The sequence below is a fragment of the Dasypus novemcinctus genome, chromosome 26, assembly GCF_030445035.2.
Source record: "Dasypus novemcinctus isolate mDasNov1 chromosome 26, mDasNov1.1.hap2, whole genome shotgun sequence".
Lineage (NCBI taxonomy): Eukaryota > Metazoa > Chordata > Mammalia > Cingulata > Dasypodidae > Dasypus > Dasypus novemcinctus.
The window spans coordinates 10,270,204-10,380,578 of NC_080698.1; the positions used below are offsets into that span (position 1 = coordinate 10,270,204).

The 110,375-nt window shown below is 44.9% G+C and overlaps 5 protein-coding genes, 1 long non-coding RNA gene and 1 pseudogene across 8 annotated transcripts; 2 read left to right on the forward strand and 5 right to left on the reverse strand.

Moving 5' to 3' along the window:
- Positions 1 to 8,019: 8,019 nt before the first annotated feature.
- Positions 8,020 to 9,167, reverse strand: GPX1 (glutathione peroxidase 1). Its single transcript, XM_004484924.4, has 2 exons — positions 8,834 to 9,167; positions 8,020 to 8,572 (listed from the first exon to the last, which is right to left on the reverse strand). Exons 1-2 carry the CDS (start codon positions 9,086 to 9,088, stop codon positions 8,213 to 8,215), a joined length of 615 nt encoding a protein of 204 aa, XP_004484981.2. The 5' UTR covers positions 9,089 to 9,167; the 3' UTR covers positions 8,020 to 8,212.
- Positions 9,168 to 10,217: 1,050 nt separating this feature from the next.
- On the reverse strand, positions 10,218 to 66,657 carry RHOA (ras homolog family member A). Of its 2 annotated transcripts, XM_058288919.2 has the most exons (7): positions 66,384 to 66,571; positions 61,775 to 61,854; positions 55,771 to 55,829; positions 20,993 to 21,150; positions 15,038 to 15,158; positions 12,352 to 12,482; positions 11,151 to 11,465 (listed from the first exon to the last, which is right to left on the reverse strand). In XM_058288919.2, exons 4-7 carry the CDS (start codon positions 21,146 to 21,148, stop codon positions 11,292 to 11,294), a joined length of 582 nt encoding a protein of 193 aa, XP_058144902.1. In that variant the 5' UTR covers positions 21,149 to 21,150; positions 55,771 to 55,829; positions 61,775 to 61,854; positions 66,384 to 66,571; the 3' UTR covers positions 11,151 to 11,291. The 2 variants fall into 2 exon arrangements, with proteins under 2 accessions (XP_004451946.1, XP_058144902.1); XM_004451889.5 differs by lacking the exon at positions 55,771 to 55,829 and having other exon boundaries at positions 10,218 to 11,465; positions 66,384 to 66,657.
- Positions 36,651 to 37,626, forward strand: LOC111762627 (G protein pathway suppressor 2 pseudogene; annotated as a pseudogene).
- Positions 66,658 to 66,777: 120 nt separating the features above from the next.
- TCTA (T cell leukemia translocation altered) lies at positions 66,778 to 70,506 on the forward strand. 2 transcript variants are annotated; one of them, XM_004451892.5, is made up of 3 exons: positions 66,778 to 67,210; positions 67,568 to 67,622; positions 69,120 to 70,506. In XM_004451892.5, exons 1-3 carry the CDS (start codon positions 66,988 to 66,990, stop codon positions 69,160 to 69,162), a joined length of 321 nt encoding a protein of 106 aa, XP_004451949.1. In that variant the 5' UTR covers positions 66,778 to 66,987; the 3' UTR covers positions 69,163 to 70,506. The 2 variants fall into 2 exon arrangements, with proteins under 2 accessions (XP_004451949.1, XP_004451948.1); XM_004451891.5 differs by having other exon boundaries at positions 66,853 to 67,210; positions 67,520 to 67,622; positions 69,120 to 69,314.
- A 273-nt stretch (positions 70,507 to 70,779) lies between these two features.
- Positions 70,780 to 75,581, reverse strand: AMT (aminomethyltransferase). Its single transcript, XM_004451883.5, has 9 exons — positions 75,342 to 75,581; positions 75,069 to 75,236; positions 74,448 to 74,528; positions 73,499 to 73,630; positions 72,978 to 73,056; positions 72,535 to 72,680; positions 72,280 to 72,460; positions 71,755 to 71,910; positions 70,780 to 71,667 (listed from the first exon to the last, which is right to left on the reverse strand). The coding sequence occupies exons 1-9, from the start codon at positions 75,468 to 75,470 to the stop codon at positions 71,489 to 71,491; spliced, it is 1,251 nt and encodes a 416-aa protein (XP_004451940.2). The 5' UTR covers positions 75,471 to 75,581; the 3' UTR covers positions 70,780 to 71,488.
- A 381-nt stretch (positions 75,582 to 75,962) lies between these two features.
- On the reverse strand, positions 75,963 to 80,163 carry NICN1 (nicolin 1, tubulin polyglutamylase complex subunit). The gene is made up of 6 exons (XM_004451886.4): positions 79,923 to 80,163; positions 78,588 to 78,764; positions 78,220 to 78,333; positions 77,725 to 77,796; positions 77,298 to 77,402; positions 75,963 to 77,223 (listed from the first exon to the last, which is right to left on the reverse strand). Exons 1-6 carry the CDS (start codon positions 80,052 to 80,054, stop codon positions 77,182 to 77,184), a joined length of 642 nt encoding a protein of 213 aa, XP_004451943.1. The 5' UTR covers positions 80,055 to 80,163; the 3' UTR covers positions 75,963 to 77,181.
- A 3,947-nt stretch (positions 80,164 to 84,110) lies between these two features.
- On the reverse strand, positions 84,111 to 90,064 carry LOC131276108 (uncharacterized). The gene is made up of 2 exons (XR_009183599.2): positions 89,334 to 90,064; positions 84,111 to 87,268 (listed from the first exon to the last, which is right to left on the reverse strand). It is a non-coding gene; the product is annotated as an uncharacterized lncRNA (long non-coding RNA).
- Between the last annotated feature and the right edge of the window lie 20,311 nt (positions 90,065 to 110,375).

The window sequence follows — 110,375 nt, forward strand, 5'->3', positions numbered from 1 at the left end:
TTTGTCTAAAATAAAACTTAGTTCCTGACATTAAAGAACAAGCAGTCTAATAAGAAGGAGTATCCACAAATAGCCCAAAATCGAGAAGTGTGTAGTAAGTACCATAGAAAAATGTGAAGCAATCCTGTCGGAGTGCCAGGTGTGACCCCCAGCTGTGAAATGAGTGTGGTCTTGAAGAAACTTGGAATCATAAAGAACAGTGTTACAGGAGGGGAAACTAGAGGGATCAGAAGAGAATTTCTGGAACAGGCAGGGCAGTATCAAGAGTGAGGGAATTAGCCAGTTGAGCTGGGACATAGGCTACTGAAAGTGCCTAGATCTAAAGCTAGAAAGGAGACTGGAAGGACCACAAGTCCTGCCTTAAATGGCAAACGGGCATTGTAGAAGGTTTTGGAACAGAGATGAAATGGATGAGTGGGGCTAACACCCACGATAGTCCAACCAGGAGACCCATTAGGATCCTCTCACTGGGAATTGTCTGAGGAAGGAGAGGAGAAACGAATGAGCCATACTAAAGTGTTGGGGTGGAAGAAGAAGGGCTGGCTATGAGATATGGTAGGTCATTTGAATAAATTTGCTATTTTTATATTGGTTTTGGCTAATTGAAATTGTAAGGACACCCAAAAGACACCATCTGGCAGCTAGATAGGTAACGGGTAAATAAATTTGGAGTTAAAATTGCCTTGATGGGAAACGGACTTGGCCCAGTGGTTAGGGTGTCCGTCTACCATATGGGAGGTCCGCGGTTCAAACCCCGGCCTCCTTGACCCGTGTGGAGCTGGCCATGCGCAGTGCTGATGCGCGCAAGGAGTGCCTTGCCATGCAGCGGTGTCCCCGCGTAGGGGAGCCCCACGCGCAAGGAGTGCGCCCGTAAGGAGAGCTGCCCAGCGCGAAAGAAAGTACAGCCTGCCCAGGAATGGCGCCGCCCACACTTCCCGTGCTGCTGACGACAACAGAAGCGGACAAAGAAGACAACAAGACGCAGCAAAATAGACACAGAGAACAGACAAGGGGGGGGGGATTAAATAAATAAATAAAATCTTTATAAAAAAAAATTGCCTTGAATAACCACATAGCACTTAATCCTGTGCACCACATAAAGTTTCTACATCTGGGGAACTAACCCTGACTTCCCTTAGTCCCCTCCTGTGAAAGTTCTTTGAAACTGTAAATATGTTTTATCAAACATGAACACTACCTTTATTCCTGTTATTTATGAGGAAAAAATGTTGGGTTACTGATATTACCTCAGAACCTACATTGGAGGGAGACTGCTTCCCTTTTTTTTTTTTTTAGCAGTTTCTCTTTATTCCATTTATGGTATGGGTCAGAGACTGAAGGAAATAGGACGAGTCTTTAGCACAAGCCCTGTTCCTAGAAATGAGGACAAAATCTACTTATAAAAAGGAAAATTTCAGAAAATGTTTTTAAATGAGGAACTCTTCAGTGTTATTAAATGTCTATAAAAATAGTGCACTAATTATGGGTAATTCCTTTAAAAAAAAATGAAGATAAGATTACAAAGAACCAATTAAAGTACATGGAATAAACTGAAACTTCAGTAAAAAGATCATCATGTCCAAAGTTTTTAAACTTACAAGTTCGATTTTAAATACTTTTTTTTTAAATTGAGAACGCAATAAGCATATGCCTGTGTATTCCTACTGTTATGAGAGTGACCTGCAAAGATGACAAGAGTGAGTAACCTAGCCCAGGAGATGCCATGCTAAACCACTTCACCCAAGAGAGAAGTATAGACCTAATAGGGTGTCCAGGCCCCATAACCAAACCCCAAGTCTGTACAACCCACCCATTGCCAAGGACCAGGACCATAGAGAGAAAGCAGGAAGAGAACTAGAGAGAACAGGCCTGACTGATTGGATGCTTACTGCTGGATCTTTAGACTGTGACAATCTAATCAAGGGTTTGTAAGGTATGGGTTACGAACTTTTAAGCTTTATTTGGTTCTAAATCATAAAGTTGTTTATTTGCCTGACACTACAGCTTGCCTACGCCTAACTGGACTTTGCCCTCCCAAGTCACTCTTGGCCCAGACTTGGCCAGCAACACCAGACCGTTGATGGCAGACCCCGTCTTTCAGTATTCACAAATATTGGGCAACTTTTAATCAGAGGTGATAGCCGTTGAGATTTATTTTTGGTTCCTTTTTGCTAGTGCATCCTTCACTTGCCCAGGGGAATATAAAAAGATAAAATGTTCTAGAAATACACTTCAGAAGAAGTAAATGTCTTAGTGATTTCTAACCTGTTATATAAGGATTAGGTTGCTGGGGAAGATAGCAGAGGCAGAAAATGGAATGAGTCTCACAGAGATGAAGTGGGATCAAGGTAATTGTAATTGGGAACTCGTGCTGTTGGATAGATTCAGTTCTGATGGTGCCACTGTTGGAGGCCAGCTGTTTGGGCAGTGTGGTATCCACGGCACAGGCGTGGCCAGTGTTTTCCTCTTCTAACTCCATTACCACTGGTGTCATAACCATCCACAAATAGTTGGATGTTAATTTGTGTATGTTGTTTGCTCCTTGCACAGAGTAAATTCTTAGTAGGCATTTATCGGATGAATGAATGAAAGAATTATCCACTTACTAGTCATTCTTTCATTTGACTAATAGTACTGTTAAATGCTCATAGTCCTCACCTTCCAGAGATTCACAACCATATGGTTAGGGAAGATGACTAGACATGTAATTACAGTGTTGTGTGTTGTGTGATAAAACTGCTACAGCTACACTGAGGGTCCTGCTGCAGACTCTTCCCTGGGAAGGAAACTTAAGTTAAACTCTCCTTGGCCTTTGAGAATGCATGATGAGGTCTGCAAGGGATGCTCAGGGGACTAAGCCTTTTAATTAGCACACACACAGAGACATGCACCCACCACGTGCTAGGGACAGAGGAGTCTGGGATAATATGTGCTTCCTCTGCAGCACACTCTGCAAGAAGACTCAGATCTCCTCTACCTGCCTCCCTGGGGAGTCATGTGGCCTGCGGAAGTGGAGGATACCACCCAGGGCAGGTACAGCCTGCCCTTGGACACTGCTAGGGCTCTAGGTGTCTGGGTGAAGTGGATCTGCTTTGTGCTCGCCTCCTACCCTGGCCTTTTGGGCCACAACTGCGCCAGGGCCTCTGCAGGATGAATGATGGAAAGGCTGCCGGGTGCCTGCCCTGCACACCACTGTCAGGACATGTCAGTCTCATTGATGCTCCTAGATGTAAGCAACAGAATACCCAGCAGCAAGTGGCCTACCCACTTGGTGGCCTTTGTTTTTTACATATGACAAGTCTGGAGCTGAGGTCTTGGGGAGCTCAGAGCTGAAGGACATCAGGTCTCAGTTTGCTTCTCTGCAGCCCTCTTGGCCTTCTTTCCTTTCAAAGCTCCAGGGTGGCTACCTTGGTCTCAAGCATTCTGAATACCTTCAACAACTACCAGGGAGAAGGCAGGAAGGAACCTTCCCTTTTCTCACCCCTTTGGATCATGGGGGCTTTCCCAGGAGCCCCTGTACCTCACTGCAGCCAAGATCAGCTTACTTGTTCCTGCAGGGAGGAAGGCCTTGGAAATGGTCTTCCAGAAGAGACCAGCAGTTTCTCTGGCCTGTGCACAGCCTCTGGAAGGCAGTGAGAATTAAGCCATCTCCCAGAGTAAGGGCTCCTTGGGCAAGTATTTCTCTCATTTGTGCCCCCAGCTGCCTATCCAACAGTAGCTGATGTAATGCGGATGTATGGTAATTTGTGTGGCTAGCTCGAGTTGGGCTTTATTTTAGTGCCAGTGCCAGCCCAGGAATGTGTGAAGCATGCTCTTCCAACTCATTTGGTGAGTGTAATAAAAACCTGCCAAATTCATAATAATCTGACAGGGATCACAACCTGTTTCTTATAAATCTCTGCTGTGGTGTTTTGTTTTGTAGACTACTTTTTAGAACACTTTTAGGCTTACAGAAATACTATGCAGAAAGTAAAAGGTTCTCATATACCACTTCCCCACACACAGAATTTCCCCTTTTCTTAACATTTTGCGATAGTGTGGTACATGTATTACAAATGATGAACCAACATTTTTAGGATTATATTAGTAACTAAAGTCAATAGTTTATATTAGGGTCTACTCTGTGTTGTATGGTTCTATGGGAATTTAAAATTTTTTTATTGTGGGAACATATATACAACCTACAACTTCAAATATACTGTTCATTGGCATAAATTACAATTACATTATTGTGCTACCATCATCAACATTCATTACCTGAAGTTTTCCATCACCCCAAACACTAACTCTGCACCTGTTAAGCAGTAACTTCCATCCACCCCTTTCCCCACACCCCTGGTGACCTGTAATCTACTCTACAATTCTTTGAATTTTCTAACTCTAGTTATTTCATGTAAGTGAGATAAAAAAATATTTGTGCTTTTATTCCTGGCTTATTTCATTCAACATGATGTCTTCAGGGTCTATCCATGTTGTAGCATGTAGCAAAACTTCCTTTTTATGGCATAACAATATTCCATTTAATGTATATACCACATTTTGTTTATCCATCTATGATGAATATTTGGGTTGGTTCTACCTTTTGGCAATTGTGAATAGCTGCTGTGAACTTTGGTGTACAAATATCTGTTCAAGTCCTTGCTTTTAGTACTTTTGGATTGCACTGGTAGTTATATTTTAACTTTTTGAGGCACTATCAAACTGTTTTCCACAGTTCCAGCACCATTTTATATTCCCACCTACAGTGCACAAAGATACCTATTTCTCCTCATCCTCACTGACACTTATTTTCCATTTTTTCAATAATCATGCTGTGTCCTCTCTCAGTTTTTCTTATGGGGGCAGAATAATGTTTTATTTTTATATTAAACTGCTTTTCCTCAGTGGTGGGCAGTAAGGGATAGAGGAAAAGGATATTCCAAGAAAGTATTTTACCCCACAAGCTTTATGGGGAACAGGAGAACACGTTTCCCACAGCGTGCTCAGTCCAGCAGCCTCTCACCCCTCAGCGGAGGCTTCAAGCTTGGCCGCTTAGCACGTTCTCCAGGGCTCTGGTTTCCTGATCAGCACTCAAGTTGCTCAAAGAGACGTTCTTCCCTTGGCTAAATGCATCCTGGGCCCAGAGCTCAGGCTGCACACCCAGGCCCTTGCAGGTGAGGAGCGGCAGGTCATGCTGGCCCACTTTGACCTCTGACTGCGTGAACCTCTGACTGCCACCCTCTTCTCTGGTACTGAAATCTCTCTTTACAAAGTGATACTGTAGAAATTTTAGCCGGTACTTTTAAACTCATTATTATCCAGAAGTTAAAATTTAGGAGATTAGGCTGATCAGGCTAGGAGTGCTTTTCTGAAAATAAATTTTCAGAGGAACTACATAGAATAAGAAAGTCATCTGATCAAGAGATAACTTACAAGAAGTGCCTGACCTAACTTTATCAGAAGAAAGGGCGTTTCCGGAGGAACTGCTAAAATGGAAGCTTCTGGACCTGGTTGAGTAACAGCAGGGCCCTTCCCTTTTCAGAAGGTCTGTGGCCTAACGGCTGCTGGCTGCTGCCAGGGCAAACAACATCCTCCGACGCCTTCTACCTGGCATGAGCCAGAAGCTCGCGCAAGTTCACTGTGATTCCTACTCATTAATTTGAGCTGCTGATTCACAATGGGGTGGGTTGGTCTCCAAACCAGTAGTGGTCACGCAGTTGAATGTATGAATGTTTTTGGGTGTGTGTGTCCAGTTTCGTGGAGAGGAAGATATTGGAGTCTTAACTAATTTTATTCTGATTCTTTCTGAAGAAGAAAAGATTGGAAACGACTTTTGAGTTAAGGGAGATAGGCACCCTTTAGTCTGAGGGGCAATGTTCTCTGCCAGGGTCAGCTGGGCTGACAGCCCAAAGCCTAAGCAGAAAGAAAAAGGAAGTGGGGGAGGAGGGATGAGTCACCAGGCAGCCTGGGGGAAGAGGGTGGAGTCAGCTCGGAAAGCCCCTGGTTGGGATCTTGCAGCCTAACTAGGGTGGAGTCTGGGTGGCTTTCGGGGAAAGGGAAGAGCTGGAGCTGCAACTATATGCAGCAGTCACCCAGGATCCCAGACTTTCCAAATCGGCATCTCTGGAGGTGGGACACAGGGCATACGTTTCCACCAGCACCCAGGTGATTTTTGGGCACCATATATTTAGCTCCTACAACAGAACCTGGTACACCTGGCACTTGGCTGTCTGGCTTCAGCCCCGGCTACCCCCTGAAACCGCACTTGCTGAGGAGGCACTTGTGCCAGCTGACCGTTCTTCATGAAATGTCCCTTCCCTCTGCTCCTTGACTTCCACCTTCTTCCTCTCCAGCTGCCCCTCTCTGCCAGTTAAGCTGGAAAGGTTGTGACTTAGCCAGCCTTAGGCCTATGCCCTCCAATCTTTTACTCACCACTTTCCCCAGGGGACTTCCTGTTCTCAAAGCCCCCTGCACTATATTTTAGAACTACACACTTTTAGTAATTGTTTGTTTAGGATCCTTCTGCCTTCTTGAAGGTTCTGTCCCGGCACCCAGCAGAACACATGGCATAAAAGGACTGAATGAGTATTGGGTGGTAAGGGATTAAAAGGGCTGTTGAGGAAGAGAGGGATGTGGGGCTTAAGGGGTTATGAATGGACTGGGTAAAGCCAGGTGTACAGGTTGAAATCCTCCATTCCAGAAGTCAGATTTGGAGTCTACAATAAAATAAAAAGAATAGCATGATCCTCAAAAAGTCCTGCCCCCCAGTTTGAGTGGAACATTTTCTTCTTTATATTAACTGACAAACATCTGCAGATGTACATCATGTGCTAGGGCCTCTGGGCCCTGAGGACATGGCAGTCCACCTCTTAGATTCTCACCCTCTGGGGAGGCAGACCAGTCACATGCAATGCTGGGAGTTCTGAGAGGAGGGACATAGGTAGGGTAGGGCCCAAAGATGGAGGAGACAATTCTCCCCTGTAGCACCTCAAAAGCTGAGGGGGAGAGACCTGTGGCCAGAGGGAGGTGAGCTGTATAGGAGCTCTGGTGAGGGAGAGGGAGCAGAAAAAGGAGAAGAGGGCCCTTTGTCTCCCCCTGTAAGAGGCAGAGAGAGGAGGGTGGCCACAAGATAGCTCCTCCTTAGGGCCCCTGAGGGAATGTTCTGGAGAGTGGGTTCAGATTGGGCCCAGAATCCCTGGTCCACATTTTGGACTTGCTGAGTGACACTGCCCATGGCCCTGTGGATCCCTGTCTGCCTCATCAGAAGCTGCTTCCAGGCCCTATAGGGCACCCTGCACAGTGACAGAAGAGGCCCCAGGTCTGTCTTGAAAGATTATGGGCAGGGCCACAGGCAGAGCCACGCCCGAGGAATAGCAGCTGGCCTCCCAAGATATGCCCCTATCCTGAGCCTGAGCAATTGCATCTGTTAAGTACTGGGCAGGTAGAGTCGAAGGGCCAGCTAAATTGTCCACTCTTGCTCTAAATACACAAGCAGCAGCAACTGGTGTCAGAGTAGACGTAGGAGCTGGGTAGCAACACAGATCTAACAGAATAATGGGAAAAGGATTCATAATACTGCACAAAGTTTCAAACTGTAAAATGGGCTTGTGTGAGCCCTGCACTTGGAAGGGCTACAGGCTCTGAACATGGGTGGGCATCAGTGGTGAAAGGCTTTTATTTTTGTCATTTCCATGTCCAGGCAAATACTCAGAAAAGGCCTGCTGCCAGTCCCTGCCTTGTGTCTCCTCTTTTTGGAATAGGACTTTATGTTATTACAGTGTCTTTGGATAGCCCTATTGCAGGCCCTAGCACAGGGAGAACATGTGGACAGAAGCCTGGCTTCCCACAGCGAGAAGAGTGCATTCCTCGCACTGCAGACAAAGGATGGCCAGGGAAGAGCACTTGGCCAGGACCCTGGCAAGTGTTTAAACAGGGCAGGGGAAGCCGAGTAAACTGCAAAGGGAGCTTACCCTCGCGACCCTAGGACAATCAGGATAGGAGAGAAAGTAGCCCAGATAACACTGAAGGACACACGCACAGTTCTGCTGACACTGGACATTTTATTAGAGGGGAGATTTGCCTTGGTCTGGGAAAGGGGAGGCTGGGATGGACAGATCCAGCACCCATCTCGGGGGATTTTGCCGGACTTCAGGTGTTCCTCCCTGCAGGTTTAGAGGAAACACCGTCATGGATGAAAACCCCGTGTGGAGGACAAGGATCTGCCGGTGGCGCCCTAGGCACAGCTGGGCCCCTGGGACAGCAAGGCCTCTATGTCGGACTCGATGTCGATGGTTGGGAAACGGCGGCTGTACCTGCGCACCGGTACACCGTCGGGGCCCACCAGGAACTTCTCGAAGTTCCAGGCGACATCGTTGCGGCACACCGGAGACCAGATGATGAATTTGGGGTCGGTCATGAGTGCAGTGGCATCGTCGCTGGGCGCAGGCAGGGCCTCTCGCAAGAAGGCAAAGAGGGGGTGCGCCTGGGCGCCGTTCACATCGCACTTCTCAAAGAGCATGAAGTTGGGCTCAAATCCACCTCCTGGTCGCACGTACTTGAGACAATTCAGGATCTCTTCGTTCTTGGCGTTCTCCTGTGGGAGAGACGGGCGCCTGGAACTCGGGGCCTCAAGGGGGAAGGGAAGCCTTCCGACCGCAAACGGAGTTTTTCCGATGAATCACCGAGGCTTTGCGCTCCTAGCACAACCCCAGTGCGGACCTGAAACCGGCTGGGGCAATGCCAGGAGGGAAGCAAGCCGGTGGCCCGCCTCTCCCTGCCCAGGTCCTGTGGCTGCCGGGTCCAAAGGACACCCGGCAGGCGACCCCAACCCGCGTCCCCGCCCTGCCCGACTCACCTGATGTCCGAACTGGTTGCACGGGAAGCCGAGCACGACCAGGCCCCGGGGCCCAAGGCGTCGCTGCAGCTCGTTCATCTGGGTGTAATCCCGGACCGTGGTGCCTCAGAGCGACGCCACGTTCTCGATGAGCAGCACCTTGCCCCGCAGCGAGCCCAGGCTCACCGGCTCCCCGCCGGCCAGCGGGCGCGCTGAGAAGGCGTGGACAGAGCGCTGGGCAGCCAGCGCGGCCGCCGAGAGCGCCGCGGCGCACATGCTGGAGGGTCTGCGCGGCGCGAGGACAGCTCGGGCACCGGGCGGCGAGGAGCCCCCGGCAGCACCTCCTTTTAACTGGCCGCCGGAGCGGTCACGTGCGCTCGGCGCCTTTCCGGCTGCCCCGCCCCCAAGGGGTGCTAGGGTCCCGCCTCATCCGGCCTTCACCCTCCCCTCGGACTCCAGCCCCACCCAGGCTGGGAAGCCCCGAGGCCCCGAGGCCGAGGCCGGATGCGGCCCGCTGGGCGGTGCCGCCCAGCCGCCCGCACGCACGTCTGGTTAAGCGCACGTACCGCTGCGCATTTCCCCGCCCAAGAGGGGCCCTGGACACCCTCTTTCCGGGACCTCGAGGCCTCGGGATCCTCCCTCAAAGGTTCCATAGTTAGAGCGGAGGGCGCCAGCTTCCTGGTTCCCAACATGGCTTGCCTCTCCTGGGCTACAACCACATTACTCTCGCAGTACGTGCCAGATCGCTGCCAGGTGCAGAGCGAGCCGTGACTTGCGGTGTTGGTGTTTGGCAGCACCTGCCAAGGGAAGCTCTTCCCCCCACTGAGATTCCGCTGACCTAGTAAGTGCACGTTGGGGGAGAATAGGGCATTGGCACAAGCTTGTCTTTCCTAACTCACTTTCCTGTGCTCTGGGGCTGCCAGTCGAGGTTTATGTTGCACCGTTTCCACCACCAGTGCAGCTGAGGCTTATATGCAGGCTTTCTAACAACATCCTGCCCAGGAGAGCCCTAGGCACCAGGTGCCACTCAGCCCTGCCCCAGCTTCTTGGGAAGGCTGAGGAGACCTAGGTAATTTCAGGCCATCTTCCAACCCCCATCAACTTTATCTGGAGCTCAGGCATGGAAGATAAAACTGGAAATGGCCAGAGAAGGTAAGAAATCACTCCTGAGCTTTCTTCTTGAGTGCCCAGTGCACTTCTTGGCTTAGGTGAACTGTGCTCCCAAACCCCACTCTGAACTTGACACCACATAATCATTTCCACTTTTTAGGTGAAAAGGGGGTTAGGAGTGGGGACAACTGCCACTTGAACCCTGATAGAATCTCTTCCAGGGTGTGTTAGACCAAGAGGGCTGTCCTTCCATCCTCCCATACCAGCCCTAAAGATAGCAATACAAACACCAGGATACAGGAAGTTTAGAAAACTGCCTTTATTCTATTAGTAGTTGGAAAAATTAACTGGTACAGAAAAAAAGTTTAGCTGGAGGGAAGAGCACTGATGGCTCCTCAGGGAGGAAACCTGGATACAGTGAGAAAAGAGGAGCACTGTGATTTAAAGCCAGACCCTGCAGTCCAGATGAGACAGGGTAAGCAATGTTCTAAAGTCTCTAATTGCCTCAGGCATGAAACCAAATTCCTATTTACTTAGCCCAGCCCTGGGGAGAGGATAATGGGGTATGTGGAGCTGAAAGGGGGGGTCATATGGCCATTATTTATCAGAGAAACTGACAAAAAGGGAATTTTTAAAATGAATTTTCCATCTGACTTTATTTTCAAATACACTTTCTTTAAAAAAAAAAAAACCAATACACTTTCTGCAGAGTTGACAAATATCAGTATTAGGAAATCCAATTATACAAAAAATACTACATCTAGTCTGGGGTAGATATATTTATTTTTGGTAACATACATTAAGTGGCACTAATTACACAGTAACTATAAGGTAACTAACATGAAATCACAGAACTGTAATTGCCACAGCTGCATGGACTTGGGTCTTTCTGGCTGAGCACACTTTAAAAAACTAGATGCCCACCCCAGAGCTAGGCCAGTGAAGTATGTTTAGGAGGACAGCTCTGAAGTGGTGACTCACGAAGTGAGTACCTTACAGCTGAAAGATGATAAGCAAGACATGTTAGTTATAAAGTAGTTACAGCCTAATTCACAAAAGTTACCAACTTTTTCTCTTTCTAGAAAAAAGCAAGAAGTTAAGAAATTCCTTGAATTAGCGCCTGGTATGTCAAGTGGGAGTGCAGAGAAGGGCTGTTAAGAGCAGTGCCAGAGGGACCCTGGTTGGGCCAGACAGGTTGGATGTCATTAATAATCATGGTTGGCTTCTAAAATACTGGTAGCAAGATGACTTCTGATTTGTAATCTTAGGTAAATTATAGATAAATGAAAAAGGCCAGTAATCATACACTAAGATTAATAAACAGCACTTCAAGAATTAACCGCATGAGGGCTGTGCTTGCAGCAAGGTTTCACAAAACAAGGCACCCAGATTTTTTCTTCCCACGTCTGGCTTGCAGAGCTGCTCTTGTGGCCATTTCAAAAACCTCCCTCACTCCATCTTTGGTCTTTGCTGAACACTCCATATACCCAAAAGCACCAATCCTGTTTGCCATATCTCTGCCTTCTTCAGGTTTTACAGGTTCCTAGAAAAAAAAGAGCGCCGTGGTTAACTGTGTCACAAACGTGTAGTAAGTAGATGCAACATAGTCAAAATCAGCTAAAATGTTTTTAAAAAGTTGCCAAACTCCCAAATTTGAGACCCATCTTATAAAATTCTGAAAATGGTATGCAGTTACTCCCTTGAAAAAAAATAAAATCCCTCAAATGAGCTCCTCTCTGGGAAGTAAGGAGAAAGAAGGGAGAGGTCAGAGGAGTCTTGGTATGAAGGAAGGAATCAGGGGCAAAATTATTCAAGTTGTCAGTCTGAGGAAAGCCCTTGCACCTTCCTGTAGTCAGTCAGTTTCAGGGAGGACTGAATACCCACGATGGAAACAGAGCCTGACCTTGACATTCAGAGAGAGAAACCTCAGTGGAAGAAGACTTTAACACACTTTTCCTGCAGAGGGTAAGTCCTTCTATAGGACCACCTAACTTCTGAGAGGCCAAGATGCCACCTTCATCATCCCTTTAATAAAGGCAGTTGGGCTGTCTGACCATGGTTGGGTTCCCTGCCCTCAGGATTTCCTGATCCTTAAGTTGCCACTCATTTATCTTGGCCTCAGGTCTACCAAAATAACTTGGGAGGGAAAGAGATACTAAAAGTTTCTACATCTAGAGCATGGACTACTGCTGTAACGGTTCCTTCTTAGGCCGGCAATCCTTAGAGGAGACAGCACTACCTCTCGCAGGAGGCGTTCCGTCTCACAGGATTAAGGAGTCTTGGGGAACTTCTGTGCAGGCCCTAGTTGACGAGGTCCAGATGGATGGAGGCTTCTGGGACCTCTGGACCACCTCCACTCCGCTCTCCCACCCCCCCAGGAGGCCCAGGTTCAACAATGCTATATGAAACAGCCCTGCCCCAGACCATGCCTGCTTCATCTTGGCTAACTCCCGCCTTGTGTGCTCATCGTTCCGAAGATCTTTCTTGTTCCCAACCAGGATGATGGGCACATTGGGACAGAAATGCTTGACTTCCGGGGTCCATTTTTCTGGTATGTTTTCTGAAAGAAGCAAAATGCATAGAATTTAGGGATACATAAATTGTAAAGAAATTTTCTCCACTGGTCCAGTGGACATCCAGTGGACTGCCGCTATTGTAAAACCACAGGGAAAAAAAAATCTGATCACCTTCTCTTATGCCTAGACCCAAGAGTTTCTGAGTCCCACCAAAGGAGTACTGCTGAGCTCCTCTCAAAGTAGGTCCCAGGTGAAGGCTCTAGAGGAGCAAACGATTCAGAATACAAGGTGGCTCCACAATGGTGCTGCCTGCCCCACGGAAGGAGCCTCCACTCAGGCTATCCTTGTCACTGCTGCCAGATGATTCTGATCCCAGATTACAGAAGGGGTCGTCCCATTCTGGGGCCACAGCTGGCCCAATGTCCACATGTTATCTTCCACCTTGCTCGTGGGCCCTCAGAATTACCATTCTATGGGTTATTGTGTTTCAAATGGCTCAAGGTTGAGTTTTGGAAATGAGTGACAACTAGGTGCAGCTTCTTGGCAATATTGTATTAACTGGAAAGGTTGTATGCACAATGTGGAGAAGAGGCCCGGGTTCAACCCCAACACTACCTTGTGCAATTCAGCCTTAGGGATGACTATAAAATGGGAATAACAACAGTTTTACCATTATATGGCTAATTTGAGGATTCAATGAGTTAATGCTTAGTGTAACAATCATTCAAATACTACTGATTTATCTGAGAATGTAGTTTAGAAATAAACCATTCAATTTCTGATTTTAAGGCAAATTACTGAAAAAGTAAGGGTTTATATGGCTGAAAGACCATACCAAGTAGAAAAGCTACATAAATTACATCAGAAAAATCCCTCATAACTCTTTGGCACCCAAGATGGACACCTGACCGATTCCTTTGCTACAGCAGCTACAGGGTCAATTATGTCACTACTGCTATAACTTGAAACCCAATCCTCCTTCTGGAAAAGTGGTTCTCAAAGAAGTACAGTATTCCAGTTCTTAGAACAATAAAGAGAAAAAGGCCAGCACAACTAATGATAAAGCCAAACAGCCTCAGTGCTGTATCTTGCTCTCAACCTTGTACCCTGTCGTCAGTTTTCAGGTCAGGTGCCAGAGTGAGACCTCTTGTCCTATACCCAGTCTTAGGGCCATGGTCTAATATCCAACCAGGTAAGCAAAGTCAAGCATTAGCTCGACACCGAGGGTAGAGCATTTTCCAGCACCTAGACCCTGCTCTGAGGTCTGGGTCACTTATACTCTCTGTTTGCCCCTTTACTTTCTACCTCTGCTCTCCTCCCCAGGGCCTGCCTTCTGGGGGAGTAGCCAACAAGAAACAAGCCATGGCTATTAAACAGGCAGAGGTCAAATGCCAAAGACCTCTTTTGAGAGTAGGAGACATGCTCTTAAAAGAGAGACTGAGGAGCAAGAAGGATTTTTTGTCCTTAAAATATATTTGTCCCTGTAGGATTAAACCCTGGATAACAAGGGCACACGGCCCTCCTCATTCCCAGAAGACTTAGGTAAACTCCTCAATGTGTGTGTTTGAGGGGAGGGTGTCAAATGGCTCCATTTTCTTCCTGTGGCCTACAAGAAAAGGGTCACAGCTCTGCTCCTGCCACTAGGACTTTCTAGTAGCACCCCATATAATCAGATTTTGAAAATGTAAAACAAATCACAACTGCTAAACACATACAAACACACCCTACCACCACCACCAAGAAACCCACAAACTGAACCAATAGATAGGCATGCCTCTTTCGTTTCAGTCCTGGGAGACTGACTCTCAGCTCTGCTCCTTGGGGTGCACAACCCTGAGCAAGTGACTCATTGTCTCATAGTGCCCTAGTATCACAGGAACATGGGATAACCACAACAGAAACAACAGTCTCTCTAATCCTAACTGCCAGGCACAGGTCCAGGCCTTTAAAGAGTGTTCATATTAATGATGGCAGTATCCTTAGTTCCCTCTCTGCCCTGTCACAAAAGATTTGTATCACCAAGTGAGCCATCTCGTCACAACACAACCTGAAGGTTGGTTCTGCCTCAGGATTATCACCTTGTTTCACAGAGTGTGAAGTCAGGATTATTCAGTCTTTTTCTAAAGGGACAGTGGTTTCTAAAGCACATGGTCATCAGAGCTGGTAAAATAGTCAGGTGTAAGGCTCCCTTTATCAGCTAAGACACTTTAGAAAAGGGATAAAATATTGCTATCAAACAGCAAATCACCAGTCTAGATGCTGGGAGGTAGCAGTCGAAATAGGAAGTACTAAAAAAAGGCATGGTCAACCAAAAAAACCTCCCCCAAATCTCAATCTAAGACATGGCTTTGTATTTGGAAACCACGTACTTATAAGGTAGATTCCCTGTAAATATTTAGCTGTAGAAAACCTAGAATGAAAAAGGATTCAGGGCTCACTATCTAAAGTCCCAAGGCTCTAGGTTTATGGCCAGTGATGACTACTTCCCTGAAGCTCACTTCTGTTTTTCAGCTACCTGGTGCCCACAAAGGACCTAAGGAACAAGGTATGTAGTCATGTACAAAGGCAGTGACAAACATCAGGCTGCAGGGCCACTCACCTAAACTATCAGGGCTGTCGATGGAGAAACACATCAGTATAACATCAGTGTCTGGGTAGGAGAGGGGTCTCAGACGATCATAATCTTCCTGCCCAGCAGTGTCCCACAAAGCCAACTCTACCTGTGATGGGAAAAATAACACCAAGAGTGCAAGGTTAATCCCATTACCACTTTCATGAGAAGTACTGCTTATAACAGTATGTTCAAATAGATGACTGTTCAAAAGAGCAAAACACAGGCATGCAAAAACACAGGCATGTTGGGGACGTGTATATTGTTTTAGGTTGAAATTTCTCAAAACAGCCTACTTATAGAGAGTACAAATGAACAAAGTGGCACAATTCAAAACAAGTAAAAAACAACTGTAGTTTATAAGAAGTGTTTCATTATAAAGAAACACAGAAACTTTCTGCAAAGGAAAGAAAGTGGACAAGAGGGAAAATCAAACTGTAAATTACATTCCATCCTGTGGGTGGGTAACAAAGCAACACAGGGAAATACCGGACTGAGTAACTTTTTCTAACAGCCTCACCTAACCGTTTCCTTATTTTGTCTCATCATTCTACTCCAATGTGGAAACATGGAGACAAGCCTGTACCTGATTTGGTGGGAAGGAAAAGATGCCATGCTGGCCATTAAGCAAGTCTAAAGCAGACAGGAAAGCCCTTTGGTTCTGCCTTTACTGCTCAAGAAATGTCTGAATGGCTAAATGAATGCATCACATAAGCGAGGAGGATACTATTTTCATACCTGGGATCCTGCTCACTCACCTGTGGTTGGAGGCTAAAATGATGCCTGGGGCTTTGGATACAGGTCCCTTTCCATGCTGTCCAACACTGCAGCCAACTGTCCCCCCCTTGTTACAACCAGACAGGAAATTTAATACCATCTGCTCAAAGGCCCTTGCAAGGGACTATTCCTTTCAATGCATTCTCCTAGAATCTTCATGGCCCCAAATTGCAGTTTCTAAACGTCACTTTTTCCTTAAAACTAAATTATCTCTTCCATTCTCAGCCTCTGCTCCAGGATATGTCACTCTCAACTTCCAGGAGCCCACTGCTCTTCTCTTATGTATATCAATCAGCTTTGTATGTTTATTTATGATATACTGATGTTCAATGCTTAAATTAGTCTGACTTCAACATGGTAGAGCTCATTTACTCCCTGCCAAACCCCATTCCCCTGGTTCCTTTATCCACCATGGGTGTTCTGTCAGACACACCAAACCCTGACTGGTTCCTGATAAATGCTTCCAGGTTACTGAGCCTGTCTCATGTCAAAATGACATTTTTTATAGGCCTATTCCTGGAATCTTACATGGCTCCTTATGTCTCTGTTAGTACATACTGTTATACGAGCATTCCTAGGCAGTGCCCCTTCCCACCCTAGGGGTTCATTTTTTTTAAGAAGATTTATTTTTTATTTATTTCTCTCCCCTGCCCCCCCCCCCAGTTGTCTGCTCTGTGTCCATTCGCTGTGTGTTCTTCTGTGACCGCTTCTATCCTTATCAGGGCTGCCAGGAATCTAATATTTCTTTTTGTTGCATCATCTTGTTGTGTCAGCTCTCCGCGTGTGTGGCACCATTCTTGAGCAGGCTGAACTTTCTTTCGCACTAGGCGGCTCTCCTTACGGGGCGCATTCCTTGTGCGTGGGGCTCTCCTATGCGGGGCACACCCCTGCATGGCACAGCACTCCTTGCACGCATCAGCACTGCGCATGGGCCAGCTCCACATAGGTCAAGGAGGCCCGGGGTTTGAACCTTGGACCTCCCATGTGGTAGACGGACGCCCTAACCACTGGGCCAAGTCCACTTCCCCCTAGGGGTTCCTGAATTGCCCTGGGACAGGCAGGAAGCCAACCTGTGATACCCTCCCTCCACATCAAGCACCTCTACTTCAGGGATGCTCACCCTAGGGAATGCACTCTCTTTTCCTGCCAGGGTTAGGAATATTTGAGGCTGGAAACATTAGAAAGATGTTCACAGATGATTTAGTCAAGGTTCCTAAGATTCTTTGCTTAAAAAAAGATTTATTTATTTATTTCTCTCCCCTCCTCCCCGCCCACCCTGGTTGTCTGTTTTCTGTGCCTATTTGCTGTGTCTTCTTTGTCCGCTTCTGTTGTTGTCAGCAGCACAGGAATCTATGTTTCTTTTTGTTGCGTCATCTTGTTGTATTGGCTCTCCGTGTGTGTGGCACCATTCCTGGGCAGGCTGCACTTTCTTTTGCGCCGGGCGGCTCTCCTTACGGGGCGCACTCCTTGCGCGTGGGGCTCCCCTACGGGGGGACACCCCCGTGTGGCAGGGCACTCCTTGCACGCATCAGCACTGCGCATGGGCCAGCTCCACATGGGTCAAGGAGGCCTGGGGTTTGAACCGCAGACCTCCCATGTGGTAGATGGATGCCCTAACCACTGGACCAAGTCCACCACCAATTCCTAACTTTTTTTTTTAAGGAGACACCAGGGATTGAACCCTAGACCTCATATGTGGGAAATAGGCACTCAACCACTGAGCTCTACCTGCTGCCCTAGCCACTGTATCTTTTTCTGCAATCTAAGTTAGACAAGAGGGCCATTATGTGATGGCAGGCCCAAAGATCTCAATACATTTCTACCCAGTTCATCACAACTGGGTCCTGTTGCCATACAAAGCCAATCTTCCTATTTACTTATTCATTCATTCATTTGCACACACCCCCGCGGCTTGCTTGCTGTCTGCTTTCTGTGTCTATTCGCTGTGCATTCTTCTATGTCTGCCTGTCTCCCTTTGTTGTGTCATCTTGCTGTACCGGCTCTCTGTAGGTGTGGGCCAATTTGCCTTTACAAGGAGGCCCCGGGGTGCAAACCCAGGGCCTCCCATATGGTAGACAGAAGCCCAAACAACTGAGCCGCAGCTGCTTCCCCTAGTGCCTTTTTTTCATCAATACTTGGCCCAGAAAAGTTCCTTGGAGTTCCTAATAGCAAGGGAGCAATCACTGTGGCCACTTTGTATTTGGATATGTCAAATTACAAACTGTAAAAAGGGGGATTTTAAGAATGCTGTTTTTCAGCCCAATTTGTAAAGTGTTTTGGTGCTTACAAACACTTTTTTTTTTTTTTTAAAGATTTATTTATTTATTTAATTTCCCCCCCTCCCCTGGTTGTCTGTTCTTGGTGTCTATTTGCTGCATCTAGTTTCTTTGTCCGCTTCTGTTGTAGTCAGTGGCACCGGAAGTGTGGGCGGCGCCATTCCTGGGCAGGCTGCTCTTTCTTTTCACGCTGGGCGGCTTTTCCTCACGGGCGCACTCCTTGCGCGTGGGGCTCCCCCACGCGGGGGACACCCTTGCGTGGCTCGGCACTCCTTGCGCGCATCAGCACTGCGCATGGCCAGCTCCACACGGGTCAAGGAGGCCCGGCGTTTGAACCACGGACCTCCCATATGGTAGACGGACGCCCTAACCACTGGGCCAAAGTCCGTTTCCCTACAAACACTTTTATAGTTACTTTACAGAACTCTGACATAGCCCATAGAATGGTTTCAGTGATTTGACAAATGAACACTTCAAGGTCAGGCAGCTTACCCATGGTCACAGTACTACATCAGGAAGTCCTATAATGAGGAATCCTAGAAATCTGAGGAACTGGCTTAATGCGCTTTCCATAGAAGGTCACTGGGGCTAGGTGATTCCAGGTCAGAAAGGGATGGTAGGGAAAGGAAAGTAGGAACTTTACAAGGGAGAAAGAAAGGAAATTGACTCATAGGTGCCAATGTACCAGCTGCTAGCACCACATAAGACATGTGACTCAATGCCAACAGGACTGGGCATGTTTTATTTTCTTTCCAGCTGACCCATTTCCATTCAATTCCTCTTTACCAGATGTACAGGAAGCCAGGTTAGACTTTTATAATAACAAAATGGAGTAGGAGATGATACTCTGCCCCAGTCTTTCCAGTGGGCTTTAAGGATAAATATAGGGAAACAATGCCCTGTCAACGACAGGAAACCAAAGCCACTGTGGCAGCCATTTTATGTTAAAATTAAAAAAACTTTAAAAAAAGTTAAATGTCAGTGAGGACACTGTTTAAATACCATACTGATGGTGGTGTCATATCAGTATAACCCTTTCAGAAACATTTACAGTATGAACCTCTCAGTAAATATGATGAATAAACGCATAAGGTAAACTCTAGAGTATAGGTTACTAGAATGGGTTGAGAATGGAAGCTGATGCTTAATGTCTGTAGCATTATTAAGATTAATTATAAAAGTGCAAATGAACAGAGTTGATGGTAACATACTATAGTGTGTATAACTAATACTGCTGATTTATAAAAGTGATTGTGGCAGAAAGGGGTAGTCTGTGGATGTAACTGTCAATAAAAGGAAACTAGAGAATAAAAAATCTAGTGATTGTGTAACAGTGATTTTGGTGGTAGATGAAGACTGTGGTAAATACAAGAATGCTCTTTTACAAAGTGCTGAGAATGTGGTGATACATGGGAAAATTACAAATAATGTAACTTAATGTAAATATTTTAATATTTTTGCAGCAATGGCAAGAAGACGTTATTTCAGTCCTAAGCGACAACAATAGGGGGATATAAAAGGGTATGGGATTTTTCCTTTTGGAATAATGAAAATGTTCTAAAATTGACTAAGGTGATGATAGCACAACTCTGTGATGGAAATGAGAGCCTTTGAGTGTACACTTTAAATGGACTGTACAAAGTATGAGACTTTATAAAACAAGAAATGTAGTGGTGGATGAAGGACTATGGTTAAAAGGACAAATGAGAGAATGTTCTCTCATGAATGATAACAAATACATAATTTGTTGATACAGGATGTTAATAATTGGGTGGGTTGGGGGAAAATACACCAAATATAAGATATGGGCTATATAGTATTATCTTTTTTGTGTGTGCAGGGGTTGGGGGGAGGTACTGGGGATTGAACCCAGGACCTCTTACATGGGAAGCAGGTGCTCAGAAACTTGAGCTACATACATTCCCATATAGTAGCAATATTTTTAAAAAAGATCTATCATCTGTCTATCTAAGTTATCTAATCCATCCATCCATCCCCTCCCCACCCCACTCTGCTGTTTTTGCTGTCTGTGTCCATTCGTTGTGTCATCTTCTGTATCTATTTTTCTTTTTGTCTTCTCTTCTTATTTTTCTCTCTTGGATTCACCGGGATTTGACTGTGGGGAGCTCTGATGTGGAGAACGGTTTCCTGTTAATTGCACCACCTCAGTTCCTGGTTTCTGCTGCGCTTCACCTTGACTCTCCCCTTCATCTCTCTTTTGTTATGTCATCATCTTGCTGCATGACTCGCTTGTGTGGGCACTGGCTCACCACACGAGCACTCACGCAGGCACTCGGCTCACCACATGGGCACTTGGCTCACTGCACAGGCAAGCTTTCTCTTCTTCTTTTTCACCAGGAGGCCCCAGGGATTGAAACCGGGTCCTCCCATATAGTAGGCATAAGCCCTATCACTTGAGCCACATCCGCTTCCCAGTAGTAATACTCTGATGATGCTCTTTCATAGTTTGTAACAAACGTTTCACAATAATGCAAGGTGTTGGCAGTGGGGAGATGTATGGCAGCCCTGTATGATGATATGCATGTTTGTTTTGTAAATTCACAAATTTTACTACACACTTATTTATGTATATTATGTATGTTCACGTATGAATGATAAATACTCAAAAAAAGTTAAAAGAAGCTGAAAAGAGCACACGTTACTACTGACAATTTGAAATGCAAATGAATGTGGACAAAACTTGGGTGGTAGCAGCTAGAAATGAACAAAATTGGGCTAAGATGCAGGGTGAGAATTGATATCTCTATTTTCAATATTTCTGTTACCATTATAGTGTATATTAAAGAGGCAAGAAAGCCTTACATCTCTACAGGCTTTACTAGTCTAACAAGGAAAATGGCACCCATTGTTATATAGGAGGTTCACTCACCTGCTTTCCATCCACTTCAATATCAGCCACATAGTTTTCAAACACCGTGGGCACATATACCTCTGGGAACTGGTCCTTGCTGAAGACTATGAGCAAGCAGGTCTTGCCACAGGCTCCATCACCAACAATCACCAGCTTCTTCCGAATGGCAGCCATTACTGAAAAAACATGACAAGGGTATTATCTGGAACGCACAAGCCATTTCAGCCCCAGGCTCAAACACTGTTTTGACCATGGAGCACAAGCCTCTATTAGCACACCCAGATAAAAAATTCTGGTACACCTTACCGCTTGTAATCAAAAAGCCAGTTTCGGGAAGCGGATTTGGCCCAACGATTAGGGCATCCACCTACCACATGGGAGGTCCAAGGTTCAAACCCAGGGCCTCCTGACCCATGTGATGAGCTGGCCCACACGCAGTGCTGATGCGCACAAGGAGTGCCCTGCCAGGCAGGGGTATCCTCCATGTAGGGGAGCCCCGCGCACAAGGAGTGCACCCCATAAGGAGAGCCTCCCAGGGCGAAAAAAGTGCAGCCTGCCCAGGAATGGTGCTGCATAGAGAGAACTGACAAAGCAAGATGACATAACAAAAAGAGACACAGATTCTGGGTGCTGCTGACAAGAATGCAAGCGGACAGAGAACACACAGCAAATGGACAGAGAGAGCAGACAACTGTAGGGGGGGTAGGAAGGGGGAGAAAAATGAAAAAAAAAAAATCTTAAAAAAAAAAAAAAAAAAAAAAAGCCAGTTTCTGGTGTTTCTTTACTTCTAGAAATAAAGATGAATCTTCCCCCCAGTACTGCTTATCCTAGTAGAGCTGAGATGGGTGTTGCTAGCCTTGTCTACATTTGCAAGCTTCCACTATTACACTAACATTTTCCCCTGGAATAATAGTGCCATTTCCACTGAAATTTATACTTGAAAGTGGTTAAAATGAAAAAGGTTATGTTGTATATATGTTACCACAATGATATTTTTAAAAAATGAATCTTCTCTTTTAACCATTATCTGACAACTCATAAAATAAAGAGATTTAACAACTACCGATAAAAACCAAGACTATCAGAGAGACAAACTCAATTAGAAGTTATCACAAACAAGTAGAAAATTAGCATTTTCAACAAAGATTTAAAACTTTCAAAACAGGCGGCGGACTTGGCCCAGTGGTTAAGGCGTCCATCTACCACATGGGAGGTCTACGGTTCAAACCCTGGGCCTCCTTGACCCGTGTGGAGCTAGCCCATGCACAGTGCTGATGCATGCAAGGAGTGCCCTGCCACTCAGGGGTGTCCCCAAGTAGGGGAGCCCCACGCGCAAGGAGTGCACCCTCCTTAAGGAAAGCAGCACAGCATGAAAAGAAAGTGCAGCCTGCCCAGGAATGGCGCTGCACAGACAGAGAGCTGACTCAACAAGATGACGCAACAAAAAGAAACACAGATTCCTGTGCCGCTGACAATAGCAGCGGACAAAGACGATGCAGCAAATAGACACAGAGAACAGACAACCAGTGTGGGGGAAGAAGGGAGAGAAATAAATAAATAAATCTTAAAACAAAAAACAAAAACTTTCAAAACAAGACTGTATGCTTTATTAATATGTAGCAATAAAATTGATTTTAAAAATATAATTAAGTGAGGATCACACCAGATATGTATTGTCAGAGGATATAGTCTGAATTTCATATACTCGTCAAGGTGCTTTCATAAGGCAGGTCTTGGAAGGCATGTCATAGGTGACTGCCTCATTTCTTTATTTTATTTTTTAAGTTATATTTTTATTTCTTTTATTCTTTTTATTTTAATTTGATAATAAAGAGACATAAGAGACCACTCCACATGAAGTGGATAATCTTCAAAACCTATCTCTCTTCCCTCAGTTTCCCCTTTGATCTATAAACCTTTAAAAATTACTGTTTCAACAACTTAAGATAGGTCCTGGGATCAGTTCCTAGTTCCTCCTAAAGAAACAAAAGACACAAGCAAGTACAAACAACAAGTGGGTGGGGAGAAAGAAATAAAAATCAATCTTTAACACCCTATTCAATGGAAGATGTGGTTCAAGTCATAAGGCCCCTGCCAACCATATGGGAGGACCCAGGTTCGATCCCTGGGGCCTCCTGGTGAAAAGGAAGAGAAAGTGTGCCTGCGCGGCAAGCTGGTGCCTGTGTGGTGAGCTGAGGGCCCATGCGACAAGACAAGTACTTGCGTGGTAAGTTGAGTGCCCACAAGGGCATGCGTGGTGAGCCAGTGCCCACACAAGTTGAGTCACATAGCAAGATAACGCAACAAAAGAGAGACAAAGGGAGATTCAAGGTGAAGCGCAGCAGAAACCAGGAACTGAGGTGGTGCAATTTACAGGGAACCTTTCTCCACATCAGAGGTCCCCAAGATCAAATTCCAGTGAATCCTAGAGGAGAAAGACGAGAAGACAAAAAAGGAGAAACAGATACAGTAGATCACATAGGGAATGGACAAAGCAAAAACAGCAGTGTGAGGGGAAGGGGAAGGAAAGAAAGGGAAAAAAAAACCCCTATTCAAGTTAAAAAAATAAAGTAACTGGCAAAAGAAACAAAAATGTTTTCTAGAGTTATATGTAAAGACAAAAACAGATTTTCCCGAGCACCTTAAGGTATATTCTATTTCAAAAACATGTAGCTTTGGGGCGCAGAAGTCATTCAAGCGGTTAAACATCTGCTTGCCATGTACGAGGTCCTATGTTCATTCCCTGGTACCTCCTAAAAACAAAACAAAACAAAACAAAAAACAAAACAAAACACAGCTTTCCAATCTGGACTAGGCAGAATAGCTCCGGCAAAGAAGGGTGGTGAGAAGGGTTGTTCTGCCATTAAAAAAGTGGTGACCAGGGAGTATATCTCAACATTCACAAGTGCATCCATGGAGTGGGTTTCAAGACATGTGTCCAACAGGCACTCAAAGAGACCCGGAAATTTGCCATGAAGGAGATGGGAAAGCCAGATGTGCACATTGACTCAAGACTCAACAAGGCTGTTTGGGCCAAAGGTGTAAGGAATGTCCCATACCATATCTGTGTATGGTTGTCCAGAAAATGTAATGAGGATCGAAGATTCCCCCAAGAAGTGCCACACATTAATTACCGATATACTTGTCATCACTTTCAAAAACCTACAGTCAATGTGGATGAAAACAGCTGATTATCAAATAACATGATAAAATAACTGCAAACAAAACACTAAAAGCATGAAGACTAAACCAAAAGAGAAAAATCAATGAAACCGAAAGTTGGTTCTAGAAAACAACAAAATTGATAGACTTTTAGTAAGAATGACCAAGAAAAAAAAGGGAGACGACTCAAATGAATATTATTAATAATGATATGACAAATTAGACAACATGTGAAATGGACAAATTCCCAGAAAAACACGAAATTACTGAAACTGACTAAAAAAACTAGAAACTGGAATACCTGTAACAAATAAAATAAATTTAATTAAAAACACACGCACAAAGAAAAGACCAGGTGCAAATGGTTTCACTAATGAATTCTACCAAATATTTAAAGAATTAATAATCTTTTTCCCTTCTGTGGTCATTGCTGGAAGAGGGAGCAGTCAAAATGAAGTTGAATCCCTTTGGGATTTCAGATTGGAACAAGAATTGTAAAAGACATTTATTTACTTATTTATTATTTATTTATTTCTCTCCCCTTCCCCTGCCCCCAAGCTGTCTGCTCTCTGTCCATTCGCTGTGTGTTCTTCTGTGACTGCTTCTATCCTTATCAGCGGCACCAGGAATCTGTGTTTCTTTTTGTTGCGTTGTCTTGTTGTGTCAGCTCTCCCTGTGCGCGGCGCTATTCTTGGGCAGGCTGCACTTTCTTTCGCGCTGGGCGGCTCTTCCTACGGGGCACATTCCCTGCGCGTGGGGCTCCCCTACTTGGGGGACACCCCTGGTGGCACGGCACTCCTTGCGCGCATCAGCACCGTGCATGGTTCCACACGGGTCAAGTAGGCCCGGGGTTTGAACCATGGACCTCCCATGTGGTAGGCGGATGCCCCATCCACTGGGCCAAGTCCACTTCCCAGTAAAAGGCACTGAAATGCACCTTCCCACATCCTCAAGAAGATGTCTTCCACTCTTTCTAAGGGGCTGAGACAGAATTACAATGTTTGATCTATGCCTATCCAAAAAGATGATGAAGTGCAGGCTGTTTGAGGACACTACAAAGGTCACCAAATTGGCAAAGTAGTCCAGGTTTACAGGAAGAAATAGTCATCTACACTGAACCAGTGCAGTGGGAGAAGACCAATGGCACAGCTGTCCATATGGGCATTCATGAGGTTATAACTGTACAAAAATCACAGAAAGATCCTCAAACATAAAGCCAAACCTCACTAAGTAGGAAAGGAAAAGGGTAAATATAAGGAAAAAACAATTGACAAGATACATGAATAAAATAATCTTATGTATAACTTTCATTAAAAATTGCTAAAGAAAAAACAAATACTTCAAACTCTCCCAAAAAACGAAGAGGATACACTTCCCAACTCATTCTATGGGGCCAGTATTACACCAATACAAAAACCAGTCAACATCAAAAGTATAGACCATAAACATAAATGCAAAAATTCCCAACAAAATAGTAGCATGATGAACCCAGCTATAACAAAATGAATTAAACATCAGGGAGGCGAACTTGGCCCAATGGATAGGGCGTCCACCTACCACATGGGAGGTCCGCGGTTCAAATCCCCGGCCTCCTTGACCTGTGTAGAGCTGGCTCATGTGCAATGCTGATGCGTGCAAGGAGTGTCCTGCCACGCAAGGGGAGCCCCACGTGCAAGGAATGCACCCCATAAGGAGAGCCGCCCAACGCAAAAGAAAGTGCAGCCTGCCCAGGAATGGCACTGCACAAACGGAGAGCTGACACAGCAAGATGACGCAACAAAAAGAAACACAGATTCCCAGTGCGGCTGATAAAGAATACAAGTGGTCACAGAAGAACACATAGTGAATGGACACAGAGAGCAGACAACCGGGGGAGTCTCCTGCATAGGGGAGTCCTACGTGCAAGGAGTGTGCCCTGCAAGGAGAGCCACCCTGTGTGCAAAAAGCACAGCCTGCCCAGGTGCGGCGCCACACAAACAAAGAGCTGACACAGCAAAAAGAGACACAGATTCCTAGTGCTACTGACAAGAATGCAACTGGACACAGAAAAACACAGTGAATGGACAAAGAGAGCAGACAATGGGGCAGGACGGGTGGGGGGAGAGAAATTAATAAAAAAAAAAACTGAAAAAAAAAAGTGATCTGTCTCTTTAAAAAATAGAAAAAAAAAAGAGGGAAAAAAAAATAGGAACTTCTTCAACCCAATAAAGGGCATCTATGAAAAACTGAGAGTTAATGTCACACTTAACAGTGAAATAATGAACACATTCCCCCTATGATCAGAAAAAAAGCAAGTGTCTGCTCTACCCATTTCTATTTAACATGGTATTGCAGTTTTCAGTCAGAGGAGTTAGGCAAGAAAATGAAATAAAGAGTATCCAGATAAGAAAAGAAGTAAAACTTAGGGAAAGAAGTAAAACTTATCTGTTTACAGATGATATGATCTTATATTTGGAAAACGTCACACCATACACAAAAAATTACCACAAAATGGATTAAAGATCTAAATATAACAGCCAGAACTGTAAGTCTAAAAAGAAAACATCAGGGAAAATCTCCATGACCTTAGATCTGGCAATGATTTCTTAAATATGACACCAAATATATATTGGGCAACAAATGAAAAAAAAAGGTAAATGGACTTAATCAAAATTAAATTTTTGTTCAAAGGACACAATCAAGAGAGTGAAAAGAAACCACAGAATGGGGAAAAATATCTGTCAATCTTGTAGCTGATAAGGGACTTTTATCTATATATATAAAGAACTATTATAACTCAATAAGAAAAAGACAACCCAATTTAAAAATGGGCAAAGGACTTAAACAGACATTTCTCCAAAGATACCATATGACCCAGCAATTTGACTTCTAGTCATAATATATCCAAATATCCAGAATAGGCAAAACCATAGAGACAAAAAATGGAATAATAGGGCTTCTTTTAGGGACAGGAGAATGTCCTAAAATTCATTGTGGATTCTGAATTTTAAGGGACGTGAATTTTATCACAATAAACCTGCTACAAAAACAAACAAACATACATGCAGAGTCCCTCCATTTGGCAGAGTGCTAACGTCACTAAAAGACAACAATTCCTAGCTTCTCTTCTAGCTAGGGTATGTCCATGTTAACTGAGTTCTAGTCCAAGAAATGTAATCAGCATTATCTTATGGGACCGCTAGGAAGTCTTCGTCTTAAAGGGAACTCACATGCCCTTTTTCATCCCCTTCCCCTATCCTGTTGTTTGCACCTGGAGTGAGAGATGGAATCTAAGAAGCTATCCTGGAATGTAAGGATGAGTGTCATGACCGGGGAATGAAGGAACAAAAAACAGGAGCATGGGTCCCAGCTGATAGTTGGTGCCACCATTTCTCAGCCTGGCTACTTCCACACTTCTTTTCTATGAGTGAGAAATAAACATCTCTCTTGTTTAAGACAATATTTTTAAGGCATCTTTTATGTATAGTCAAAACCAACCCTAATTATACACAGCCACTGACAAAATCTTATGTCTAAAAGGTAGTGTTCTCCAAATTGAGTGGGTGAGACAATTCACTAAGGTATGTGAAGGAAACAGAAACTTTTTATTTTTTAAAATTAACCTATAAAGCCTAAGAAATTAAGCTTTAGAATATAGGTGTATAATATAGACTTATAGCAGAAGATCCCATAATGCATGTACTCGTGTGTTCACAACAACATAACATACTACAGTGAGTAAGTGCCTGGACTAAGTGCACATACAAATAATTAAGAAATTTTAACCAACCCACAAAATGATCTAGTAATTTAAAAAAAAATTTTTTGTCCTTATTTTTAATGTTACATTAAAAAATATGAGGTCCCCATATACCCCCCACTCCCCATAGTAATTTTTAAAGACCTTTTTTGGCAAGAAAGCAGTGGTGGATTGAAGATAATACTAACAATCCCAGCACAAGTTAGTTATACAAAAAGGGAAAATATGCTCAATTTTTTTTTTTTTTTGAGGTATTGGGGGCTAGGGATTGAACCCGGGACCTTGGATGTGGTAGCTGGTACTCAACCACTAAACCACATCAGCTCCCCTGAGTTGGTTTTTAAATTTGTTTGCTTGTTTGTTTTTTTTGTTTTGGTTTTAGAAGGCACTGGGAACCGAACCCAGGATCTCCCACGTGGGAAGCAGGCGCTCAACCACTTGAGCATGCAATCAAAACATTATTGTACTGAAATAAATTAAACATTTGGCACAGTTTTTTTTTTTTAAGATTTATTTATTTTATTTCTCTCCCCTTCCCCTCCCACCCGCCCCAGTTGTCTGCTCTCTGTGTCTATTTGCTGCGTGTTCTTCTTTGTCCACTTCTGTTGTTGTCAGTGGCACAGGAATCTGTGTTTCTTTTTGTTGTGTCAGTGCAGTGCCATTCCTGGGCAGGCTGAACTTTCTTTTGCGCTGGGCAGCTCTCCTTAAGGGGCGCACTCCTTGCGCGTGGGGTTCCCCTATGTGGGGGACACCCCTGTGTGGCACGGCACTCCTTGTACGCATCAGCGCTGTGCATGGGCCAGCTGCACACGGGTCAAGGAGGCCCGGGGTTTGAACCGCGGACCTACCATATGGTAGGTGGATGCCCTATCCATTGGGCCAAGTCTGCTTCCCTCTTAGCCTTTTGGTTCCATGGACCCCTTTGCCAGTCAGATGAAAACCACAGACCCCTTACTAAGTCCACAATACTGTGTATTATTTAATAAATATATCATACCTGCATCAACACGTCCCCACAAGAATAATGTTCTTTTGAATTTCAATTTAAGCTTATGGACCCCTTGTAAAGAACCCCTGCTGTAGAAAAATACATGAGAAACTTTGGCTCAGAAAAGTGCAAAACCATTCCAGATACTATCAATGACTAAGAGAAATTTCAACTGACTGAGACAAAAGGAAAGCCTATAATTACAAGTTGATTTCTAGAGAGCATAGAAGTGGGAGTCTGGCAATACAATCAGTTACTGGCAAGAAGTGAAACATACAGGCATTTGAAATGTAACTTGATCTTTTTCCTGAAATAATCTAGGAAAAATTTTTTTCTACATATCTTTCCTTTCCACTTGGCTATAGTTCAGTATCTTTTTGAGTGCATGGCCTGTCAACCTGTGAAAAGAAATCAAGCTGAGCGTTCTGCAGAGTCTTGGTCAGGTATGTTATTTTCTAGGCTCAGGTGAGCCTCAGAAATAAATCTTAAGAGATTTAAATAGAGGTTTACTTCCCCAGCAATCCAGTTATAACAAAATTACTTAGGTCATCCTTAACAATACATAAATGATTACGTATTTCTTTTAAAAGTTCTTAGTTATTTTTATTAAGTTCAAACCTATAAGAGTAAGTCACTGTGCCACCTTCACTTGAGTCAAAAGGAGCTCTCTCGTGGGGCTAAAGGGCACAGGTGATACGTATTCCAAGTTATGTTCTTGGCTATTACAAGAGCTGTTTTTCCCTAAAACTCAAAACAATGTGTTCTGGCTATAGACCAAACAATATTAAGTGTTAAAAGAAAACAGTGATAACCAATATTGTAATATATTACCCACCTATAGAGCAAACAGAAATGGGTACCCAATAGCAACTGATAAGAGTTTAATATCTAGAGTACATAATGAAATCCTGTAACTTACCAAAAAGACAACTCAATTAAAAAGTAGGAAAAGATATTTCTCCAAAAAAGATATACAAATAGCCAAAAAGCATATAAAAAGATGCTCAACATCATTAGCCATTAGAGAAACGCAAATCAAATAGACAAGAGATACCATTTCACAGCCATGGAATGGCTACTATTAAAAAAAAAAAAAGAAAAATCACAAGTGTTGGAAAGGATGTGGAAAAATAGGAACACCAATCTACTGTTTTTGGGACTGTACAATGATGTAGCCACTGTGGAAGACAGTTTGGCAGTTCCTAATTAAATAAAGAATTACCATATGACTAGGCAATACCACTTCCAGTTACATACCAAAAGAACAGAAAGCAACCCAAGTATACATCCACAGATAAAAGGACAAATAATATGCGGTATATAAACACTATCGAATACTATTTGGCAGTAAAAAGAAATAAAATTCTGATACATGCAACAATAGGGATGAACATTGAAAATGCCATGTCAAATGAAGTAAGTCAGACACAAAAGGACAAATATTGTATGATCTCACCAACACAAAATAATTAGAACAAGCAAATTCAGAGTCAGAAACTAAAATATCAGGGGCTGGGGAAGGGGTAGGGAATGGGAGTTAGTACTTAAATTGTACAGTTTCTATTTGTGGTGATAAAACAACATTGTGAATGCATTTAACAGCATGGAATTATATATATTTGAATGTGGTTAAAAGGGGAAATTTTAGGTTGTATATATGTTACTAGGATAAAAATTTTCTGTAAAAAAGACACCACAGGACTGTACAACAGTGACCTTAATGTTAAACCCTGGCCTTTTGTTAATAGTACAATTATAAAAATGGTGTTTAATCAATTGTAACAAATGTACCCTACTAATACAAGGTGTTCGAAAGAAATTGGTTAATGAGAACTCTAGTTTATGCATGATTTTTCTGTAAACCTACAGCTTTTCTAATTTAAAAAAGAAAAGAAAAGAAATATTATGAATGCATTAAAAAGGTTATCCTCCTGGAAATCACCACCAGAGTCCATAGGAAGAAATGAGGGGCTGTCTGTCTATAGTTCCCTGCCCTGAAAGGCATGAGGACAGAGGTAACCATGTCTTTTCTGTATAATGTGGATACCTTTCAGGGTGGCCTCTTTGCCAGCACTGATGATGAAGCACATTTACTGGCCCCATCAGAGGCCTGGGCTTTGGGAGGGCAACCACGGCAAGCACACCATACATTTTACTGCCGAGGTCTAATAGTGATGCCTCCCACTCATCAAATGCTGTTAATGGCTCCTGACTCCACTTCTAGCTCATCCTATTACCCAACATATACAACTTCCTCAGAAAAATACCCAGTGCTGACCATCCTTTTGGTCACTCTTTAATAATGATATAAGTACAAAAGGAAAGCTAGCACAAGGATTTCACTATCACTGTCCTGTGTTGTGTTCTGAAAAAGATGGTGTCAAAAGACTAAAAATCTGCTACACAGATCCTAAACACATTGTCTATGTGGCCCTTCATAAGCCACCACAATTCCTTAGTCTGGTGGGTCACAGTGCACTTCTTATGAACATTGTCATCGTTAATTTCTTCTGGGAGATAATTAATATTCCACTTTACAAATGGGGAAAGAAGCAGAGTTATATTTTACTGTGTGTTAGGCCAGTATGCTATTAATATACATTAATTTTCTAACTGAAAAACTGTTCTGGTTGAAGATACACAGTTCCCAGTCTGTTTTTAGAGGTTGCTGAAATGTAACTATTGAAACTGGGATTACCAAAGAGGAATACAATACCTCATATTCAAACTTCATTAGCTTAAATTTGTGCCAGGAAACAAACTAGGCCAACTCTACTCAGCAAACCTGTCATGGAAACCCTGAGCTGACTGACACCCAATTAAACGCATATGGGACATCTGACTAAGTGACCACATGGAGAAGGGAGGGGTCACATTTGGAAAATAAGATGCTACTCTATTAAAGAATACATAAGCTACTGCAAAGCAATTAAATTAGGGCTCTATGGATCTTAAATGACAGTCTCCCAAATCTAAGGGAAGTAGACTTGATTGGATATAAAACTTGAAACTTTAGTTGACTCGAAGCTCTGCTTACTTTGGTAATTAGGCCATATTTCTTTCAAATTAAATTATTCAACTGAAAACATTCTGTTAATTATTGTATCACCAACCTCAAACCACCAGGGACACCCAGTATAAGTAACCACCTTCATCTCCAAGTGCCTCACAGCATTACTTTCAAAGAGCTCCAAACAAGTGAGCCGTAAGTTTAATGACCTCCAATTGGCCCAGGTTAGGGTCTCTGGAAAAACAGGATCGTGATGAGAGAATCTGCAACTTATATCAAGTCCATCTACACAGCTAGTGAAGCATACTAGGAAACTAAATTCAGCAACAACTGTTCAATATTATTAGTAGCCTTTAGGTGCCAAAGAGTTTCCTAAAAGCCTTAAAAAAAAAAAATTACTTTAAAGCAAACACATTCATTTTTCCCCTCATTTGTTGTGTATGCCAAAAAAGAAGTTTGAGACACTATTTTTTATTGGCTAAACATTTCAGAACACAATCTACAACATGAGTTCTCCCAAAATAAAGCAAAGTAAGGCCTTACTGCAAAGGACCTTAGCCCAGGAACTAGGATTCAAATATTTTTTTCTGGAAAATTCAAGCAGCCATCAAAGTACCAGGCAAGCTATCAACTTACTTGAGACACAAGCTAGGTTTTTTCAAGCTGCCAGTTGGAGCCCAGATATGGTGGTAGCTGCTCTTAGGCCCAGAGTTAGAGATGCCCCAGTACTATCTCTGGCAGACATATTCTGTTAAAGCTCTAGTAATAAGCCAAAGAAAACGTAACATTTTGTGTGATCTATCTATCTTTCAAAAATAAATAAAAAAATATATATATACACATATATAAATAAGCCAAAGAACTCTGATCTTAACACAGGCAAACTGGTTCTGAGATAGGGCGCTTTTAGCTTATGGCTCAAGTTGTTTTTAGCCTCAAAGGTATGGCCTCCCAATCCTGTTTATCCCAGTGATATCCATGTATGGAGGAGGTCTGGCCCCAAAACAACCGCTTCCAGTCATTACAATTTAGGCTATTTCAGAACTGTTTTGCTTTATCAAGTTATCCATGTGACAACACTTCTTTAAAATGTTATGAATGGGGTAATAATGCTGAAGACTGAATATAAACTCCTACCTTTATTCCTAGTCCTGAAAAACTTATTTTATAACAAGTGACAACCCACATGCAGAAGGAAAAGTTAACTTTCTTAGGTGGAATGAAAGAAAGCAAACAACCAGTTAGTGCCTATTTCTTGCCAAAAAGGGTCCTCACATCAACCCTTAACATAAAAAATTCCTTTCCTTTTTCTTTTCTTTTTTTTTCCAGGTATGGGGGACTGGGGATTGAATCCAGGACCTTGTATGTGGGAAGCTGGCATTCAACCACTGAGCCACATAGGCATCCGAGTTGGTTTTATGTTTGTTTTGCTTGTTGTTTGTTTCCATTTTCTTTAGGAGGTACTGAGAACTGCACCCAGGTGCTTGAGCCACAGCCATTCCGAAAAATTCCAATTGTTTGAGTGATCTTCTCAGCTAGACGTGAGGATTATAATACAAAAAGTATAAATGGCAGGCCCAATTCTCTCAGCTGCATGTGAATTTAATAAGAGCTGATACAACCCAAGCACATAGCACCCAGTAGATTATTCCTGAGAGATTCACCCTTCCTTGACTAATCATTTATTCCCCAAGAATTACATAGTCAGTACAGGGCAAAAAGGGGATACTTATTAAAAAGAAAAAGAAAAGAAAACTAAAATCTCAAAATGTCTTAAGCTCTAGTAGGGATGTAAAATAAACAAAACCATGATATAGAGCACAAACAAGGAAGTATTAAGTAAAATTAAAAGCTTGGGAAACAGATGTGGTTCAACCAATTAGGCTCCCACCTACCATACAGGAGGTCCAGGGTTCAATGCCCGGGGCCTCCTGGTGAGGGCAAGCTGGCCCACATTGAGTGCTGGCCCATGCCAGAACGCAGCTCTGTGCAGGAGAGCGGCCCTGTGCAGCCAATACAGAGGGCTGGTGCAGCAAGATGACACAAGAGACACAGAGTAGAGAAAATAAGAAGACGTAGCAGAACAGGGGAGGTGAGGTAGCATAAGAGTAAAGTCACCTCTCTCCCACACCCGAAGATCTCAGAATTGGTTCCTAGAGCCGCCTAATGAGAATGCAAGCAGACACAGAAGAACACACAGCGAATGGACACAGAGATCAGACAACAGGGGAACGGGGGAGGGGGGAAATAAATAAAAATAAATCTTAAACAAACAAACAAAATAAACCACCAATGCTCCAGAAGTTAATTTGGGGGCTAAAAGAAAAAGAAAATTTTGAGGTACTGGGGCTGGGGCCAGGGCCAGGGCCAGGGCAGGGTACTTGAACCTAGGATCTTATATTTGGGAAGCTCGCACTCAACCACTGAGCCACACTGGTTCCCATGAGTTGGTTTTTGTTTTTGTTTTTTTTTCATTTGTTTGCTTGTTGCTTTTTTGTTATGTTTTTTAGGAGGCACCGGAAACGAAACCTAGGACCACCCATGTGGAAAGCAGGCGCTCAACCACTTGAGCCACATCTGCTCCCTAAACTTTTTATTGAGGTAAAACTTACACACTTTAGAGCACACAGCTTAGTGCATTTTCATAAAGCGAGCACATCCATGTAATCACCACCAAGATTAAGAAATAAAGCACAACCAGCATCCCAGAAGCTACCCCTGGGTTGTCTTCCTAAATCACTCCTCCCCTGAAAGATGGTAATTATTCTAAAAAATTTCTTCCACCATGACAATTAGTTCTGCTTAGTTTAAATTTCTTTGCTGCATTCTGAACTTACTTTGGGCCAGGCTTATTTCGCATAACAGTGTTTCAGAAATTCATCCAGGTTGCTTTACATAGCAGTTAACCGCATTTAGTTCTTTTTCACAGTTGTGTAATGCTCTGCGATTGTTTATAAAGTACACATGCAGGTATCCACCCTAGTGCCCACTAAAATTTGAGTATTTCTGCCTATTAGGAAAACTGCTATGACAAATCTTACACATCTTTTAGTAATTTACACATTTCTGTGGGCACACATCTAGGAGAATGTACAGCTTTAGTAGATAATACTAATTGGTTTCCCAAAGTAGTTGTACACTTCCAGCAGCAGTGTATGAGAGTTACAGTAGCTTCCCAACCAACAAAGAGACATCTCACTGTGGTTTTAATTTGCATGTCTCTGATGACTAATGATGTTGAACGCCTTTTCATTTATTTACTGGCCATTTTAGAAAGCCTCTTTTGTGAGAAAGGACTGCTTTGAACTGAGGCATTCAAGCCTGCTGGGAAAATAAGATACACATAAAATACATTAGAAAATGTAGATTGTGATTTTATAGTAGACAGAAGCCAAGTGAAGAGCAGAGAAGATCAGGTTATCACCAGAAAGCAGATAAAGATTTCGGGAAAATATAAGACTCACTAAAAATTATCCTCAGGTATCTGGTGAGTGGAGGTTTCATTTTATCCCTATCATAAACCTACACATACAGTAAACCAGCGGTTCTCAAGGCTGAACATGCATTGGAATCTCCTGGAAGGCTTGTTTAAACTCAGATTAATGGACCCCACCCATAAAAGTCCTGATTCAGTAGGTCTGTGCTGGAAGAATTTGCCTTTCATTTTAAGTTCCAGGCTGCTGCTGCTGCAGGTTTGAGGAACAGTTTGAGAATCACCGACTGGAGAATAGAGATTCTTAAGGAAACAGCAAGGTGAAATATCATGGTTAGATATTTGGCTTAAAAACGATTTTTTGCTAATTGAGAATTAATGATTAAAGGATTAAGATACTCATTAGATTAATCACCAGTGCCTTGCAACACTTACTTTTGGTCAAGAGAGAAGTAATTTTTAAACTCCAATCCAAGTTAATCTAAGAAGACTCTAGAAGGCTGCTGCATACTATATGCTAAATGAACAGCTCAGTGAACAGCTCAGGCCTTCCGGAAGCTATTTAGACTAATGTGACCCAACAACGCGGTCACACAAACATGAGGAAATCACCAAAGACTGCTATGAAACAAAAGAGAACTGCACAGTCATGCATGATTGCTGGAAGTGGGGCTAGCAGTCAATTTAACAAATGAGAAATGTGTGATAGCCATGCCACTCCCACAGTGCATAACCCTATCTATATCAGACTTCTTGAGGCAGGCAGGAGGGAGTGTGGAAGGAGTGCAAATGGGCTGCATGCAGTCATCACAATGAATTAGATGTGTAAAAAGTGTGAAAAAGACTGGACAGCACTATCAGTCTTTCTCTAGCATCACTTCCTGAAAGGAACAGCCTTTATTTGACATCATTTGTCCTCCATTAAGAGTAAACAGACCTCTGATATTCTAGAACCAAGAGTAGACTGACTTAATAGCTACACAAAAATCTTCCGACATTTGGTATCTCTCTTGTTCTGGTAACGTAAATAACATTCTATAAAGAATGTGTGAGAAAACATCATAAAAGCATAGAAAACAAACTGGGAAAAATATAAAAGAAATATATAGTCATTTAAAAGCACATATATAGAGGGCCACAGGGGAAAGCTGGTAGAAGGCAGGTAGGGAGGGGCCAGCACCCCAGGCTGGAGAGGAAGAGGGTGGCAAACGCTGAGGCTGGTGGAGTAGCAGTGGCTGCAGGCTGGGTGGTGCTGAGCAAGCAGCTGGCACCCAGAGACAGGTGAAAGGAGCAGGGAGCCCCCTTTTCAGGCATGATCCTCCCAGAATGCCTGCTCCCTGCAGGCCCGGTAGGAGGTCTAGCAATGAATTACAGAGCCAGGCTTAGAGCCCAAGCGACCTTGGTGGCACCATGCCTGCACTCCTGGAGCGCTCTGAGCTTTCCAATTCCACGGCCAGGGAGCTGTATAGTACATCATGATGGAGCAGGGGCACAGGTGGCAAAAGGAAAAGAGGTGGACAAGATGATAGAACAGAAGATGAAGGAAAAGCAGGCAAGGACTAGAAAAAGGAGATAAAAGAATGTCACTAGGAGACCAAGGAACAAGTTCTAAAGTTGCAAGAGAAGATTTTGGCCCTCAAGAAGAGAAGCACCAGCTTTCCCTGAAGCTCAAACACATCTTAAGAAAAATGGAGGTAAAAGCAATACAGCAACCCAACACTGACCTGAGCTGTGTACCACTGACAGCTGACAGTTCATACAGGAACTCAACTCCTCAGCATACTGTGGAGTCCTAACAGCCCAGGCACCTTCACGGCACGCAACAAATGTTCGACCCCAAGTGCTACTGAGGCTTGGCACATGGGCTCAGCACCACTAGCAATCCTAAGGCAGCCCAGGGGTGCCTATGGGATTCCTGAGCCTCTACCTCAATGTGGGCTCACACAGCCAATCTATAATCTCAACTGCAGCTCAGAGAACTTTCAGTGTTTCCTGCAGTGCAGTACCTATCTCAGTCATAGCCCTAGGCCACGCACGGCCACTTTCAGCCCATTAGACCAAGTTCCGCTAGCCTGGTGGTGCCCTGTCCTTGCAAAAGTAGATGGAATATACTAAATAGCAGACTGGATTCTCTGACTCATCCTCCCTGCACCCCATGCACCCTCAGGCTCTGTACCTATCCCCTGGACTCCTTGCCTCCCCCCAGCTCCCTGTGCCATATGCAACCAACTGAAAAGTTGGTATTTGCAGCTATACCAGCCAGCCTGGGCCTTGGCTCCCCTTCATCCAGAACAGCCAGAACCCATGATTCTACAAGTGACCATCAGATTGTATCCTGACCCCTACACCCCAGCATCATGGCTTAGGGCTCTGCTTCCATGTGTCCCAGGCCAATAAAATCTACCAGCCACTGCCAAAAAAAAAAAAAAAAAGTTGTTGAATGTAACTAACACCACTGAACTGTACACTTGAAAATGGTGACTATGGGAAATATTATACAGTACATAAGTTACCACAATAAAAACTAAAAATCAAAAATAAAATCCATACAGTCACACTGAATATAGACAAAAATGAGATTAAAAATTTCTTAACACAAGACATTTGGTTAAATACACCAAAAAGTAAATTAATCAAGTTAAGGAAAAAAATTTAAAATACACAATCACCCTAAGTTATATATTAATTAACTCTTTCACAATGTCACTAAGGTTTGTCCAGGAAGGCAAAGGAGAAGAGGACACTGGAAGCTACTCTCTGGATTTCAGGAAAAAGGAGAGGAACAAAGTTCAAGTAGAGCATTCAAGAATATGGACCCTAGAACAAAGACTGCTTAGTCCAGTTCCCAGTTTCAACCTCTTACTGCCTAGCTGCATGATTCTGGACAAACCAGTCTCTTTGAGCTTCAGTTTCCTAATTTATAAAATGAAAATATTAGGACCTATTTCATAGGGTTGTGATGAAGATTAAGTGTATTAATATATGAAATAAAAAGTCTACAACTTAGTTGTGTTTGCCATTCCTGGACTTTTTCTTATCTTCTGGCACAGTCGTGAGAGACTATGGTTTCCCTACCTTTAATTAAATGTCTATAGGTCCTACAGATAAATAAGGAGAACAAGAAAAGGGGGAAAAGGGAAAGGCACAAAAATGAAAGAAGACCTAAATAAATGCAAAACTCTTAGGTGACTTTTCTGGACTTTTCATGGATCGGGGATACAAATGGCAGTACTCCTCAAAGTGATCTACAGATTTAACACAATCCCTATCAAAATTCCCACCACCTTCTTTACAGAAACTGACAAGATGATCTTTTCATTCATATGAAAATTCAAAGGACCCAGAATAGCCAAATCAATCTTGAAAAAGAACAAAGACAGAAGGCTCACACTTTCCAATTTCAAAATTTACTACACAAAGCTACAAATATCAACAGTGAGATATCGACATAAAAATAGACATACAGGGAAGCGGACTTGGCCTACCACATGGGAGGTCCATGGTTCAAACCCCGGGCCTCCTTGACCCATGTGGAGCTGGCCCATGCTCAGTGCTGATGCGTGCAAGGAGTGCCCTGCCACGCAGGGGTGTCCCCGGCATAGGGGAGCCCCACACGCAAGGAGTGTGCCCTGTAAGGAGAGCCGCCCAGCGCAAAAGAAAGCACAGCCTGCCCAAGAATGGCACCGCACACACGGAGAGCTGACACAACAAGATGACGCAACAAAAAAAACACAGATTCCCGGTGCCCCGCTGATAAGTACAGAAGTGGTCACAGAAGAAAACACAGCGAATGGACACACAGAGCAGACAACTGGGTGGGGGGGGGGAGGATAAATAAAAATCTTAAAAAAAAAAAAAAAAGTCTGGACTTTGAGGTCCTTTTTCTTGTTACTCTGAATCCTTGTTCCACAGCAAGGCTCAATGGAATAAAAGAAGCTGACTTCAGCAATTCTTTCTAGCTGTCCAGGCAGAACTGAGGAATATTCTGCAGGCTGTTAGAGGTCCAGCACAGCTTGTTGAGAAGAGCCTTGTATTTTTACTCTGCACTTTTCCTGAGAAAAGTCACCCAAGAGTTTTCCTCAAACTTAGGCACCCAAAGGATTATATTCACTATATAATTTATCAAGCACCTTCTAAACTTATATATACTAACCAATAATAACTGTCCAAATGCCTACAAAGTTGGCTTTACTAAGCAATTAAACTAATGTAACAAACCACAACTTCACTTAGAATTAGGCAAGAAAGATGGTAAGAAAGAAAAATCCACTCCAGGATCCACATTCAGAAATTTCAAACTGGATCTCAAAGCCACCCACAAGCAGACACTGTCTAGCTTTCAAGAACTGCACTGCAGAAGCAATGTTTTCCAACTCCTCCTCTGAAATCAAAGGTCAACTCCACCAAAACTAAAAATATTTTAACAAGAAAGCAGATCTTCCAGGCCTTGGGTAAAGAGTCCAATTCACTGCAAGACCTATACCATTATCATCAGCACCACAAGACAGTTTTGTAAAAAGTCAAAACTTGTCTGGTCCTACAAACATCTTCCTTTTACCTAAGAAGCCTCCCCAACCCTTGTCTATTTAGCAAATATTTATCTTTCAAGATAATGACAATGAGAAAGTCACTTCTTCCGTGAAATCTTTCCTAATCTCTTCCTCCTCTTCCACTTCCTCTTCTCTCCCCACATAACCTCCTTCGTGAAAATCTTCACATCTTTAACACTTTATTGTACTTATTCAAACATGACTCCCTCTACTAGACTGAAAGCTAATTTAGGGCAGTAATAGTTTTAATCATCTTTTTATCACCAATGCCAAGCAAGTGCTGGATACTAGTAGGCTCTCCACATTAGTATGCTGAATGAATGACCAAAAAGTCTCTGAAATTTCCCAGTGTTTGCTACATACAGAAATAAAATTTTAAATTCAAATCCATCTTCCAAAGGAAAGAGCTAAAGCTCTCCTCAACATCCTAAGTAAGATTTTTCCTTCATACTTAAATAGGCAGTATGCAAGCTAGTCTTCAATATAGCTGCAAACTAAAATAAAAAAGTAGTGAAAAAATGGGGAGCTGGTGTAGCTCAGTGGTGGAGCGCTTGCTTCCCATGTTATGAGGTCCCAGGTTCAATCCCTGGTACGTCCTTAAAAGAAAAAAAAAAGTAGTGAAAAAATATATTTAAGGGAGCAGAGTCACTGCTTGAAACATAAACACAAGAGACAGACTGTCTAGGCTGCATTCAATCTCAAAGCTTTCACAGCCTTTAGCCACTGTACAACATGGTAGCCAATAGCCATATGAGGCTATTTAAATTTTAATTACTTTAAATTTCAAAATTCGTGGAGATGGGGAAGCAGGTGCGGCTCAATCAGTTGGGCTCTTGCCTATCATATGGGAGGCCTTGGGTTCAGGTCCCAGGGCCTCTTTGGGAAGGCAGGCTCACCCGCATGCTGCAGAGAGCCACCCGACCCACCCAAGTGCCATGGAGTGCCAACTCGGCAAGGTGACACGACAAAAAAGGGAGGGAAGCAGCTGTGGCTTAATCGATTGGGCTCCCGTCTCCATTTGGGAGGCCCTGGGTTTGTGTCCCAGGGCTTCCTTGTGAAGGCAACCTGGCCCAGCTGAGCCCGTGGAGAGCTGATAGCCCGCATGACACAGACAGCTGGTGCAGCAAAATGACGCAACAAATGACGCAACAAAGACAAGCAGACAGAGAAGAACAAGCAGCAAATGGACACACAGAGCGGAGAGCAAGCAAGCCACAAGGGGGGGGGAAATAAATAAATCTAAAAAACAAAAACAAAAACAAACAAAAAACAGAAAAAAGGGAGACAAGCGAAAATGCAGAAAGTGCAGTGAATGGATACAGAAAGCAGACAGTAAGCCAAAAAGCTGCAAAGGTGGCGGGGGAATTCATGGAGCTGGGGATGAGATGGTTGAGCACCTGCTTCCCATGTACAAGATCCTAGGTTCAATCCCTGGTACCTCCTCAAAAAAAAACTGTGGAAAAGGTATAGCTCAGTGGTTGAGCATACACTTCCAATGTATGAGGTCTTGGGTTCAATCCTGGTACCTCCTAAAAATAATTTTTTAAAATTCAATATCTCAATCACTAGACACATTTTACAAGACAAATTTCAAGAACTGAACAGCTACCCATGGCTAGCAGCTATCGTATTGGGCAGTGCAGATTTCATGTATATCCAACACTGCAGAAGGTCTACTGGACAACTCTATTCTAAATAATTCTCCCATGGCTATTTGGCAGATACAGGATTTTTATTCTGTGTTCTGGTTCTTTCCACCCTACCAGGATCTGCCTGAAACAACATATCCATAAGTTCATGTTATAAATTTTTCTGGAAAATGCTTACAGAAAGCATGAGATTTTAAAAATTGTGGCAGACATGCCTTAGCCACACCATCCCTCACACTTTCTTTGGACGGTTGTCTTCCACTCACTACTGCACTACAACAGCACTCTCCTCATCACCAGGCCCTGCAGCTTTGTCTCAATTCTCACCGCCCTTATATTTAACCTGTCTCACACAAATCGAGGGTGTTCTGTGGACTATTCCCTATTCCTGGTGCTAGAGATATAGCCTCATCTGGAAAATACTCTTGGGGAAAACAACACAATGTAGTAAATGTTCTAACACAAGCTTATCCTTTCTTTTATGGAGAGAAAATGCAAATAATTCTGCCAGAGGGCTTTCAGAGAAGATGACATCTGATTTAGACCTTGAAGAGTAAGGATATGTCCCCTGGGAGGAGTTGGGAGGAATGGTGGTGGTGGCTCAGGAAGACTTCCTAAATTAAAAGAACAGGCTGAGCAAATGATCTCAATGACCTTAAATAAAAGAATTTGGAGAGGAGACTGTTGGAAAATGGCTAGAAGATGGGTAGTGGTTTACACTGGAGGATATGAATGTCATGCTTAACAATTCTGTAAGCAACAGGAAACTACTATAATCATATGATGGAATCTGTGATTTACAAAGAGAGCCCTAGCAGCAGCATGAGAGATGGTGGGGAGGTGGACTGGGTAGGGATGAGAAAATCCTAGTGGGGTTATGAGTGTGCCCAGGAGGAGGCAGAAGAGTAATGAAGTGTGAGCTTTTTCCAAACCCCACACATTCTCTCCAACCAGTCAAAAAAAAAAAAAAAAAATTAGCGCTCAAGTAATCTGTTATTACAGGTAAAAACAGCATAGCCCTCAAGTGTTTTGAGAACCCTATAGTGTGGAACAGGAAGGAACAGTAATCTAAAGAGCAACATGAATGAAGCGGGTATGAAGGAGCCAAAGATACTTGGAGAAAACAGTCAGAAAGGTATGACAAGAGTCAACATCAAGATCAAGAGAAAGGAAGTGTGCATTTCAAGGAAAGGGTTCCTATCACATGCCTCACTAAGAAAGGCCATAGGCACGGCAATCAGAAGGATCCCAGCAAAACCAGAGAAAACCCTTTCAGTTTGCCATGGGGAGGAAGTAGACTGAAGTGGATTGAAGAGATGAGGGCAAGGAGGAAGGAGGTGTAAAATGTTTCTTTGAAGAAGTCAGGAAGTGAGTGAAATAAGCCAGACACAAAAGGAAAAATATTGAATGATTTCACAAAGAAAGGAGGGAGGCAGGGAAGAAAAAAAGCCAGGAAATACATATAATTGGATGAACCTTGAAAATACTGTGCTAAACTAAAAGAAGCCAGACACAAAAGACCACACATTATAAGACTCCACGTATCACATGAAATGTCTAAAACAGGCAAATACACAGAGACAGAAAATAGATAAGTACTTGCCTAAAGCTAGGCAAGGTGAGGGGGCTTGGAGGATGATAGCAAAAGAATATGGCGTTTCTATCTGAAGAGATAAAAATGTTCTAAAATTGACTTTAATGATGGATGCACAACTCAGTGAAAATACTGAAAGGCACTGAAATGCATATTTTAAATAGGTGAATTTATCCCAATAAAGCTGTTACAAAAAAGTTTTTTTAATTAAAAGAGAGAAAGAGAGGTATGGCAAAGACTACTTGTTGTCTGTTTCATTATCTACCTTTCCCCTTCATTCTTAGCTGGTCACATGGCTGCCAATAATAAAGATTCCATTTCCCAGTCTCCACTGCCACTAGGTAGGATCACTTAAGGTTTGGACAATGGACTATATATATGTAGACGATGATGATGGAGGAGAGAGGAGACCTGCTAGATCAACATTTTGAGGGGAAAAGAAGGAAAAAGAATCTAGATCTAGCACACAAATAGAAGGACTGATCTTGGAAAGGATTATGGACTCCCAAGAGACCTTTCCACTGTAACAGGAGTGGAAGGAGACTGTAAGGGCCAGAAAAATGTGAGAGAGTAGATGTACTGGTGAACTCTTCTGCTTCCATTTTCTCAGTGAAGAAGCCAAGATCATCAGCTGATGATAAAGATGGAGGAGTACAGAAGGTTTGAGGCTAAATGAAATGGAATATAGTGTCCTAAAGAGGAGAATGGACTAGAACTTTTAGTGGGACTGTGAGGCAGTGCTATGGGCCATCATTGAGGTTAGAGATCATAAATTCAGAGTGAGACTAGTTGGCAAATTTTTTCCTTCTCCAGTCACATTCAGTTACAGGGTGCAGAATAGGTGAAGACTTGAATTTAACCAGAGCTGAGATTTTGCCAGATAAATAAGATGAAATGAGAAAGGGGCAACATAATTAAGAATATATACAAGAGGGTATATGGAAACTCAGTTGTTGCTTTTTTAATTAGACTTTAATGTGCATCATCAGTGGATAGATCCACTTGTGGTTCAAGTCAAACGTTCAGAATCTTAACAGGCTGGAAAGATTTGATCCTGCGCATAAGCCCATAAGAGAGGGGAATAAAACAGACAAATTTCATATGGTCATTTCTGTTTTTTATTTTTTAATACAGGTTTGTGGGGTGTATATGTGAGGGGGAAAAGGCAGAAATCAAGCAATAGTTTCCCCTGGAGGGACATGAGGGAGAACACAGGAAGCAGTATTGGAAGAATTCACTCTTCCCACCATTGGTTTTCCTGCATTTTAATTATCAGTCCACTAAAGTTACAGTCACATTTTAGCTTTGGTGCACCTTTTTCCTGGGACTATCTTGGCTAAAAGACCTCTGTGAACTGGAAGGAATGACCAGAGACCCTACCTATCTCCCAGGGTCCTGTTCTCTTCTAGAGATGGATGGTTCTGGTAAGGAACAAGGACTCCCAGCAAGCCATGGGTCCCTCAGTACCACCTAATAGTCCCAATCTCAAGAAGTTCCTTCCTCTTTCTGGGGGTATGTAAGAAAATGGCCCTTATTTTTAGGACAGGAGGAACAAAGAGACAGGCAGCAAGATTCCAAAGGCTGCATGCCTTGTTTTGGAAGGTAAACAGGTTGCCTCTTGCTCCAAGCCCTCCCTTGTGAGGGGAGCTGGGGCCTCCACCTACCCACTTTACTACCCTCCCAACCACCAGTCCTCTGACAGGGTATGTCCCTGACCTTGGTCCCATGGTCCACCTTGTGCTTTGATATCAAAAGGAAATGGACTGGACGAATACCTCCCCCAAGAATGCTTCCCCAAAGACTGCTTCCTACCTGCTTTCATCATCCCCCAAATTGCCCAAAATGAGACATTTGGGAACTCTGTATTACATATATTTTATGTGCATTTCTGTATCTAACAACACAACTTATCTAACAACAACAACAACAACAACAAATCTGTATACAGTTAATTTTTAAAATATATGCAAGGAGGTGATGAACTATGAACTTTTAGTTGCACAAGGGGGAGAAGTGGAAACTAAAGGTGGTAAGAGGTAGTTGAAGGGGCGGCGGACTTGGCCCAGTGGTTGGGGCGTCCGTCTACCACATGGAAGGTCCGCGGTTCAAACCCCGGGCTTCCTTGGCTGGTGTGGAGCTGGCCCATGCGCAGTGCTGATGCAGGCAAGGAGTGCCGTGCCACACAGGGGTGTCCCCCACGTAGGGGAGCCCCACGCGCAAAGAGTGTGCCCTGTGGGGAGAGCCGCCCAGTGTGAAAGAAAGTGCAGCCTGCCCAGGAATGGTGCCACACACATGGAGATCTGACACAGCAAGATGAAGCAACAAAAAGAAACACAGATTCCTATGCCGCTGGCAACAGAAGCAGACAAAGAAGACGCAGCAAATGGACACAGAGAACAGACCGGGGGGGGGGGGGTGTAAATAAATAAATAAATCTTTAAAAAAAAAAAAGGTAGTTAAGAACAGTGGATTGTAAGGCCCAGCAGGGCTGAAGACTTCCAGTGTCTGAAACTAGAGGTATTGTGCCAGAAAATGAACACACACTTTTTAGTGTAGGAAACAACTTTTTTGAAGGCCAGGGCAACATCTGTAAGAACTTAAAATGCATCAATTCTACTTACAAAAATTTATTCTACAGATATATTCACACACGGATACAAACACTGTACAAGAATGCTTACCTCAGCAATATTTTTAATAGCAAAAGGCAGGAAACAATCTAGATGCTCCTTTCTAGGGACAGGTTAAATATCTTACGACATATCCACAAAATGGCATATTATTAAACTATTAAAAAAAGATTTGTTACAAATGATCTCTGAGATTAAGTGAAAAAAATTAAGGTGTGGAGTATGGACACTGCTATATTGTTGTACAATGGTGGGATGTATGAATATATACAATAGTGCCTGGCAGAGGTGCACAATTACTATTCAATGAAGAACAATGAATAGATACTACTATTCTGTGGTATATGCACAGCCTATCTCTAGAATACACAAGAAACCATTAACAGTGGTTGCCTCTAGGGACCATGGATGCACTGTTTGAATTTAGAAACATACATGTTTTCAAAAAAAGATTAGTAAAATAAATCTTTATAACACAGAGAGATTAAGAGGTGAAGAATTTCCTTGTCTGTTTTTTTGTTATTATTATTATTGAAATAATGAAAATGCTCTAATGATTGAAATGATGAATGCACAACTATGTGATTATACCAAACACCATTGATTGTACACTTTGGATGAATTCTATACTTTATTAATATGTATCAATAAAATTGATTAAAAAAAATGTACTGACTTGGAAAGTTCTAGAGTATATTCAGTGAAAAAAGGGAAGACACAGAGCAGTACTTATGCAAAGTTCCATCTTGGCATCTGACCTCCTGGAGCCTATTGAAGCATACTGCCTCTCCTCACCACAACTTCTCTAGACTAACAGACACTGGCTATCCTTCTTGCCTCCAAGACGATAAAACAATGTTATGATTCACCCCTCATGACCCTCCCCTCCATCTCCTTTAAGGCCAAGAGTACACATTCCCCAGAGATGCCTCGTTGGCTACTTCAGTACAAATCCTTCATCCTCTAACTCCTAAAGCACTCGATCTACTCTATGCTACTTCCCAAATGACTGTGTAGGCCTGCATCACTTGATACTCTGTTTGAATGGGGAGAAAAAAGACTCTGGAGCCAGGTTTTGGGTTCAAAGCAGCTAGGATACTTTGGACAAGTTACTTAACTCTTCTGTGCCTCTAATTCCTCATCTGTACCAATGGGGAAAATCATGGTACCTCCCCTCACAGGAAGCTGTAATTATTAAATGAGTTAATATAGGAAAGTACTGAGAATAAATAATACCTAGCACATAACAGCCAATACTTAACTACTAGGCACCATTATCTGTAAATTCCAGTACACAGGACCATATCTTCATTTCTATATTCCCTACTGGATTAAAGTTAAGAATTCTAATGTTCCTTGGTTAATGGATAAAAATATGTTGGTTTATGAAAGAGTTAAGTTTCTAACTTTTTGAAAGGAAACTTTCAAAAACTCAAAATACTAAGATTAGACATTAGCCTTCAGACTGACTTCCTCTAAATTACTTCCCTTCTTTTCTGAATTGGCCTTAAATCTTAATTTTCAAGTAGGAATTCTCTTCTTTCCAAACAAGACTTGCAAGCAACGCTTTTTGTATATAAAACTCTCTGGTCCTTACATTTATGTCGGGAACAAAAACATCGAAGGAGGGTACCAAATGTCTATCTTATTATTTTAGATATGGCAAAAAACCTCAAGAAGAACAGTTAACCTTGGATTATCTTAAAGGGCCACAGTTGTCAACTGTGAAGAAGAGATCCACCGCAGGAGCTCAAAATAAGGGGGAGAGTTTTTTTGTGGTTTGTCTTTTTGTTTATTATTACTGGAATAATGAAAATGCTCTAATAATGATTAAAGTGATGAATGTACAACTACGTGATTATAATAAATATCACTAATTGTATATTTTGGATGACTGTATGCTTTACAAATGTTATCAATAAAACTAATTTTTAAAAAATAAGCTGTTGGGAAATGGATTTGGCCCAATGGACAGGGTGTCCGCCTACCACATGGGAGGTCCAAAGTTCAAACCCAGGGCCTCCTGACCCATGTGATGAACTGGCCCACGCGCAGTGCTGATGCACGCAAGGAGTGCCATGCCATGTGTAGGGGAGCCCCATGTGCAAGGAGCGCGCCTCATAAGGACAGCTGCCCAGTGTGAAAAAAGTACAGCCCAGGAATGGCCACACACATGGAGAGCTGATGCAGCAAGATGATGCAACAAAATGAGAGACAGATTCTGGGTGTTGCTGACGACAAAACAAGTAGACACAGAAGAACACACAGCGAATGGACATAGAGAGCAGACAACTGGGGGGGGGGGAAGGGAAGAGAAATAAAAAATAAATCTTACCAAAAAAAAAAAGCTGTTATGAACAGCTGAAGTACTGAATATCGCAAACTATTTTTCCAAAAGTTAGAGCAGATTCAAGGTTTCCTGATTCTAGTGGTGTTTTTCCTAAAATGAAACTTTACCAGTCTAGCAAATAATTTTTTCTATAGTATTCCTTTCTTGCATTCTAGTAAGTGTTCCTAAGTAGACGAAAAAGGGCTTGGAAATTGTGCATTACCTTCACTGTATCTTACCTTGTGAATGAATCACAAAGGACTGCAGCTGGAGGAAAATCACATGATGCACTCCAACTCCTACACAGATTCTGGAAGGGGCCGGCTGACTGGTGTTCTCAGAGAACTCCAGGTGTTTCTGATCTACCTCCTCTTCCCACCCAAAACACTAAAGCTAACCTTACTTGACCACACACTACACTTGTGTTTCCTCAAATCCTAAGTCCCACCTTGGAAATGTGTCTCATGAGCATACAGCATGAGACTACTTAATAAAATCAGAAATATTCACTACATAGACATGACCCATGTAAGCCAAAAACAATAAAAGGTCCCACCAGAAATTTAGTTATAGATGGCAATAGAGTACAAAGGCAGTTTAAATAGTGGTTAAAAGCACAGATTCTGGAGCCACACAGCCTGCAGAGTTAATTCTGGCTCTATCACTTACCAGCTTTGTGCCTTTTTATTACCAGTTTCCATATCTGTCAAGAGGGGATACTGCAACCTTCTCAACAGGGTTGGTATGAAGATTAGTTAAGATATTACATGAAGGAAAAGAGATGTGGCTCAAGCGACTGGGCTCCCATCTACCATACAGGAGGTTCAGGGTTCGATTCCTGAGGCTTCCTGTAGAAAAGCAAGCTGGCCTGCACAATGAGCTGGCACATGCGGAGAGCTGACACAGCAAGATGATGCAACAAAAACAGACACAGAGGGGAGACAATAAGAGACACAGCAGACCAGGTAGCTGAGGTGGCGAAAGAGACTGAGCATCTCTCTCCCACTTCGGAAAGTCCTGGGGTCGTTGGTTCCCAGTGCTGCCTAAAGAGAAGAAAAACTGACACAGAAGAGTACACAGTGAATGGACAGAGAGCTGACAGCGAGTGCAAACAACAGGGTAGGGGGGAATAATATATATATCCTGAAAAAAAAAAAAAGATATTACATGAAAAAAGCTAGAGTGGTAAGCAATATATGTTTGTCATTGTAAGTTGGGTCTTATTTTGGACAAATAGCAATCCCTTACTTTCAACTATTCACAACTTGAAGACCAGTTTATAATATGGCCTGACGTGAAAAGAGCGGTGTTTTTCCCAAAAAGAAACTTTTACCAGTTTAGTAAATAGATATTATTTCAAAGTGCACACCCCATCCACACCTCATCCCATCCTCTTTCTTCCTGTAAAAAACACTTAAGCCTACCTCCCACTGCTGAGAATGATAGGCCCAAAACTTCTATTCAAAAGCCTTGGTGTCAGATGTTTCTAAATTCATAGTTTCATATTTTAGAAAGGTAATATGGGGAAGTGAATTTGGCTCAACTCATAGAGCATCCGCCTACCACATGGGAGGTCCAGGGTTCAAACCCAGGGTCTCCTAACCTGTGTGGTGAGCTGGCCCACGTGCAGTGCTGATGCATGCAAGGAGTACTGTGCCATGCAGGGGTGTCTCCTGTGCAGGGGAGCCCCATGTGCAAGGAGTACACCCCTCAAGGAGAGCCATCCTGCGTGAAAAAAGCGCAGCCTGCCCAGGAATGGCGCTACATACACGGAGAGCTGACGCAGCAAGATGACGCAACAAAAAGAGACACAGAATCCCAGTGCTGCTGACAAGAATGCAAGAGCACACAGAAGAACACACAGCGAATGGACACAGAGAACAGACAACGGGGGGAGAGAGAAATAAATAAAAATTAAAAAAAAAAAGGTAAAAATGCCAAATATTTTGTAATATATGCAGCAGATTAATAGCTCTTCAGTAAGATAAATGGTCACACTAAGTAATATAAAGACTAAACTAAACTTCAATTCAGGCCAGGTTTTTTCTTGAAAGGACATTTTTAAAAATAAAAAAAATTTTTTTTTGAAGAACAGGTGTAGTTTAGGTGTTTAAGTGCCTGCTTCCCATGCATGAGGTCCCGGTTTCAATCCCTGCCATCTCCTTAAAAAAAAAATTGTTTCCAAAACTCTGAATTGCAGTTATGAAAATCCTTATTCTGATGTAAATTTGTTTTACATACACACACACACCTCAATACTTTTAAAACACCTTTTCCAGAGCTCTCAGTCTGAGTTTTCCATGACTGATAACCATGTTGTTATCTCAGAAGCAGACTGAACCCCCTCCTGATTATTTCTCCTGATTATTTTCTCACAGGAAATCAAAGCAAAACAGGCCTTAGAGAGATGTATTTGGAGTGGAGTGGGTGTGTTGTTATGTTTAAGCTAACTTACACAATCTGAAGTCTACAATCTAAAATAGCTAAATAATTTTAACTTGTAGGGACTCCACATTGCACAATACTTATTTTCTTAGACTCAATAAATATACCTTTGTGCACTGTTTAATTTATTTTTAGTAGACAAGGAGTCACTAAAAACAACTGAGGTGATGAGGAAAGCTATACTATTCTCTGACATCCTTGTTACTAGGATTCTAATGAACACACTATACATTTATTAGCCAAACATTCATTAAAAACAGGGACAAAACAGTTCTCCAGAAATATTTCAATGAAATAACTATGCTGCTTCTGCCAGATCAGGATCTTTACAATATTTTGGAAAGATAATGAATAAATTTCAAAGCAGATAGAATAATTACAGCTTTAAAAATAACTAATTCAATATCCTTGAGATACTTATAATTTTACCTCATAATTCTTCAAAGGGACTAATTATGCAAAAGAAATACTGAAGATTAGAGCAAGCAGTCTACCATTTCTCAACTACCCGACAAATAATAGCATTTAATACAGCATAGTTTTGGACATGACTTAATTTTCGCTTTCTCTCAGAGCTGTATTCACCAAATGCAATGAATGTCTCACGATGATGGAAGAGGTTGTTGTTATGGGGGGAGGAGTGGGGTGAGGGGAGTGCGGAGTATATGGGGACCTCGTATTTTTTTAATGTAACATTAAAAAAATAAAGACAAAAAATTTTTTCGCTTTCTTACTGCATTCATTTCTTTAAGGATATAAAATAACAGATATTTGGGAACCAAATAGAAAATGTAAAGGACAATCACATTTCCCAAGGGCTCAACAATAAATCAGAACAAAACAACAGAAAGCTAAAACAAAACAAAACAGAGTGGACACAGATTAGAAATTAACTTGATAATACTTAACCATCTTGTTATCAGTATGCCTCAGTTATATAGTTATGTTGATATAAAGTGGTTTTTAATTGCTTTTCTACAAGCTGTTATAAATCAGTATTGCACAGAGGACCGTTACAAAAGCAAAAGTTGTCTAGTCTTTTGGGAAATAAACTTGAAAATTCTGAAGAAAATTTTAAGATGCATGAAAATACTCTGAATTCCATTAAGAGAAACGATGAATTAAAAAAGAAAAGAACGGGAAGCGGACTTGGCCCAGCGGTTCCAGCGTCCCTCTACGACATGGGAGGTCCGCTGTTCAAACACCCAGCCTCCTAGACCCATGTGGAGCTGGTCCATGCGCAGTGTTGATGCGTGCAAGGAGCACCCTGCTCTGCAGGGGTGTCCCCGCGTAGGGGAGCCCCATGCACCCCAGAAGGAGAGCCGCCCAGCGCAAAAGAAAGTGCAGCCTACCTAAGAATGGCGTCGCTCACACGGAGGAATAACACAAGACGACACAGCAAAAAGAAACACACATTCCCGTGCCGCTAACAACAGAAGCGGACAAAGAATATGCAGCAAATAGACACAGAGAACAGACAACCGGGGTGGGGGGAAGGGGAGAGAAATAAATAAATAAATCTTTAAAAAAAAAAGAAAAGAAGAAAAATGATGATCCTATTGTACGGTAACATTACTTCCCTAGCCTGAGTTTTGCCAATATTAGATTCTGTGGGAGAGAGTAGTGTCAATTCAAGGGGCACAAAAAATATTTTGGATGAAATGTTATACTGTATATAAGGAAATACTATACATCCCAAGAAATTAACTTATGAAATTATAAAACTCAGCATATAACCACCCTGGGCCAAAACAATAAAGTATCCTAAAACTCAGGCTATTAAATCATTGTTTCTTTCTTCTTTTTTCCTTTGCCCTGAATGTACCCCACCTACCCCTTCCTCCACTTAGATAAACCTCATACCTAAGGCTAAGTCACTGCTTCTCTGAAAGACTTCCCAGAGCTCCTAACTTAATCAGGTCCCTCAGATCCTCCCCAACCAACTCACATTTCTCTGCCTCACTCATCACACTATCTAAGTTTCTTCTGTCTAATTCCATTAGTACAGGAATCACACCTATCTTATTCACTATTGTTGTACAAGCCAAGCACATAATAGTTAAGAGCTCAAATAATCTGCTGAAAAAACAAACTTCCAGGATCAAAGAAATTTTATATAACCCATTTGCTGCACACAGCCTTTAAAAAGAAAATGGTCAGGGAAGCAGACTTGGCCGAATGGATAGAGTATCCGTCTACCACATGGGAGGTCCATGGTTCAAACCCCAGGCCTCCTTGACCCATGTAGAGCTGGCCCACGCGCAGCACTGATGCGCGCAAGGAGTACCCTGCCACGCAGGGGTGTCCCCCACGTAGGGGATACCCATGTGCAAGGAGTGCGCCCCATAAGGAGAGCTGCCCAGGGCGAAAGAAAGCGCAGCCTGTCCAGGAATGGCGCCCCACACACAAGGAGCTGACACAACAAGATGACACAACAAAAAGAAATACAGATTCCCATTCCGCTGACAACAACGGAAATGGACAAAGAAGAACACGCAGCAAATAGACACAGAGAACAGACAACTGGGGCGGGGGGGGGGCAGAAATAAATAAACCTTTAAAAAAACAAAAAAAACCTCATATGCTTGGGAAAAAAGAAAGAAGTGCAGCTTATGGCAAGACTCAAGAGACAGAAAATAGATTATAGGTTACCAGAGGCTGGGGGTGGAGGGTGGTGAATGGGGAGTTATTGCTTAATGGGTACAGAGTTTCTGTTTGAGTGAGTTCTGGTAATAAAAGATGGTGGTGACAATGGCACAATATTGTGAACATAATTAATATCACTGTATTGTACACATGAAAGTAGTGTAAAACAGGAAATTTTGTTTTGCATATATGTTGCAATAAAAGTTTTTAAAAAGAGTATATTCAGGGAAGCGGATGTGGCTCAAGGGATAGAGCTTCTGCCTACCATATGGGAGGACCTGGGTTTGATCCCTGGGGCTTCCTGGTTAAAAAGAAGAAAAGAAAGCATCCCGCACAGCAAGCCAACGTCCACAGGAGTGTCCGCGTGGTGAGCCAGTAACCGCGCGACTACCCCCGCGATGAACCAGTGCCCCATACAAGTCAGTCACACAGAAAGATGATGCATCAAAAGAGAGACAAGGGGAGAGTCAAAGTGAAGTGCAGCAGAAACCAGGAAATGAGGTGGCACAACTGACAGGGAACCTCTCTCCCTATCAGAGGCCTCCAGGATCGAATCCCCATGAATCCTAGAGGAGAGAAAATGAGAAAAGAAGACAACACAGCCAGCAAAAACAGTAGGAAGGAGGGGAAGGGGAGGGGACTAAACAAATGAATAAATCTTAAAAAAAAAAAAAACAACCTATATTCAGGGAAGTGGATGTGGCTCAAGCAACTGGGCTCCCTTCTACCACATGGGAGGTCCATGGTTTGGTTCCCGGTGCCTCCTAAAGAAGACAACGAGCTGGTGCAACAGGCAGGTAGGGCAAGCTGACACAACAAGAGACACAAGAAGAAAAAACATAATGAAAGACAAAACAAAGCAGGAAGCAGAGATTCTCAGTACCTTCTAAAAGAGGACAAACAGGACAGCGAGCTGGTGCAAAAAGATGATGCAACAAAAGACACGAGAGGAAAACCGTAACAAGAAACACAACAAACCAGGGAACAGAGGTGGTTTAAGCGATTAGGCACTTCCCTCCCACATTGGAGGTCCCAGGTTTGGTTTCCGGTGCCTCTAAAGAAACAAAGATGATTAACAGACACAGCAAGTGCAAACAACGAGGGGGTAAGGAGAGATAAATAAAATAAGTCTTCATTAAAAAAAAAAAGTATATTCATATCAGCTCCTCAGGAAGTTGCTCAAAAGAATGATAGAGAATTAATGTTACCAATGATAATATATGATATGCCCTCTGTGTAAACTTTAAAAAAATACATTTAACCAAATATTAATATATAAAATCTAATATAAATTGGAGGAAAAATTCAGGCTCAAAAATGTAAAATGGGAGGGGAGGTGGCATTCAGGCCAGGAAGAGAGTCCTAAAGCAGGGCATTAGACCCCCAGGGCAGAACTCAAAAACCCCTTAGGAAAAAAAACCCTCAATCATTACATGGGAAGGGCCAATGTCAGTTTAAAGGCCCTCTTTTCTGCAGCAATAAGGACCCTTGGAAATCAGCATTTCTAAGGCACAGGAAGGCAAGCAAAGGAGAAAGAAGGCAGACTCCAATTCACTGCCAAGTGAGAATCACTCCAAACAGGTTCTTCCTTTGCAGTGGAAGGGCAAAAAACACCTGAGGATACATACTGTCAAGTGACCTAAATAAGAGCACCAAACCACCCACCTCTAATTGTAAATATTACAGGGTCAACCTTAAATGGAGGCACTGTATCAGGATTTGACTCTGTGCAGCCAAATTCCCACTTAAGACAATATTTTTACTTACTGCAGATAATGCTTATCTTCAGGAATGACAGAGATGAATGAACCAACAGGAAGGCCCTTAGAGCTGCCAACTGGCCTGGTACATGTTTCAGTAATGAAAATGGGCAGCCAGGCTTTCTTGCATTATGGCACAAACATCTCAGGCAGGCTCTAGCTGCTCTTCCTTTCAAAGCTCCACAGCTAGCTTGTTTAAACAAAAAACTGAAGATACCACCTGAACCCCAATCACAGAAAGAAAACTCTTCAGGGTGGGGTCTTAAAAAAAAAAGTTTTATTCACATACCATACAATTCATCAAAGTGTACAATCAATGACCCTTGGTATAATCACAGTGAGCACCTATACTTTTAAATATCTTGCCAAAGAAAATTCCTGAGATCCAGAGTTAAGGGGAAAGAGCAAGATGCAGAACAAGGTGTGATATGCTATAATCTGTACATAAAAAAGAAAAAAAAAACACAACATGTTTGTAGGCACAGTGTCTCTGGAAGGATACACACAAACAGAAGACAGTGGTTTTCTGTGAAATAAGGAGCTGGGTGGCTGCAAGACTGAAATGAAAGAAAGTCTTACTTTTCATTCTCTTATCCTTTTTGCTTATGTTCCATATACATGCTTTACCCACAACTCCTCTTGCAATATTTTTAAAACCCCAAAGATAATACTACTATGAAAGGAGGACTACAGCTCTAGGATAAGAAGAATCTATCTATCTATCTATCTATCTATCTATCTATCTATCTATCTATCTATCTATCTTATTGTGAACCTTTCTGTATGACATGATTTTTACCAAGTACTTTTTTTTTTTAATAAAAACTAGTTTAAAAAGAAATCTTTAGCAAACAGCTGTACCTCAGTGGTTGGGCACCTGCTTCCCATGGACGAGGTCCTGGTTCAATACCTGGTACCTCCTAAAAACAAAACAAATGAAAACAAACCAATTCTCATTGGGGAGTAGATATAGCTCAGTGGGTGAGCTCCTGTTTCCTATGTACAAGGTCCTGGGTTCAATCCCCAGCACCTCCTTTATTAAAAAAAAAAGTTTTAAAAGCCTCCCAAGGAAATGTTCTGTGTCTTGATTGTGGGATGATTGATTACACAAGCACGTACATCAAACTTATCAGGAACAGATGTGGCTCAAGCAGTTAAGCGCCTGCTTCCCACATGGGAGGTCTGGGTTTGGTTCCCCGTGCCTCCTGAAAAATAAGAAAAATAAACAACAAGCAAACTAACAAAAAACCAACTCAAGGGAGCTGATGTGGCTCAGCAGTTGAGCGTTGGCTTCCCACATAGGAGGTCCTGGGTTCAATCTCTGGCCCCAGTACCTCGAAATAATAAATAAATAAATAAAATAAAAAAACAAAAGCAAAACCAAAAAGCTTACCAACTGTAGAAACTGAGTGCATTCTATTGTATGGAAATATACCTCAATAAAGTTATTTTGTTTTGTTTTTTAAATCCTCCCAAGATGATTTCAATATGCAGTCAAGTTAGCAATCAATGTTCTAAAACACCAGGAACCCTGTTCTGTACCCCGAGAATTGGTTCTTAGGGCACTGACCAAAAAATCTCTTCCAAATTATAAAGAAGTGTGATCATTAGATACTACAAGCTGTAACTGGATAAAGTTGAAGGGCTGCATGTTAGACACTGGGGCTAAATGCTTCTCTTTCACTAAACCCTTACAGTACTCCTTTTCTATACAAAAGGAAACAGATAGAAAGGGGTCACAGTACTGTTGAGGGTCAAGTTATCCTATGTCAAGCTAGGATTTAACTGTCAACCTCTCCCCTGAGCCCAGGTTCTTAACTAAGATGCTCCATTGCCTTCTTTTTCAGAACCTAAGACTTACAAAAGACAAACAGAGCTTCTTTCTGAATAAATGGAAAAGTTAGCCAAGTGATTTCAAGCAAAAAATAGCTTTTCCACAAAAAATGTGAAAATAGTATTTCCAACAGAGCTGCCAAACTTCATAGTAAAATTATCTCATGGCAAAGGCTGTTTATTTGCTTGTTGTTTGTTCTGTTGTTTTTGTTTTTTTAGGAGGCACCGGGAACTGAACCTGGAACCTCCCATGTGGAAGGTCGGTACTCAACTACGTGAGACACATCTGCTCCCCAAAAACTGTATATTAAAGTATTATAACATTAAATGTCTATCATTTTAAAGTTACTACTTTAGCCTGTCAAAGCCTAAATCACAAACAATAGGATTACATAGAAGTATTCCAGAAAAGTGGCAAAGCATGTGCTCTACTGACCCACAGAAAAGACAACAGAAAAACACAACTTACCTGTACCCAAAAGACTTAAACGCAACTTAAACACAAATGGTAAAAATAATGTACATACCATGAAAGTAGAATTTTCAACCATATGTTTAAAGTCAAAACACAGAAGCAATTTTTAAAAATACTGTAATTGGATCTGTGTCTTAAGAGCAGTTAGGAGCTTCAAAAGATAAAGTCTAAATATTTTGTCCCTCTCTATCACAAAAATTCATCAATTTTGATGTGGGGACTGTTTTCGGGAGCTCACTATTAGGATGACAAAGTGGCTCAGAACATTTTCCCATAGTTTTTAGGGAATTATTGTCAAGATGCAGACTTAGGAAAGTCAGAAAAGTTAATTGATAGAAAAGTTAATTTCTAAAGAATTATAAGCTTGAAGAGAAAAATCAAGTGTGCATTACCAGAAATAAATTATTCTGACTTGATGAATGAAAACTTCTCAGTCACAGGCACAGCAGAGCCAGCATGAATTACAGTCATTAAAAAACCATTTAGTGGAGCAGATGTGGCTCAGGCTGTTGGGCACTCCCCTCTCACATGGGAGGGTCCTGGGTTCGGTTCCCAGTGCCTCCTGGAGAAGGTGAGCTAAGCAATGAGCAGACAAGTAAGAGAACCATTTGGGGGAGGGGGCGGGATAAATAAATAAAATAAATACTTTAAAAAAATGTATAGTTATCAAAGGTGGGGGAAACCTTCAGTTGGCCATCTACTCTTCTAGCTTTCACACCCTCTTGGGAGAGTACGTCTCTGCTGCTACTACTTACGGTTCCTTAGAGTAGAACTAAATTATAAGAGTCAAATAAAGGCAGAAAAAGAATGTAGAAAATTTCTGATTTACATGGTATTGTGGTCAAGCTAGCATTTGGTGAAATAAAATTTATAAAAGTTCTACAATGTAACAGAAGCCCCTCCAACATACTAACTCCTATGGTTAAACAAAGAATGCTAAACATTGTTTCTCTCCTGTTCAGTCAGGTGGAAGAAAAAAATGTATGCTAACTTTAAGCCTGCTCCTAAGAAAACCACCGTTTAGGCAATCACTATATATACACAATGCACAGATACCCTGAAAGAAAAATAATCCTGAAAAATCTTCTATATCAGATTCAGAACAGGAATTTCTACCAAGGAAAAAAGTTAAGATGTACTGAACATTGTGCTCTTCATATATTATTTCACCTAAACCCCCTAACAAAGTAGGTTTGTCTCCATTTTACAAATGTAGGCCCTGAGGCTCAGAGAAATAAAGATCTGCTTAATGAGATATTCCCTCATCTATGACTGAAGTGCCTTTGTAGTTAATAGGGCCAGAAGCATTTCTGGTAAAGAATCTGGCTTAAAAAAATCTGCAGAGCAAAAGGGCAATAATACAGAAATAAACAAGGGAGAAAACCACTTTAAAAAAGTCTGCCTTGGAAAACGGACTTTGGCCCAGTGGTTAGGGCGTCCGTCTACCATATGGGAGGTCCGCGGTTCAAACCCCGGGCCTCCTTGACCCGTGTGGAGCTGGCCATGCGCAGTGCTGATGCGCCCAAGGAGTGCCGTGCCACGCAAGGGTGTCCCCCGCGTAGGGGAGCCCCACGCGCAAGGAGTGCGCCCGTGAGGAAAGCCGCCCAGCGTGAAAAGAAAGTGCAGCCTGCCCAGGAATGGCGCCGCCCACACTTCCCGTGCCGCTGACGACAACAGAAGCGGACAAAGAAACAAGACGCAGCAAATAGACACCAAGAACAGACAACCAGGGGAGGGGGGGAAATTAAATAAAATAAATAAAAAATCTTAAAAAAAAAAAAAAAAGTCTGCCTTATTACAGAGAAGGCCATCAATCAAACCATCCTGAATCATTTCCAGCCTGCTCCAACAGCAACATGGGATCATGTCCAGTGGTGGTGGTCTACTGGGCCAGTTCAATTGTTCCCCTATCGCCGTACCTGTATGAAGCTAATCTCTGGCCATGAACCAGATCTTTAAGAAACGACGACTTCCAATTTATCAGCAAAGGCCATTAGCACTTCTTTCAATAAATCCTGAATCCTTCTTCTCACAATCTCCTGTCCAAGCCATGAGCATCTGTCACTGGCCTTCATTTCCTAGGTTTTATTTTTGCCTCCCTAAAGTCTATTCTCCATCGAGCAGTCAAAAATATAAATCAGATCACATCATGCCCATTACAAAAACCTTTCAATGGCTTTCCAAGTCACTGTGAATAAACTCTCAACTCTCAGCTACTACATGATCTGGCCCCCGACTGCCTCTGTAATTTTATTTTTTCCATTCCATCCCCTTGCTCTTTAGGTTCCAGCCATTTAAGCCTTTCTGTTGTTCCCCAAAAAACACAAGCCTATTTCCACCTCAGCACTTGCTAATTTCTTTCCTTGGAAAGCTCTATCTAATCTTTTGTATGGCTTGCTCCATCCCTTTTGTCCAGGTCTCTAATTATGTCTTTTTTTTTTTTTAATTTATTTTTTATTTACTCCCCCACCACCCTGTCGTTGTCTGCTCTGTGTCTATTTGCTGTGTGTTCTTCTGTGTCCCCTAGCATTCTTGTCAGCAGCACCGGGAATCTGTGTCTTTTTGTTGCATCATATTGTGGTGTCAGCTCTCCGTGTGTACAATGCCACTAATGGGCAGGCTGTGTTTTTTTCGCGCGGGGCGGCTCTTCTTGCAGGGCACACTCCTTGTGCGGCACACTCCTTGTGCATGGGGCTCCCCTATGTGGGGGACACCCCTGCGTGGCATGGCAATCCTTGCACGCATCAGGACTGTGCATGGGCCAGCTCACCACATGGGTCAGGAGTCCCTGGGTTTGAAACCTGGACCTCCTATATGGTAGGCGGATGCTCTATCAGTTGACCCAAATTCGCTTCCCTAATCATGTCTTCTTTATCCCCATCCCCTTACCAGACTTTATTCTTAACAGCAGGTATCAGTTGATAAATTATACTGCATGTATAACTATTAGTAGAATAACTAGTCTCTCCCATATGAGGGCAGGGACCTTCTCTGTTTTCTTCAGATGTACCCCAGAGCAGAGTCTTGTATACGGTTGCTGTCCAATAACTATTTGTTGACTGAATAAAGGAATGAATCATGATAAAACCACAAGTTAGCTGGCTATCCCACTTAACACACTGGAGAGGTCAAAGCCAAATAAAAACCAAGCAAGATGTCCAGCAGCCCAACTAACCAAATGAGAATACTCAACCCCTTAACACACTTCTCCATATAGAGTGCCCACAGACGGAAAGAAAACAAGAAAAGATGGCCAATATGGCACTAGAACAGGATGTTTATTATATTATCAATTAAACTCAAGAAACCTCTAACCATTTCTCTTATTTGTAATCAAAAATATCTGAATGCCTGCTGTTAACAATGCTCTCTCCCAAGCTAGTGTCACTATTGACTTCTCTGGGTTAGAGGGAAGACTGTCCTCTTATCCTCATTCTCTAGTTGGCTCATTTTCTATTGCTAATTATAACTATCCACAGCCCAGGCAATAAATCTGTAAGATGACCAAACTACTCAATCAAAAAAAAAAAAAAAAGAAAAACTTAAAGATGAAAAGCAGAATGGATAAAATAAAGTGGTCCAGAAGAGAAGCACACGTGTAACATAGTGTGTATGTATAACACAGTGAATCCATCCCCTTAAAAAGAAAAGAGTTCAGGGAGCAGATGTGGTGCAAGGAGTTGAGTACCTGCAAGGAGTTGAGTACCTGCTTCCCACATGAGAGGTTCTGGTACCTCCTAAACAACAACAAAAACAAATGAAAAAACCAACTCAGGGGAGCTGGTGTGGCTCAGTGGTTGAGCACCAGCATCCCACATACAAGGCCCAGGGTTCAATACCCAGGTCCAGCACCTCAAAAAAAAAAGCTCTTTCAGCCATCTTTCTGTGCCACCACAATCATGTGCTGGCTGATGCTCTCAAGAGCATGAACAATGCCGAGAAGAGAGGCAAATGCCAGGTTCTTATCAGGCCGTGCTCCAAAGTCATCATCAGATTTCTAACTGTGATGATAAATTCATTATACTGGCGAATTTGAAACCAGTGATGATCATAAAGCTGGGAAAATAGTTGTGAACCTCACAGTGAGCTTAAACAAGCGTGATTAGTCCCAGCTTTGATGTGCAACTCAAAGATCTAGAAAAATGGCAGAATAATCTGCTTCTCTCCTGTCAGTTTGGTTTCATTGTGTTGATGACCTCAGCTGGCCTCATGGACCATGAGGAAGCAAGGCAAAAACATACAGGAGGAAAAATCCTGGGATTCTTTTTCTAGGGATGTAAAACATAAATGCAAATAAAATGCCTCCATGGACAAAAAAAAAGAGTTTAGGAAACATGTTCACCTACAGAAGAAAAATGCTTAGAATAAAAGAAAGGAAATTAGAAGAGTATCCTATGGAGATGTAGGAAAGTAAGACTAGAGTGAAAAGTTCTGGAGTAAAATAAAATCTTGAGACTGGTGGACACGAGAATAGTGATGCACCCACATTTCCCTAGAATTTACATTAATAATCTCTCTTCCACAAGGAAAGGTAAATAGAGGTTTCTATTTACATACCTTACAAATGTGCTGCAAGATGCACGGCCTGTGTTGGCAGAAGCTCTGCAACGTACCTTGGACTTCTCAGATGAAAGGCACTATAAAAATAAAAAATCAGGAATCATGTCTATTCATTTTACAAGGAAAAAACAAATCACAGGCTGTAAAAGGGCTTGCTCACAGTTCTATGAAGTAATGCAGAATTCAGGAAAGGGAAAAAGTGTAGAATTTGGAATTAACCTATCATAAAATGTATTACATCTATACAATCCTTCACTTAACACAAAATCCTTCACTTAATACAAAAACATATACAACCTTATTTTCTGAATATTACAAATTAATGTTCTTTTTAAACCTACCACCTACTCTATTAACATTTAATACTCTTATCAAATTATATTTCTTTTTTTTTATTTCTCTTCCCTCCCCCCCCAGTTGTCTGCGCTCTGTGTCCATTCGCTGTGTTCTTTCGTGACTGCTTCCGTCCTTATAACAAGACCAGGAATCTGTGTTTCTTTTCGTTGCGTCATCTTGTGTTAACTCTTCGTGTGTGTGGTGCCATTCTTGGGCAGGCTGCACTTTCTTTCGCGCTGGGCGACTCTCGTTATGGGGCACACTCCTTGTGCGTGGGGCTCCCTTATGCGGGGGGACACTCTTGTGTGGCTCGGCACTCCTTGCGCGCATCAGCACTGCACACAAGCCAGCTCCACACGCATCAAGGAGGCAGAGGGTTTGAACCTTGGACCTCCCATGTGGAAGGCGGACGTCCTATCCATTGGGCCAAGTCCGCTTCCCTAGATCTCATTTTTAATGCAAGCATTATAGAGAAATTACAGGCTATCCCCAAAGGACAAAGAATGGCAACATTTAATATGTTTATAATTTAGTTATATTTATATGTAGTTGGGTGCAGGTAGGAGCAGGGAAACTGAGTTTCACTGGCCACAGGCATAAAGAGATAAGTCAAGTGATAATACAGCATTATAGAGAAATTACAGGTGCATTTCAGAAAACCAGTGGCTTTAGAAAAACAGGTTAAAGTCATCAGGTTAAGGATATTCAAAATTAAGAATCCTTCTGATATTTTATTCAGAAACTATGAGTATTACAGTACTATTTAGTCAGAACGGACTCAGGGTAGTTGGTTTAGCTCAGTGGTTAAGAGCCTACTTCAGATGTACAAGGTCCCAGGTTCAAACCCTGGTATCTCCTATTTAAAAAAAAAAAAAAAAGAATGGTCTCAGATCAATTCCTACTCACAGCAAATGACTCAAGTTTTGTTTGTTTTTTTTAAAAAATATCAGATGCTGCTATTCTCCTGTTAAAAAACACCTGACTTCTCACCACAGAACAAACCCAAAGAACTTCCATTTCCTGAAGTATCTGATCCCTGCCCACCTAAACAATCTCACCTTATCTCCCACTTTTTCCCTTATTCACTGCACTCCGAACTTGTTTCACTGGCTGCCTATGTTCACATCTTTGTCTTTACTTGAATATTAAGACACTACCATAAATTTAGCATATTTAATTTACCCACCCTCTCTTAAAAAAAAAAAGTTCAATTTGGTGCAAACTGGCAGCAACTTAACAGAGTCTATTTCATATTCTGATGATCATAGCTATAAAAATATATTTAGAATCATCTGGAGGAAGCACCAGTGAACTGAGACCAATGCCCAGAATGAGCAGCATTAATGCCTATCTCATTTTCAATCACACGACTACCATAATTACGAGTATAGAAGGTTGTCACTTAATGCTACAGTACCATGGATTAAAAATGAGTCATTTGAAAAGAAACAAAACCAAAAACAAATAAAAAGAAAAAACAAAAAAAGTAAATAATAAAGAAAAAGAAAAAAATGAGTCATTTGAAATAGAAACACGTGAAATAGGGATTTTACCTTAACTAATAACTTTAAAACTGTTATGGAAATTTTAATTTATTAATCTCATAAATACTTAATAATGGGCATATCCCCAAAGGACAAAGAATGGCAACATTTAATGTTTACAATTTAGTTATCTTTATATGTAGTTGGGTGCAGGTAGGAGCAGGGAAACTGAGTTTCACTGGCCACAGGCCTAAAGAGGTAAGTCAAGTGATAAGAGAAGATGAAATATATAGGGATCCTTAAAAAAACTACAAATGGCTACTTTTAAATTCCAGTCATCATATACCATTTTCCATTATCACCAGTATCCATTATACAAATACATATTTGTCCTATAAGCCCATCAAGTCCAAATTAATCCTGTTAGCAGTTGAAATATCAGCCTGTCTTCTGAAAGAGTTAACATGTATCTCTCAGCTCTAGGACAATTAAGACCCAAAGCAGCACCCCACCTCTTCCTCCTGTCACTGCTTGGACTCCACCCAATAGACAGGAAACACCTGACAACCTACCTGTTTTCACTGTGCTCAGAGTTTACACCCCATGACCAGCATAAACTTTCTAGAGTAGTTCATTGACATAAAAAGTAATCAGGACTATGAAAATAACCCAACAGTAAAACCACCACCACACACACTGCACATGGGGGACTGTTTACTTGATATATCCAGTTTCTTCCCCACCCCACCCCAAATCAAGTCAAAAGGGTCTACAGTTGCCTGATACTATTTTAGCCTCAGCCAATTATTTTGGATTTGGAACAGGGAGGTGTGGGCCTCTCTGGAAGAAGGTGGTCTCTCAAGAAGACTCAAACACCTAAACCCAAGACTAGGCCAGTCAGGGACCCCTATTCATTCACTTGTCTGCTTTATTGGATTGCTATAGGACCATCCAGTTACAGGAATTAGAGAGTGGTGTGAAAGCTAAAGAACTATAAAACGTTTGGCAGATACATTTTCCAGATTCTCCCAAACTATGGACAATCAGTATGGTATAACAGGAGAAAACACTGGACTAACTTGGTGGTCCTGAATTTTAGCTGATTCTAGGTCAGCTGTTTGTGAGTACATGGAGAAACCTTACAGAGAAGGTCTGCCTCTGACTCAACACATAACCTCGGAAAATTTACTTAAGTCTTTGGTACTCAGTTTCCTCCTGTGCAAGTGGGGGGGTGGGGAGGGGCTGGACTAAAAGTCCCCAAGATTTCTTTCTGGTCCAAAATTCTGGATCTATGAAGTCGCTCAATGGCTATATTCCTATTCTCTTCTTCCCTCCTTTAAAAATTTTTATGTTAACAGGTGCTATAAATCTAGGGATTAGCCTTTGGTTCAAAGTAATTTCCATCTTATATATATTTTGTCCCCACGAGCCATCACTCTTCTACAAAAGCAGATGGAAGTGCCCTCAAAGACAATTTATCAAGAGATTCTTCAATAAGTCAGCCTTTACAATTAAGAACCAGTCTTGCAATTTCACTGCAAACAATACTACACGTGCCAAATGCTCATCCCTACAAATATAGCCATGTCTAGGTGAAAATAATGCACACGGTACAAATTACATATTTGGGTGTGTGGCATTAAGTGTTTGAAAAATCCTCACTGAATACATTTTAAAGAATGGTTTTAAATACAAAAGCATTTCTTCCCATTCAGATCTGGCAGAGAGAACTATAATCTGATTACACACCTGAAAAAAAAAAAACATTCATTTCAAAAGACTACCTTAAAGACAAAAAGAACCATTCAAGTGACTATTAAACAGAAGTAAAAAATTTTAAGTCAGGACTATTAAATAGAATTTCTGACCTTCTTTCTCAACAAAAATGTTAAAAAGATGTCAATTTTCTACTATAAACTACTACACATGGTTTATGACTAAACCGATTTGTGTGCAGTTTTATTTAATGAAGTCGACCAGTAAATGTGGATTCAATCAGTGACAATAAGGACAATAATAATGACAGATGTTTAGGTGATTTCTAACTTAAACTAAGCAAACAGTAACTTGGACTAAGTCGCGAATAACACTATTTAGATGCAACATTGCTTATATCATGAAAAATAGTCTTTTCAACTGGAAACTATCATGTTTTTTACAATACAGTCCCAACCGCTGACATTTCAACACAATCGTTTAGGTAATTGTGTTACTTACACAACCTTCCCGAACACTGTATTAAAAAAGGAAACTTATCCAAAACGTAACATACTTCAAGCAGTATGAAACGGTGATTCTTGGTTTACATTAAATGCAAAAGGCAAAATGGAGTTGTAGAGTAACTTTCCCATTTCAACTCGGATAGCCACGCGCACCTCGCAGCGGCCGCCCTCACAGCTCGGTGGCAGGGCCCGGCCCGAAGTCCCCGCCCTGCCCGGCGCGGCCAGGGCGAGTCCCGGGCGGGGAACCCGCACCGCAGTGAGAGAGGAAGCGCCGGGGAGGGCGGACGAGAGGCGGGAGGGCGGGCAGCTTGGGCTCCACCAGGCCCCGCCGGGCGGGGGAAGGGGCGCGGGCGGCGGCGGGGCGCGCTTCCGGGGCCTGAGCGGGCGGGGCCGTCGCCTCGGGGTGCGGAGACCTGACCCCGAGCCGGAACAGGAGACCGGCGTATGGGAGCAGCAGGTGGGACGCGGCCACCGCCGGGCGGCGGGCTGGCGGCCGGAAGAGTACCGGGCGGGCCCGGGGCGCCGGGGTGCCGCGGCGCCGGGAGGGGGACCCTTCTGGCTCACCTCAGGCGGCGACTTCAAGTCCGGTCTCTTCGCGCCGGGGACGCCGCTTGGCGAGTCGCGAGTTCGGAGGCACTGGTGGGTCACTGAGGAGACGGCGGAGGACTAACGAGGGAACCTACCGAGGACCGCGGGCGGCGGGTAGGGAGCGCGAGCGAGCGAGGGCGGGCGGCGGCGGGAGGGCGGGGAGCGACGTGCGCGTCCCCGAGCGCCCAGCGGGCTCGAGCTAGCCTCAGCCGCGGCCCCGTGCATACGCGCGCACTCAGAGCTCAGCCGCGATTGCTCAGGAGCGCGTCTCCGCCCTAAGAGCAAGGCCCTTAACCAATCATTGCCGCCGCGCGAGGCACCACGGGAGCTCCGGGGCTATAAAAGACCTGGTTGCTATTTTATCCTCCCTGAGTCGCTCGTCCTTTAAGTAGGGTGGGGCAAGGTACGCGTGCGCGGTTTTAATACTCCTCCCCAAACTGCCAACTCTTCGCGCATGCTAGGGAGGCCTTCCCGGCCTGGGTTTACGCGTGCGCACTAACGGGCCTGGCTTTGGAAGACGGCGCGCTTGCGTGGTGCGGACTACGGTGACAGTCCCTGAGTTGGGGGGTGCACGCCGGTCATGGCGGAGTCCTGGTCTGGGCAATCCTTGCAGGCTCTGTCGACCACGGTGCTGGGCGCGCTGGGAGCCCTGGTCAACGAGTTCCTGCGGGAGTGGGAGGCGCAGGACATGCGCGTGACCCTCTTCAAGCTCCTGCTGCTGTGGTTGGTCCTAAGTCTCCTGGGCATCCAGCTGGCGTGGGGGTTCTACGGGAGCACGGTGACCGGGCTCTATCACCGCCCAGGTGAGCTCCCCACCAATCTCCGTGGGCCGGCCACCCCCACCCCCGGACTGTACCATTGGGCGCCCCAGAACCCTCGACTACCACTGGTCTCCCAAGAGCGTCATCACAACTTATGGCAGTATCCTGACCCATGCCACCATTCCATTTCATACCAGAATCCCCACCAATCCACCCATCACATTGTAACCGTTTCCCAGAAGCCCCACGAAATACCACTAATTCCCGGGGACACCTCCCATCTCCACCCCCCTACTCTCTATCAAACAATACCGCTGGCCCCTAACCTGACCTGAGCTGATGCCTGCTCAGATCCCCAACCCCAGCCAGCTGCAGCTCTGGCTGTGTTCCTGCCCCCAGGTCTGGGCGGCCAGAACGGATCCACACCTGATGACTCCACGCATTTCCCATCGTGGTGAGTATATCTGTCCCCGCCCTAACACCATGTGTGACAGAGGTCCCCTACTGGGGACAAGAGATCCCTCAGGGCTAGAGTTCACCAGCTCAGTGGCATTTTCAGCAAGCTCCAAGGTCTGCAGGCAGAGTTCAGGCTTCAAGTTGGGTGACATGTAGGTCTGGACAGCCCCTCTCCACATGCTGTTCAGCAATCTGAGATGGGTGGTATCATTGTCACCATTTAACAGATAATTTCAGAGACAAAGTGGCAGTTCTGTTGGATTCCATTTCATTGCAAGTTTATCAGCTGGGAAGGCAGGAGTCTGTCTTTAGCATTGACTGCCTTCATCAGGGTCCTCTCCTGGTCTTTGAAACATGAACTCACTAATAGTGCATTCACTTACCTAATCTCTGTACTCCTACCACATGGAAGGGGCCATGCTTGACCCAGAGAATAGATCACTGGGCCCTGCTCCCACGAACCAGAGATTTAAAAGGGAACTACAGCAGTGTAGGGTCAAAGGCTATCAGGGAATGCTTCTCCCAAGAAAGACACCTAAGCTGAGGGTAAAGGCTGGGGGGTAGCAGATTGTACTATGCAGAGGTAATGGAGTGAAACAGGGCCCAAGAGGCAAGAGCAAGGGCGGCATACTTGAAAAATAGACAAGGCCATGACCCGAGCTCGAATGTGAGGGCATGGAGGGGAGGGACCTGTAGGATCCTTATCCCAAGGCCCAGGGAACTGTTAAAGTACTGAGCAAGGCCGTGGCCTGATCTCATATGCCTTTAGAACTGTCAGCTTCATGGCAAATAGATGAAGGGGTATAAGGAATGAGGGCAGGAGGCCAGTTAGAAGCCTGCCACTGCCCAGCTTTCTTGGGCAATGAGGGAAAGTGGCAGCACCATTGTAAGGAGGGAGAAAGAATAGGACTGCAGGGTGAGCCCACTGTGGGCTGTGGGGCCTATGGGGCATTAAAGAGCTGGACCTGGGAAGTGGATTTGGCTCAACAGATAGAGCATCTGCCTACCACTTGGGAGGTCCAGGGTTCAAACCCAGGGCCTCCTGACCCATGTGATGAGCTGGCCTGCGTGCAAGGAGTGCCGTGCCATGCAGGGGTGTCCCCCTGCATAGGGGAGCCACATGTGCAAGGAGTGCGCCTCGTAAGGACAGCCACCCTGCACGAAAAAAGTGCACCCTGCCCTGGAATGGCACCGCACACGTGGAGAGCTGACGCAGCAAGATGATGCAACAAAAAGAGACAGATTCCCAGTGCCGCTGATAAGAATACAAGCCGACAAGAACACATAGTAGATGCAGCAGACAACTGGGGGGTGGGGGGACGGGAAGGGGAGAGAGAGGAAAAAAAAAAAAAGGAGCTGGACCTCAGGGGAGAGGTCTGGATTGTGTAGCCCTACTGAGCCCAACTCAGCCCCCAACAAGGGGCTGGGGAGAGTCAACCTCGGACTATTCTGCGTGTGGAATAACCCCTCTCTCTTCTCTCCCCATCACTTTCAGGGAAACAGCAGCAAATGAGCCTCTCAAAACCCACAAAGAATAAGGGAAGGCAGCAGAGGGGTCTCCAGGGGCACACTGCCACACTGAGTTCCACTGCTGCCCAGGCTCCAGGGATGACTGCAAGGGTCTCGAGGTTGGAGGCCAGGAAGATCCCAATGCCGACAGGGCTGGACCTTCACGCTGCCCTAAGCCTTGCTTCCATCAACCCCAGGCACTGGGCCAGCGAAGAGCTTGCCTGGGTGCCCTCAGGAGAGCAGACACGCTCCTCCCCTCTCCAGGGTCAGTGCTTGAGAGGGGTGGGAGGCTAACAGCCCATTTTCTATCCTGGCCTTCTGTCCCTCTTCCCATTCCCCCAGGGTGTAACCCCAGACAGATTTGTCTCCCTGAGAGGAAGTTTGAGATTTACCAGCTCTGGAATTTATAAGGGAAGACTGTTCTCCCTCAAACCCTGGGTTTCCTGGATTTCTTTGATTTTTGCTTTGTTGACAGGGAACTCCTGAACCCTGCACTGAGCCAGGCCTTATCCTCTATGGCAACTTAGCTGGCCATTCAGGTACAAGGCCTCATGGCAGGGGCAGTGGCCATCTAGAAATAGAAGCACCAAACATCCTCCTTCCTACTCCAGCCAGAACTCTCCAGGTATGAGCTAGACAAAGGAAATAGTCATTTCCCGTGAGTCCTGTTCACCTTTCTCTCAGCCCATCTTGGGGGAAGCTGGGTTCTTGAAAGGGGCACAGCCCACTGGCCAAGCCCTTGGGGTGGCCTCCCACCTGCATCACTGAATGCCCACGGGATCCCAGGTCTGTACCCTACCCCTGCAACTGAGAGGTACCGAGCAGTTAGGGTGGAACTGTCTCCTTGCTTCCCACCTTGACCTGGAACAGGGACCTCATCCTAAGAACCCACAAGCTTAGCTCCTCCCCCCCAGCCCCATCGCAGCCCCCAGAAGCCCTCGAAGAGCAGAGCCGTAAGCCAAGCAGACCAACGTGTCCACAGGGGCCTGGGGAGCTTCCAAAGGTGTGGGTGGCAAACACCCAGGAACACCAGTTCCTGAAAACACTGTGGTTCTGGACCTGCCTCCCTTACTGACATCAGTCACACCACCACACTGCTGCCCACCTCTGCCAGGCCACCGGCTTCCTGTGTACTGCTGCCCACTTTTCTGTTAGATGTCACATTTCCATCTGATACCATTTGCCTGGGCTGTCTTCGGTGCTCTGGAAGTAAGGCTACACTGAGCTCATACACACAAACCGTCTCCAGAGATGTCTTCTGGCTGGCAGAGACAATGGTCTTCTCAGGCCGCCCCCCCCCCCACACACACACACAGGGCCTCACATCCCCCCAGGCTAAATTGAGGATGGAGCTTATTAAACATGGAAGTGCACCATTCGTGTTGGTTATTCAGAGGATCTGTCTGCACAGGGGTGACTGGGGAGAACACCCAGGGGAGTTGCTGCCCCTGGGGCAAGACCACAGTGATTTGCAGAGGTGGGGACGTGAGGCCAGCTCCCTTGATGAGTGCTGGGGTGCCCATCAGGGTAACATTCTGCCAGTTCTTGGCGAAACCCAGTCCATGCCTGTCATGAAGGCTGGGAAGGTCGGCATTGGGCTGGCACCCCAAGAGCCCTGTGAACAAAGGAAGCTAGAAACCACAGCAAACAGGAAAAAAGCCCATTTAATTTTTTCAGGAATCAGTGAAGTCCAGTAAAGGGCCCCAGGGGTGAAGAACAGCCCAGGAGGAGGCCGGGCTTGGCCTTCCAGCAGCCCCGGGGCTCAGTGTGTGAGCCGAGTCTGGCCAGGTTAGTTTGCTACTGGGCAGGAGGCTGGGCCAACTCAGGAATGTGGAAGAGTGAGGCCAAGCCCCCGCAGACTTCCCTCCCCGGCCTGGGAGAGGCGGCAGGAATGCATTTGTGGAAAGCAAACTGGAGGAGGTGGCCTGAGCCCACACTGCCCAGTGCTGTAGCCCTTTCAGTGTGAGAAACAGCGTTGAGAGGTAGGTTGGGCAGGCTTTAGCCTCCCCACAAAGGTAAGTCTCGGCTTCACAGCTTGGACCTGGCAGAGTAGAGAGAGGTGCCAGAACCGTTGCTTCTCAGAGCCTTCCAGCAGGCCAAGAGTGGGGTCAGTGGGAATGGGCTGAGCCAGGACATGCGGTGAGTTGGTCTGTGGCTCAGAAATGGGGTCCTGAGGTTGGAGTGACACAAGGGGAAGGCAAGATGGTGTGGTGTGGCTCCCCCTTTACCAGACAACCAGAGCCAGCCTCCCCACTAGCCCCAGTGTGTTCTGCCTCAACTTCCTGACTAACCACGAGTAGTACATCCTCTGGGGGGAGGGCTCCCGGGGGTGTGGGCCCTACCCTAAACCATTCCTCATTTGACAGTGTAGTAGTTTGTGGGCACAAAGGGCATCTTAGTGACCACAGCTGCCTGCTGCTTCCGCCGCACCTCTACCAGAAGTAGAGTTCCTGGCCGACTGTACTCGCAGGGCACATAACCCATTGCCACGTTCTTCTTCAGGGAGGGTGAGGGGCAGCCACTGGTCACAGTACCTGGCCAGGCAGAGGTCCTGCATCAGCACCACCCTCCCTCCTGGGGGAGGGATGAGGCCTCCCAGCTCCCTGCCCCGGTCCACTTACCAATCACAGAGCCCTCCGTGCTCAAGATGGGGCTGTGCGCTCGCACTGGGGCTCCCTCACATACCAACCCCACACGCCTCCGCTGCACCTTGCCCTTCAGCTGAGGAACAATGACTGTGGCTCCAGGGAAGTCCATGGCAGCTCGGCGGCGCTTCCCTGGAACATGACACACCAGAACTAGGCCCAGCCCAGAGGAGCCCTGGCCACAGGAGGTCCCAGCTACAAAGACCCCAAGTGACAGCCATCGAGCCGCCTCCACAAGGACTTCACCCAGGACCCATTTCTCCCCAGCTCTGCGGTCGGTCAGCCATCCATTTCCTGTCTCCTGGCCTGGGAGACCTTACTGCCCACCTCGGCCTGCTCAGCTTCTAATGGGCAAGGGCAGGGAATGGAGGCTCAAGGAGGCCAAGTCCCTTGCTCTCGTCTACACAACCTTCAGAGCAGTGAAGGGCTGCCTGATCTCTGGTCTTACCAAGAGCCACTCCAAACTTCAGGAACCCAGCCTTGAGTGCCGGCCCAGCTCACCCAATGTCCAACTCAGGCTGCCCTCCACAGGTGTGGTGTGTTCATCAATGTCCGTCCCATAGAGGCAAAGGCCCGCCTCCAGACGCAGGCTGTCTCGGGCTGCCAGCCCTGCCAGCTTCACCTCCGGGTTCTCCAGCAGAGCTGTTGCCAGGCGGACTGCCTCTGCTGCTGGCACTGAGATCTGCATGGCCACCACAGGGCAGGTGAACAGGTGCCCTCCAGAGTCTACTGCCCTGTGCCCACTTCTTGACGTACCTCCACACCGTCCTCCCCTGTGTAGCCACAGCGGGTCACCCGGCAGCCGGACACGCCAAACACCTCCATCACAGCACTGGTCATGAAGGGCAACTTCCTCAGGTCATCCGCCACGCCGGCCTGCAGCACCTGGCATGCAGTGGGGCCTGGGCCCAGGGAGCCAGTGACCCGGTGCCCAGGTCCCAGTGCCTCTCAAAGCTGGGGCATAACCCTTAGTCAGAGACCAGAACAAATCAAACTACTCTTCCATAATTTGCAGGTAGAAGACACACCTGCCCCAGCCCACAGAGCCTTGGGGGCTAGGGGAGGGCAGGATACCAAGCTTAGACTAATGGCACACAAATACCATCTTTTCCACACCCTCCTCCTGGCTTGGCCTCTGTGCTAAGCAGTGGATGAAGCCAGGAAAGTGAACATCGGCTCCAATCCAGCCCGGCTCTCACCTTGCAGGGCCAGCAGGGCATTATCCACTACCTCCAGGCCCACGTCGCTGCCCATGCTCTGAAGCTCCCTGGCCTTGTCCTGGAAGCAGAGGCAGAAACAATACTTCCAGAACACCCACCATGACCTACTACAGGCTGGGCTCTCCAGGGCTGGGCAACAAGACAATGGGTTCGCTCCCACATTACAGATGAGTCTGAGCCTCAGAGAGGTTGGGGGACCTTCCTAGGGTCACACAGCTAGTAAGTAGTGGGAATGACCAAGCCCAGGTCTGCCTTCACGCTGGGTTTCAGACCTCCACCTTCTCCAGAGGATGCTTACTCAGGAGCTTGGGTCAGCTTCACCCACCCCCTTTTCTCCCCACTGAAGAATGGGGGAGGACCTGCTCTGAGTCTCACAGGTGTCCATTCACTCAAAGAGCCATTTTCCGAGCCCTTTGTGCATGCCAAGCCTGTCCTGGGCACTAAGGATGCCAGTCTATGAACGGGGAAGACAGGGTGCCTAGGATACAGAGGGGCTGTACCTGCATGAGGGCCAAGTCCTTGTCCCAGCAGCCAGCATTGGATACCACGTACAAGTGCCCCTCAGAGGTGTTGGTCACAATCAAGTCGTCTAGGATGCCTCCAGCCTCATTGGTGAACAGTGACAGTGTCCCCTGGCACCAAAGTGAATCATCTTTGCCTCTAGGTCCAGGCCTAGTCCAAAAGTGAGCCAAACCTCTGGGCCCACACAACCACCGCTGCAAATGCACCAATCCTCAAGCAGAGGACTGGGGGTATGCACCGTGCAAGGCAGGGTCAGCATGGGCCCCTGCCCAAGGTGAGGGTCTTTGATCTTCATGCACTGAGAAAGCATTCACCCTCTCCCAACCTTATGAGACTTTGCCATCTGGTGTGGCCTCTGCACCACTCCCCTCACAGTCCCCTCTCAGTACTGAGCACCCCACCTCACATTTAATGGATGACATCTAGGATCTGTTGCTTCATGCCACCCAGACCTGGGGACTGCTCAACATCTAGAGCAGAAGCTTTGAAGTCCACCCTGGCAGTCCTTCACACTCCCTCAGCACTTTATAGCAATGCCCAAAAGATACTGTGAAGGTGACCTCGGCCTTCCCACTGGATGGACGATAAACCTGAGGCTCAGAGGTCACATTAATCCCCTGGAGAACTTGTTAAAGGCTGCTGGTTTAGGGACAACACTTTGAAAAGCAAGGGGTCAGGCAGCGTGGACGGTCACAAGCAGCACGTGAACCCGGGTTTCTGCCTTCCCAGCCTGGTTTGATGTGCCTGTGATAGGCCTTCTCGGCAGATGGCTGGGTGTCTATGTGGACATGACTCAGGGACCATGTCCTGCAAGACCCTGAACCATGAGAAGCTGTGTCTGATCCATCTCTGTACCTCCAAGCCCATAGTAGGGACTCAGCCCATGGCTCATGGTGAGAATACCCATTGAGCAGAAAGAGGACCTACCTGGTTTGACTTCAGCTCTGCAATATCTCCAACTACTAGACTCTCCATCAGCTTCACCCGGTCACAACCAAATATCTTGGTCTGGGAAAGAGATCAATAGCCTCAGGTCACTGTAAGGGCTGAAATCCCAGCATAAGTCATTGGCCCAGGAAAGCCCCCTCCCTGACATTCACAACCCAGCCCAGCTCAAGTGCCTGACCATCTTTTTTTTTTTCCTGACCCTCTTTGGATTCTGCAGTTGGTAGAGACTCCACCACCTTCTGATTTCCCAACATACCCAGCAGCACAGGATGGTACCCACTAGGGGAGGCAAGCAGACATCAGAGAATTCGAGAGGTCCCAAACTTTCCTGAATACCCCCTTTTCCAAACCAATACCCACAACAGTGGATGCCAGCACAGGATGTTAAGACCTGCCACTAAGTGGGAGCAGGTGGACTCTCAGGATACCCTCTGAGTGAATTTCCCTGGGGCAGCACTCCATCGCATGACACCCCTGAGACCTCCAGCTCTCCTGGGAGGCCTGACCCGGGGATTCCAGCTCCCAACAAAGCCAAGGGCCACACCACCATGGATGGGGAGGAAGGCCTGGGCAGGCAGCTGGCGCCCTCCCCTGGCTCACCTGCAGCATGTGGGACACATCAAAGAGCGAGCAGTGCCGGCGCGTGTACAGGTGTGAGTCGATGTGGCTGTCCCGATACTGCACCGGCATGCTCCAGCCGGCAAACGCCACCATCTTTCCGCCGTGGGCCAGGTGAAAGTCATAAAGTGGCGTCCTGCGGAGTGCGTCCTGCGGGCGGCTGGATTCAGTGCCACAAGGGCCCCAGCCCCTAGCCGCCTCCCTCCCCCACCCTCCAAGGTCACCGCCGCAACACGCCAGCACCCTCTATCCCACCTGTGCACAGCTGAATGGCCTGCCCAGGGCGGAGCGGGGCGCCCAGAGGCGCGAGCCACCTTGGGCCACCACGCTTCCCGCCCGCCGCATTGTCGCCCGCAGCCGGTGCAGCCGGCACACTAAAACCATTGCTCTGCTGGGCACGCCGGGAGATGTAGTCCGACCCCTGCCCGAACAGCTCTGTCTCCAGCACTGGCTTCCAGGCAGGGAGATGAGCAGCGTTACGGGGAAGGCAGGCTTCTGAGCAGATTACAGTGACACCAAACTACAGAGAAAACAGATCCGGCCGAGCCCACTGATAGGGCAGGTCGGCTGCCTGGGTAGGTTGAGCTACCCAGAGGCAGAGCTAGGGGCTAGACCTCCCCCTGCAGACTGCCCTGCCTCCAAACGGTCAAAGTTCCACAAAGGACTGAGAGACCTGAATACACAGCTAGATCAATTGTGGGGGGGGGGTGTCACATGGTAAGATCATCAAGGGGAAAGGGTCACACACTAAGATCACTGCGGGGGGAGGGGTGAACCGGAGGGTTCGGCCAGCCCGGCAGGCGGAGCCCTGCAGCCACCTGGTCTCAGGTGAGGGCCCGCGCTCTCCCACTGGTCAGACACAGGTAGCCAGCACGGTCAGGTATTCCACAAATATTTATTGATCCTGCTGCACACCGGGTCCCCTGGGGGGCACTGGGGAAACAGTCACAAGGAAGCAGTTTCTGCCACCTCAGGGGCCCTTCCCCCATCAACCACACATACACTGAGGGCCACTGCTCCTCAAGTACAGGACTGTGGTCGTGATACTTGGCAAAAGCTGAGTGGAGCTAAGTTAATGACCCTGTAGGCAAGATGCCACCTGCAGGACTTCCAAAAGGTGGCTGGACTTTCCCCAGAGAGCTGAGGTTTCCACATGTGCCCAAGTCACATACTGCCTCATGTAGCCCAAGGGCAAAGCCAAGAAGAACCAGAGTCAGAATTTCCATGGGCCTGATGAAGGGATGCCGGCCTATCTCATTCAGCATAGGCCTGGGCTGGGAAGGATCTCAGGCTCTCAAGAAGCACCAATGAGAACCTTTACCTGGGCCCAGCCCCAACCCCACCCCACCCCACCCCTGCCAAGGTTGATCCCTGGTCACACTGAACAGGATGATTGAAAGAGGGCAGCTGGGAGAAAGAAAGAGGATGTGCTTTGGGACATGTCAGATGGCAGGGAGGTCCCAGGCCTCAGTCGTAGGCCCCAGACTTGCCAGAGGTGCACCTGGGCCAACAGACAGGCACATTTACACACATAGCCAGATGCCAGCCTAGGAACTAAGGAACTTGGGCTGCCCACCCAGCTTTGTTCCCCAGGCAGGTAGCAGAAGGCTCTAGAAAGGAAATTTCTTTTTGTGGATGTAACACAAAGGGAAAGAAGGCTACCAGGTGGCTCAGGAAGAAGAAATGGGGCGCCTGTTTCTCCCTCAAGCCATAACAGCAGTGCTCCAGGGCTAGATGGGGCCGGTTCTAGTCCATCACCCCAGTTCACTTCACTCAGGGTGAGGGAGAAGGCAAAGACAGGCCTGTTGGTGGGCAGGGCAGAGGACACATGGGGCTTCTTAGGAAGTAGAACTGGAGTGTTTTTAGGGTAGGAGAAAGAGAAAGAGCTGAGCTGCAGCCAGGCAAGGATAGCACACCCCTGCCTGGAGTTCATGCTGAAATGACACAGTGAGTTCCCAAGAATCTGGAATCTGTGAACGTGGCCCAGGCAGAACTGGCATGCAGGCGGTACTCAGAATGCACAGGGAACACACTTCGGCCTGAACCAAGCGTGGGTGGGCACAGAAAGGCCAAAGTCTTGGCCAGGAGCCACAGCTCAGGTGTAGGAGAGCAAGTTCAGGTCATAACAGCCATCCACCTGTAACACAAAAGGTCATCAGGTCTGAACTGCTCAGAGCAACGCAAGCCAGGCAAAGGGAAGCCATCACTCACATCAAAGCGTCCAATCCGTGCAGTGGTTTGACTGGCCCGGATCATCTCGGTCAGCGCCCACATCTGCTGCACCTCAGAGGATACCCTGCCAGGGTCTGGGAGACCCTGCTCCAGAAAGAGGGGTCAGTGGTCATGGGTCTCTCCCATGTGTCTAAAATGGGCTATGGGGCCCCCCAGCAGAGGCTAGTAATAGTCCCAAATGATTTGTGAGCTATGAAGTTGGGGCCCAGTGTGCAGTAGATGGCCCTGTACTGGCAAAGCTTCAAATCCCATGGTCTAAGAGGGAACACCCAGTAGGAAGAAGGCACAGAGTGAGCTGAGGGCCTTGGGAATGGTCCTGATTTCTTGCAGAAAAGGACCACCTGGGTCTGTGCTGGACTCCAGGGCCGTGCACTCACATATGGTTCCTTTCCAGGGTGGGGCTTACCTCAAGGAGCGGGGCGGGCTGCTCGCAGGGCACTGGATTGGAGAGCCACTTGGGGAAGACCACAGAGGGGCTCTGCAAGGTAAAGGCATGCTGCCCTAGGTAGGCTGAGCAGGAGAGCCCTGCGACCAGATTCCGAGGTCCTGGGAGCAGGGAGGGGGGCCCCTGCACTGCAGACACTGGGAAAACCCTGTTCGGGGAGCCCACTGAGGACCAAGAGGGCAGTCAGGCTTCGGAAGCTCTCCTGCTATGCAGAAGGAAGCCCAGGAACACAATGATTGACCACAGCAGCTGAAGACTCTCCTAGCACTTCCTAAAGTTCAGGGGATACAGGGACACGACCTCACCCTTCACCATGAGCTTTCATCCCCAACCAGCTAATTTCTGCAAAGGCATCCTTCTGAGTCTCACCATCCTCATTCATCTCTGCCACCTCTCCCAGCCATTGGGAGCCTCCTGGGGAAAGAGCCACCCCACAGCTCTGAGCTAGTCACCTACCTTTGGTCCCTGCTGGTAGATCTGCAGCTCTTCCACTGTAAAAGACAGCCACAGTGGCGATGGCTGCCGCAGAATCAGGCGCAGCTCCAGCACCCTGGCCATGTCGCACAGCATCTGACACACATACACAAGGACCCAGCGAGGTCCCAGCTCACTGCCCAGAAGCCTCCCAACCGGCAGTGAGCCAAGATGCTACCTCCCCAGGCCTATGGGAAGGAAAGAACAGTAGCTCCCCCGAGGCATTCACCAGGGAGCCATAGCCCAGGCCAGCCTTGCCCCTCCTCTTCCCTCCTGGTTACCGGCCCAAATTCCAGGCCCCCTATAATCCTTCATTTGGGTTGCCCTGGCCATGCTGAGACCCAGCTGACCTGGTGCTTGAACAAGGATACATACTCCTGGGCCCCCTCCTCACTGTGTGGGTCAGGCATCAGGCAATAGTCCCGTAAGCAAGTCACCCACTTGGCTGGTGAGTGCATCGTGTTGTGCTGGCGCACGCGGATGCTCAGAAAGGCTGTGTAGTAGTTCTTAAACATGATCTCCTGCAACTAGAGCACACACAACCCACCACAACAAATCAGACTCAGAACCAGGGCCCAAGAGGCTCAAAGGCGTTACCGTTGTCTTGGCTCAGCAATATATTCATCTACTACACTAAGAACTACAACAAGCATCTATCCATTGGCGTCCAGAGATAATTTGGCTTTCCTAGAGGAGCTCACAGTCTAATGAGCAGTCATGCAAACTAAACCATGACTATAGATCTTGCCCATGGCCAAGATGCTGTCGAAGTTCAGAGCCCTAATTCTGGAGGAGGCAGACAATGAACCTGATGAGGCCTGAAGGTGGAAGAGTTCACCAAGTGGACCAGGAAAGGTAGGAAGTAGAAAAGTAGCAAATACAAAGGAGCTCCAGAAGGTGAGAGACCCTGGCACACCCCTGGAACAGCAAGCGATCCAGCCTGGCCATAACAGTGGTTCTTATCCCTGACACTCATCAAAAAAAACATCCAAGAACATTTTTTCTAAATACTGGTGTCTGAGCTCCAGCCCAGACCTACTGGATCAAGATCTCCAGGGTTGGGCCCTTTAGTAAAGCTTCCCAACTGACAGTAAAGAACAGCTGTGGGGAGAACCACAGAACACAGCCCAAAGTACAAAGTTCCAGAGGCAGCCGGGTGCAGACACAGACTGGCCCTGAGTGCCAGACCATTGGAAGGTAGACTTTACTCTTTGTGTTAAGGTCGCCCAGTGCCCAGTCACTCTGCTGGCTGATGTGGAAGTGCACCTGAGAATCGGATACTGGAGCCAGTGAGTAATGAGCTGAACCCGACATCCACAGAGATCACAGGAACGGGCAGGAGGCCAGTTAAGGGTTAACTCATTGTCTCACAATCCCCAGGGACCAGGGACAAAATGATCTTTCACTTCTATTTGGTCCACACCTATATTTCAGTACCTAGCTTATTTATAGTAAGCTGTCCTGGACATGGGGGAGAGACGGTGAGGAGGACAAGACAGGAAGATGCAGTCTAGTAAATATGTATTAACTGAAAGAACACTTAAATGAATGGTTAACTGAATCGCGGGGTAAGGGGACGGTGCAGAGGCTCTCTGTAAAAGATTAAGTGGCCAGGACACGCCCGAGTTCCCAGGTCTGCCCCGCCCCGGTGCACTGGTCGCGCCCACCACACCGGGCTTGCTCACCTCGAAGGGCGCGACGCTGGGGAAGGTGACATCGATGACCACCACGCCAGGCCGGCCGTGGGAGGTCCGCATATCACCCACCTGCAGGGCCACAGTACCTTTCACATGACAGGGGACCGACACGCGAGACATGGCGCCAGCGGCCGCGACTCTTCGCAGCCGCCGCCCACGGCCTCGACCACGGATCCGGCGCTGAGGTACGTGGCCGAGCCCCTAGACACTACAACTCCCGAGGGGCCTCGCGCGCCAGCCAGCCCAGCCAATCAGCGGTGATCAGGGCGGGCCTCGATCCGGAAATACCTGCGGAAGTTCTCCTTCAGCCAATCACCGCGTGAGCCTTTGACACCCGAGTGCGGACCGCGCCCTGCCACTGCCGAGATTTTAGACTTTGCTCTTCCGTAATGCACGGACCGTAAGTTTATCAGGGCTCGCTGGAGTCTTTCCTCTGTTCAGAAGGTAGTCAGTGAAAGCATGTAAAGCTATGAGCACAGACGAGCCCAGTGCCTGGCCGGTACTAAATGCAAAAACGTAAATATTAGTAATTTTTTAAAAACGGGCAAAATCTGAACAGATTTAAACAGATACTTCACAAAAGAAGGTATACACAAGAAAAGATGCATCTTTATTCATCAGGGAAATACAAATTAGAACCCTACACACCCTAAACTGGCTAAAATTAAAGACTGACGAGGATGTGGAATCCCAGGACGCCATACGCTGATGATTTCCAGACACTTTGAAAAACAATCTATTTCTTAAAAAGCTAAAATTTGGACCTGTAATAATTGATCAAGCCATTGCACTTCTAAGTATTTGCCCAAGAAAAACGAAAGCATATGTTCTCCACCAAAAACGATTCATAATAACCAAAAATGGGAAACAACCCAAATGTTCAATAGATGAACAGAATAATACAATGGAATATTACTCAGAATTTAAAAAGAAACCAACAACTGGCATACACAGCAACACAAATAGATCTCACATGCATTGTTAAGCAAAAAAAGTTAGACCCTAAAGAGTACAAACTGTACGATCCCTTTGAAATTCGAGAAAAGACAAAAATAATCTATAGTAGTAGGAATCAGAAAAATGTTTGCCTGGGGCCAGAGGTGAGGGGAGCAGATTGACTGGAAAGATGTGCAAGGGACATTTTGGGGTGATGGAAATGTGCTATATCTTGATTGTGGTGGTATTTACATTTGTCTAGACATTTGTCAAAACTCATTAAACTGAGTACTTAAGATTTGGCCATTTTGTTTTATCTAAATCATACCTCAATAAACATGATTTTTTAAAAAGTAAAAAAAATTAAAAATATATATTTATCATCATCTCCATCCTTCACAGTACTTGTCAATTGAGTCCATTTTACAGATGACAAAGCTGAGGCCAGAAGTGATCCAGTGATTCCTCAAGACAAGAAAGCAGTATGGAGTAGAGGTGGAACCAGGGTATTTCTTGGGCTCCCACCACTGAGGTCAGAACTCTAGGCAGTGATCAGCACCTGGTGACATGCACCAACTGTGTGCTGAATGACTTTGGAGAAAGGTCGAAATCCACCACAGTCTGTGGGGCTCTCAGAGTGGGTGGCCAGGGATTATGCTCCAGTTAGGCAACTTTCTCGGTCCAAGCCTGGACACCATGCAAAAATTTCCAAAAAAGGGCAGTAATGGAGTAATTGAAGAACAGAACAAATATGAGACATACAAAAAACAAATAGCTAAATGGAAGAAGTAAACCCTCAGTTTTTTGTTTTGTTTTGTTTTGTTTTGTTTGAGGTACTGGAGAGTGAACCCAGGACTTCATATGTGGGAAGCTGGCGCTCAACCACTGAGCCATATCAGCTTCCCTGAGTTAGTTTTTTCATTTGTTTGCTTGTTGTCTATTTTATTGTTTTTAGGAGGCACAGGGAACCAAACCCAGGACCTCCCTTTGGGAAGCAGGTGCTCAATTGCTTGAACCACATCCGCTTCCCCTCAGTTAATATTTTAAGTGTCAATGGATTAAATTCCCCTATAAAAGGCAGAGATTGGCAGATTGGATGAAAAAATATGATCCATCTAAATGCTGTCTATAAGGAACTCACTTTAGGTACAAAAGACACAAAGAGGTTGAAAGTAAAAGGGTGGAAAAAGACATTCCAACTAAGAATAGTCAAAAAGAGCAGAGTAGCTATAATATTGTTACTGGCTCTGGTTTCTGGGCTTCTAGGATCTTGGCTTGTGTCACATAAAAGAATTTAAGGACAAAAAAGAATTTAGGGTAGGCAAGGGAGTAAAGAGTTTTTAAAGAAAATGAGAAAAGTATATGGTCCACGCCAAGGCCAAGGCATGGACCATGGGTGTATTGCAGGGTGTGTTGTGCACCTGGGTCCCCAGGTCAGGGCTTTCCCGCTTCCCTGAGGTGGCTCCCTCATCTGTTTGTTTGTTTTTTTTTTTGCTTGTTGTTTGCACTTATCTGCTTGCTGTTTTTGCTCATTGTTTTTGTTCATTGTCTGCTTGTTTTTTCTTTAGGAGGCACCAGGAACCGAACCGGGACCTCCTATGTGGGAGGTGGGCACTAAACTGCCTGAGCCACATCCACTCCCTGCTTGTTTGTTTTTGCTTGCTGTCTTGCTCATTGTCTGCTCATTGTTTTTGCTCAATGTCTGCTCGTTGTCTGCTTCTTGTTTATCTTCTTTAGGAGGCACCAGAACTGAACCTGGGACCTCCCATGTGGGAGGCAGGTGCTCAACTTCTTGAGCCAATCCACTCTCCAGGTCAGGCTTTTTAAAGTCTGTTTCCTGTTTTGATTGGTTGCCCCACATGTGATTTCTCAAGGGGCCAATGGTGAGGTCTCTTGAGGATATCTGGGGCCTTCCCTGAACCCCAAATGGGATTCTCATTCCGAATGAGATTCTCATTCCAAATAAGATTCTCATTCCAGGATCTTGTGGGATCCCTCAGGAGGTTTCTGGGTGGGGTCTCATGGCCATGTGGTTAGCTGGCCATGTTATCTGCCAGCCATGTTCTCTTCCAGGTCTTTAGCTGTGACCCAAGTCTTCCCTTTCTGTATATTAACCTGCCTCAGTGTCCCCCTCAGAGGGTTTACACCCTTATCTCAAGGGGGTGCTGAAGAGTGATGGTCATTCTTCTATAGCTGCTTTCTGCTGGTTAGGGGGAGTAGACCCTACCTGATAAGGTGCAAAACCCTCTGGCTCTTCTATTGCGGTTGAGAGAAAACAGGTCCAGCACCCTGACTGAAACTGGGTGAAATCCCTGCATGTCTAATAAGGCATTGACTCTGTAAGAAATAAATTTAATTAGAATTTTGAAGATACATGGTCCTATGGATAAAGGATAAAGAAGATTGTGGTAGGTGGGCCCAAAAAGGGACCATGAGAATGAGGAAGGCCTTCAGAGGTTACATCCTCCCGAAGATGATGGAAAACAGCATTCTCCCTTGAGTTCTTTTATGCTGTTGGATAACTCAGGGAGAGATTGTGCTAGACCTGCTGGGTTTAGTATAAACTGGCAACCCAGTTCCCATGGTGGTGGTTATGCCTGGGACAGCTAGGAGAGGTATGATGAGAGGCAATGCCCTAGACTTAAACTCACAAAGACAGTATAGGCAACAAAAAGACAAACATGTGGCAAGCAAAATAAAGATAATACTTAAGAGAGCCATTCCTTTATCTTATAGGCACATTCATTAACTACTTAGAAAATGAATTAAATTGACCAGGACTTTTAACATGTTCAATATCCCTCTGCATATGATCTAGAATAAAAAGATATCATCACAATCATCAAGGCATGTAGGTATAGTACTTAATACTGATTATTGCACTAATCAATGCATAAGTTTCCTTTGAGCTGCAATTAATAGATCTAAGCTCCAGGTCTGGAACACCATACAAGTTATCTCTCCATGGAAGTAGACTATAATACCAATTGTGTTTGTTTACCACATTACTCTGGTAATTATCGCTCCACTTGGTGTGTCCTACTCACAGCCATCATGCTGCAGCACAGTTGATCCTAGAGAGAGGCTGGAAAGTAGGCTCCAGTGTTTCACTGGCCTGGTGCATAGTGCACTTCAGCACCATGAAACAGAGCCAGTCTGGAAGCAATGTCCTGTGGGAGTTGGTGACCCGAGGGTATCGGGAATGAAAGAAATGAAGAAAAAAGGAGAGAGCTGGAATCAGGGGATCTGCGAGTAGAGACTCATCAGACAACTTTATTGATTACAAGGGGCTCTTTATATACCACAGTGTACGGGTCTACAAGCAGGACGACGACAGCCTACGTGCCAATAAGCACAGACCTAGTAGAAACATAGGTTACAAGACATTAAGGAGCAACTCGTATTAACTATCAACATTACCTATAGAAAAAAATCTTATCTCAAGGTGCAAAGTCTAAGTGTTCTATACATTACAAAAGGTATGAGCTCATCTTTTCCTTCAGCCTTTAACAGCTTCCGCTCATTTGCTGGGAACTCCCAATCGCTGCATTCCTTAGGTTGCAAGCGTAGTCATGGAGACAGCACGTCTCTCCTTGAGAGGCCATTGTGCCTCAGTTTCCAACAATATCCATTGTATATCTGGCCATACTGAGCTATTGCCATCTGCTATGGGAGTCTAAAACTGCAACACACTCTCCATCCACTTGAGGAACATGTTTACAAATGTAGTAGATACTTTTATTGTTTTAGGGGTTGCAGTGACCAATCAAGCCAATAATTCAAATAGAGAAGTACCATACAGGATACCTGGGCCTGATTTGAATGCACAAGAGAGTTTGACAATACTGAAGTCTATTGCTTTGGATTTTTATATACTCCCTAATATTTCCAATGCAATGTATAACATATCAAATGAACTTAACTTTTGCCAGGATTACTTTAATTAAAAGATATTTTTGCTTTAGCAGCACAGGAAAACTACCCTCTCAATTATCTTACATATCAAGGAGGCCTCTGACAGGTTTCCCTATTATGAAGTTACTTTCCCCCCTCCCCCTCCCTGCTGTTTGTGCTGCCTGTGTCCATTCATTCTGTGAGCTTCTGTATCTATTTCTCTTTTTCTCTTCTCATCTTTCTCCTCTAGGATTCACTGGGATTCGATCCTGGGGACCTCTGATGTGGAGAAAGTTTCCCTGTCAATTGCACCACCTCAGTTCCTGGTCTCTACTGAGCTTCACCTTGACTCTCCCTTGGTCTCTCTTTTGTTGTGTCATCATCATGCTGCGTGACTCACTTGCGTGGGCACTGGCTTGCCATGCAGACACTCAGCTTGCCACACAGCACTTGCGGAGGCACTTGGCTCACCACTCAGGCATTCAGCTCCCCACGTGGCACTCACACAGGCACTCGGCTCACCACAAAGGCACTGGCTCACCATGTGGGCACTTGCATGGGCACCTGGCTCACCATGCAGGCACTTGGCTTGCCACACAGGCACTCAGCTCGCCACGTGGGCACTGGCTCGCCATGCAGGCACGCTTTCTCCTCTTCTTTTTCACCAAGAGGACCCAGAGATTGAACCCAGGTCCTTCTATATGGTAGGAGGAGACCTTATCACTTGAGCCACATCCACTTCCCTGAAGTTACTTTTTGCTCTCAATATCAATTAGGTTTTCTGATTAATAATGGCTTCCTGGAATTAGCCATTTAAATACTTCATTTTAGAAGATGCTTTTATGAACTTCTTATAATAACCAGAAGTTACTTTACCTTTAAATAAGCTTATTAAATTACAATTAGCAACCAATGAAATTTACTTTTATCTTAATTTCATTAAACATGAAGTTACGATGTTAATAGCTTTAAAGATTTAATACATATAAAGTTAATTTATTTAATTGACATCCTATAAACCTAGGGAGATAACACCCAAGCTAAATAAAATTGAAACCCTTATAGTTTATGCAGGGAAGTTTCTTTTTCCTTCCTTTGCAGGATGCTAAAAGATCTTTTCTTTAATAAAATTATAAAACTGTGAATAATCTTAAAAGCATACTGACCACTAGGTTCTGGAATATATTATAATTGTTTAATTTGTTTTAAAAGATCTTTCCGTAGTTTTCAAGGACTTTTCCTTTACTTACTGAAATTTGGTAGTAGGATTATTAATCACCCATATTTTAAGGCTGTTAAAAGGTTTAAATTAAGGAATTACAGGACAAACTATGATTCTTAATTCCCCATCCGAAGACAGAGTTTTAATCTTTTTTTAAAAAGATTTATTTATTTATTTGTTTGTTTATTTATTTATTTATTTCTCTCCCCTTCTCCGCCCCACCCCAAGTTGTCTGCTCTCTGTGTCCATTTGCTGTGCGTTCTTCTTGTGTCCTGCTTGTATTCTTGTCAGCGGCACCCAGAATCTGTGTCTTGTTTTTGTTGTGTCATCTTGCTGTGTCAGCTCTCCGTATGTGTGGTGCCACTCCTAGGCAGGTTGCACTTTTTTCACACTGGGCAGCTCTCCTTACAGGGTGCTCTCCTTGAACGTGGGGCTCCCCTATGCAGGGGACGCCCCTGCGTGGCACAGCACTCCTTGCGTGCATCAGCACTGTGCATGGGCCAGCTCATCACACGTGTCAGGAAGTTCTGGGTTTGAACCTTGGACCTCCCATGTGGTAGGTGAATGCCCTATCCGTTGGGCCAAATCCATGTCCCTAATCTTTTTAACAATATGAATAAAGCTCTTTTAAGAATTTTCATTTGTTAATTTGATATTACCATCCCAATGTGTAAAAATATAGCAAATAGGCAGACACAAATAACTCACTGTTATTTATCATTTTCAATTTCTTACAAAATAAGTTTAACTGTAAAATAACATTTAAAAGATTTCTTTGAAGACTTTTTCTAATTACTCTAATTTGCACTGTCACCATAAAGTGTTATTTTTTTTCCACACTTTTTATGTGTGACCATGAAGTTTTGCACAAGAATTTTGTTCTTTGATTATTGGCTTATAATCAAATTGTTTCCAATGCTTTAAAATACAATTTACACTATAAGGTATGAAATGATTTAAAGAAACAACTACAATTTACATTTGCCTTTACTTCAGAGCTTTGCTTATTTCCCATTTTGACTTTGACAGAGCTTGGATGAGCAATACTAATTCTAGTATATATACTAATTCTAGTATATACTCAATACTAATTCATTGAAGTCTCAGGGACACCTGGTTTCTTTCATGGACTGCTGCTTTTAGGAACATGAACAGTCAAGGTAGTAGGTCCCCTACTCCCCACTCCTTGGAGATAACAGGACTCTGGCGGCTGCTGGACTAGAAGAGTGAACATCCAACTCCGAGGGTCAAGAATTCCACCAGGCAGCAATCTAGTTCACAGCTGGAGTCACAAGAGAAAGCAGGGTCATTAATTCCAGTGGAAGGACAGGAGACAGGGGTGTCTTAAATTTGCCTTCCCCTGAGCTATGGGGGGCAGACATAGTCATGAAACAACCATAAGCAAAAAACAAAAACAAACCATAAGCAAAGACAAACTCAGCTTAGAATTATCATCACAACAGCTGAAATCCAAGGGGGAGGTGATGTTAGTAAACTAGTCACAAAATAACCTTTATTAAAGGTTAAGTTTAGTTTACAATTACCATTACTATAGTCAAGCATAAGTGAGGGTTCAGCTGAACCTGAAGTAACCATAAACAAAGGTAAATTAGTCTAAGATTACCATCACAGTAGTAGGTTGTAGGCTATATCAAGCCAGTTATAGCAATTTCAGATACTATTATCCTTCTGCTGTTTTATAATATAAAGGCTTCTATATAACAATCTTAACTCTCAGTTACAGTTTCTGGTAAGTTTTCATTTTAAAAGAAAATTGGGGGAAGCAAATGTGGCTCAAGCAGTCAGGTGCCTGCCTCCCACATGGGAGGTCCCAGGTTCAGTTCCCAGTGCCTCCTAAAGAAGACGAGTAAGACAGTGAGCAGGCACAACAGGCTGGCACAGCCAGCTGGCAGGGCAAGCTGATGCAACAAGATGACTCAATGAAGAGACACAACAAGAAATACAACAAGCAGGGAGTGGAGGTGGCTCAAGGGATTGGTCACCTCTCTCCCACACAGGAGGTGCCAGGTTCAGTTCCCAGTGCCTTCTAAAAAGAAGACAAGCATACAACAACAGATGCAGAGAGCAGACGTGAGTACAAACGAGGAGGGAGATAAATAAAATCTTTTTTACAAATTGGGCACTTTTATCACCTAAGCAACTAAAACTATTTTATTAGTAACAACTTTGCTAAGTTTTTCTGCCTTTCCAGTAGTTGAACCATTTCTACTTGTGAATTATACATCAGATCCAATTGCAAGACAGTATTGACATTTTAAGATTCATTTTTTGGTTACCTTTCACTAATTTGTAACAGGCAAACCACAAATCTGATTTATGAGTTCCTAGATATAAGCAGACTGGCAAAGTTAAAGCAAGCACAGATTAGAACAGAAGAGAGAGGGAAACAGACGTAGCTCAACAGATAAAGCATCTGTCTACCATATGGAGGGTCCAGGGTTCGATCCCCAGGGCCTCCTGACCCATGTGGTAAGCTGGCTCATGCGCAGTGCTGCACCCACAAGGAGTGCCATGCCATGCAGGGCGTCCCTGCATAGGGGTGCCCAATGTGCAAGGAGTGTGCTCTGTAAGGAGAGCTGTCCTGCATGAAAAAAGCGCAGCCTGCCCAGGAGTGGCGCCACACACACCGAGAGCTGACACAGCAAGATGACATAACAAAAAAGCGACACGGTTTCCCAGTGCCGCCCAGACACTGCAATCGGACGCAGAAGAACACAGTGAATGGACACAGAGAGCGCAGATGGGATGGGGGTGGGGGGAACTCCAAAGGGGAAGGGGAGAGATGTAAATAAAATTAAATTAAATTAAAAATGCCCTAAAAAAAAAAAAAGAAGAGAGAATTTTACACACTTAGCGTAGGGAAAGACTTGACTTTAGAATTACCTAGACGCAAAGTTCCCTGTGTCTGTCCATGGCAGAAACCTCACGTGGAATCTTCCAGCTTCATTCCTCCAGGAAAATCCCTGGGCAGCTGCTAAGGAGCTAAGGGGTCCAGAGAAGCCCTGCCCCAACAAGACATGAATTGGGGCTTCTCTGGGGACTGCATCCCATTAGTTACCTCCTGCAAGGGGTAAAGCGTTTTGAGGCCTTTTTGCTGGAAGGATTGGAGCGTTACAAGGGAATAAGCAGGGAGCTGGGAATACCCAGGAACCTTCTACTCTTAATTGATAGTCTATGAGGAGGTGCCTTATTCTACAGAAGAGAAGTTTAGTAAATGGCCTAGACTGTGATTCCGCATAGGCACAACCAAGGTTTGGAGATGTCAGGTGAGCAGGCTAGAACCGAGTAATTGGCTCCCGTGTTAATTAAGAAATTAACAACCTTACCTGCCACATCCAGGGTCACCGAGGCTCCGGGTTGAGGATTCAGGCACGGCTTCAGGTCCCTTCCGTCTTCCCCTGGGACAAGTCCCGGCTTGAGGGAGGCAGCTTGGGGCCAGGTTTCCGCTGACGTGGAGCCTGGATTCTGGGAACCCTGAGGCGATGATGCCTTTAACAGTGGCAGTTAAAAGGCGAGCCTGTCCCGGACCCTGTGGCGCTGCCCCCCCTTTACCTTCTCCACCTTGGCGGCTTGGTCTTGATTGGTGAAAACTAAGGAGGCTGTTTCTAAAAAGCAGTTAGTGGAAGTCTGGGGGCCCAGGGAAACTTTCTGCAGCTTTCTGCGGGTATCCGCGGCAGGCTGGAGTTCTAGGAAGTTCTCTCCTCCTCCAGAGTTAAGATCCACCAAGAGGGTAGTTTTATTGCCTCTATCAGCTTTCTTTGAAATAAGGCTGGGTTTTTAAGTTCTGCTTCTGAGCAATTTCCCTGAGCTTTGAATTAACTGGTTTGGTAGTGCGTTTCCCCGTCCCCTTTGAGGAGACATGGCCACGTGGTCTCTGGCCCTCAGATCTGCCTGTCCTCTCCTTCTCTCTTACACAGGTTTAACTGGAATTCAGGGTCCCAATGCAGAGACCACCCTCGGTCATCCTGCGGCCACTTGGTATGGCAGGAAAAGATGAGCCTCTTTCTTTTTAGACTGTCAGTAGGCAGGTTGTCACAATTAGAAGCCGCGCATTATCCTAGGGGAGGAGAAACCCATTTGTCAGTCTTGGTGGCGTCCCACACTAGACCTCGTTGAACAGATCGCCCACCAAGCCAGCGTCCTGGAGCTCAGGAGTCCTGCTCGCTGTCCCCATGTTCCAGGGACCAGGAGCTTTACGTCTCTGACCATCCCCAGAGACTTAGAGATCTTGGGAGACATCTGGGTCTGGTTCCCAGAACTTAGCTCCCAAACCAGGCTTTCCCGCTGGGAAAGGGACCGGCTAGTATCCTTTCTTTTGTGTACTTTGCATAAGTCTTAGGAGATAGCCATGGGAAGTGGATGTGGCCCAATGGATAGGGCGTCCGCCTACCGCCCGGGCCTCCTTGACCCGTGTGGAGCTGGCCCATGCGCAGTGCTGATACGCACAAGGAGTGCCGTGCCACGCAGGGGTGTCCCCAGCGTAGGGGAGCCCCACGCGCAAGGAGTGCGCCCCGTAAGAAGAGCCACCCAGCGCGAAAGAAAGTGCAGCCTGCCCAGGAATGGCGCCGCCCACATGGAGAGCTGACACAGCAAGATGACGCAACAATAAATAGACGCAGTTTCCTGGTGCCATCAAGGGTGCAAGCGGACACAGAACACACAGCGAAAGGACACAGAGAGCAGACAACGGGGGGGAAGGGGAGAGAAATAAATAAAAATAAATCGTAAAAAAAAAGGCAATTAAGGGGAAGCAAATGTGGCTCAAGCAGTTGGGCACCTGCCTACTACATGGGAGGTCTGGGTTCCATTCCCAGTGCCTCCTAAAAAGGATGAGCAAGACAGTAAGCTGATTCAATGGGCTGGCATGGTGAATTGATGCAATGACATGTTGTAGCAAGATGATGCAATGAGGAGACACAATGAGGAAACACAATGAGAGACACAACGAGTAAAAGTGGCTCAAGCTATTGGACACCTCCCTCCCACATGAAAGGTCTCAAGTTTGGTTCCTGGTGCCTCCAAAAAAGAAGACGAGCAGATACAGAGAGCACACAATGAATGAAGAAACACAGAAAGCAGGCAGCGAGTACAAACAATGAGTAGGGGTAGAAATAAATAAATAAAATAAATCTTAAAAAAAAAAAAGAGGGCGGCGGACTTGGCCCAGTGGTTAGGGCGTCCATCTACCACATGGGAGGTCCGCGGTTCAAACCCTGGGCCTCCTTGACCCGTGTGCAGCTGGCCCATGCACAGTGCTGATGCACGCAAGGAGTGCCTGCCACACAGGGGTGTCCCCGCCTAGGGGAGCCCCACATGCAAGGAGCATGCCCCATAAGAAGAGCCACCCAGCGTGAAAGAAAGTGCAGCCTGCCCTGGAGTGGCCCCACACACACGGAGAGCTGACAAGATGACGCAGCAAAAAGAAACAGAGATTCCCGTGCCGCTGACAACAACAGAAGCGGACAAAGAAGACACAGCAAATAGACACAGAGAACAGACAACTGGGGTGGAGGAGGAAGGGGAGAGAAATAAATTTTAAAAATAAATAAATAAATAAAAATTTTTTAAAAAGAAGGAACGGATGTGGCTCAAGCTGTTGGGTGCCTGCCTCCCACATAGGAGGTCCCAGGTTCAGTTTCCACTGCCTCCTAAAGAAGACAAAACAACATCGAGCTGACAACAAGCAGATACTGAGAGAGAGAAAAACAACAAGCACGCAACAGGCAAACAACGAGCAGTCAATGAGCCAAAAAAAAAACCAAAATGAGCAGGGAGGAGATGTGGCTCAAGCCGTTGAGCAACCGCCTCCCACATGGGAGGTCCCAGATTTAGTTCCAGTGCCTCCTAAAGAAAAAACAGACAACTATCAGACAAGAAGCAAAAAACAAGTAGTAGACTGAGCAAAAACAATGAGCAAACAGATGAGGGAGCCGTCTCAGAGGGGGAAACAAAAGAAGGAAAATCTTAAATCAATAACCAAACCTTCCGGGAAGTGGATTTGGCTTAGTGGATAGAGTGTCCACCTACCACATGGGAGGCCAAGGGTTCAAACCCAGGGCCTCCTGACCCGTGTGCAGCTGGCCCATGCACAGTGCTGATGCGTGCAAGGAGTGCCCTGCCATGTAGGAGTGTCCCCCGCAAAGGGGAGCCCCACGTGCAAGGAGAGCTGCCCCGTTAAAAAAGTTCAGCCTGCCCAGGTGTGGTGCTGCACACACGGAGAGCTGACGCAGCAAGATGCTACAATGAAAAGAAACAGATTACCGGTGCCACTGACAACAATAAAAGTGGACACAGAAGAACACACAGCAAGCAGACAATTTGGGGGGAGGGAGGGGAAATAAATAAATAATCCTAAAGAAAAAATAACCAAACCTTTCATTTTAAGGAGCTAGAAAAAGAAGAGCAAACATAAACCCAAAACAAATAGAACTATGGAGATAATTATAGATAAGAATAGAAATAAATGAAATAGAGAATGGAAAGTAGAATCAACAAAACCAAAAGGTAGACCTGACCTGGAAAAACACACCTGTAGAGTCTCAGTCTTGGGTTTTTCGAGGTGCAGTTTGCTCCCATTTTTAAATCTTATTGCCTAAAAAACTGTGATGGTAATTTGTGTTTTCATGCTTTTATCACCGGACAGATGTTTACAAAAAATTAACTAACTGCTTCACTGGGAAATTGAATGATCACCTATCTCCAGAGAATATTGTCTTGTGGCTCTTTAATAATGCTCCTTGAATTGACCTTTAGGAGTTTGCTTTTTATAATCCATTTGTTGTTGAAGGCATGTTTCAATCCAAAGTGTTAATGTCAAACATACTAATTTTAGCAGAGTAACAGGTGACTTTTCTTTAATAAATAATGTCCCTTTTTCCTTAAAAAAAATAGTGAGAAGCAGATCTGGCTCAAGTGATTGAGCTCCTGCCTACCACATGGGAGGTCCTGGGTATGGTTCCTTCTACGTCCTAAAGAAGACGAGCAAGACAGTGAGCTAACACAATGGGCTCACGCAAGAAGAGACGCAAGGAGGAAAACATAATGATAGACCCAACAAAGCAGGGAGTGGAGGTGGCTCAAGTAATTAGGTGCCTCCTTCCCACATGGGAGGTCCCAGGTTCGGGTCCCAGTGCCTCCTAAAAGGAAGATAAACAGTCACAACAAATGCAAACAAAGAATGGGTGGGATGACATAAATAAATAAATAAATAAATAATCTTAAAAAAAATTTTGACCAGGCCTTTGTCCTGGCTTCTGGAGAGATAACCTCTACATCAGTGGAATTCTCTATGATAGCGTTTTTTGTCATTAGAGTTCGTATGCCAAAGAGATATCAGGGTGGGGCCAGCCATATCTATAATCTTAGAAAGAGGTATCAAGTGATTGGAGGATTGGGGCTTTGACTCATGTCATATCAGCCTGATCTGGGAGATTGAAGATTGAATTCATTTACATGGGCATTGATTCCAGTTATGCCTATATAATGAAACCCTATATAAACTCCAGACATTGAAGTTAAGGTAAGCTTCTCTGATTGATAAGATACAGCTCTGTGCCCTAAGGGTGACACAATCTAGCTGTACCTGGAGAAGATGCTTGCTTTTGAGATCCTCCCAGACATTGCCCTATACATTTCTTCTATCCCATCCTTTCATTTCACTGTTTTAAGATTTATTTATTTATACCCCTCCTTGTTGTTTTTGTGCTTGTTGTCTGCTCTCTGTGTCCATTTGCTGTGTGTTCTTCTGTGTCTTCTTGTCTTCTCTTTTAGGCAGCACTGGGAACTTATCCTGGGACCTTCCGGAGCAGGAGAGAGGCATTTAATCTCTTGTGCCACTTCAGCTCCCTGGTCTGCTGAATCTCTTATTGTCTCTCCTCTGTGTCTCTTTTTGTTGAGTCATCTAGCTGTGCCAGTTCTCTGCGTGGGCCAGCACTCTTATGCAGGCCAACCCTCTTGCGTGGGCCACCTCTCCTCTCAGGCCAGCTCACCGTGTGGGCCAGTTTGTCTTCACCAGGTGGCCCTAGGAATCGAACCCTGGACCTCCTATATGGTAGACTGGAGCCACATCTGCTTCCCTATCACATCCTTTTAGTATACTAAACCTATATAGTCTTAGGTATAGTGCTTGACTGGAGTTCCATGGGTTCCAGCAAATTACCAAATCCAGGGGGCTGGTGAGAACCTCCAAACTTATAGCCAATTGATAGAAGTGCAGGTTCTATTAACTTTTTAAAAAGATAATTAAAAAATAAAATAAAATAAAAAAACAAAAAAAATTTTGTGTGATCTATTAACTTTTAAAAATAATTAAAAAATTAAATTGAATTAAATTAAATTAAAAAATTTTAAAAAGAAATGCAGGTGACCTGAGCCTCCAAGCTTATGACAGGTATCTAAAGGCAATATCATGAGCACCTCTTCCTTGAGGATACTCACACCTGCATCTCAGGTGCATTCTTTACCTTTCTCTAGTTTCTCCTAAAATTTTAAAAATAAATAAATAAATAAAGGCAATCTTATAAAATCTGTGGCGTCTGATCGAATTCCTGATAGTTAGTAACTCAGTGGTTGAGTGCCTGCTTCCCATGTTCGAGGTCCAGGGTGCAATCCCCGGAACCTCCTTTAAAAAAAAAAATCAGAATTGATGTTACTGCAGCCATTTGCAGTTGGTGTCAGAAGTTACTGGAGTTTTGCACTTTATATGCTTGCACGTTAATGTTCATAGTATTATTATACACAATTGCCAAAAGGTGGAAACAACCCAGGTGTCCATCAACAGATGAATGGATAAACCAAAATGTGGTATATAAAATGTGCTAAATGAAATAAGCCAGACACAAAAGGGCTCATATTATAAAATCCATTTGTATGAAATATTCAGAATAGGCAAATCCATAGAGACAGAAAGCAAGATGACACAACAAAAAGAGACACAGATTCCTGGTGCCACTGACAAGAATAGAAGCAGACACAGAAGAACACACAGCAAATGGACAAGAGAACAGACAACTGGGGTGGGGGGGAAGGGGAGAGAAATAAATAAAAATAATAAATTTTAAAAAGATGTGATGGTTGCACAACTTTATGCATGTACTAAAAGTGACAGAATAGTACATTTTAAAATAGTGAATTTCATATTGTGTGAATATCACCTCAATTAAAAAAATCAATATTGCAGAAAGCAGATTTGGCTCATCAGATAGAGCGTCCACCTACCACATGGGAGGTTCAGGGTTCACACCTAGGGCCCCCTGACCCATGTGGTGAGCTGGCCCATGCGTAGTGCTGATGCACACAAGGAGTGCCGTGGCACGCAGGGGTGTCCCCCACATAGGGGAGCCCCATGTGCAAGGAGTGCACCCTGTAAGGAGAGCCGCCCCATGTGAAAAAAGTTCAGCCTGCCCAGTTGTGGTGCCACACACACGGAGAGCTGTCACAGCAAGATGACACAACAAAAAGAGACACAGATTCCTGGCGCCGCTGATAAGAATAAAAGTGGACACAGAAGAACACACAGCGAATGGACACAGAGAGCAGACAACTGGGGGGAGAGGAAGGCAGGGGAGAGAAATAAATATTTTTTTTAAGTCTTAAAAAAAATCAATATTGGAATGAAAGAGTGAAACTCTTCCTATTCACAGATGATATGATCCTATACATAGGGTATGATGTCCAACTGTTCGGTCAAACTCCTGCCCTGTTGTTACTTTGGAGGTATTTTGTAGATGGGATTAGCATCTACAAACAGTTGACTTTATGTAAAGGATGAACCTCATCCAATTAGTTGAAGGTCTTTTTTTTTTCATTGTTTTACTATTTTTTTCTTTTTTTTTTGAAGATACATAGATCACACAAAATAGTTGGAGGTCTTAAAAGCGAGAACTGAGGATTTCAGGAAGCAGAAGGAATTCTGCTTCCAGACCACACCCTCCATTCCTCCCTGGCCTCTGCTATAGATTCAGACTAAAGACTTCAACATCACTCCTCCAGCAATTTCCAGCCTCCAGTCTGCCACAGAGAATTAAAACATGCCAGCTCCCACGATCAAGTGAGCCAATTCCTTATAGCACATCTTTTATCATACCATTTCATTTTCTCTGAAAATTCCTGACTAATGTATTGTTTACACAATACTTTCATCATGCTGTAACCAGAGAAGTTTCCTTCTCCGTTTAAAAAAAACCTTCTTTATTTGCAATATGACATACATGAAAAACCGTGACTAAAATATATAAAGTAAACACCTGTAGGACAACCACCCAGGTGAAAAATAGAACAATCCAGTGCCCCAGAGGCTGGCTTGCTTGTCCCTTCTCAGTCCCAACCCCGCTCTCCCATCAGAGTAAAACTGTGGTCCTGGCCTCTGTGATAAACCTTCTCTTGCATTTTTAAATAGCTTTACCACCTACCTGTGGGCCTCTAATATAATGGGAATCATCCCATATAGATTCTTTTTCATCTTGCTTCTTTCTCTCCACAGGGTGTCTGTAAGATTCATCCAAGTGATTATGGTTTGTTCATTGTCATTGCCCTGTGGTGTTCCAAAGAATGAATATACTACAATTGCTTTATCCATTCTGTTAATGGACATTTGAATCCTTTCCAACTTGAGGCTGCTGTGAACCCTGCTGCAACAAATGTTCTTACGTCTCCTGGCACACATCTGCACAAATTTCTCTGGACAGGTGTTGCCAATGGTGAGTTTCCAGGTGCTTGGCCACGTTGCAGAAGAGAATTTAAGGATGTGCCATATTTTAAGCAAGCTAGTGAAGAGTTTACTGTAAAGCAAGAGAAAGTACACACCCACGACAGGGTATGTGCTCAAGGGAGAGGCCAGCGCCGGAGCTGGGGCCCCCGCCTTATCTAAACCTGTCCTGGGAAGACCTGCACGTGGGGGTAAAAATCCTTTGCGGTGGTGAATAGTTCTGTTTCTGAAGACATGAGTTGCAATTCTGGAGGCACTGGATTTAGAAGCTCCAGGGTTGGCAAGGAATATTCCTGGAAATGCTACTGTGGTGAGACACGAAGGATTATTGTTTTCAGATCCTCAGGAGTTTATCCAGCTGGCAAAGAGGCTGCTCCGTGATCCTACTTCAGAGAAACAGATTGTGGGCAGCGGAAGGGAGTATGTGAGCACTCACTGGTCCTGGCCCTCAGAAAGAGACACCTGTGGAAGCCCAGTCCAGAGACTAGGGGAGCACGGAGGACGGACGGGACGTGCAGTTTGACGCCCACCCTCCTAGCCCACCCTGGGCTACTACCCAGACATGGGGGCCTGGGCAGTCAGGCCTGGTCTGGGACCAATCAAGCCAGTTTCATCTCAGTGGTGGAGTGGTGCTGGTCGTAAGGTCTTCATTGGCCCCCAAGTAACACCAGTTCATCCAGAACTTACCGTGCTTTCAGATAATGCCCCGAGTACTCTTTACCGGGGGTCCTGAGGTGGGGGGGGGGGGGTCAGAGGCTACCTGGCTAATGGGGTGGGGGAGGGGTGGCTGGTTTTAGGATGAACTAGGGAGAGGATTTGATTTGCTGCTTTGGAATTTCTCCATGACAACAGAGGCTTGTCTTAAGCAATCACAAGTGCACTCACCTCTCACCTATCTTCTCAATTGAGCCCATACCAATTACTGTTGGTTCAGGAAGCAAAAGCAGAGGTCAGAAAATGACAGGTGAGTGCAGCCCCAGTGGTAGTTTCATTGTGGTTCAGCAGGTCTTGGGGCTCTGGCAATAGCAAGCATGGGGCTGTTTGACAGGCACATGATGCAACCCCCAGCCCCAGCAGGTACATGTCTCAAGTTCCCAGGAATAGGGGTCAGATGAGTTCTAGGAGGGACAGTGCCTCTTACCTTCCAAGGCTGTGGTTGAGAGACACCACTGGTATCCAGGACAACACACACACAGCACACAGACCTTCCCTAGACCCACCAGCATCCTGGTGGAAACTGAGTCCAGAAACCAGGTTGGAACAGGGCAGTATGCTGCCAGGAGCCTGGAAAGTTCTTGGGTGTCCAGGTGGAGGCCCGGGCCTTTGGGTCCAGAGCTGGTCCTCCTTCCACTCCCAGCATAGGGGGCAGGGCCAGGGTGAGAATGGAGTGGGTCCCCAAGTATGGCAGGGCTACCACCTTTTGGCCCATCTCAAGACAAGTAAGGACCTGCAGGTCATCAAAGAAACAGCTGGGCTGGTCCCACGGTCATGGTGATGCTCACTGGCCACATCAGCCATGTCCCTTTGGGTTCAACACATCCCCAAAGTAGGGTTCATTCTCCTTGGAGTTGTGCATCCTCCAACAAAGAGCGAAACCACTGTGTGCCAATGGCCATTGCGCTGCTGCGTGCGGGGAATGACATGCTCTTGAGGGGTGGGGAGTGTTAGAAAGAAAGCTGCACCTGTAGGAGAGCAACAGCAGAGAAAAAAAGAATTGTATTAACAATCTTGCAAGAACAGGCATGCGACCTAGATAAAATGGCCAGCACACCAAACAGCAAGAAAAATGACATTTACACCCTAAACTTAACACACTGTTCCCCATTGATTGGGTACTTTAGAGGTTACAGCTTATCTGCCAGCTCTAACTAACTTACCTGGTTCCCGCTCTGAGTCGCTGCTCCCCTGTTCCCTACAGTCCCATGGGCTGGGCGGGCTGGAACTGCTTTCACTCCCGGTGCCACTTTTCACATTCAGCGCCACTTTCACCATTGGCCCCGCCCTCGCTTCTCACCATTGGTTGCCCTCGCTTTGGCCCCGCCCTTGCTTTGGCACCACTTTTCAAATTCTTGGCGCCAAAGCCGCTAGGCCTCCTTTCCCTTCATCCTCTAACTGCAGAGCCGGCTCTGGCTTCACCTTTATGTGAAAATTAAACTTAACCCTTTCCATACAAATCCCCCCTCTTTCTTTAAGACTCTTTTTAGTTTTCACAATTTAGTTTTCAGATTTGTTAAGAGCCTCCTCACATTTTTCATCACAGACTTCTTCCTCTTTAAGGGGGTACAAGTTGTTTTGCTTGTAATGCATGGGCATCTGTTTGGTTAGGGCCGTTTCAATGAGTTTTTTAGTTAACCCTCAGGCACATGGGATGATGCAACATCTAACTGCTGTGGGTACCCTAGACACGGTGATAAGGGAAGTCAGGACAGACAGTGCCACTCCTTTCCATTTTCTACACCAGCTCTCTAACCATCTCGTGAGTGGGTTGTCAATACCAGAATTTTCTGCTAACTTTTCAGATAAAACTGTTAAGCCTTGCAAGGTTTTGGGGATAGTCCCATTTGGGGCCATATTATTGGGGATGAACGTACAGCAACTATTTCTAATCTTTTTTCTGCTAGCATTATGTTTAGGGCTATTCTATTTTTTCATGCCATTTGGCTAGTAGCATCCAACTGTTCTGCTATTCCCTTAACTGCCACCTCCAATTGAGACGGGGCGGGGGAGGTTGAAATAACCTTTCCGTGACTCCAGGCATAGACATTTATTTTGCGCACTCAGCCACTGCTGATATCCTAAATCCCCACGTTTTATCAGTTGGCAGGTATCAGACTTCACGGTCTGGGGCTCTAGGCCTTCAGTTATGCTTACTGTCAATTTAACAGGGCTGCTTGTAACCCGAATCTGAAACATCATAGTCAGTATAATTATTCTCATTTTCAGAAACTTTGAATCTCTCATCTGCTAGTCTCTTAATGCGCTAGACAAGATGGATATAGGTAATAACCTGCTCTCTAAGTGGAGGGATGTCTTCCCGCAAAGTTCACTGATACAGAGTCTGACCAGTCTCCCCTCCCCCTTTCCTGATATGCCCTCCCAACTATTGCCTTCTCAGAGTGATCCTTAAGGGATCTAAAGTTGGAGTTGTTTCCCAGGACTTGGACGGTGGTGTTGGGTACTTAACACCTGGGTCGGGTACTGGTCCTTTTACTCTAGAGTAGTGGGTCCAGCCTTTTTCTGCTGTCCGGACTGCAGTTTCAGTTGTCAACAAACTTGATAAAGAGTCCTTCCCAGGTTGGCTGAAGTTTGGACTCCTTCCACGACTTGATTAGGATGCAGCTGCTGGATTGATGGACAGTGAATTTGAAAGGCAAAACATGATGCCTGAGGGATGGCAAAGTAGAGGACAAAGCCAGTATATAATTCTTAAGGAAGAGAGCCTTCGACTCTAAGGAAGGGAGGTCTCCAGTTTTCTTTTTTTTTTTTTGGTTTTTTTTTTTTTAATATTTATTTATTATTATTATTTTTTAATTACATTAAAAAAAATATATGAGGTCCCATTCAACCCCACCGCCCCCGCCCCCCACTCCCCCCACAGCAACACTCTCTCCCATCATCGCGACACATCCACTGCACCTGGTAAGTTCATCTCTGAGCATCACTGCACCCCATAGTCAATGGTCCACATCATAGCCCAGACTCTCTCACGTTCCATCCAGTGGGCCCTGGGGGGATCTACAGTGTCCCGTAATTGTCCGTGAAGCACTATCCAGGACAACTCCACGTCCCGAAAACGCCTCCACATCTCATCTCTTCCTCCCGTTCCCCACACCCAGCAGCCCCCATGGCTACCGTTCCCACACCCATTTCACATTTCCTCTGTGGACATTGGATTGGTTGTGTCCATTGCACACCTATGTCAAGTGAGGGCTTAGATTCCACATGGGTACTGGATGCACTCTTCCTGCTTCTAGTTGTAGACACTCTAGGCTCCAGGTCTCCAGTTTTCTTAGGAAAAGACAAGCCAAAAAGCATTTCGTAAGGAGAGATTCCCAGTTCTTTCCTAGGGGCAGGTTTTTTCCCTTTAATTTTTATTTATTTATTTATTTATTTATTTTTATTTTTCTCCCCCCCTCCCCCATTGTCTGCTCTCCGTGTCCATTTGCTGTATCTTCTGTGTCTGCTTGCATTCTTGTCAGGTGGCACTGAGAATTTTGTCTCTTTTTGTTGCATCATCATTCTGTGTCAGCTCTCCGTGTGTGCATCACCACTCCTGGGCAGGCTGTGCTTTTATCATGTGGGGTGGCTCTCCTTGTGGGACACACTCCTTTCGCATGGGACACCCCTACACAGGGGGCACCCCTGTGTGGCACAGCACTCCTTGCGTGTGGCAGCACTGTGCGTGGGCCAGCTCACCACACAGGCCAGGGGGCCCTGCGTAAAGAACCCTGGACCTCCCATATGGTAGTCAGATGCCCTATCAGTTGAACTACATCTGCTTCCCCTAGGGGCTGTTTTATTTCTCAATAGGGCTATGGGTAAGCACTTAATCCAGGGTAGCTTTGTTTCTAAGACCAACTTAGAAAGAGGCTTCTTTAAAATATGATTCATTCTCTCCACTTTCCCTGAAGATGGCAGGCGCCAGGGTGAATAGAAGACCCATGTGACACCCAGGCTTCGCATAACATTCTGGAGTACACAGGAGGTAAAGTGACTACCCTTGTCTGAGTCTATATTTTCTACTCACCCATAAAGAGGAATGGTTTGTTCAAGGATAATTTTAGAAGTTCCTGATGCTGTAGCTGAGGCCAGAGCATACACCTCCACTGATCCTGTCCGATGATCTATAATAACTAGAACATACTTTAGCCGACCCATTGGGGGCATTTCACCGTAATCAACCTGAATGCTCTGGAATGGCCTGAGGCCCAGCTCCTTTCCCCCTTGTTCTTGCTTCCTTAAGACTTTCCTCTTGAACTTTTGGCAAATTATACATCATTTACTTCTTTGTTTAGCTACAGTTTAAAGGCCCATGCATCCAAAATATGTAAGAACCAGATTACATATGGCCTGTACCCCACAATGACTCCCTTGGTGTAAGACTGCTAATACCTCTCTCATTATTTGCTTATTCTACATCTGTCTGCCATTCGGGAGGAGCTACCTCCCTTGATCATTTTGAATCACTCCTAACTGTTCCAGCTCTTTCATCTCCTTTCCAGAGAATGTGGGGACCCCGAACTCTTTGGGAATGGAAGGTATCGGTATCAACAACTTCAAAGAGGAACTAAGGGAAGCTTCCCTAGCCTCTTCATCTACTAACCTATTGCCCTTTATGTCAAATGTATGACTTTTCTGCTGTCCGTTTATATACACTACTGATATATCCTTGGGTAAGAGTGGATTGGCTAATACTTGTTTTATTAATTCCCCATGGACTATTCCTTTTCCTTTGCTGTTAATCCCCTCTCTTCCCAAATTTTTCCAAAGGCATACTTAGAGTCAGTGTAGACTGTACCATCCTTTTCTTCTAATAATTGGTGGGCTTGATTTAATGCATACAATTCACAAGTTTGAGCTGACTAGTCATTGGGCAATAGGCCAGCTTATTTCACCTCACAGGTTAATTCATCTACAGTTGTATAGCCATTGTGCCTCCTTTCTTCTAGGACCCTGGAGGACCTGACTATGAATTATTTTTCCCCCGAGGGCAGGGGTAGGTCCCTAGGTGAGACCGGCCTTGGGTCTGATACTCAGTCAGGTTTAAACAATCATGCTCAAGATCCTCCATTTGGTCAGATCCCTTCCAAAGGAAGGAGGCCAGGTTTGGGCTATGGTCTGTTGTCAATACCAAGTCACTTTTTCCACTAAGATAGCCTCATACTTCAGAATTTGGGAATCAGCCAGCCACCTACCAGCTTCCTAAGACAAAATAGTTCTGACCTGATGAGGGGTGCTAATGACTAAGCCTCCTCTGAAAGTCAGCTTCCTGCTCTCTTCTACTGGGAGAGAGGTTCCTGCCACAGCTTGCACACATCTGGGCCATCCCCTGGAGACAGGATCCAAAATCTTGGAAATGAAGGCTACAGGTCCTTTTTGACGTCCCCAGATTTGGGTCAGAACCCCCAATGCTATCCCTTTATCTACTGTAACAAACAGGTGGGAAGGTTTCTCAAGGAAAGGGAGGCCTAGAACAGGGGTCTGCACCAGTGCCCATTCGAGCCCTCTAAAGCCTTTATCTCCCTCCGAGAGCTTACACCTTCATTTTTAAAGGGGTGGGGAAGGACGATGGTCATTCTTTTGTAACTGTTTCTTGCTGGTTAGGGGTAGTAGGCCTTACCTGTTAAGGTGTGAAACCCTCCTGTTTTTTTATCATGGTTGGAGGAAGAGGACTATGGCACCCTGGTTGAAACTGGATGAAATCCCTGTATGGCTAACAAGATGGAAGAAATAAATTTAATTAGAATTTTGAGGGTATAGGGTTTCACTGAAAGGATACTGGACCACAAAAGTGAAAAAGGCCAGTGCCTAAAGGCTGCATCTTCTCAAAGTTGACGGGCTTTATTTTGCAGGTGTTCATCAGAAACTGGTTTCCAGGTCCTAGGTGAGGAAAGGTTACCCCTAGACTATCTCGAAGGGGTTAAGCTGAAGTGGATCCCAGTCACCTCATTTACTGTTTCCTTCCTGGTGGGAAAATGCTTAGCCCTGGCAGGATGGCATGTGGGTTTGCCAGTCCTCCCCAGGATATGCGCAGGATAAGTTTTAGAACAAGGGCTAGAAGGGAGACTTGGATTAAGCATGTTTACTGGGAACTTTTAACATGTCCAATATATCTCTGCATATGATCTTGAAAAGATTTCACCGTAATCATCAAGCATATATTTAGAATAGGAGAGATATAGGTACAGTACTTAATACTAATCAATGCACTAATGAATGCTTAAGTTTTGTTTTTTTTTTTTTAAAGATTTATTTATTTATTTTAATTTCCCCCCCTCCCCTGGTTGTCTGTTCTTGGTGTCTATTTGCTGCGTCTTGTTTCTTTGTCCGCTTCTGTTGTCGTCAGCGGCACGGGAAGTGTGGGCGGCGCCATTCCTGGGCAGGCTGCTCTTTCTTTTCACGCTGGGCGGCTCTCCTCACGGGCACACTCCTTGCGCGTGGGGCTCCCCCACGCGGGGGACACCCTTGCGTGGCACGGCACTCCTTGCGCGCATCAGCACTGCGCATGGCCAGCTCCACACGGGTCAAGGAGGCCCGGGGTTTGAACCGCGGACCTCCCATATGGTAGACGGACGCCCTAACCACTGGGCCAAAGTCCGTTTCCCTTAAGTTTCTTTTTGAGTTGCAATTGATAGATCTAAGGTCCACGTTTCCAACACCATACAAGCTCTCTCTAAATAGGGGCAGGCCATAATGCCAATTATGTTTAAGTTCTACTCAGAGCACCCTGGTAATCACTGCTCCACTTAGCATGTCCTTCACACAGCCAGCATGCTGCAGCACCACCGACCCTAGAGAGAAGCTAGGATGGTAGGCTCCAGCATTCCACCGGCCTGGTGCACAGTGCCCTTCAACACGATGGCGCTTTTTACTTTTACTCTTACACCTTCATCACGACAACACTAATTAACAAGTATTCTACTTTAGCAATACAGATGCCCAATGGAACCAAGAATATCTTTTTTTACTAACACTTTAAAATGCAGACTGAAGTGGCCTCTGACAGTTTTTCCTGCTATGAAGTTAGTTTTTGTTATTAAAATCCATTCAGTTTCTGTTTAATAATGACTCACTGGAATTAACCATTTAAATATTTTGGTTTAAACATTTCTTCTACAAACTTCTTATACCTATCCACATAGTTGCTTCATCTCAAGACGAATTCCACCTTCACAAAACATGTTCCCGTACTTAATGCTACCTTCTACCATCCCTTCTACAATTTTTCATATGCATTCGAGTTTTGTACTACATACTTCCGTTCTGATTTTATGAAAACCAGCTATCTTATCTTAGGAAAACACACAGTCCTTTAAACAAACACCAAATTTTAGTCAGCACTCCCACAAACCTTTTATTTTTATTTTTTTAAAAGATTTATTTATTTTTCTCCCTTCCCCGCCCCCACCCCGGTTGTCTGTTCTCTGTGTCTATTTGCTGCGTCTTCTTCTTTGTCTGCTTCTGTTGTTGTCAGCGGCATGGGAATCTGTATTTCTTTTTGCTGTCTCATCTTGCTGTGTCAGCTTTCCGTGTGTGCGGCACCATTCCTGGGCAGGCTGCACTTTCTTTTGCGCTGGGCGGCTCTCCTTACGGGGCACACTCCTTGCGTGTGGGGCTCCCCTACACGGGGGACACCCCTGCATGGCAGGGCACTCCTTGCGCGCATCAGCACTGCGCATGGGCCAGTTCCACACGGGTCAAGGAGGCCTGGGGTTTGAATTGTGGACCTCCTATGTGGTAGATGGACGCCCTAACCACTGGGCCAAGTCCACTGCCTCCCACAAACCTTTTATGCCTCTCTGTATCTACTTAAGTCTCATATCCCTCATTCTGTTCTGTGAAAAAAAGAATAAATTATTCATTATATGTCTAAATTAATTTAGGCATTTCAAAGATTTCCATACCTTATTTATTAATATAATTTTTTTTTTAATTTTTAGCCATTTGAATAGAGCTTTTTAAAGAATTTTCATTGTCAGTTTAATAGTACCACCCAGAGGTATTAAAACATACACTGAACAAACAGACAAACACAAAAAGAATTATGAAAGCAAGGTTGGCTAAGAGCCAATCGTCACCTGCCCTGTATTTTGGCCAGAATAAATCAGGCAGTCATTTCCTTTCCCTTGGTCCCATCATTATCAGCCCAGTGTTCCAACATCCTCCCTAATGGACTATCCAGAGGAATGTCCCCAGGGGATCTTATACATACCTCCTTCCCGGCCAACAGACTACCTCTATTCCCCATTCTGAGTCTTGTCTAGGCTTCTTTCAAGTTCAGACTTCTCAGAATTTCCCCACCACCAAGGCAATATTTAATAGTCCCATTTCTTACCTTGGCCTGTGCACAGAGTTGCCTGGTTAATGAGAGGCAGATTTTCCCTTCCCCTTTCCTTGTCCACAATCAGCAGATCTAAATGTCTGGTCTTGGGTCTTTCCAGCTGTCAAAGGGAGGCCCCCAGCAGTGGAGTCTGAGACCACTCAATCAGCAGGGTGCACCTTCTCCTTGTCTGCCGCAAGGGTCCCCCTCTGAAGCTTTGGATCCTGGACAAACCCCCAAAGTTGTTAGAAAGCAAACTGCATCTGTAAGAGAACAAAAGCTCACCTGATTGTGGAGGAGAAAAGAATTTTATTGACGATTTTGCAAGAATAGGTGTTTGACCTGGATAGAATGGCTGGCGCGTCAAACAGCAAGAAACAATGGCATTTATACCCTAAACTTAACATACGGGTCCCTTCCCTGTTCCTCATTGATTCAGTTCTTCAGGGGTTACAGCCTATCTGAGAGATGTAACCAACTTACTTGTTTCCCGCTCTGAGCTGCTGCTCCCCCATTCCCTACATTCCCAAGGGCTGGGTGAGCTCACAACCACTTTCACTTCTGGTGCTGCTTTTCAAATTCAGTGCCACTTTCACTATTGGCCCTGCCTTTGCTTCTCACTATGACCCCCCTCGCTTTGGCCCTGACCTTGCTTTGGCGCCACTTTTCAAATTCTTGACACCAAAGCTGCTAGAACTCCTTCCCCTCCCTCCTCCAACTGCAGAGCCAGCTCTGGCTTCACCTTTATGTGAAAATTAAACTTAACACTTTCCACGCAGGGGGCATGGAGGGGTCAGAGGGTGTAAAGCAGGCTTTGGACACTTTCATCTCAGGAGGGAGAGGGCAGCTCCATGACTAGAGCCAGCCTTGCTCTAAGTTCTAGGGTACCTGCGACTGTCTGCTTTCCCAACATCATACTAAAATAGTTGGCAAACCCTACATCCTGTTTTCAAAAGAATAAGCCTCAAATTAAACTTCATAATCTCTGGTCACTTGGGAATGAGAACAACATACTCAGAGTCCACACAGGGTCACATGACGTTTCCGTCTTCGTCTGAGTCGTAGAACAGAATTGCTTTCCACAGTTAGTGGCGGCAGCAGGCACTCTCTGAGCTCTGAGGGTTTCGAGGACTCTTTTTCACTCTTTGGTAGACCCTGATGGGCACTTAGTGAGGCAGGTTAGTATAGGGAAAGGGAAGACTTGGGTCACAGGTGATGATGGGGCAGACAACATGGCTGTGAGACCCCACAAAGAAACCTCCTGAGGGGTCCCATGAGACCCAGGAATGAGAATATCACTTGGAATGAGAATCCCGTTCAGGGTCCAGGGAAAGCCCCGGATCTCCTCAAAAAGGCTCAACATGGGCCCCCTGAGAAATGACAGGTGGGGCAGCCAATCAGAACCACAGACTTTTTTTAAAAAAAAGATTTATTTTTTATTTCTCTCCCCTTCCCCTCCTCCCCCCCCAGTTGTCTGCTCTCTGTGTTCATTCACTGTGTATTCTTCTGTGACCACTTCTATCCTTATCAGCAGCACCGGGAATCTGTGTCTCTTGTTGTTGCATCATCTTGCTGTGTCAGTTCTCCGTGTGTGCGGCGCCATTCCTGGGCAGGCTGCACTTTCTTTTGCGCTGGGCGGCTCTCCTTACGGGGCGCACTTCTTGTGCGTGGGGCTCCCCTACGCGGGGGACACCCCTGCATGGCATGGCACTCCTTGCGCACATCAGCACTGTGCGTGGGCCAGCTCCACACGGGTCAAGGAGGCCCAGGGTTTGTACCACAGATCTCCCATGTGGTAGGTGGATGCCCTATCCATTGGGCCAAGTCCGCTTCCCCAAACAGACTTTTAAAAGCCCTGACCTGGGGACCCACGCCCACAACTCACCTTGCAGTGTGCCTGCAGTCCAAGCATTGGACTGTGTACTTTTCTCATTTCTTAATAAACCCTTTACTCCTTTGCCCACTCTATGGCACATCCTTAAATTCTTTTATGCAACATAGCCAAGAACCTAGAAGCCCAGAAACCATAGCCATCCGGGACTCCTGGGGTGACCACTCCCCAGTCCTGGAATAGGGAGGGAGGAAGGAATGGGGTGGGGGGGCTGAAGCCCTGAGCCCTGATGGAGGTTCCTCCTAAACCAGGAATTAGTGAGGCCACCCTAAGGAAAGGTGCTGCCAGATCCAGTGCCATTTCCCAATGTATAGTTTATAAAATACTGTTCAGAAGTTCAACTGTGTTCTCATTGAATGACACCATAGATGCCATCTCCCCTGGGTATCTATGGCATTCATTCATGTCTTTACATAAAAATGCACACATGCCAGATGCACTTTGGGAAAGGGCATGTTTTTAAAGTAGTTAAGTGGGTTACCATCAGCTGTACAAAAAATGAACAAACAATGGAATCAGACAATGCTGTCGTTATATTCACTGCCCTATACTCATAGTTTTGTTGCCCTTGTTTTAAGCCAATTTCACTTGCATATGTCCTTGATGAGACAGTAAAATTTATTGAGTTTATTGATTCTCCTCCCATGAGTATATGTCTTTTAAATATTCTGTGTGAAGAAATGGGAAATAAGTACAAAGCATTTTTGCTGCATGCTGAAGTATGATAGTTGTCTTAGGGAAAAGCACTTGTGTAATTGTGAGCTGCACTAGTGTTTTTTCATAGAAAACCATTTCTTAAAAAAGATTTATTATTTATTTCCCCCTAGTTGTCTGCTCTTGCTGTCTGTTGGTTATGTGCTTTCTGTGTCTGCTCGTCTTCTTTTCTTAGGAGGCAACAGAAACCAAACCCAGGACCTCCTGTGTGATAGGGAGGTGCCTAATTTCTCTCTTTTTTTTTAAAGATTTATTTTTATTTATTTCTCTCCCCTTCCCCGCCATCCCTCCAGTTGTCTGCTCTCTATGTCCGTTCACTGTGTGTTCTTCTATGTCCACTTGTATTCTTGTCAGCGGCACTGGGAATCTGTGTCTCTTTTCATTGCGTCATCTTGCTGCGTCAGCTCTCCGTGTGTGCAGCACCACTCCTGGGCAGGCTGGACTTTCTTCTGCATGGGGCAGCTCTCCTTGCAGGGTGCACTCCTTGCACGTGGGGCTCCCCTACGTGGGGGACACCCCTGCGTGGCACAGCATTCCTTGCGCACATCAGCACTGCACGTGGGCCAGCTCACCACATGGGTATCAGGAGGCCCTGGGTTTGAACCGTGGACCTCTCATGTGGTAGGCGGATGCTCTAACCATTGAGCCAAGTCTGCTTCCTCTAATCTCTTGAGCCACCTCCACTCCCTGCTTGTTGTGTCTCATTGTGTTTCCTCATTGTGTCACCTTGTAGCATCGCCTTGTTTCACCAGCTTGCTGTGCCTGCCCATAGTGTCAGCTAGCTGTCTTGCTTGTCTTCTTTAGGAGTCACTGGGAACCAAACCCAGGATCTCCTGTGTGGTAGACGGGTGCCAAATTGTTTGAGCCACATCAGCTTCCCAGGAACACCATTTTTACTTGAACAAATGACTGATAGACAAACTATGACTAGTCAGACAATATTTAGCTGACATTTTCTCAAAAATGAACAAAGTGAGTCTGTTACTTCAGGAAAAACAACTGTTATTTCAAGAAAAACAACTGACCATAAGGTTTGCCAATGATAAAATTTGGAAAGTTTAAGCGAGAATTAGAATTTTGGGAATTTGGTATCCATCACTGTGACCTTGACAGCTTCCCAATACTTAGAAAATTTTTCTGATGAAGTCTATGTTAACAAGTGCCATGTTACCAACTGCTAATATTGTGTAATGAAGTGAGTCAGCATTTGGAATAGCTACAGGACTCAGTGAGATAAAGTCTTCTCAATGGCCAATGCACGATATTACAGGATCATGCCTGGGTATTAGATCCATTCAAAGTGCAAGACTGACCAATCGATTTGAATGTAATAGAATATGAAAAGATCATTGATAGGTTTTCAGATACCTCATTGCAATTAACCTTTAAGAAACCACTACTTGTCAGAGTTTTTGTGTTTCAAAGAATAATATCACAATTATTTGAAAAGACTATTAAAATCTTAAAATAGATTTCTTTTTCCAGCTATCGATTTTGTCAGGATGAATTTATACTTCAACCAAAACAACATATCAAAACAGATTAAATGCAGAAATACATATGAAGATCTAGCTGTCTCTATAAGGCAGGAATTATAGTGATTTGCAAAAATAAAAGCAATGCCACTCTTGTTACTAATTTTTTTTTAATTTTGGAAAATAATTTTTCATCAAAATGTTATTTATGCTAATTTGTAATGGGTTTATTGTTATTTAAAAATAATTAGTTGAAAGTTTTCTGGTTAAATTAATAATATGGCAAATATACATAGACATAACCATATGAATAAAAGTTTTCTTGAGTCCTCCGTAATTTTAAAAGTATACATGTTTTTATTTTAACAAATCAATTTTATTAATACATATTAATAACACACACAATTAATCCAAAATAGGGTTTGGAGATTAAAACTTCGAGACCCATTGCTTAAAGTGTGAAATTGCTGAGTCATGACTATGGGGAAATGCATAGTCTTAATTCTAATTAATAATGACACACCGTTTTGTTTTGGGAACAGA

Excerpts from the sequence above, each read along its gene's own strand:
- RHOA (XM_004451889.5), bottom strand. The coding sequence starts at position 21,148 with ATGGCTGCCATTCGGAAGAAGCTGGTGATTGTTGGTGATGGAGCCTGT. Across the intron at positions 15,159-20,992 it reads TTGAAGTGGATGGAAAGCAG|GTAGAGTTGGCTTTGTGGGA; the intron begins GTGAGTGAACCT and ends TTCCCATCACAG. Across the intron at positions 11,466-12,351 it reads AGTTAGCCAAGATGAAGCAG|GAACCTGTAAAACCTGAAGA; the intron begins GCATGGTCTGGG and ends TTTTTTTTCTAG.
- TCTA (XM_004451891.5), top strand. The coding sequence starts at position 66,988 with ATGGCGGAGTCCTGGTCTGGGCAATCCTTGCAGGCTCTGTCGACCACG. Across the intron at positions 67,211-67,519 it reads CGGGCTCTATCACCGCCCAG|ATCCCCAACCCCAGCCAGCT; the intron begins GTGAGCTCCCCA and ends ATGCCTGCTCAG. Across the intron at positions 67,623-69,119 it reads TCCACGCATTTCCCATCGTG|GGAAACAGCAGCAAATGAGC; the intron begins GTGAGTATATCT and ends CATCACTTTCAG.
- AMT (XM_004451883.5), bottom strand. The coding sequence starts at position 75,470 with ATGGTTTTAGTGTGCCGGCTGCACCGGCTGCGGGCGACAATGCGGCGG. Across the intron at positions 75,237-75,341 it reads GGCCATTCAGCTGTGCACAG|GACGCACTCCGCAGGACGCC; the intron begins GTGGGATAGAGG and ends AGCCGCCCGCAG. Across the intron at positions 73,057-73,498 it reads AGGACTTGGCCCTCATGCAG|GACAAGGCCAGGGAGCTTCA; the intron begins GTACAGCCCCTC and ends CTCTGCTTCCAG.
- NICN1 (XM_004451886.4), bottom strand. The coding sequence starts at position 80,054 with ATGTCTCGCGTGTCGGTCCCCTGTCATGTGAAAGGTACTGTGGCCCTG. Across the intron at positions 77,797-78,219 it reads TCTACCAGCAGGGACCAAAG|AGCCCCTCTGTGGTCTTCCC; the intron begins GTAGGTGACTAG and ends TTTACCTTGCAG. Across the intron at positions 77,403-77,724 it reads AGCCCGCCCCGCTCCTTGAG|GGTCTCCCAGACCCTGGCAG; the intron begins GTAAGCCCCACC and ends TTTCTGGAGCAG.